The 119484-nt window shown below is 35.8% G+C and overlaps 6 protein-coding genes across 15 annotated transcripts; 2 read left to right on the top strand and 4 right to left on the bottom strand.

Annotated features, from left to right (window-relative positions):
• Positions 1 to 25377: 25377 nt before the first annotated feature.
• On the top strand, positions 25378 to 30875 carry LOC127789573 (receptor-like kinase TMK3). Of its 3 annotated transcripts, none has more exons than XM_052318500.1 (3): positions 25378 to 25537; positions 26600 to 28080; positions 28831 to 29483. In XM_052318500.1, exons 1-3 carry the CDS (start codon positions 25452 to 25454, stop codon positions 29337 to 29339), a joined length of 2076 nt encoding a protein of 691 aa, XP_052174460.1. In that variant the 5' UTR covers positions 25378 to 25451; the 3' UTR covers positions 29340 to 29483. The 3 variants fall into 3 exon arrangements, with proteins under 3 accessions (XP_052174460.1, XP_052174458.1, XP_052174457.1); XM_052318498.1 differs by adding an exon at positions 30054 to 30875 and having other exon boundaries at positions 25385 to 28080; positions 28831 to 29345; XM_052318497.1 differs by having other exon boundaries at positions 25385 to 28080.
• Positions 30876 to 45115: 14240 nt separating this feature from the next.
• Positions 45116 to 46174, top strand: LOC127791241 (NDR1/HIN1-like protein 1). Its single transcript, XM_052321102.1, has one exon. It carries the CDS (start codon positions 45213 to 45215, stop codon positions 45834 to 45836), a length of 624 nt encoding a protein of 207 aa, XP_052177062.1. The 5' UTR covers positions 45116 to 45212; the 3' UTR covers positions 45837 to 46174.
• A 2020-nt stretch (positions 46175 to 48194) lies between these two features.
• Positions 48195 to 49059, bottom strand: LOC127790645 (uncharacterized). Its single transcript, XM_052320230.1, has one exon. It carries the CDS (start codon positions 48892 to 48894, stop codon positions 48406 to 48408), a length of 489 nt encoding a protein of 162 aa, XP_052176190.1. The 5' UTR covers positions 48895 to 49059; the 3' UTR covers positions 48195 to 48405.
• Positions 49060 to 58388: 9329 nt separating this feature from the next.
• Positions 58389 to 62124, bottom strand: LOC127789686 (protein SMAX1-LIKE 3-like). Its single transcript, XM_052318637.1, has 3 exons — positions 60711 to 62124; positions 59769 to 60015; positions 58389 to 59651 (listed from the first exon to the last, which is right to left on the bottom strand). Exons 1-3 carry the CDS (start codon positions 61829 to 61831, stop codon positions 58542 to 58544), a joined length of 2478 nt encoding a protein of 825 aa, XP_052174597.1. The 5' UTR covers positions 61832 to 62124; the 3' UTR covers positions 58389 to 58541.
• A 4148-nt stretch (positions 62125 to 66272) lies between these two features.
• On the bottom strand, positions 66273 to 108898 carry LOC127790213 (protein TRANSPARENT TESTA 9-like). Of its 8 annotated transcripts, XM_052319525.1 has the most exons (20): positions 108539 to 108893; positions 107705 to 107756; positions 107523 to 107599; positions 107272 to 107405; positions 106442 to 106538; positions 106106 to 106163; positions 103365 to 103473; positions 103135 to 103255; positions 102843 to 103032; positions 101629 to 101954; positions 99852 to 99940; positions 99478 to 99545; positions 97397 to 97459; positions 97054 to 97194; positions 84281 to 84386; positions 83977 to 84051; positions 83779 to 83828; positions 68151 to 68307; positions 67896 to 68062; positions 66273 to 66807 (listed from the first exon to the last, which is right to left on the bottom strand). In XM_052319525.1, exons 1-20 carry the CDS (start codon positions 108589 to 108591, stop codon positions 66523 to 66525), a joined length of 2418 nt encoding a protein of 805 aa, XP_052175485.1. In that variant the 5' UTR covers positions 108592 to 108893; the 3' UTR covers positions 66273 to 66522. The 8 variants fall into 8 exon arrangements, with proteins under 8 accessions (XP_052175485.1, XP_052175486.1, XP_052175489.1 ...); XM_052319533.1 differs by lacking the exon at positions 66273 to 66807 and having other exon boundaries at positions 67902 to 68062; positions 68151 to 68224; positions 108539 to 108898; XM_052319526.1 differs by lacking the exons at positions 107523 to 107599; positions 107705 to 107756.
• A 2892-nt stretch (positions 108899 to 111790) lies between these two features.
• Positions 111791 to 112949, bottom strand: LOC127790623 (barwin-like). The gene is made up of 2 exons (XM_052320203.1): positions 112655 to 112949; positions 111791 to 112243 (listed from the first exon to the last, which is right to left on the bottom strand). Exons 1-2 carry the CDS (start codon positions 112913 to 112915, stop codon positions 112073 to 112075), a joined length of 432 nt encoding a protein of 143 aa, XP_052176163.1. The 5' UTR covers positions 112916 to 112949; the 3' UTR covers positions 111791 to 112072.
• Between the last annotated feature and the right edge of the window lie 6535 nt (positions 112950 to 119484).

The following is a 119484-nucleotide window of genomic DNA, read 5'->3' as shown; positions in this document are numbered from 1 at the left end:
GAGGCAGAGCTTTTTTAGGGATTTGTGCCTCTGTTGGGCAACAATCGCTAGAAACACATTTCTGGCCAAATTTTTTAAATTCTAAAACGACCCATAATTTTTTGAAAAGTACACAAATAATCCGAAAAATGTTTCGAGACATTTTTCCAGTTTCCAAATTGGGAAATGGTTCGAAAATGCCAAAATAGCATCTCCTTGTCATTTTCGTGCTTCACAGCTTAACTATGCATTCCCTAATGTGTGGATATCCAGATTGAGGGCTAAGAAAACGAAACTCAGAGTAACTATTTTGGGATCCCATGGACATAGCAATGTAGGAATGCTTTGTACGTAACTTTTATCTTAAAGACCCCAAACTTAGGCTCCTAATTTGGCCCATCTCCTTTAAGCTAGATCGATGAAGGCATGGACAAGAGTTGGAGCTAAACTAAACAAAGATTGGGGTTAAGGGCTAGAGTCATATAGGCACCATAGAAAGAGGAGAAACAACTTAAAACCATACAAAGGTCTTTCACAGGGATAAAGTAGTGGTGGGTCATTATAGAGGGGAAGAGATATGGAATCAATGGTTGAAGAGAAATAAATAAGGTTTATGGAGTGAAATTAAATAGGAGCCAACTCAATCCCTAGAATCAATGAGTAAAGATGATGAGAGCTATAGAATTGGGGTTAATGGGTGCTTGAAGTGTACATGGAATAGATAAGGAAGTTAGAAAATGAGAAGGACAGCTGAGGCCATTAGAAGAGGCAACTAAAGGGATGAGAGGTAATCAATATTTTTCGGACCAAAATATGAAATAGTTAAAATAAGATTAAAAAATATTTTAAGATTTTTATTAAATTGTCTGTTAAATTTTTTAGAATACACTAGAAGGACACAAACGTTATTTTTTCTTATCTATAAGGATCAATGTATGCTTATTTTGAAGGAGAGAGATAAACATATCTTGAAAAACTTACACAAGAAATCACGTGACTTACTTTTTAATAATTGTCAAATAAATTTAACAAACATTGAAAATAATAAAAAATTAGAATATTTTTTATATTTTATATTTAAATCTTAATTAACAAATATTATTTTAATGTATCTCACGAGTTATAATTTATTTACATATCCAATCATTTCCATCTTGCTTGCTAAAATTTTTGTAGTAATTATATCTATGGATGAAAAAATGGTTGTCTTATCTTCTCTTTAAGTAGACTTTCTCGTGGCTCTCCCACACCCACGTCCATTAATAAAGCATTCAAAGGCTTTTTAGGACACTCATAGATTGAAAAGGCTAGAGACTGAGATTGATGAACTACTTCACTGTGAAGAGATATTATGGCATCAACGAGAAAAGGTTAACTGGTTGTGTTACGGTGATAGGAGCACTAAATTTTTCCATCAAAAAGCTTCAATTAAGCAAAAAAAAAAAAAAGAGAGACTTCTTTTCGGTGTGACACTGTTACTGATTTAGATGGGGTATGGTGAAGAGTCTCAACATGGTATAAAGAATGTATGTAATTCATATTTTGCCTTATTATTTGGTTCTTTTCTTCCTAGTCGTATGGAGGAGGCGCTTGATGTGCCTCTCGAATGAATGGTCAATTGTTTTAACAATTTACTACAGTTAAGATTTTTACTACCTGACAACAGATGCATCCCTCAAAGGCGCTAGGCCCCGATGGTCTCTCTACTCTCTTCTATCAAAAGTTCAGGCCAAGTACAGTTGATATTGATGTTTCTTGAATTATTTTGGATATTTTGAACAATTGTCTCTGTGTGAGTTGTTTTAATGATACGCTTATTATTTAATCTCCCCAAAGGCCACTTCCTTATTTGCTTTTAATAATCGACCTATCAGTCTTTGTAATGTTATTTACAAATTACAAATTGGTGGCAAAGGTTCTTGCAAATGTACTTAAAAGTTGTTCTCCCTAATATTATTTCTCCTTTTTAAGAGTGTGTGTATTTGGGTGGCGTTGTTAAAATTAATAAAATAATATTCTATTAAAATAACTTATTTATAAATTTTAAAATAAGTTATCTATAAATTTTAAAGAATAAATTTATCTTGAAAGTTTAAAATAAGAAGTTATGTGATTTTTTTTTATAAAATTTAATAAATAAAATAAAAATTATTTTTGTTCAAAATACATTTCATATCTTATTTTTTTTATTTATATTTTGATTAACAAACACTGACTTAAAAAATTAATTATAAATAGCACAATTGTGACTTTCGAGGCTTTGCAGTGTTTGAAAATAAAGAGAAGCATTTGACACTCAATTTTGGCACTTAAGCTTGATATGAGTAAAGCTCATGACCCAACGGAATAGGAGATTCTTAGTAAGGTGATGTTACATTTGGGATTTGACTAGGATTTTGTTGATCCAGTGATAGATTGTGTTTCCATTCTTCCAAGTATTAATAAATGGCCAACCATCACAACATTTTTTTGCTCCAAAAATCATGTTTTAAGTGGGATTGAAGATATCTATTACAATAGATTTTGTGTGAATTTTGGTGTTATTTTTCATGGTGTAATTTTAATTGGTATTTATTAAAATATTAATTTTACATGATTTTATTAGAAGAAAGAACTTTAAATAATTTCATATGTAAATTTTGTACCAATGTGAAACTTATTATAATTATAACCTAAAATTCAAATTTGACTAAAATTAAGACTCCAAATTTGATCCTGATTATGAATTTAAATTTAACTATGATTAGAATGTTGTTAAATTCAATTTTAATTGAGATTTATTTCAATGAAGGAATATCTTCATGAATCTTTTAATCAAAATATAATATCATGTGTATATCTATAAATGACTTTAGGTTTATAAATAGATGTCTAATACTCTAAAATTTGTTGTAACAATATTATTTTAGTGATATTTGAGATTTGACAATATCACTTTTATATTAATAACATTTACTCAGTGATATTTTTTTTTCTATCCGTACTTATATTTTTCACGTAAAATTCTATATTTGTATGTGTGATTGATGATTTAATCGTAATTTGTTATTCGATCCAATTTCATAACAATTGTCATTCGATATATTTACTATAAGAAAATACGGTTGGGTATTTATTGGCACAATTGGGTTCGCGCAAATGATCAGTAGTGTAGTGCGAAAGAACTCTTTCCGTTCTAAGATTGCATCCCTGACTTCTTCTAATATTTGTTAATGAATCGATTTTTTTCATCTAAACAATAGGCGTTCAAATAATTAACTTGTAACCGTAATTTTTAAAATATAGTGCCAACGATCTTTTAATCTTTTTTCGTTTCCTCTTAGCACAACCATGTGTCCTGTTATGTTGCCGTCCGGCAACTACAGAACGGAATCGGCGCAACCATTTCTGGCAGGCAGTAATAGCGACGGTGTACCAAAGACCCCAAGCTGACATTAATGGTTTAATTACTTTTCCAACTAATCATTCAGGTTCACACATTATTTCTTAACAATGTGGTGGTTAGGTGCTGTTTAGCAATATTAGGTGGCTGTTGTGATCAGCTCATAATATCTTCACACTGTATATAGATAAGAATTTTGTTAATGAGTGTCTTTACAACATTCATTAATGTGTGTTTACTGTTTAATGTATTATTATTATCCATTAATAATAAATATATTATATTTCAAAATATCTTATTTATTAATTAATATACTAAATATATCTTAACAAATACCTTTAAACACGCACACAACCCTTAAAATACTTTATAGATCATGATATATAAAATGATTAAGATAAAATTAAGAATAATTTTAAAATTTTTATTAAAATATTTATTAAATTTCTTAAAATAAATTAGAGGATATATATATCATTATGTAAAATTGAAGATGTGCTTATTTGAAGGATGAAGAGTTAAATATATCTAAAAAATATTAAATAAAAAATCACGTAATTTTTTTTTAAGAATCATTAAATAAATTTAATAAATATATTAAAAAATAAAATTTTAATTTTTTTATTTGTATATTAATTACATCTAGTATTTAAAAGTCATATACATGAAAAAGGAGATTAAACATCTCACCTTAAATGAAGGGAAAAAAAACAGTAAACTCCTTTTACTGTTACGCTTTTTCTGAACTGTCTTTATCCATCAGTTTCCTGTATCAATCAGAGATGCAAACAACCATGTCAGATCATTTTAAATTAATGATTAACAATGGAGGAATTTAGAAGATTTAGATAATATATATATATATATATATTTTTTTTCTTAATGCACTATCACGAGCGCTCTCGCTATTTGACCTCACAATTTTAGTATGAGAGATAAATTAGAGAATTTAGTAAACAAGTTTCAACCCCTAGCACCACTGCAAACATGAGGACAGTAAGTATTTTTTATTTTTTAAAATCGCTCCTTATCTGATGAATTATCTTCTAATCAGAGTTCGAACACAAAATTTGGAGGCCCAAAAAATAACACCCCAATAGATTCTTTCTTGGTAAGTTCATATGCTCCTGGAGCATCACGCGCCTCTTTGAAAATATGGAACCTGAATTATTAATTACAGTGCTATGATTAATAATAAGATAAATTATATAAAACCCCTCACTTAGAGTCATGTGTAACTTACCTCATGTGTTTTTGATTGTATCAAAAAATCTCTTTATACTTTTAAAATATTGCAATCAATCACAAATTTTTAAAATTTTATATAATTTTGTATAATAATCTATATATAAAATATATAATTCTACATACAAAATTTTAAATTTTAGTATATGAAAGAAATACATAATTTGCATTAATCAACTAGTCAATTCTATAAAATTATGTAAAATTTTAATAATTTGTGTCTGATTGTAACATTTTAAAAATATAAAAAGTTTATTTGATACAATAAAAAACATAAGAAGAATAAATTACACATAACTCTAAATATAATAGAATTTTATATAATTTATCCTTAATAATATGATACGTTATTTTTTTATTTTTTTTTCCTAATTACAATACGTGGATACAATTTATCCAAGTTTTCTTTGCAATTTCACGACTAGATAATGTCAAATTTAATGATTCATATCAATCTTGAAGTACCTGTCAAATGCAGAAAAGTACATGAAATCTTGGATCTTAATTGCCTAGTCCATAGACGTGTCATAATATTATTGATTGAAAAATTCTATTCACAACTATAAAATTACTTTCCACAGCCGACCCGCCAAAATTCACTAACCTTTTATAAATTTTCTATTTTACCCTCAACAACCCCCACACTACACCTATTTCTCTCTCTTACATCCATTTTCTTGAATATACACACACATATATATACATATATATATATACACACAAACACATTTCTCTCACACCCATCTCTTTGAATATACACACATATATACACAAATATATACACACAAACACACACCTATATATATATACACACATAAACTGCGGCCATGATAGTTGTAGCTGACCATGGTTGCAGCCATCTTTTGCGGTTGACGACGGCCACCATGCCGCCATTGTCACCGAGGAACCCCCAATGGGGGTCAGAGGCCATGAAAGCTTACCTCGAACCCCAGATATACAAACACACACACAATGTGTATATACACACACTCATACATGCATGGCCGCGACCATGGAACGCTTCCCCGGCCCCCAGCTTTCGGGGAAGTTTTTTTTATTTTAATTAATTTTTTTATTATAATAAAATAAAATTAAAAATTAAAAATATAAATAAATAAATTCTTTTTAAAAAGATACATATATTTTATTAGTTGAATTTATTTAATAAATAAATTAGTTAATTCTTTTAAAAAGATACATCTATCTTTAAATAAATTAAATTAGTTAATTCTTTTTAAAAATAAATTAGTTAAATTTATTTAATAAATTATTTTTAAAAAGATACATATATCTTTAAATAAATTCAACTAATTTTTAAAGATATATATATCTTATTAAATTAGTTAATTGAATAACTAATTTTAAGTATATGTATCTTTAAGTAATTTAACAAGATAAATTAACTAATTTTAATTTTTTTTAATTTTATTTTATTATAATAAATTATCTATGTGTGTGTGTTTGTATATATATATATATATATTTGTGTGTGTGCGCATTGAGAGAGAGAGATGGAAAGATAGGTGTAAGAGAGAAAAAAATGAGTGTAATGAGAGAGAAAGAGAGATGGAGTGACTGTACAGAGTAAAAGGAAAAGGAAGATGATATAGTGCGGGTGACAGAATGGTAAAATAGAATTCTTGAAAAATAATGAAAAATGTTGACAAGAAATGACTGTGAAAAGTAATAATAAGGCTGTGAATAAAATTTGATTCCATACATATATATATATATACATATCCAGCCTGTGGTATTAAAATAATAATAGATAATAGTTAACGCAAGTAACAAAATCACCTTTGTTCCTTTAATATTGTATAAAAAAAATGAAATAGTAATTTTAGTCCCACAATTATCAAATATCATAAATTATGTTAATTTAAAGAAACAGAACATGTAACCAGGGGTGGATCCACCGTGGGGCAGGGCCCCCAACTAATCTTTTGATTCAAAAAAAATTGAAGGCTTAAATTATTATAATAATTTTATTTATCATTATATTTTATCCTAAATATCATCTCTCCCTCTTCTCACGTTCTCTAATGCTTCCTTCATTTTTATTTTTTTTTATTTGCATTCTATTTTCTTTTTATTTCAATTTTTTTTGATATTTTTCTTTATCTCTTAAATTTTGTTAACAAGTTAAGGAGTATTGAAGATGGGTTTTAATTTTCTTAATTTCAATAATGATTTTTTCTTAACTACAACTAGGGGTGTGCACAATAAAATTTAGGCAGCTTAACCAATTTTTAATACGCCTGTGTATATGGTTTAGCTTTAAATCAAATGGCGCAATCTGATTTGGTATGGTCTGGTGCTTTCTTTACTATACTGTCTTTCTGTTGTCTTTATATATATTATATATATATATAATGTTGTATATAAGGTGCAACTAGATGAAGTGCGTATATATATATAATATTGTATATATTGCTTGGGCTATTGGATTATACATATAATGTTATATATATTATATTTTTTATTTTCTTTACTAGTACATTACTAGGGCTGTTCGGTTTTTAACTAAATCAAGAAATTTTCAAATCGCAAATCGTACGATTTGAGAATTTTTCAAATTGTGCTAAATCACTTTCCTGAAAAAATCATGTGGTGCAGTCAGTTTTCGTTGTTTGTTGATGTTTTTTAACACCCCTAACTATAGGCAAAATCTCTTTCATAATTCATTTATTTTATATTTTTAATATTTTGATGTCTTTCAAGTAAATTAAAAATGATTTAGTTTATTTTTTTAATTTTGATTTGTTAATGAATGATGTGGATTATGGATTAAAAGTATTTTTGATTTCTACTTGTATAAGTCTCCCACTCATAGTTTGTCTCTATAATTTTTGCATTTGGACAGATGAAATTTAAATCAAAAGTATTTTTAAAGGATTATGGGACCTTAGTAATTTTGTACAAAAGTTAGTAGTGATGAAAAAAATTGATGTGTATCCATTAATTTACAGACTTATGACTTTAGTATTAATTTTTTTTGTTGCTATTATTACAGTAAAAAGAGCATTTTCTGCCATAAAACTTATTGAGACATAGCCGCATAATCAAATTAAAGACTAATGATTGAATAACAATTTAGTTGTGTATATTAAAAATAATGTATTTAATAAAATTAATAATAATGTCATTATACGATGTTATCAAAATATAAAAATTGGTCAAGAATAATTATAGTAATTTATCTATATATTTTTTGTAATATTATATTATTTTAATTTTTTTTACTATTTAATTTTTGTCCACTCAGATAAAAAAATTTTGCTCCGCCTTTGCATGTAACGATGAGATTTAATGAATTTTGGGATATATATTACTAACAATTTTAGGATGTATAAAATGTTAATTAGAGGAGTTGTAGGTAACCTTTACTCTTATCTTGTCAAGAGTATGGATAGAATATAAAATTAAAAATAAGTATAAAATCGTCAAATAATATGTTAAACTTTCAAATAAAAAGTAAAAAGTAAAAACTTTGTCCATCACAACTCCAATGTTTGTTGCATTCGTCTCTCTTTGAGTGTGTCTTCACTTTATTAGGCCATTATTGTCCCTATTTAGAGACATTATAACTATTTGTGGGTTCTCTATTTGTACGAATGCCCAAGTTGCTTTGGTTAATTGTTGATAGGAATTGAGCTAAGTGTTTAGTTTTTGCTTGTTAAATGTCTTTTACATATAGGGAGATACACAACGATGCAATAAACTGATCTTCAAGTTTATGATGGCTAGCTGTGGTCCCTAGTTTGGACTTAGTGTTAAAAATTACAATGCATCACATTTTAACATTTTAACACTTGCCCATATACATGCATGGATGTAGGACTTGCTCAATGCAAAGGATCATTAATCCTCTTTCTTCTTCAAATGAAAAAAAAAAAAAAAAAAAACTACTATATAATTGATGATATTTTGATCATTAATCCTCTTTCTTCTTCAAAGGATCATTTTAATTTGCTAATAAAAGTTGTACCCATGTGCATTGATTGTAATCGGTACATATTTCCACCTTCCAAGATGTAACAAATTATGATTTGAGAGTAAAACAAGCATTCTAAACTCCAAAATGTCCTTAGATTTTAAAGTAATATTAGGAATCATGACTAATCACAATATTATCAGTCATATGTCACATCTTTTGTTATATAAAATGTTAAATAAATAAAATAATAGTATATGATCTTCTTAGTCTCCTCCAATAAGAAGATGCTATATAATTGATGACATTGTCATCAATCATGATTCCTAACATTATTCTAAATTTTAATCTAAAAATATTTCAGTGCCTTAGATTAGAACGTCTATATATCCCCATTAATTGTGTTAATAGGGATATATGCATAATAAATAATTAGGATGTTGCATACGGCATGCCCTAAATTCCCAATATGCCTATAAATGAAAGAGGAATTCTATATGTAACTAATTTTTTTGTTTTTTATACCCATATTTTGATAAAAAAAAAATATTTTTATCCTTGCTTATAGTCACCCATCATCGTTGATGGCCCAAACTCTCACCGACAACCGCATTCTCGTTAGCAGCCCAAGCTCCTGATGATGGGTGATGATGCCCCGCGATGCAAGTGCATGACTATGTATAAGGGTAATTTTAAAAAATAATTATAAAATTATAAAATATAATTGTGAAGAACAAAACAGTGGATTGCAAACAGTTGTTGATTGTAACTTTGCTCATCCACTATAAAATTATAAAATATAATTGTGAAGAACAAAACAGTTGATTGTAACTTTGCTCATCCATTATCATTTATAGCCGTGAAATTGACCGTGTGTAGAAAAAGACTACACTGTTCTAATAATGTTTCCTGTACTATGAAAATGATTTGTTAAGTGGACAGGAAGAGCATTGATTAACTTATTTTAAATTTGTTGTACTAGTCCACTGTACTGCTCTTCAATATGTGGGGAAATGGGTTTTGCCTAAAGAAATTTTTTTATATTTATTTTCTTTCGGTCAAGGCCAAATAAAAAAAGTATGTAGTACACAAGTAATTTAAAATTGTCCTAATTATAAAAACCACCTTTGAAGTTTTAAAAATAGCAATAAGTATCCTTCTCTTTGGTTAAATGTCAAGAGTATGAAATGACAAATATATCACTGATTCCATAATTTTTGCAAAATTAAAAGAACACCCACGGTGGCCATGGCTTGCAAATTGCAATGATTGATTGGCCACCATTGGTGGCTGTCAAAACCTTAGCAATTATTGAGATTCCATCCCTAAATCCACCATTCTTGGAATTATTAGGGTTCTATGACTAAATAGTAATAATCACTCGATCATCAATAACGACCACCACTGGTGTTTTGAAACAGAAAAGAAAAAGAAGGATAAGAACATTAAGAGCTTATTCTCTGTAATTGAACTTTTCGCAATAGAATTTTCAAATCAAACTTTATTAATGTCAAATTGATGTACACATAGATCCAACCACTTTTCGCAATAGGATTTGCCCAAATTGATCATTGTTACCCACCACCACAATCTTTTTTTTCTCCGATGTTGGATTAACCCAACTAGGCTAAACAAGAAGAGTAATAAAGAACCCTATCACTAATTGGAAACAACATCAACAATAGGAAATGCCATCACAATAGCATCATGTTGATGGCAAAACCTTGTTAGGTTGTCCATATTTGAACACGCATGCCCAATTTGTTGATTCAACGCCAACTAGTTGATCGTGATAGATGCGAAAAAGATTAGAGAGTTGAAAATGGTAGATACGAAAGAGATATCGATTAGTGAGTTGAAAGAGAGAGATTGGATAGAGAAATTAATGATGGCATTTTTTATATTTAGAAAATTTTAATGGTGTTAAAATAACTAGAGGAGAAATTTCAACTTGAAACTAAAGTTCAAGGATAGTGTTCATATTTTCTCAAACTTCAATAATCTAGTATGTAATTACCCTAAATCTCTAAGGTACCGACTTATATTTCTTTCAAACATTTTCTATCTTTTATTCTTCTAGATGAAAAATTATATATTTTTTTTATTTCATTCAATTCTTTTTTATACCACTATTTCATACTATTTTTTAATCCAATTCATTCTGAATTTACTTTAGATACATGCCAAACCTAATGAAACCCTAGCTGAATATAACAGGATGACACATGTCCTTTGTCACAAAAACCTCTCTATCTCTGTGATTGTGTTAATTTAATTATTATACAAACCTTCGATGAAAAATTTAAAGAACATAACATAATTAATATATGTATGTATGGAGGCTACTGTTGGTTGTTTAATTATAGTACACGCCGTACAAAAATGTTGCCTTAGACAGTCGACAGTGTCAGATTATATCACGCTTGTACGTGGTATCACATCGAGGCAATAATCCAAACTCTTGTGCCAACTAATTGTTCATTCAAGTGAAATGGTCCCAATGAGTTGTCGTGGGTTATCCCCATTTCGTTATCGTGCATTCTCCTTTAATTTGTTCGCTTCCATCTCTTCAACTAAATCTATCTACATCATATATATATATATATATATGCTTGGGTTTGAGAGAAGAATAATTTGGAAGAGGAAAACATAAATAAATAAATAATACCCTTAGATTTGAAGCTTACATCGATCTTTTTTGTTTCTTTAGGAGAAGAGCAAAAAGACAAGCGGCATGTAATAAAGTATGCAAGATGTTCCATAGAATAGAATTCAGAATATTTGGCTTAGATGTTTGCCAATCCCTAAAATGAACAAGAAGTTGCATCGGTATCATCACCATCCTCCTTCCAATCACTAATTAATTAAGGAGACTTGAATTAGGCTTTCTTAAATTATCCAAATATAAATATTTAGTAGTACTGTTGACAAGTCTGACATTTTAATTTTAAGAAATCTAAGTGTCGGTAGTTCCTTAATTAAATCTAAAATTGTGTAATTTAACTTACCCTAAAAAAAGTAATGTTAACGAAAAAAAGAATAAAATTGGAATCACTTTTGAATAGAATCTTTACCAATAATAGGATTCAGTTATTGAGCCTTCGGAAAAAAAAATATATATATATATATATGTAATAATATTCTTTTTACTTTTTATATTTATATTCTTTGTGTGTATAATGTAAGTAACATCATAAATAAATGGGTATCTTAAGAAATAAACTTAATTGGGTCAACTTCATAGAAGCAGTGACAACACTATACTGCAATGATTAAATTATACCTGAGGGCCACCGTTCATCCCACGATTTTAATAAAAAAGGTAAATTTGACTCTAATTCACAATGATTAATGATTATGTAAAGAGTGAATTCAAACCTAAAAATTTAAATTGCCTCCAATTCCATGCTGATCATTGAGACAATCTTAGGGGACATTAAATTATACCTTAAACCATAGAAATGATAGGGCAGAGTTAAGAGGCCCTTGTTAATTTTTATTAATTAATATTAAATTATTTATTTTTAAGTATATGGTCATTGTCAATTTTTTGATTCTATTGTCTTTGCATGATTTTCGATATTCGTGTCCTCGATTACGTCATATGAGATAAATCACATATTGGACCTTTAACTTTTACGTAGAATGAGAATCGAACTCGCAACTTATCGAATTAACACTGATATATTATTTATGTAACCGCTCGACCTATGTTTTGGAGGCTCACTACTAATTTCTTAACGGAGGATGACAACAGTCAACATTAAGATTAATTACAACAGTTTGCATCATCTGATCATTTTTCTCAATCAAATTTAATCCTCATTTCAAATTAATCTATCACTAGAATTAATATTATTTTGCGTACAATAATCTTTTGAAGTCTCTCGTAAGTTTCAAACCGCATTTTGCATTAATATTCTGTTTTCATAGAATTCTTGTTTTGAACTTTGCTTACAAAATGTATTTGTATGAACATTCTTCTATTTACGGTGCATCATTTTCACTCCTTCTTGCAATGAACCTACTTGCTATTTTATTTTTATCTTATGGTAAATATATTGGGCTTTTGATTCACCTGTCTATGTGCATGTTATGGCCCTTTTAGGTCATCTCTCCATTTTTTTATTTTCAGAAGACAAAAAAACTGATTTAAGTTAATTCTCTTTGTCATTCAGATATACAATGACTTTCGCTGCTATTTTAATTCATACGTTCCTAGGTTAGATTAGATTGATGTCTGCTTTATCTCGTTTTGAATTTGATTTCTGCTTCTATTTAGCCAGTTGTAGTTAGTTTATTTTTGCCCCCTTAATGTTTACCTCTATAGATGATTTTAAATCTATAAATATATGTTCAATACTCTAAGATTAATTGTAGTTATATTACTTTTGTTGTAACAATATTTGTTTAGTGATATTTTATGTGTGACAATATCATTTTTGCACTAGCATTATTTGCTTATATTTTATTCTTTTTACCTATAATTTTTCTCAATTTGGGTTTTTCATATAAAATTTTGTGTTCGTATTTGTGATTGATGGTTTGATCATTGTTTGTATTCAATCTAATTTTGTAACAAAATAGTATTAGAGCTATTGGGTCAAACAATCAACATTTGACAGATCTAAACCGTTGGATCTACAAATTTGCACCATACTTTCAATTGGGGTTTTCTAGTTGTTGAACTTGTCGCCTCTACCCTTTCTAATGCACCTCGATCTCGTCCATCCTTGTCGTTCATTCCCTCCTCGTATAGTGCCATATCGGGGAAGACGAAAGCTCGTCGGATCTGCAACTTGCTCCCACTAGTATCGTTGTTTTCCGGTGAACCATGCTTTCCACTGCCATTTGCTCAGCACCAACGACCGTCGACCTTTTCTTTTCAACCAATCGCCTTGCTCACCGTCACCATTAACACCACCGACAACATTCATTTAGTTTGCCATTAATAGGTACTTCTGTCATTGTTGGTTGTTTTAACTAACACAGATCTAGTTTATCCAGCTCGACCCCATTGGCCCACTCTAGATTCGACAGCCTAGATCCAGATCTATTTTTATCCAAATTTATTGCTCAAATATGGTATTAAGGTTTGTTTTATTAAAATTTTATTTATTAATCATTTGACATTATTTGGGGTTATTTGATATTCATATTAGCTAACTTGAAGTATGATATTCTATTATTGGATTGGAATATTTGATTATCATTCTAACATGTTAAGATGCATGCAATTTTGGACGGAGAGATTTAAATGAAGGTGGAGCTTGTTATAATTATGACTTGGAATTTAAAATTGTTTGTGATTAAGATTTCTAATTTGATTGTGATTATAATTTTGAATTTGGCTGTGATTAAAATGCTATTAAATTCGATTTATCTCATTTGGAAGAATATCATCATGAATAATTTTCTTATCATGATAGAATTTTTTGTGTACATCTATAGATAATTTTAGACCTATAAATAAGTGTTCAATGCTCTGGAATTAATTGTAGTTATATCACTTTTGTTATAACAATATTTGTTTAGTAATATTTTGGATGTAACAATATCATTTTTGTATTAGAATTACTTACTTAGTGATATTTTATTCTTTTTACCTGTATTTTTTTTAATTTAATTTTTTCACGTAAAATTTTATATTCATGTATGTGATTGATGATTTAATTGTGATTCGTATTCGATCCAATTTCGTAACATGTTTAGTAAAAAAAAAAAAAAAAAAATCCATATCATAGGTGCAACAATTGGAATTCTTGAAACAAAACCCAAAACAATTAAGGGGTGTGGCATCCATGTCTTGCGAGTAACACTTTTTTCCAAACGTTTAGAGCCACAAATTAATTAGTAGAAACCCTTAAAAATAATGGGGAAGCACGCCGATAATTGGAGTATTAGACCCACAAAAAAAGAAGGAAAAGAAAAGACGGTGAAAATTAAACAAATATTTTCTTTCCTTTTGATTCTCCAAAACTAGCCAAACTCTCTGCCTTATTGTTAAGAAATAAATAAACGACACAAAAAAAATTAAACGGTAACATAATTTAGTTTGAATAACTGCTGCATATACAATCCCACCACAAGGAATAAAATACAATTTTGCATGGATGGATTGAAAACAACTAGACTGTAAGAATGTTTATTTATATATGGGCAATATATAGCTCGCCGTTCTAATTTGATTTTTATCTTGAAAGGTACTGTCCCTATCATAAAATTGAAAATTGAAAGTGTTCTTGTCAAGTCATCACCAATTTTTTTTAACTGCTATATGCATCATGAAAAGGTGATGAAAGGCAAGCGATTGCCTCCAGTTCGAGCACTGTATCAAACTTTGGTCTTGTACTTAAGACAGACTCTTTCTTTAGCTTACTGCCCACGCCGATCACCCCACATATCTCTATACGCGAGAGAGAGAGAGAGAGAGAGAGAGAGGTTGCTTTCAGAAGGGGACCCATGGCTTTATTAGCACAACCAGAGTTGTTTTCTTTCTACTGTTCTGCGATTCTTTTTCTTCGCTAGAAACCCGTTTAAAGACGCAACAATTATTGGGTTTTTTTTTTCTTTTCTTTTTTGTTTTTTTTTGGCTGGATCGAAGAATATAAAACCCCCCACCAACAGCCAAAAAACGAAGCCAAACTCTCTTGGCTTTGGCTAATATGTAAGGATGTGGACTCCACCACCAGTGCCTTCACTCACTGCAATGGCCATCTCCACTTATTCACGCGCCCAATTGCACATATATATATATGTTTATATATTCGACCCATTGATCTGATGGTTAAAATTCCCTTTTTCTCTCTCGAGTTTGATCTATATATCGTCATTGATTATTAGCATTCTATATGTATTTTACATATTATATATATGTATGTATACGTATATGGATGCCCGAGGAGGAGATAAGATGCATATGTAGAAGTTTTGCAGGGTTTGAGGGTGACGTTAAAATTTTCAAATCATTAGCTATGGCGGAAAGTAGTTCTCTCAATGCAAATGTATTAAAGTCAAGTGAAATGAAAATGAGAATCATTGTATTATTTCATTAGAGAACTTAATGGGAATGAGATCATGATGATGAATGCTTGTCTTATATGACTTCAAAATATAATTTTTAAAGTAACCAAAAAAAAAACAAAGAAATATAATATTTTTTTGATTCAGTTGGGATGTTGACATTCGAATATAGTCTATACACACTTAAAAATTGAACATTCAAAATAATCTATGTAAGACTTAAATCTTTCAATAAATATTCGAATCCTAATACTCTATATAAAACTTCAAGTGCTTTACTACTACACCATGCTCGTGAGGTCAATTTAACTCTCACATTTAGTTCCAGGACTAATATATTTGGTGATATTGATTATTTAAAATCAAAATTATATTCTCCTCTTGTTTTTTTGTGAGAACTCCTTAATTAAGGTATTTGTGATGTGATATTAAATTGCAAATATAAAAATACATTTTCTTTTATAAATATGTATTGTACCATATATATATATATTTTATTTATTTAGGGTGTTCGACCTTCGCCCGGCTATTTCTAAGGGATGAGTGACATTTTTTCCTAATGCACCTTGCAAGTAAATTCAATTGCAGACACAATCTATACATATTTAGAGCTAAACATTACGTACTCTATGCAGGATTTGTCTTCCAACTTTATTGTTGCTTTCTAATTAAATACTGTATTTCAGTAATAATTTTATCTTTCAAATTATCACACTAATTCGAATCTCGATACTCTATATAAATTTTTAAGTACTTTACCATTACATCATACCTATAAGGCTACTACATCATATTTTTCTTTCTTAGAAAAGGAAAGTGCACTTCCATCCATAGTTTTCGTTAAAAAGTTGTGATAGAAGAAAGACTTTTAACAAGTTTAATTCAAAACCTATCCCTCATCTCAAACCAACGTCAAGGGTTTCATTTTTTTAATTAACAAGGCTAGCTAAACTCAATTAATTTTATAATCTTCATCGATTTAAAAATGAATAATATTATTAACAACTGAGAAATTACACTTTTTTTTAAAAAAAAGAATATTTTGAACTTGTCGAAAGTTTGAAGCGATGTTACATCAATCTAGAGAGTCTCACAGCTAAATAAGAAAAAATGTTCTAATTTATTTCAGTACTACAAATTTGGGATAAATTTTAAACAAAAAACGAAAAAGTATGGCCAGCTCAATTGCATCAATAAATAGATTTTTTTTTATGTTAAATAATATAATTTATTTGTACTAGTATTTTTTAAATGCAAAAAATCTAAGGCTGCGTTCTCTTTACTTTTCAATTTTCAGTTTTGAGTTTTGAATTCATTTTCAGTTTTCTGTTTTGATAATCTATTTTTAGAAAATTGAAAACGCGTTCTTTTTGTCATTTTGAAAAATTATTTTTCAAAACAAAAAATTAAAAAACGCGTTCTCTCTGAAATTTTGAAAATATTTTATTCAATAAATTTGATTATTAAGTAAATTATAAATACTTAATGTTAATATATTATTAAAAAATATATACATTTTAAAGTTAATGAATTTTGTAATATTTCTTCCATTACAATAATAAAATATGAATAAATAAATAAATAGATGTATTTTGAGTTTAGAGTTTGTTTTGAATGAAAACACTCAAAATAACTTTTTGTTGTTTTGAGTTTTCTTTATAATTTTTTTTTATTTTCAAAAATATATTTTTTAAAATAGTAAAGAGAACACATTTTTATTATTTTAGAAAATTAAAAATTAAAAATGAATTGAAAACAGCAAAGAGAACGCAACCTAATATTCTCGTTACATTATTTTAGTAGCACTTTTATAATAATAAGATTATTTAGAAAAGAAACGGAAAAAAAAAAAAAATCTAACGTAACATAAGGAAGTAGGCCACCGCCCAATGGCGCGCGTTTCGCTTGCGACAATGCATCCCGCTAGAATTCAAGCAGTGGGGGCCCAGGCAGCGCTCTAAATTCGCGGGATGAGGGCCGGGCCGAGCCGGGCCAAGGGGCCCAGCTCCACGTGCCGCCTCCGCGGGAGCCCCAACCAGACCAGCCTTTAGCTTTTATCTCTCTATCTCTACAAGTTTGGTCCTTGGACTTTTGTGGCTTTGGCTGCTTGCGAGGAGCAGCTGGGTCGCCATTGGTCCCCACTCCATTTACTGTACACGCGTCAACCGTACAGAAGCCCTACCCGTCCCACCCCCTTTCTTTAGCAAGATTCGCCGGCCTGCGTGGGTCCCACACTCAAATCAATACGACCAAATCGCTGGGCCCCGCGTGTGCCCCCAAGTCAAGAAAGCAGCCAATCAGAGGTATACACTGTCTCCCCGGCAACTACCCCCTTCCCCCTTTATTATTATTATTATTATTTTTAATTTAATTTGGGACCCTTATTATTATTATTATAGATACATGTATGTGCTTGTGTATCCGGAGAGATGTCCTCATGTGGTCCGCCTCATGACCCAACCATCAACCTCCAATTAAAATTCAAAAATGATTTTATGGAATAAGTAAAACAGTGAACTTAATCAAAATTCCGGTCATTTTAAGTAATTTTATACTATTTAAAATTTAGTAAGAGATTAACTAAAAAATGCTATCAAGAAACTAAATTTGAGTGAATCTCTTACTTAATTTTAGTTAATCTCTTACTTAAGTAAGAGATTACTCTAATTTTAAAGTTAATTCACACTCAACTCAACTTTAATGCTTAGGTTTTTTTGGTAGTGTCATTCACAATTGATTTCAAGAGAATTACCTTAATATTAAGACATCTAGCCTACCAAATCTTGACCTCTGCCCCGTAACCAATTCAGGACTTCATATTATAATGTTAATTCTAATAGAACAAAAGTTGGAGTCATCTTGTATAAAATTTTCCTGTTTTGGGTGGCTAATCATGGAAATTAAAAGAACGATTTAGTGCTTATATAGAAGGGTGGGTGTCAATTATCATGGGCTATTTTTCAGTCAAATTACAAGGTGAAAGTTTTATAGGCTTATCCTTGATGTATTTATTGATCTCTATTGAAGCTGAGTCCAATTTTTTTTTTTTTTTTTTTTTTTGTGTGTGTGTGAAAAATAAAGATTTTTTTAATTCTAAACAGGTCATATTTTTTTATTCTATTCTAATAAAAGAATAGTAAACATTTAATATACTTTAATTAATACATTATAACAAATAAAATAAAGACACGTAATGGAGAACCATTTAATTGTAATGTTCTAATTGTGTATACTAATTACATTTTATTTATATATATTTTGATTAATCACAATTTCCATCATCACCATATTCACATGTCTAAGAATATTACTTGCATTTAGTGTAACTACCATTGTATTGAAATGTAATATCACCAATTATATTTAAGATATAGTTTAGTGATCAAAGTAAATATGAAAAAAGATTTTTTATTTTTATGTTTATGATGTGTCAGTATCCGAATTTTAATTGTTATGATTTTTTAATTTATATTCTTTATTAAAATCATGAGATTGAAAACGTTTGTGATAGTGTCATTCAAAAAAAAAAAATCACCAATTCATTTATTAAAAAAAAGTGATAGAACGTCATTTAAAAATAAAAAACATCAATTCATTTATTAAAAAGAAAAAAATTGAGGTATATGAGTGTCACTCGATCCTATTCCACACTAAATGCTCCTAAAAAATTCAAAAAACTAAAAAGCAAGGTACTAAATAGCCACCTTTACATCAGTGGACGACACGTATAGGTATTGCGCCTCTACAGCGTTAGAAAGGGCATGCCCCGCCGAGCCGAGTTATCCATTGTCGCTACCGTGGTCTTACCACATGATAGCCCGCCCCATCATCATCCGGAAATGACAGTTTCACCCCTTTTTAGGCAGCTTTTCGGAATTATGAAACCAGCAGCTTTGCTGCCAATCAGAGCCTTCCAAATCTGGGTCGTCCAAAGGACTTGAGAGAAACGTGGGAAGAATCGGGCAGTGGAAGGAAGAAGAGGAGGCGAAATGATGAGTGGATGTGCAGCGCAGAGGAGATTTGCTTAAGCTTGCGTGTGGTTAAGAAATTGGACGGTGACGTAAGCAGTACGCACCTTCGAGATCCCCCCACCCTTTCCCTCCACTCTCTGTCTCTCATGAACGACAAAAGATGCAACGTGAAATCATATGGCCTATTCAAAGACGCGCTCCATGCCATGCAGGCAGGACTCCCAGCCGCAGTGGCGGCGCGTGTAAGTATCAAATAATTCTTACACTTACATTATTATTATTATTATTATAATAATAATAATATGGATGGATAGATGATGGATGTATTGTATTGTGGGGCCTTCCTTTTTATTTTATTTGTGCAATGCGGATGCCGTGTGGTTTTGGTTCAGTTTGCAATCTGAACGTGCAAGCTGAAAGCCAAAGGGCGATATTTTTCTGTTGGAAAATTTGGGTCTGAGTTTTGTTCTGTTTGAATAAGTTGGTGTACATAATTTACAAAACTACTTTCTTAAATATAAACAAAATTATTATTATTATTATTATTATACAAATTATAAACACACAAACCTCGAAATTAGTAGGAGTTTCATGAATTATGCCTGCCGGGCGGGTCGAATCCTATCATCTAAATGGTTACCAAACTTCTTTAGAGGTTTCCTAACAAGTACATTCAGAGCACTTGGGCCAGGCTTTTTGGGGCCAATTAGCCCCATGCATGCCTAACTAATTTGGTTACTCAATGTCTTGATGATTTCTAAATTTTATTTAATCATACGTATGTATATATATATATAAATATGCATTCAGGCTTTTATTTAACATGTAAAAGTAAAAAAAAAAAAATTTAAAAATTAAACTTAATATAAAGAATTGACAATTCAAATTTTATTAGTGTAGACATCTGTAAATTATAAATCAAGGTAATTGGTTAATTACCACTAACTCAATAATTACGATGTAACTTTATCCTGATTTTGCATAATAAAAAAAAGAATTAATTAATCCTTTAAAAGGTATAAAAGAAGTTATTGAAAGAGCTAAAAGTACAAAATTGTTACAACTTATATATAACTTTTAATTATGGGTCGAATTTATCATTAAGTTAAGTATGAAAGCGGTGTAATTAATCCTAAGCAAGTCTCGAGGCAGTGTTTCTAGTTTTCCCCACGCAAACAATTAATCAAAGTCCAGCTCAACAGTACACATGATCCTAAATCTCATTTAAATCTTATAAATTCAATTGGTCATGAAGGAGATGATTAGCTAGTTGGCCAAGAAGTTTCTACCGACAAGCAACTGGGTCATTAATTAATTAATTAACTTTAATCAATCATACAATAATCTTGACCTAAGACGGTAGTTTAGATATGATCAGAAACGCTTCGAACATTTATAACCTTATATATATATATATTTATTTATATATGCTTGGTCTTGCGTTTATATAGCGACCAAACTCGGTCGCTAGCCATATAGTTCTACAAAAACATTAATTAAAGCGGTGGGGAAATTTTTTCTAAAGTAGATTGACTGGCCAGCTAGCTAGCTAGCTTTCAAAGCCTCATAGTAGTACATTACATATAGCAAACGTGGCCTCTCTACCTCCATGGACTAGCACCAAATTGGCCCGTTAGGTAGGCATTCTACTAGCTGAAAATCATCTTTCTTGGACTTTTCTTTTTCTTTTTCTTTTTTTTTTTTTTTCCAATGGAGAGCATCACATTATGAAAAGTTGCAGACAACAATGGCGGAGGGACCATGACCATCAATTGTTGGACAACCTTGAATTTAAAAAATAAAATAAAATAAAATAAAAGATGGGTATATCTACTTACCCTATTCCTATTCTTGCTGAGATCCAAGCTACTTGGGACCTTGATCTTTCCCTCAATATTATTATATATTCAATGTTGGCTTTTATTGTAGGTTTGTCCCAATACACACACCCACACCCACACCCATATAATATATGTTGTTCACAGCTAGGGGGAGGGTTTGGCAAGATGGCATCTATCAAAGACTACCACTATCTATCCTTTTCCAGAAAGGAAATGGATTTTGACCTTATCAAGAGATAGAAGAAATTATTATCTGATGAAAAGATAGACAGCACTAGCTTTATTTTATTTTTATTTTATATTTTTCATGCTCACACGGCACCCACTAGAGGATCTTTCCAAGCCATTGGATCAAAAAAGTTGGCTTTGAATCTCAACTCTACTCCAATCTGATGGGTCAGAAGGTGGCTCCTACAGCAACCCTATTGCTAGGAGAGGAGATACACTGTCACATTGCCACGCCTTTCTGGATTAAATTGGGCTTGTTTTGTTCCCCTTTTTGTTAGTTTTCAAGTAGCTAACAGTTTAATTACTATATCATTGATATTGATTTGTGGGTATATATATATATATATATATATATATGCTTTCTCTCTTGTTTGGTATCTTAGAATTTAGAAATCCATGCTTCAGAAAGCCGGACAATTCTCTGAATCCTAGAATATATCAAATCTTCTCAAAAGAGCTGATATGGGCACATCCTTCACTGTCAAGACATGCAAAATTGCATGCTGCATCTTTCAGTACTCACTTGGCCTTATTTTCTGTGTTGCAATCATTCCATTAATTATAAATATTCATGTCACACTTAATTAATCTTTCTGACTATAATAATTAATTGAAGCAGTGACCAACCAGTCCAATGGATCGATGCAATATTTGAGATAAAACAGGATCTAAAAAATTGCCCATGGAGGATGCTTCTTCATGCTATATTAATCATAGAGCTGCTTTCTTAAATCAAAATTAATGACTCCGGTTTTATTTTTTCATGGGATTTGCACATAAATACCGGAAATGGATTCGACAGAATTTGACAAATGCCAGAAAATAAACTTCGAAAAGGACCAGTTAATTTTCTTATAGTGTGACCATGACTAAACCAAGGCAGTCTTTACGTCAGTTTTGCTAGGTTTTTGAATAAACTTGATGGAGACATGGTGCTATGGTCCTCGTTCTTGAGCTGCTCTACTTAAATCATGATATCCCAATCTTCAATATTCCTGGAAAGGTGGTATCCTACATGTTTTGACAAAGGACTTCACCTTCCAAGCAGCCCATTACATCAACTGGGGCATTTCCCAAGTCCTTCAGCCACAAGTACACAACTAACATTTTCTAAGCTACAATTAATTAAATTTCCTCTTAGTTTCATATAAAAGTTCAGTTTTTTTTTATTAGGTAAATGGAAATTGAATACGTCGTCGTCCGGTAAAGTTTTCTATTTTAAAGATTATGTGAAACTAAGAATTTTTCGAAGTTGTCCATAGTTTTAGTTGTGATATATAACTAACAAGAAGAACCCACAAAAACAAAAGAAAGAAAGAAAGAGAAAAACATAAAAAACCAGGAACAAAAGTTATAGGGTACAGACTCGGGCAAAGTGGTGAGGGCTTAAGGATATAAGGTCACTCTTGAATCTAATTCCGGCAAATGGGTAGTAGCTGATGTGAACTTAGAACAGTGGGTTTCCGACCAAGTTGAGCTCGGGTACCCTCCCTAGCTTGACAAAAATAGCAGTTGTTGGGCTTGAAAAGGGCTTCAATCGCTGTCTCTACCTACGCTACTACTACTACTACTACTGGTCCACTCCACACTGCATTTTTCAACGCTACCAAGGGTTGATGAGAAAGGGCTTGCTTCACATGTCACCCTCCCAACAAATTTGCCAAGATGATTTCATTCCACAAAAATGGGTAATTTTGCATCTGTGTAAAACCGGACCCAATTCTTAATTACTATTCAAATGTTACGTACGAATGCGAAATATTGCAACAAAGGGTTAATATATAACTACTAATTCTGATCGTGTGTATATATATGTATGAATAGAAGAAACAGTCTCAAATGAAGTAGATTTACTACTATTTTTATTCCTAAAAAAAGTTCCCCAAAAAAAAAAATATTATACACACGCGCTTAAGATGTGATCATGGGTAAAGATAGCTACAAATCTTATCTAGATAGAATTCACACAAGGGACTCGATGGTGGATATATATGACCTCAAACAACTTAATTATGAGAGGGTAAGAGCACTTTATTACTCTGTTCAGTAAGTGAAAAAACTAATAAGAACTTTGAGTGGACCAGGATGCATTATGGTCCATATTGTGATGTCCAAATCAACTAATGGGCCAACCCTGGTGCTCGACCCACTCTGATTTGGGCTTGATAAAATTCAAAGATCCAACGCATGTTTCATCAACTTAATAAATTAAAAATAGGACAATAAAATATCGTGTCACGTGTTGCTTTTATTTGTTGATTTCTTTGTGTCTTTTAAAAAATAATATCATTCTGTATAAAGTCTTATATAAGAGGGACGAGCGTGGGTAATGGAATGAGTGGAAATTTATAAACTTTAAAGAAAAATTCATCAAAAATATTATCATAAAAACTAATTAAATTCAAATAACAAAAGTTTGACAAACACTAAAATTGAACCTTTAAAAGGACATCTTGCATGGATTTTACTATATCACACGATTGCTCTATTGAACCTCTTTAGTCTTTAAAAGGATATTGAAACATGGCTTTCAAGAAAAAATAAGTGCAATTGTAATCACGCACTAAAGTATTGCAAACTTGGGTATGAAGGGAGGGGAGTTATAAAACTTATTAAAAACTATTACCCAAAACCAACTTAACTAAATTAATTAACAATAATTCATTATATTAATAGTAATACATCTAGATCCGGTACATCAATCACCAAGAGTGGATTTATGTGTGAGCTATTCTGCGCTAAGCCCACAATAAAATTTAAATTTTAAAGATAATTTTTCAATCCAACTTCAATTGAGGCCACCCCAACTTCAATCTAATCTAGCATAATTTTTTTTAGTCCACCCTAACTTAAATTTCTAAATCCGCCCCTAATCACAATCTAATTGACAATCAAACTTACCCTTATCATCTTAGTCACTTATGCTTGGTTGGTTGCACAAGAGATGACAAGAATAAGCAATTCAAGGAAGCAGGTGGTTTCCACCTCACCATAATCCAATGCATCCATACGTTTATGCCCACTTTCTTTGTCACATTTCCATTACATTTACATCATAAGATATTGAGATCATGCCTACTTTTTTTCTCACATTTCCTTTTCATATTTTCAAGTATTTATTACTTTCTTTTTCTTCATATAGATATCATATTTTATCGTTCAAAGTAATTAAGTACATAAACAAACAAACATGCAGAGTGGTTTGCTTTCTTTGTTTTGTTTAAAATAAATTAACCCCATAATATGCTTGCCAAGTGGATTTAGGAATGGATATAATATCCTTTGTGGTTTTGGTGGTCACTTCCTCTCGCTGCTTTGTGGTGATGAAAGCAATAGACGTAAAATAATTACTTATTTCATTCAATCAGATTAAGAAATTTTTCTTTAAAATTAACTTAATAGTAAAGAAATATAGCAATTTTTTCTATAATTAGAATTCATATCTTTTTGAAAATGAGTCTCCATTTCATGCTTATTTTCATAAAATATAAATTTTTGAGTGACAATCTCTGAGTTACATATTAATGTATTTTCTTATTCAACAAGTTTAATGGTAAATATATCACTAATAAATATTCTTCAATATTTAGAGGAATTGGAGATTGTGAGAAAGACTATATCTCCTTTTGCATATACATCTCAAACTTTAAAACCAATTGTAGTAGTTGTCCTCCTAAAGTTGCTTGGAAAGAGATAGGCTTTGGGATAATTCTAACTTTGTATTGTATAAATATATTCCGTGACAAGTCACAAAGTGAATTTATGGGAGCATAGTCCATAAATACAAAATAATTTGTATTTGTACCAAAAGACTGAGAACAAACTTGGTTCCCACTTTTCTGTAGTTGATGGGAGACTCATTGCAGTGTTTTTCATTCCAGCCATCAACGTTACCTATCTTCCTGTCACTCTTTTCTTTCAAGATTCGAAATGGGTACGTATTTCCAGAATGGTTGAATTGTGATGCCCCAGAGACAAGCCATTTGCGGTCTCAAGCTTGGTTTAAATGGTTCTGTTCATTGCTCCAATCTCCGATGGAAGTTGATCAGATTAGGCTTGTTTTAGCATTTCTTATCTCTCTAATTTCAGTTGTTTCTAGTGTTACAGACCCTAATGACTATGCAATTCTAAACGAGCTTAGATTAGGGTTAGATAATCCACACCTCTTGAACTGGCCTTCCAATATTAGTAGTGATCCTTGTGGCCCGCCACGGTGGGACCATGTATTCTGCAATGGAAATAGGATTTCTCAGATTCAAGTCCAGGGTTTGGGCTTGAGGGGTACTTTGCCCAAGAACTTCAATCATCTCTCTAAACTTACCAACATAGGCCTCCAGAAGAACCAGTTCACTGGGATGCTGCCATCTTTTAGTGGGTTATCCGAACTGAGGTTTTCCTATCTGGATTACAACAATTTCGATTCGATTCCATCGGATTTCTTCGATGGCCTTGTGAATTTGCAGGTCTTCGCATTGGATTTTAACCCCCTCAATGCCACCACTGGTTGGTCACTGCCTTCTGAGTTGCAAAATTCAGCTCAATTGATCATTCTGTCTTTGATGAATTGTAATTTGGTTGGTCCACTGCCTGAATTTTTGGGTAAGATGCCATCCCTCACAATGCTAAAACTGGCATTGAATCGAATTTCGGGGAGTATCCCGGCGAGTTTTAGCAGCTCGTTTTTGCACACTTTCTGGTTGAATGAACAGTCCAGGGGAGGGATGACTGGTCCAATAGATGTAGTTACATCAATGGTGTCAATCACTAGTCTATGGCTTCATGGCAACAAGTTTTCTGGCAAAATTCCTGAGAATATCAGTGACTTAACTTCTTTGAAGGATTTCAATGTAAATAGCAATAATCTTGTTGGCTTGTTACCTAATAGCTTGGCGAACATGCAACTAGACAAATTAGATTTGAACAATAATCAGTTTATGGGCCCGGTTCCAAATGTCAAAACTGTTAATTACTCATACAGTTCGAACTTGTTTTGTAGTTTTGATCCAGGGGTGCCCTGTGCCCCGGAAGTTATGGCGCTGTTGGAATTTCTTGATGGCTTGAATTATCCACAGAGGCTTGTTTCTTCTTGGTCCGGCAATGATCCCTGTAAGGGGCATTGGTTGGGAGTGAGTTGCAGTAATCAGAAGGTTTTCATGATAAACTTGGCCAAGTTCAATCTTAGTGGGACTTTGAGTCCTTCAATCGCAAACCTAACATCGCTTACTCAAATTAAACTCTCATCTAATAGCCTTACAGGTCCAATTCCAATGAGCTGGACCAGAATGAAATCTCTGACCCTTTTGGATGTAAGTGGAAATAACCTTTCTGCTCCATTACCAAGTTTCAGTGGCTCTGTCAAACTTATCTTAGATGGTAATCCTTTACTAAACGGTAGTCAATCTTCGCCAACTCCTTCACCAACCATTATCCCGCCAGGAAGCATCATCCCGCCACTGGGGAGTCCAAAATCGCCTTCTAATATTCCTTCTCCACCAACCATCATCCCGCCAATGGGAAGTCCTAAATCGCCTTCTAATGTGCCTTCTCCACCAACCACAGCATCGCCTGGTAGGCTTCCTAATCCTTCTGATGGATCAACTCATGGAAGGAGTGCCAAGAAGTTGAACTTAGTCATAATTGTGGCTCCTGTTGCAAGTTTCGCAGCGTTGGTTGCTTTAGTGGCTCTTTTATCTATCTATGCTTGCAAGAAGAGAAAGGACGCATTCCAAGCTCCAAGCTCTCTTTTGCTTCAGCCCAGAGACCCCTCTGATCCAGAAAGTATGGTCAAGATTGTGGTTGCAAACAACACTAGTGGAAATGTTTCTACACTAACAGGAAGTGGTTCTGGGAGTAGAAACAATCATGGAGGAGGTGAACCCCATATCATTGAGGCTGGAAACTTGGTCATATCAGTTCAAGTTCTTCGGAATGTGACCAAGAATTTTGCCCCAGAAAATGAGCTCGGTTGTGGTGGCTTTGGAGTAGTTTATAAGGGAGAGTTGGATGATGGGACCAAAATAGCAGTGAAAAGAATGGTAGCTGGTGTGATTGGCAACAAAGCTTTGGATGAATTTCAGGCTGAAATTGCTGTTCTTTCAAAGGTACGCCACCGTCATTTGGTATCGCTTCTCGGGTATTCGATTGAAGGTAGTGAAAGAATTTTGGTTTACGAGTATATGCCTCAAGGAGCTCTCAGCAAGCACCTTTTCCACTGGAAGACCTTGAAATTAGAACCTCTATCTTGGAAAAGGCGGCTAAAAATCGCCCTGGATGTGGCTAGAGGGATGGAGTACCTTCATAGCTTGGCTCATCAGAGCTTCATACATAGAGATCTTAAATCTTCAAATATCTTACTTGGTGATGATTTTAGAGCAAAAATATCGGACTTTGGATTAGTGAAACTTGCTCCTAATAGGGAGAAGTCTGTAATAACCAGGCTTGCTGGGACTTTTGGCTATCTAGCACCAGAATATGCTGGTAAGCTCTCTGTGTTATATTCTTCCCTTTATAGTGCCTTTTAACTTTCTGATTTCCTGAATCACTAGCGCTATTACTACTTCCAAAAGAATCACCATGTTGCCAGTTCCGATTATGCTTACCTTGCAGATGAATCAAAAGAGGAAATTTTGTTTCAGTGTTGGCCTGCAGAAGAAATTGAGGCCTAACCAATGTTTGAAGTCATGAACAGTCTAGATAAAAATATCGGAACTAGGATTTCTGAAAGGAAGCAAAATAAACTTTCTTATGTTCATTCTCAAAATTATCTCATTTTCTATTCATTTTCCTTTTCACTGAAAAATCTTAGCTTCAACTGGAGGGTTAATTAATCAGCATCATTCCTGTTAGGCACCCACAATTGGAATCTGAGGCCCTGCTCCAATTCTAAAATTGCATTTCGATATGGAAATTTATCATCTTCACTTTGTGTACTTCGAATTTTATGAAACTTCTTTGCACTCACGCCTATTATCTTTCGATTTCTTTTCAATGACACCATTTCAAAACTTCAAATCATATTCTGAAATGGCTGCAATTTCTCATAGCTGAGCCTTGACATCGTAAACATTCAGATGCATGTCAAGAATGAATGAGAGGTCGTTAACGTTCAAAACAGCAGCTAATTAAAAGCCTCCTTATTAAGATATTATCATGTATGAGATGTGTTTACTTTTCATACTGTAGTTACAGGGTAAGGCCAAGTAACTCGTATCTTTATGTGCCCTGCAGTTACAGGTAAAATTACAACCAAAGCCGACGTGTTCAGTTTTGGTGTTGTGTTAATGGAGCTATTAACTGGACTAATGGCACTTGATGAGGACAGGCCCGAGGAAAGCCGGTACCTTGCCGCATGGTTCTGGCAAATTAAGCCAAATAAAGAGAAGCTTGGGGCTGCCATTGACCCTGCCCTTGATCTAAACGAAGAAGCATTCGAGAGCATCGCCATCATGGCAGAACTTGCAGGGCACTGCACTACAAGGGAACCAAACCAACGCCCCGATATGGGCCATGCTGTGAGTGTCCTGTCTCCTCTTGTAGAAAAATGGAAACCGCTCGATGACGAGGCGGAGGAGTACTGTGGCATCGATTACAGTCTTCCCCTTGACCAAATGGTGAAGGGCTGGCAAGAGGCCCAAGTAGAGGATTCGGGTTATTTGGACCTAAAGGACAGCAAGGAAAGTATTCCATCAAGGCCTGCTGGGTTTGGCGAGTCGTTTACTTCGGCTGATGGTCGATAAAAAGAGGTATTCCAATGCTTTCTGTTTCTGTGACATGTTTATCTGAAATGTTAAGATGGCATGCTTTTGTTCAAAGTTTGCTAAAACTACATGTTTGCATGTTCTAGATAAGAGAACGAACAGCAATGAATGAGAATTCGATGACTCCTATGCTTTCCTGCTTTCTGTAAGAAACTTAAAGCGGATTGGCATGCCTGTGATGATGATGAAGAAAGAATTCCGTAGGAACTATTTTAACTATTCGTAACACACTAATAAATAGTTAATAAGTCGAAACATTTAAATTAGGTAAGGATGAAACTTTGTAATTTACATATTTTTTTTTATTTTAATTTGTTTTCCTCCTAAATTTGTGTTAATATATCGTTGTATACACTTTTCTAGCTAATTGTAGTATAATATTATTTAGTGAAGTTTTAAGTCCATTCCAGTTCCAGTATTGGACTAATATGTGTAATGGGTTTATTATTTTTTTATATATTTAAGTTTTAAATATGTATTAGTTATTTAATATAAATAAATGGGTCCGGCGCCAATGTTTAACCTCTTTTCAGTTATTAATCGGCTTCCATTTATAATTCAATACCGCCATTTGTGTTTATTTATCATTACTAAGAGTCCCAACCAACAGCAATAACGATAAACACAATTTCATACTTATATTTAGGCAGTAATGTTAGTTGACATTTAATTTTTTTTAACAATATTTTCCAGTTGGTCCCCCTGTCTGTCTCCGGCGGCCATGGCTTCCCAGTTCCAACTCCGATGGATGATCAGAAAAAGCTGGCTGGCCACCATCTACTAATCTCGGTACTAGCTAAGCCAACCACTACCCCCATATCGTGTCGCGTCTAGAAATCCACTCCCACTTGCCTTGCCCTCCAACGTCCGATCGAGAGGGCTCCGCCCTTATATAGCTGTAATCGCCCTCTCGTTGTCCTTGTGATCATGGAACGTACTGGCTCCCAAATCACACGCAGCATGGTGCATGGAACCCGTCCTTGCTTGTTACCAATTCCGACAGCCGACTCAAGATATATAGTCTTCGGTGACGTTTTACTTGCTGCTCTCCCAAACCGAATTGGTGTCATGTTCTCATGCAAGACAAAGCAGCCAGACCCTGCTTCATGCGCATTTGTCTGTCTTCAGAGGCAATGTACGTAGGACACGACGTTGTTAAGGGTAAGGCGATGCATGGCACGGGTCTGCGAGCTTTAATTGAATTTGGAATTTAGAGTTTAGGTTTTGAGTCTATGTGGAACTTCGAGGACAAGTGGGGGTGGATGGCCCACTAGGAAGCAATGGATGTTGAGTGTGTATGGCTAATGTGTTGTATAAGTTTGCAGTGCATTTTTGTCCTTCAGTGATTGACCTGGGCCCTTGTCTAACCCGTCACATCCATGCCAGTTGCCAGTTGGAAATTCCAAGAACCGGGCTTTCAAGAAATTGACTCTGCTATATACAATTTGAAGAAATAAAAATGAAGTCTTTATGTTCAGTGGAAATAAAACACAAGCGGTGGCACGTGCATGGAATTTTGCCTGATGAGAAGTCAAAGTAGAGCCGAATCATAAACTATCAAATATGTGAAAGAAAGTATAGTCGACAGATTTCTATAGAGAAGTTGATAAGGGATTGATTTTTTAAAATAAGAGTAGGGGTCCCATTAGTCAGGAAGACAACAATGAGGATACAATCACCTCATAATTGAATAGATACTCTAGATTGAAACGGTAGTGCTCTAGCTACATTAAAAAGATGTTGATGCTTACGTTTCACTATAAAATTTTGCTCAAACCTTTCTACATAAGAAAATTGATATATCACCTTATTTGTAGCAAAATAATCCTGAAATTTGAGCTCAGAAGCATTATCTGACCTAAATTTATTCACTTTTGTATTAAATTGTGTTTCTACCATAGAGAAAAATTTAGGAACAATAACCCTAGAATCAAATTTTTGCCGCATCAAGAAAATCCAAGTGAATCATGTGCAGTCATCAACTATGGTGAGAAAGTATATATAACCAGCATATGTTGGAACATAATATGGCCCCCAAGTGTCACAATGAACTAAGTCAAAAGTATGTGGAGATGATGGTTATTAGACACAAAATATAACCTTCTCTATTTGGCTAATGGACATATGGAACAAAAAACATCATCAGTATTTTTATAGTTCAACAAATCTTTCAAATTTTTCATCTTATGAAATGAAATATGTCCAAGCCTATTATGCCAAGTATGTTTGCTTACAACATGGGCCATATGAGTAGAAGAAATACATGTTATATCTATTGGCTGACATTCAGAATCAATAGAATCAGCATCAATAACATATAAACCTTCGTGAAGATTATCCCTGCCAATCATCTTCGACTGTTTGACATCCTGGAGAATACATGTGCGAGAGAAGAAACTAAGACTCATACAATTTTCTTCTGTAAGTGCATGGACAGAGATTAAATTAAACTTGAACTGAGACACAAACAGAACATTCTTAAGCACTAAACAGTGACTGAGCAATACATTTCCAATATATAATACAAAAATTTGAGAGTGGTCTAGTAGAGTAATATATGTGTTCTGAATTGGCCTTAAATGAACAAATGAAGACTGATTGAAGCATATATGACTAGTGGCCTTAGAATCCACTATCCAATACCTAGGATTATTGAGAACTAAACTTATGGAAATAGAAAAATAGGTACCTGATGCTTGGTCTTGGGAAGCATCAGGTTCTACTCATGTTTTAGCCACATTTAGATGAGTGTTTAGCATGTTCAACAGATGCTGATATTGTGTAGAACTCAACGTCTGCATAAAATCTTTCATAACTTGATTACTACTGGACAAATTTTGATGAGTCTCACATACTTGCTTAACAATGAGATTCACTTTATTAGGATGTATTTGACTAGGGTTTTTCTGCTTGAACTTATATCCAAGAGGATACTCGTGCAACTTATAGCACTTGTCAATGGTGTGACCATGAAACCCACAGGGTGTGCACAATGATCTTTCTTTCTTAGTAGATCGACCATGACTAGTTTTATGCACATCATGTTTAACATTGAATAGAATAATCATTTCCATCCATCTGATTAACTACATTCCTCTGATTTTCTTCTTGAGAAATTAGAGCAAAAATTTTATTAATCATGGGGATAACTTTATTAATTAGGAGAAATAGAAGAGTTGGGTTGCGAGAAATTGGCTGTATATGTTTCAATATAATTAACTTGAAGAAATGGAATCTTTCTGTTCAATGGAAATATATAGCTCATGTGTTCATCAAGTCCATTTGCTCTCTCTCTCTCTCCATCTGTGGCCAATTGTGGTTTCATCATGGTCATGTGTGTACATCGATTTTGTTGTTAATTTGATCAATTAAAAATAATGTGGAATTGGAAATGCTTGCTGTTGGCTTGCTAGTTTAATTGAGTGAAAATTGCGCGCACCCAGCTTAATTACTAATAATTCAATTACAAACTGAAGGCTTAAACTTATCAGATAACGAGTTTAAATTAGAATTATTCTTAATAATTCAACGACAATGAACACCATAAATCACTGGGGAAGCTTGGTAACTCTCGGCACCAAATTTACTGAGGCCATACCGTTACTAATATAACACAAATCACATGCAAATTGGTAGATCGATGATGATTTTCGCAATTTGTATTAAGTAATGGGTTAGGTTCTTATCTGTATTTGGGATCTATTGTTGATACTAATTGAGTATTATTATGAATTAACATTATTATTATTGATTTTAATTTTGTACCATATGGCAATGGTTTATAAGAGTCCCCAAAATGGAGTTGCATGATAGCTATGCTCCATTGTTGCTCATAGAGAAATCCTATAACTACTTTCTTCAAAGCCCAATTATCGAATGCACAATTTTAGATTCATATGGATTGTCTATTAAATAGAACCAATATAGAATTAACTTGAATGTTCGCTAATTCTAACATGCATGGTGTGTTAATAAAAAAAAAAAAAATTAAGAGTCACTTCAATGATCCTTTCTATGCAACGTGAAGACCAACTATTTTAACGAGAAAAGAAATTTTTGAAAATATCTTAAAAAATATTTGTAACATTGAATATATTTAATTAATAAAAAAGAAAAGAAATAACCTATTCCAACCAGATCAACAATATCCCTCCCAACAAAGGAATGTTCATTTCATCCCCTTGGACACAATTCGGACCCTCGGTGCCAGACAACCAATGATTATGAAGCAACAAAATCCTTCTAGACAAGAAAAGGAATAGCAACTTTCGAAAGTATGCCTCATACTATACCAATTCTCCTGGAAAAGATGCGAACAATCACCGTGAATAGTACACACAATATCTCATTCTTCCCAGCTTTAATTATGCTCTCTTTTGTAATTTTCCTTTGAGGCATTAGCAGTCGTTGACTTAAGTTTGGAGAGCTTGTTATGTGAAGGCTCAAGGAAGTTCTTTGACTATTCTACTAGTACAAAGAGAGTTCGTACTTTGACAAAGAAGAAGATCGATCCTGGTAGCCACCTTAGCACAACTGAGCATGACAATCAAAATAATCAAGATAAGTTGAAACAACCCGACGACGCTAGTAGGAGAAAATGTGAATTCGCTTAGCAAAACCTAAAGCCATGAAGAAGGTGAATGAATTCTGATGATGGTTTTTGGGATCGACCACCACGTGTCATCTCTATGACTGGATCTCGGGAATGGAACCTAGGGCTTGGGGATGTCGGACCTCAGGTGTAGAACCTGCAAGACAATGGAGGGTCGGGGCTTGGATCCCCCGGGGTGGACTCCGACGCTCAAATCAGTAGAGTAAATGCAAGTAGTAGTAAATGAGAGAGCTCTAGAGCTTGAATATACCTGGCGAGAGTCCTTGTTTTTTATAGGCGAACCCGTTTTGGGGTACCTGAGATGAGCGGGCACGACTCCCGAGAATCCCGATCAAGTTGGAACGAGTCTTGCGGTTCGGCCCGGATTTCTCGGGCTCCACTCCGGAGTGTTGACTTGCCACGTGTCAGTCTCTCCGGTGATCCACGTGGCAGATGAAACTATTAGCGCGTATGGGTATTCTAGTAATTTTAGGTAATGCCACATCACTTGCCCCCCACTCCTTGAACTGAGCTGAGAATCACGCTGGGTCGAAGAGTAGCTTAATTTTTGAGGTTATTTGATTGTAGATTTTTCTCAAGATGCATAAGAGTATTTCTAATGTATGAGACAACCAAATCTCAAACTCTTGAGGTTAGTCTTTCCCATACTCTTTTATTTTTCATCACTTTCACTACTCGTTTGCTTTTTCCTTTGCGTACATATATATATATATATATATTTTTTTAAAAAAACTTTTTCTTCACTAGCCTGGCCAGGCAGCCTCGGCCATGGCTGAAGTCGGCTTGGCCAGGCCGCGGCTCGACCATGGCCGAGCTCTCCTAGGAGCCCTTTGGGCCCCCCATTTTTTTTAATAATATATATAATATATATGTTTATATATATATGGGAGCCAGGAGGTCGGCCATGGCCGACCTCTCCTCCCTTTGGGCCTTTTTTTTTGCCTTTAGCGTATACTCGTGTCTGTGTGTGTGTGTGTGCGTTCGCGACTATGAAGGGGGGAAGTGGCCATCAACGATGCCCGGGGGGCAGCTATCAACGACAGCGGGCGGGGGAGAGGGTGGTGAGCTCCATGGCCACTAGGGAGGGAGGGAGAGAGGGGAATCCAGGTTACCTGAACCCCAAAATTCAAGGAACTTGGGTTTCCTGACTCCCGAGGTTTGAGGAACTCGGGATTCAGGGAACCTCGGTTCCTCGAACCCTGAAAGTCAGGGAACCTGGGTTCCCCGAACCCAGCGTCCGCCATGGGCGGTCACCAATGCCCCCCCCCCCAGTCGGGCGTTGATAGCCGTCAACAACACCCCCTCAGCCATCGACGTTCCTCGAACCTAGCGGTCGTCATGGGCGGCCGCCAACGCCTCCCTTCCGCCTGCTGACCGCTGATGGCCGCCTCCCCCTATTGTTAATATTATTTACACCGTGTCTTTTATTTAAATACACGTGCCTCTATTCTAAAGATACATCTATTCCGTGCCTTTACATAATGCATTTTAATTTTAATATTATTTACACCATATCTTTAAGCATATTTATATTCATTTTTTTATAATTTCGTGTTTAAGAACTATACACATTGTCTTCAGATACGTGATATAAGTGAGTTTAGACTTTCAGTTTAGTACGTGTCCAAGTTTAGTGTTTGATTATTTCGCGTTCAAATTTAATATTCGATTTTTTTTAATTGCACCGTGCCTTTAGGCACGGGTTATCCCTAGTATATATATATGGGAGCTGGGAGGTCGGCCATGGCCGACCTCCGCTCCCTTTGGCCTTTCTGCCCTTTTTTTTTTAATACTATATATAATATATATATTTATATATATATGGGAGCTGGGGGGTCGGCCATGGCCGACCTCCGCTCCTTTGAGCCTTTCTGCCTATTTTTTTTTAATAATATATATATATATTTATATATATATGGGTTGAGCCTTTCTGCCCATTTTTTTAATAATATATATATATATCTATATATATATGGGAGCTGGGAGGTCGGCCATGGCTGACCTCCGCTCCTTTGGGCCTTTCTGCCCATTTTTATTATTATTATTATTATTATTATTATTATTATTATTATTATTATTATTTAATAATAACAACATAGGCTTTAAAATAAGACTTAATTTGACTGACCCGTTTTTTTGGCCTTTCTTTGTTGTAGGCGTAGCTCGAGATTGTCCAAGCTAAGTCGCGTCTGTTGAGTTTCCTTTGGCTTGTGTCCAGCTGTGGTTTTCCTTCCCTGACATCTGTATTCCCTTTCTTGGTCAGGCTGGGATATCCTCTAGTGGGATTCCTTGGTCTGGCTGATCAAGCTGAGATATACTTTTGTCAAGCTGGGATCCTTTGGTCCCTTAACCCTTGGATTTCAGTCACTCCCACGTAGAAGAGGGTGTTGAGTTTCTTTCGTGGCCATTAGTCCACCTTTGGGGACGGCCTAGGGCTCGTGACCCTTGGATTTTAGCCACTCCCTCGTGGAGGAGGGTGTTGGGCTCTGAATTTTTCCTTAGCCATTAGTCCATCTTTGGCTTGTGGACGGCTTAGGGCTCGTGACCCTTGGATTTTAGCCACTTCCTCGCAGATGAAGGTGTTGGGCTAGAGTTTTCCATTGGCTCTTAGTCCACTTTTGGGGACGGCCTAGGGCTCGTGACCCTTGGATTTTAGCCACTCTCTCCCGGAGGAGGGTGTTAGGCTAGAGTTCTTTCGTGGCCATTAGTCCACCTTTGGGGACAGCCTAGGGCTCGTGACCCTTGGATTTTAGCCACTCCCTCACGGAGGAGGGTGTTAGGCTTGAGTTCTTCCGTGGCCATTAGTCCACCTTTGGGGACGGCCTAGGGCTCGTGACCCTTGGATTTTAGCCACTCTCTCGCGGAGGAGGGTGTTGGGCTAGAGTTTTTCATTGGCCCTTAGTCCACCTTTGGGGACGGCCTAGGGCTCGTGACCCTTGGATTTTAGCCACTCCCTCACAGAGGAGGGTGTTAGGCTTGAGTTCTTCCGTGGCCATTAGTCCACCTTTGGGGACGGCCTAGGGCTCGTGACCCTTGGATTTTAGCCACTCCCTCGCTGAGGAGGGTGTTGGGCTCTGAATTTTTCCTTAGCCATTAGTCCATCTTTGGCTTGTGGACGGCTTAGGGCTCGTAACCCTTGGATTTTAGCCACTCCCTTGCGGAGGAGGGTGTTGGGCTAGAGTTTTCCATTGGCCATTAGTCCATCTTTGGCTTGTAGACGGTTTAGGGCTCGTGACCCTTGGATTTTAGCCACTCCCTCACGGAGGAGGGTGTTAGGCTTGAGTTCTTCCGTGGCCATTAGTCCACCTTTGGGGACGGCCTAGGGCTCGTGACCCTTGGATTTTAGCCACTCCCTCACGGAGGAGGGTGTTGGGCTCTGAATTTTTCCTTAGCCATTAGTCCATCTTTGACTTGTGGACGGCTTAGGGCTCGTGACCCTTGGATTTTAGTCACTCCCTCGCGGAGGAGGGTGTTGGGCTAGAGTTTTTCCGTGGCCATTAGTCTACCTTTGGGGACGGCCTAGGGCTCGTGACGCTTGGATGAGTTTTTTCGTGGCCATTAGTCCACATTTGGGGACGGCCTAGGGCTCGTGACCCTTGGATTTTTCTTTGGCGAAGTGTTGGCCTTCGTGAGATTGTTATTAGATGGAGAGAATCCGAAGTCTTTCCATTAGTCGTAAAAGAAAGAGTACAAAGAGGTTCGAGGAATTCCCCTTCTCATTGAAAAAACTTCCTTAAGTTTTGGACATTCCAGGTACGCTTCAAGGACTTGCTTCCCATGTCTTCTAGTCGATATGCCCCCCGGACTTAAGGATTCTATCACCCGGTACGGTCCTTCCCAATTCGGAGTTAGTTTATTCGCGTCTCGAGGATGACTCAAGTCGAACCGTCACAATACCAAATCTCATGGCATGAAACTCTTAGCGTGGACTCATCGGTTATAGTACATAGTAATGCAGCCTTTCGAATTTAGGATAGGTCTTGGAGCTCATCCACCCCTAGTGCGCTGTTTTCCTACTTTCCGGGACGGTGTCCAACTTCGCTCTCGGAAGCGATCCCGAGTGGGAGACCTCCTATTATCTGACTTGGACTCAACTCTACCCGAACTCATGCCTTCTTGGTCAACGAAATCTTGGAGGTAACCCCGGTTGGTAAGCTCCTAAATCTCTTCTTTTAACTGGATGCAGTCCTGTGTAACATGACCATGGTCGCGATGAAAACGACAATATTTCCTTTTACTTCGAGTGTTGGGTGGAGACCTCAACGGTGGAGGACGCCGCAGATAATCCTTATCCTCTAATGCTAGTAAAATCTCTGCTCGACTGGCATTGAGGGGAGTGTAACTCACCGGGCTTCCCCGTGCACCCCTAAAACCCGGGCAATCTGGAGCTCAGGAGGGGCGGTAATCCGTCTTCTGTTCCACCATCGGCTTTTCTTCTCCTTCTCTCTTTCCTTCTTATCAGGCTGTTCAGCCTTCTTCACCTTCATCACCTCTTCCGCATTGATGTACTTATTAGCCCGTGTAAGGGTTTCTGTGAAAGTACAAGGTGGAGTCTTAGCCAAGGACTGAGCGAATGGTCCAGCCCTCAAGCCATTCTAGAGAGCCAACATGGCGATCCGTTGATCAAACTCGTCAATGCTCAACGCCTCCTTATTGAACTTAGCCACGAAATCCCTTGGGGATTCACCCTGATTTTGCTTGATGTTCACCAGAGCCATGAAAGACTTCCGATGGCACTTCAAGGGAGCGTAATGGGCTAGGAAACAAGTCTTCAGCTCTTCCCAGCTATTGATGGAACGATGGGGAAGGCAGGAGTACCACGTTCGGGCATGACCTCCCAAAGTAGCCGAAAATGCCCGGCACCACATTGCATCAGACCCCGATTGCACCAGCATGTGAGAGGAGAAAAGCTTGACGTGGTCATAGGGATCTGTCCTTCCGTCATAGAGCTTGATGGAGGGGATACGAAACCTTTCCGGTGGAACCTCTGTCATGATGCCCTTACTCAAGGGTTGGTTAGAGCCGAGGTGGAGCAGCTCTTCCTTTCCCTTCTTGAGTTCCTGGACTTGCTTCTCTAGGAAACGCAATCGTCTCTCCTGCGAAGTCCCTCTTTCTCGTGAGGGGGTAGAAGTGGATCCTGCCGCCTCAGAGGAGTGGATTTCCTGACCCATTTGGCGGGATTGACGAGGCTCCCGAGCAGGAGGAGGTGACTGATGCTTCGCCCGCTGAGAGGGCACATGCGAACGATGTTGTTCAGTCTGGTGTAAATAACTAGTCAACAACTCAGTTAGCTGTTGGACTTGGTTTTCCAACCTGGTGAGTCGGTCCTCCGGCATTGGATTGGCTGGAGGTGGTGGATTTTCTCCTTATTGCGGGGCTTCTAGATTGGCTCCGACCTGGCTACGAGTCACGTCTTTTCGGGGAGCCATGTAGTTAGTTATGACAAGGAGCGAAAGTCGTTTGACACTCGTGGAAAGACCGAGGTCCGAGGTGAGGAGTTGAAGTCCGAAGCGCGAGGTAGGGAATGAAGAGGCTAGCGAGTATGGACGTCGGCCCCACGGTGGGCGCCAAATGATGATGGTATTTGGGACCGACCACCACGTGCCACCTCTGCAACTGGACCTCGGGAATGGTACCTTGGACTTGGGGATGTCGGACCTCGGGTGTAGAACCTGCAAGACAATGGAGGGCCGAGGCTTGGATCCCCCGAGGTAGACTCCGACGCTTAAATCAGTAGAGTAAATGCAAGTAGTAGTAAATGAGAGAGCTGTAGAGCTTAAATATACCTGGCGAGAGTCCTTGTCTTTTATAGGCGAACCCGTTTTGGGGTACCCGAGATGAACGGGCACGACTCCCGAGAATCCCGATCAAGTTGGAACGGGTCTTGCGGTTCGGCCCGAATTTCCCGGGCTCCGCTCCGGAGTGTTGACTTGCCATGTGTCGGTCTCTCCGATGATCCACATGACAGGTGAAACTATTAGCGCGTATGAGTATTCTAGTAAGTTTAGGTAATGCCACATCAAATTCTAGTAGCAGCACAATTATATTGACCTCACCAGCAGATCGTCATCTGCCCAAAATGCCCCAAAACCTGGAAATATTTCAATAGGAAATAGAGGAAATTAAAACCATAGCAGATCCCTTATACACAACCTAACCCAGCAATACAACAACAAAGCATATCCGAAAGACAGCAACCCCCGTGATATTCCCAGCCTCATATCTATCCCAATTAGAGCTACTGCCAGTGCTTTAATGGCTCTGTGGTCAAAATAAGTCATCTGAACGATGGCCAAGCAATAGAAGCAGCTATGTGGCGCGTCAATCATGAACTTTTCCCGATAAATAGAACATGAGAAAGACGGTATCACAGCAAAGTTCAGCTACGCCAGTAGGAGAAGAATCTGACCCCGTGATGCACAACAAACAAGACCGTGAATGAAATAGAACAAGAATCACCAATTTCGCAGTGGATCCGCGCTTAACAATAGCTGAAGAGAAGAATCGAACTTCTTGTCTGACCATTATCCCCTAGTAAAACTAGTGTCACTAGTTCATGCACTCCTTGTCCCACAATCTCAGAATCTCTCTTTCTAGAATCAAACGTGAGAGAGAGCTAACCGATATCTAAATAGAGCATTGTTGGAAAAATCCGTTGTTGTGGCGGAACGGTCCTTTGTTGGTAGTAGTGGGTCTACCAAGAACAAAGCAAGAAACTCTTCAAGTTCTAGAAGAATGAGATCTCAATAATTAAACTCAAAAGGGCAGCCAAGAGCCCCCTCATTAAGGGTTGACATGCATGAGACTTGATTACTTTTCACACTGGAGTTACAGGTTCAAGCCATGCTAACTCTCATATATTTATGTACCCTGCACTGCAGTTTCGAGTAAAAGTACAATATCACGAAAGCCAACTTATTTAGTTTCGTCGTTGAGTTAATGGAGCTATTAACTGGCTGCCATCGATATAAAAGAAGAAACATTCCAGTCTCGCGAGCATATCCATCATGGCACAACTAGCAGGGCACTGCACTGCAAGGGAACCAGACCAACGCCCCGATATGGTCTATCTTGTGAATGTCCTGGCTCCTCTTGTTGAAAAATGGAAATCACTCGTGTATGACGCAGAGGCGTACTGTGGCATAGATTACAATCTTCCCCTTAACCAAACGGTGAAGGGCTAGTATATAATGGGCTGAACGAAAGGAATCGGGTTATCTGGACCTGAAGGACAGCAATAACAGTGTTCCATCAAAAGCCTGCTGATTTTGCTGAGTCTTTTACTTATGGTGGATGAAAGGAGGCACGTTAATGCTTCACTTTCTGTGACATGTTTATCTGTGGTAGAGCATGATTTTCATTTAAAATCTGTTAAACGTACATCTTTGCTTGTCCTTATGTTATCTAGCCTGCTTGAGATGGAATGTTGAAGACTATACAATGCTTACAGGATTTAAATTTAGACCATATACAGAGAAACAACGATTATTAGCTAAGCTCATTTTTATGCTCTGTTTTTCAGCTGTGGGAATTTGTAGCAGATAGCGGCCGGTGAGCTTCTGGGGTTAATGGTCGGCTATCACTGAGCTGGTGGTATTGTAAGTTTAGCACCTTCATTCAATCATTAATAAACTTCTATTCGCTTTCATTTAAAGCCACCCAAAAGGAAAAACCTTAGTTCTTCCAAGTTCTTGTGAAGTTGTGATCAAAATCTATTTCCAGTCACGCGGTTAATGTAACTTAAAGCTTATTGACATGTCTATGTTGAACTAGAAAGCATTCAGCGCGAAGCAAGTTAAGGACTCTTCCACGCCCGTCATAAACATCAAGTCTTTTGACTCAGGTCAGCCCATGGGACGTGGCAGATCATGCCATGCTAGAACACTTGCTAAATTTTAAGGCGTCAGAATTAATGACGTACCCTGTGATGTTATAGCTTGTTGGTGACATGGTGTGGTTCTCATGCTCTAGAAATATTTAGAGTTCAAATCATTATCAGAACCCCTTTCTTGATTGTGGTGTCAAATTTTTTGTCTCTTAGCATTTTGTTCTGACTTGAACATATTGTATATGCTTTTCTTTCTTTATGATTTTGTTGTTAATTTGCACTATATTCAGGAATCCTTGTCCAAACTAATTGGGTCTGGGTACCTTCAGTTACTGTCATCTGAAATCTTGTTATCTTGTTTCTACAATTCCAGAGTTTCAGCAGTTCATGCGGATCGCTTGGAATTTAGTTTACTGTTAAGAATAAAATCCAATAAAGTCTGAACAGTTTTTTTTTTTTTTTTCTTTTCAAATTTGGTAACTAAGCTGGCATTTGAATTGGGTTAATTTGGTAATCAACCCTTCCATTGATTATATTCTCTCGTATAGGTTTATCATATGCCCAACTCTCTTTGTAAATGACGGTCATATAATTTATTCGAAGTAACACAAAATTTATGGAGGGCATCTAGGAGTCCATTTTGAGGAATGGATTCGGTGAAATCGTCTGTGCGAAGTAGAAAATTAAATTATGCCAAAAGCACTTGCAAAACCAATTTTCTAATTCAAAATAAGCACCAAATCACATTATTTTAGGATCAAAGCTTCAAGTCCATTTCCAAGCCTCCTAATTAAGAGCGATTGCGTCTCCATCCTTCCTTGTCTTTCCAGCTCATGTAAATGCCTTTTTATTCCATTCCCATGTGCATTGTGTTGTTTGGCTCCTTGGATTTCCTTTCCTTTGCATTATTTGCTACTATATATGGCTTTTGGTATTCACAATTGTTTTGTTTTTATTTTTACTTCTTTAAGATCATTCATTCTCCTTCCAAGTGTTAATACGGGTCGGGTTACATTCTCTTCTGTCAGCTTGTGCGTTGGTTAATTATGGTTATGGATTGCATAATCCCTTGATTTTCTATCAATTTCCAGGGAGATTTAATTACCTCCCGGCTGGGGGCTTCAAGTCGTGTGGAGCACGCGCCAGAGAGAGCGGAGGCAAGGATTTTCTTCACGTTGGGCAAAAAGGTTTAACTAAGAAAAAAAAAAAAAAAAGGCTCAGAAGGCTTGGCCTTTCAGAGTTGCGTACTTCAAGGATGATGGCGCTGCTGCTCTATGCAGGGGATGAGATGAGACTGAAACTCAAAACGTCGGTGCCCCGAAGGGCGACCCCTTATGAGGTGCAGACATGTGACACATACTAGGTAATATTCTCCTGGCCCCACTCACATGCCACTGTCCCATTCAACTCCCTTCTCTTTCGGCAACCATAATTTTAGGGGATTAAATAAATTATTGTAACTGTTGTTAGATGGATCACTGTAATTTGAAGACGGTTAAATGAATTAATGGATTTTTAGATCACAACGCAATTCTCATAATGCAATCCCTCACAACGCAATATTATTTAATGGTGTAAAAAATATCATAATAGCTAAGGTGGTCTTATGTGAAAATACAATCATTTATTTCGAGAAAATAAAAACATTACATAAAGAAATTACAAATAATGTAATACTTATTAGATTAAATAATATGTATTTTAGACAAAAATATTAAACAAATCAAAAATAAAACTTTTTTCATGTAAGGAGAGTCGAGCTTGGTGACAAATTAAATTGCTGTTTTGAAATTCTGAGCACCTCATTGTTGACTGCTTGGAGTGAGCAAGAAAAGAAATGAAATGAAATGAATATACAGCGTGGAAGGACAACTACTGTAGACACAACAAACAAACATTAGGTTTGGGGTGACTTTGATTTTGGTGCCTATATATGTGTGCGTGCGCGAGGGGGTGGTGTGGGTTTGTTTTAAAATTGCATCTAATGGTAGGTAGGGTAGAGGGCATTTATGAAAGAAGAAGATCCTAAAAAGAGATGGGCCTAAGAGCAGTGAGTGGGTGGTTGATCACCTACGGAAAGCCATTCGTCTTTCCGATGATCCCAATATCCTTTCTTATCATTTCATCGCGCGCTAGCTCTAAAGATAAAAGCTTTTTCGTCCCTCTTTCAGTCTTCTTCACTGTTGCTGCTTTTCCTGCCTTTCTCCAACATTCATTTGTGTACGCATCATCATCTTACATCTTCCTTTCTTTGAATATTCGCTTTTTTTTTTTTTGTTTGGAGTTTCACTCAATTGTAAGAATTCTCAATTATCAAGGAATTAATGAACTTCCACCAAACAAGTTCTTCACAATTATTATCCACGTCCAATAAATTTACTTTTCTATCTACTCTTCCTTCCATGCGTATATAATTTTGGTTATTTTAACATATGTGTCTCTGTGTGTGCAAGTTTGACGACTGTCCTGATGGCGTGTGGAGTTGTCTACAAAATAAAAATAAACAATAGGTTATTTTTTATACAGAAAAGATGTGGATTTGAGTTGTTGGGTTAAATGTATCAGAGAAGGCCACCGCAGAAACTGGTCGGATGGAGAAGCTTCTTCATCGTGATAAGTGGGCCCACTTTGTGGCCTCAGAAACGTATCAACTGGGCTTTCCCCTTCAATCACCACGGGACGGTCGCTTAAGCACTTAAGCACTTTCCCTTTTGGTACTTTTTCTGAATTGATAAGTTAATTAAGGGTTGTTAACAATTAATCTCATCTCATGTTACTATCACACTAAAATTAAAATTTAAAAAAAAAAAAAGGAACTATTTTTAACAAGCACTTCTGAGTGAGAGCCAGGCATACGTAGAAAGGGTTTTTGCATGTGAATTAATGGTTTTTATTCTTAATCTAATTAATCACGTGTTAAAATTGAAGGTCGCTGTAGCTAGGAACAGTTTTTTAGTAGGCTGTGAGTCATATTATCAATTGATTGAACCCTGTCTGTCCCTTGTGATGGCAGCAATTTAATTATAGCCGATGGTGGCATTAATTTAGTGGTGCCAATTACACTCAATTCATTTTCTATTCTACATCTATGGAGTATACAATAAAATATATACATTTAATATTGTTAATACGTTCCATGTATTAATATAAACTTTCTTCCTATACGTACCTAGTAGAAGCATCTTGTACATGATCAGACAGTAAATAGAGAGCGGATAGGCCATTTAGCAAGGCATAGCAATCTGAATCTATAAAACAAAATAACAAAACAAACGCAGCCTTACATTTCTTTAATTTGCCTATATAGGCACGTGACAAGTAACAAAAAACTCCACCCTGGCCTCTTCTCTTTTCCCCCAAGAGCGAATTCTCTCCAAACCAACCCTCTCCCTTTTCCCTAAGCCGCCTTCCCATGTCGGAGAAGTGCAGCCACCACCGGGGTAAGTGGCGGAAGCGGCTCCGGCCGATTTGCGCCGGCCTTCTCATCTTCAACTTCATTCTCCTCGTCGTGATCCTCATCATTTGGGCCATCCTCCAGCCCAAGAAGCCTCGGTTCGTCCTCCAGGACGCCACCGTCTACGCCTTCAACGTCTCCGGCGGCACCTTCCTCACCTCCAATTTCCAGGTCACCATAGCCTCCCGGAACCCCAACGACAAGATCGGCATCTACTACGACCGGCTCGACGTCTACGCCACCTACCATAGCCAGCAGATCACGCTCTACACTCGAATTCCCTCCGTCTACCAAGGCCACAAGGACGTCAACGTTTGGTCTCCGTTCGTCTCCGGCAACAACGTCCCGGTGGCGCCGTACAACGGGATGGCGCTCGGACAGGACCAGGCGGATGGCCAAGTGATGATCACGATCAAGATGGATGGACGGGTGAGATTCAAAGTGAACACGTTTGTCTCCGGCCGGTACCACCTCTACGTCAAGTGTCCGGCGATAATCACCTTCGGCAGCCGGAGCACCGGCGTGGTCATGGGCAACGCCGTAAAGTACCAGCTCTACTCCAGGTGCAGCGTCACCGTTTGATGGATAGACCCAGTTAACGCCGTTAAATTGTTGTTTCTATCTGACCAGTCGTATAATTGACGCCGTTTAAGATTATTATTATTATTATTATTGTTGTTGTTGTTATAATTTTTTTTTTTTTTTTTTGTTATCTGGAATTGTACATTTAAATAAAGAATAAAAAGATAGAAACAAGATAGCAAGAAGGCTACAAATGTGATGATAGGTTCAAGTTGTACGAGGGAGAAATTATTGTGGCTGATAAATTATAAAATTGGGCAATAATTGTTTGTTGGGAGGAATGGAAAAGTCAAGAAGTCGTGAATGGAATTGGTGGGTGTTGGTGTCATGGTGTGTCACTTTCTTTCGTCCAAATTTTCTATCTTTTAACTTACTTTGTTTACTTACTCTTTCTATCTTTCCCATTCATTCATGGATTGTAAAATATATAGGCTCAATACCCACCTTAATTAGTTACAACTTTTAGTGATTCATATCATATATATATATATATATATATATCCCTGCAGTGCAGGATAAAAATAAATTATTTTCATTAAAATATATGTTAGTTAATTAGTGCAATCTTGGTATGAACAACACCATCATTCGCACTATCTTTGTACGTGGATTTGCAATAGTAGTCTTAATTTGTACGTACGTGTAAGGAAGGTGAGAGGGAGATTAGCAGCCATAGAATTAATTATTTAATTCTACTATATATACAAAATGACTTGGTGATAGTAGAAAAGGGACCATGCATATGCATCCAGAGACTTTTTGCTGTTAGGGAATATATAGGCCGCCGAATCAATTAAGGCAAGGGTAATTAATTAGTGTGATAATTCCTTTTTTTAGCATAACTATAATATATATATATAAAGACTTAATTCTATCGTTATAGAATATTTAATTTCAATCATCATAATTAATATTATATTATTACTAAGAAATTAAATCCATCGATCCCCCTTAATTTTATCAATATAAATTATAAATAATAGACGACCCCACGTCCGTCTCATATATATATATATATATATGGCTGATGATGGCACAGACAAAAGTATTGGTAGTCTGAATTATTTGAGTGAGATTGCGTGTGATCTCGGGAGGGGAGAGCTCGTACATACCTCTCTCTCTCTCCCTCCCTCTCATGCTCTTGGTAATGGCGGTCGTTTTCCAACCCCCAGCTATATTTTTCACCTACTCATAATAAAATGGCCTCATGGAAAGGGCAGGGAGGGACTTCAGCCTTGTCCCCCGTCAAAGCTTAATTATCTCCCCTTTATTTAATCTAATCTCCTCATTAATTATAATTACTAAATACTGAGACTCCATAGCTAATTAATAATTGCAACGTTTACAAATATTCTTTTTTTATGAATTTAATTTATAGTTTAAGTGGAAGAAATTAATTCTATCACGAATAGCATGCATGTTGGATTAATTAGAGACTAATATTAGAGTGATATGTTCTTAATATATAGTGACATTATTATCTCGCGTTTGTTTATAATTTATAAATTTTGGAATATATAAAATAATTTTACTCACTCCTTAGAATTATTTAATTTGTTCAACATTTAGATGAGCAGAATTGTTGCTGATTTCACTTTTATTGAGTGCTATTTTAGGTTTTCTTTTAATTAATCAATACAAATTAATATCACATTTATAAATATATTTTTAAATTAAACAAGACAAAGTATGACCTCAGGTAAATCAAATATCATATAATATTAATTTAATTAAGTTACTAATCTTATTTCATCCTTAACTTAATTCTACCACAACATAATTTGTGCACCGAATGCCTTATAACTTCCTGAGTTGGTTTTATAGAAAATTTAACAGATGGTGTTAGATTTAATTACAAAGTATTTTTGTATGAACAAATTATCATCATCATCATCATCATTATTATTATTAGTTTTATGTAGGAGAGAGGAAATCATTTAGGCTTTTTGCTTGGGTGGATAAGAAAATAAAAATATTTTTTAGATAAAATTGATTCAACCAATTTAAGGTTATGAAATTTATTTTCATATAGATCATGTAGCTAATTATTTTACTTTATTAATTATGGTGTAATTTATTTCTTATTCATTGTATTGTTAAATTTAAAATGTTAAGACTATAAAAGTCAATAAATGTTTATAATTAGAAAATAATACTTTATTGTTAAAATTAAAAATCATTGAAATGATCAAATCAATTTTACTCCAATCAACACTGACTTTAAAAACAACAATGTTGATCACTTGTTATGGGCCTGGTGACGAAATCTACCAGGACGGGGTATCCAATCTATTGTTAACTCCGAGGCCCAATAGTAATCTTTCTATCCAATCTATTGTACCAAGAATGGGCCAGGCCTGTGATTCATTCTGGGCCAATTTCTGGAGCAAATGAACCCATTACAAGCCATCAAATTTCATGTGCTTTTTCAAAAATTTAAACTATTTATAAAAAAAAAAAATATCATATATTATTCAAAACTTACAACTGTTACTAACGACTCCACGGGAAAGATTCGGAATCATCCGGTTCAGTCCCCGTGAGCTTCTAACCTAAACAAACGACGTCGTTACTTGAACCCAGAAAAAACGCCATCCCCCGGCGACGGCCCATCACATTCCCGAGACGGAGAATCCGACGGGGTATAGTACGCCGGTGAGCCGCACGGAGTCGTGAACGGCGTCGTTTGGGTTTCCAGCGCATCTCCGGCCCCGCTGAAACACTCGTCCAGAGTGACTTTCTTCGCCACTATTTCGACAGAAGACACGGACACTGACATCTCGGACTCCGCCTCCTCCCTCTCCTCCTCCTCCTCCTTGATCGTGTACAGCACTCTCGACGTGCCGTACATCGCCTGCAACTTCGCCAGGTCGATCACCGCTTCCTCCGGCGAACCATTGCCTCCTCCGTCGGGCTTCACTCGGCCCCGGCCGCTCCGCCGCTGGAGATGAAGGCGCCGGCGCCAGAGGAGGTAGACGAGCTCGGCCACCAGGGCCATTAGCGAGACGAAGAAGACGACGGAAAGCGTTGTCCCGAGCTTGCTTAGACCACTCATCATCTCTCGGAGAATCCGAACGGCCGAACTCTAAGGATCCGGTCGGTGGGAGTTTTGATCTGGGTTTTTGATGGGACGAGTGACCGGTGAGATTCCGGAGAGCCGGAGGGAAAAGTGGGATGAGAAGGGTTTGAGGTGACCTGGGGCAGGCGGTCCCGTTAACTGTGGTAACGGATAAACCTTCTTGGGAACTTGGGGGGAGGGGAGGAGAAAAGCAAAGCAAGATGCATGGCGTGGACTGGTGGCGCTGACGTGGACGGGTTTTAAATTCGAATTAATTGGGCGGATGCGGAGGTAGCATCATGTGTGTTGGCAGTTCACGTGCTTTTTTGTGGACCTTCCTCTCGTTGACGCAAACTTTTCTTCAAGTGGGGTTCAAAATTTTCACAAAATGTTATTTTTATTTTTGGAAAGTATTTAATAAAAAATAATAAAGAATAAAGAGGTGATGGTAGATGTTTGACAATAAATAAATTATCCTAATTTCGTCATTTGGGGCATTTAATGATTTTAATGAGGAAAAGGCCATTTGTGTAGCGTCACCACCGTTTCATGGGCCAGAATTCGTTTGGGCCAACAAGTGAGCCCAACTCCAAACATTTTAATATCACTTCTGTCTCTTATAAATCACGACTTTACATCGTATTCGTATATATATATATATATATATATAGGAGGTGATCAACAAATTCATACTGCCTGACAATGGTGAATCCTTTTTATCAATAATAATTATTGGTTTGTGTAGAGTAGTAACTGCGATCACTCGTAAAACCTTGTTTAAATTTAAGATCATTAAAAATCTCAAAAACTTTTTCCATCTCTTCTCTTCTCTTTGTGACCAGCTAGCGCTAAGACATGTTTGAATAAAAAGATGCAACAATCATGAAAAAGCATCATCGTCGTCATCATCATCAATCTCCAAAATCTATTCGGCGTCACCCACATGGTACTTTTGCTTATTCGCCTGCGCCTCCTCCCTTTTTGACCGGCGGCCGGTCCTCCACAACTACAATTACACACACACACACACACACATATATATATATGTATGTATGTAGATGCATGGATATGCTCAAGAGTGGTTAATCTTCTGGTTGTGTCCTTTATCCGTTTTATGATTTGAAAATGATGATTGAGAGATCCAAGGTGTAGCAGAGAGAGAGAGAGAGAGAGAGAGGACAGCGACTAAAACGGAGAGAGAGAGAGAGAGAGAGAGAGAGAGAGAGGACAGCGACTAAAACGGAAATTTATTGGGACCAATGGGTTCACGTAACTTAGGTGGAGTTTATTAAATTTTTAGTGTTTTTATTAAATTTTAATTATATTTAAGAATAATTTTTAATATTTAAAAAATATCTATTTAAATCAATAATAAATTGTCACATCACCTCCAAAGCCAGTAAGTTATTGTAGCAGCTTCTGATTAGAAATGGTAAATTACATATTGAAGTTATCGATTTAGGATTTGGGCTTCGTTTATTTTGGGTTTTAACTAACGATAATAGAGTATTTGGTTAAAATAATATTATTTTATTAAATAATTCTCAATTTAATCAATCATTTAAAATATTTCCAAATTTAATACTCATATTTTTAATTGAGTTGCCATGTGAGTAGAATTGTTTGTGTGACAATAAGAGAAAATAGTCCTGGAAAAAGTGTGTATTTTATTGAACTAGAAATGCTCCCTTCTTTGAATATAAATTGCTCCTCAAGGGAGCGTTTCTATGTTGCCTTGGCAAATTAGGCAAAAAAATTTAACTTATTAAAACTATATTCATGAAAGTAGCGTTTTCTACCAAGGCAAAAAAATTGCTCTTAAAAAGAGCATTTTTCTCCATATACTTAGCGATTTCTCAAGTCAAGCAAAAGCAAAAAATGCTCTCAAGGAGTCTAGACCAAATAATAACTAAAACGACTTGTTTCGTAACCTTTAGATCATAATTCATTTTCTTTGAAATCAATCCTAATTGAACCCTCTCTCTCACAAAAACCCATAGAGATCATATGTTTCATCTCTCCCAATCGATCATTAAACCCTAATCCCCCTTTCACTCTATCAAATTGTAATCGTCCTCTCTCAAGGCCTCATAACCAGCGATTGTCTTATCTGCAATAGGAATTGTGCTTTTCGCCAGATTCACAAGTGACATTGATGTCATGCTTGTCATTGAGTAGCTAGAGTCTTAGCTTTTGGGTTGAAAGAATCAACAATATTGAGGTTATAAAAATGTTTTGGTGATATATATTGATCATTTCTCTTATTTTCACATGACCATTCCAACATGTAATAATTAACACACACACACACACACTTGATCCTTTAATACTTGGATGTACAATGAGATTAACTATGAAATCTACTCTACAATGATGTCACTACAAAAAAAAATGATTTTTTGCGGCGATTTTTTTGCGATAGTTCAGAAAATCGTCGCAAAAAATCGCTGTAAAAAATGTTTTTTGCGACGGTTTCCAAAAACCGTTGCAAAATTCACTAAGACATTAAATTTTGCGACGGTTTTTTAAAACCACAGCTAAATTAACAAAATAATTAAAAAATTAAATTAAATTTTGAGGTGATTTCTTACAAATCGTCGCTAAATTAAAAAAAATTAAATAATTAAATAACATTTGTTCCGCAATTAGTTTTTTTAAAAATCGCCGCTAAATTACATGAACCGCCGTAAAATGCAAAAAAAACTGCCGCTAAATACTGATTTTTTTGTAGTGTGTATATACACACACAATATACATGTAATGTTCATTTGTATATTCTACAATGATTTGCAAATTGTGAAAATGTTGTTCATGTGTCATATATTATTATCAATGTCACTATTTTCTAACATTGGATGTGTGTTATATCTTTTACTTGTGTGCATTCTTATGCTATCAGACAATTGTATAGCACACGCATTCTTCTTTTAATTTATACAATCCTGTATCTTTTACTCCTATGCATTCTCATGTTATCACTTTTTTATGTTATTTCAATTTTGTGTTATTTTATATCTAATATATGATTTTTTTTTTCAATATACTTTGTAGTGGCATGGGAGACTACATAGATACGTATGATCCCAATCTCGTAGACAAGTTTATGTTGTGCTTGCAGGATCAATATCGATAAGAGGATGTGTGGGTAGGGGACATTCTACCCAATTTCAAGAATCGAGTAGATAATCCACCTATTTCTGTACCTAACATCTCTAGCATATATAAGTTGGCAATAGAGAGCGAGAAATGACTCACTTTGTTCTAGTTGAGATTATTACTAGATTTTATATTATGTTTGAACGGTGTAAACTTATTTATCATTATTTATGTATATATGTGTTGTCCTCTTTAGTTTTATTTTGATTGTGGAGTGTTTGTTTTTGTGTATATATTAAATTAGTTTTAAGTTGAGAGAAGGCATGGCTAGTACTAGTAGTTATTTAAGTGGTGGCCTCTTGGGAGGAATGTTTTTAAGCCCAACGCTTAATTAAAGGCGGCTGAGTGGAGAGGAAGAAAATTGCTCTCAGGGAGAGCATTTTTTTGAGCAACATGTGTAAGATGCTCTAGTGTGATAGTGTTTTTCTGTTGATGTACCGATCTGTCGCATGACCAAACATTGCATACCTTAGATAATACCTTATTTGAAATTAGTTTTGAATTAAAAGAAGTTATTTAATAAAATAATCTTATTTTAATCAAATAACAATCATTTCTCTGGAAGTTTCACCCTACCCTCATCTATCTAATTTTGAAATGATATTCCAACATAATTATATATAAGTACTACATGTTATATGTTCTTGGGAAATCCAATTTCTCATAAATTTACTGGAGACAAATCCATGCTTTTTAATCACTGGTCCCTGGTCCCTGGCTAGTTAATGCAATTTATTACATTTGTGGCAAAGCCATATATTGGCCTAATATATATGAACTGACAAAAAATCAAGTTATAAAGTACCGACTTAAATAAGCTATTAAAAGAATTTACAGGGTACTGTATATTTGAGAAATATGAGCAATTTTGCTGGTCAGGCAAGAAGTAAAGCATAAACTATTCATAAGTTGTTTTTAAGTACAAACTTATAAATTTGAGCTAAACCAAACACCTCATAGCATGGAATTGCCCCAAAGTATATGCTTACTTGCGGGGGATTATGATTAATGCTAATTAAATACTTAAAAAATGGATGTGAACTTTCTTGCATATCACAGAACATGTTACAAAATGCTCTGCACATGTATATGTCACCTCACACCTCTAATTGCACGGAATTCTTAAGCATATATTTAGGTCTGGGCATAAAGTGTATGATCACATTTTCCATTGAATTAATGTGGTTCTTTAATCAGAGCTAAAGCTTTACAAGCATACACATGTTATTCTAAGATAAGGAAAGGAAAAAGGTGAGCACTGTGAAAGGAACAAATTAAAAGGAGAAACTCAAAGTTAAAGCAAAAAAAGAAGGGTTTCAAATTAAATATTACCCACAAGGGGAAGGAATAATGTCGATGAGAGTAGCTTAATTTGTGTTAAAAGGGCTGCCAACTTTTACGCATTTTATTGGGATTTAGATAGCATCTATTATCAAGTATCTTCCTTCATGCATTCTTTTGAGGTAAAAAGAATATATATATAAAAAAAGTTGGGTTTGAGTTTTTTAATTGTTATGTTCCTCAATGCACCTAATTTTTCTTTCATAACATTCTCATCGATCGAGTTATTTATTTTATGAGATAAATTCTATTAGGGGTCTAATGAGTGTGTTATTATTTTATTGTTTTAGAAAAACTAGACTATAGAAATTCAAAATCCTAAAAATCAATTACATGTGATGTTTGCTAAAAACGCTCAAACAATACCAGATATGTATAAGAGTGATTTATGCTATTTTATTTGTGCTTAACTACATTAAAGAAGTCCACAACATTTGGCCAACTCTGGCAATTACTAAACAAATTACAATCAACTTCACGGCTTGAATGCATAGATGCTTGCCGCTTTCTTGCATGTATCGTAGCCATCTTAATTTATGGTTGTGTAAGTCAATCAATTTAATTAGTTTCTTTTTCTTATAATTTTTTTAGGTTAATCTTTTATCTATTTGCCATGCCTGTACCCAAATGCCTTGTAGATTAGAGGTCCCCTAAAGTCTGTTTTTTTTTTTTTTTTTCCATTTTTCTGGGTCCATTTGGTTTGGCTTGTTTAGACCCTCTTTGATGGATTTATAATATACATTCACAAAATCATCCCTTCTTGTTAAGTCAACAGTTTTTTTTTGTTTTCTTTTTCTTAATTCTTTTTGAAGGATGGAGATGTAATTTATTAAAATTAACGAGCAAAGCTAAAACCAGCAGCATTGGAATAGACCAATCTGCTAATTACTTGCTGCTCTGAACTAGTCATTTATTCGTCTGTAAAAAGTAAAAACCCATGCTTTCGAATCCCTAGCTTTGCCAAACTCTGAATATATATGGGAATGGGATTGTGCAATTTGGTGAAGCTATTGCTGGAATAAGATTAAAGAAGTAGATCTATTAACAAAAAGAAGGCTACGTACGTACAGTATATATGCATATTAATTTAGGGGCCATAAATCAAGCTGGGATCAACATTAAAGAAGCTTAAGATTTAAACTAAGAGATGGAAAAATATTATGACTCATTAATTTTGAAAGACACAAGGACGAAGATACAAAATTGAGGAAAGAAAGGGGAACTTAAAGGTGTTAAATGTTCATTTTTTTATACTTTTCCAGATTCTGTGAAAATTTAGGCCAACATATACTACAATATTGCATAAGATATGGTATAGACAAAATCACCTTTTCAAGAAGTTAATATTACAAGAAAAGAAGGGTAAAGTGAGGAAAGAAGGAAACGAAATAAATTAAGGCAAATCACAGTCCTACGTACATACCCATTTCTCAAGAAGTAAAAATGAAAATGGGCTAACTTGTCACAGTATCTTTCAGATTTGTTAAATTGCATCCACTAGTTTTGTATTTTTAAAAACAACATATATTTTTTATTATTAATAGATTAAATTAAATGATCATTTTATTTTATATATAAAATATTATCTTTCCTTTTCTCTTTTCTTTTTACTCTCCATTTCTTTCTCTCGAGTTCCGGTCTTTCTTGTGCGTGAAGATAATTAAGAACCCAAATTGTTAAAAGGAATGAATCCAAATTTCTGGTTTCAAAGGAACACCAAACCTTCAAACCTAGAGATTCTTGGGTTTTAATGTTTGAAGAATATGGGTTTTTGATGTGGATCATGTTGCATTAGCGTATTAGGATAAGTACGATGGAAAAAATTCAAAAATGTGATCGTAGTGATTGGTGTTTGATCTTATGAGCATAGAGTTCACATACGGTGTCCGTTTTCATCCCACAATATATGCTTTTGGGATAGATCAATAATGCGAATTGAACTAGCCGCTTTGCGCTATTGTTATCGTGTTTTAGCTATTTTAAATTACTTTTTATGATTATTTACGATTTCTTTATTTTACGTTTAGGTTATGTTTTTGTTTTGAGCATATTTCGCAAGGCCCAATCTATTTAGACTCTGTAGCCCGTTAAGGCATCGTATTTAAACACTTTTTCAATTATTGTAGGGTGGTTGCTTTTGGAATAAGAATTTGTGATATTTTTTTTTTGTGTTGACAATCTGAGTTTTGAGTGTGTTACCTAGTGTAGGTGTGCCTACATTAGTTTTAGATTGGAAAAATTATAAGCATTGTTATTAATGAAGTATAATTGTAAAAGTTATTCTTACCTTTGAAAAACACAGAAGTTTGATACTAATATTATTATGTTGTAATTTTTTCTTATGATTAATTAACCCTAGTTAAACATTATAATATAAGCAAAATACCTTATATTTAAAAACTTTCATATGGATGAACCTAAATGGTTTGGGTTTTATGAATGAACCCAAGCATCTATGTGATAAACCTAAACTAAAACAAACCTTCAAAATGAGTTTGAAGATGTTTGTTCATATTCAAATCTTCAAACCAAATCGAACCTTGTGTTCAAAGATGAACAAGTATTTGTTTATTTTTTAAACTAAATTGAAACGAGTTCTTTAAAAAATAAACATACTTATTTATCTTTGAATCCAAAAAAGTTTGAACAAGTCTTATTTTCATCTTTAAATTACATTGATTTCAACCTAGATGGATTTTGGTTTTCTCTCTCTAAATAGCGTAGTAGCCATTGCCATAAGAGAGAAAATGAAGGTAAGACGATCATTTTATCCATTTATTTAATAGTAGAAGAGATTATTGTAATTTTTCCATTTAAGATTTGAAGTAGATTTAAAGATTTAGTTCATTTGAACCCAACCTTGTTGTGGAACCATCGTCCATTGTCAATGACATTGTGGGCAACCGCTTGTAACTTTTTTTGTTTTTTTTTATATATTAAAATATAATATATTTATTATCAACTAATAGAATTGTTTAAAAATTAAAAGTGATGTGCAATAAATGCAACATGTCTAAAAATAATGTGTATTTATTATATCTTAATTATTGTTAATAGATAGCATTACCCATTAAAAAAATTAAAAGTCATTTGCTAATAGAAATAGCAGAGGATCCACGTTATAAAATTCAAGAGAGCTACTATGCTACCTTAAAAATTTCAAAAGTAGTGGGTGCCTTTGAGCAAAATTTACCTAATAAAATTGCTCTGACTTGGGCATGTTAAAAGGAAATTAAAATGATAGTTATAAAATGAAAAAACAACTCAAGGATAGTATAATTGGTAAGACATATGATGGATCTCAGTTCGAGTTATGGGAATTATCAATTTTTTTTTTGTTCATGGGGTCATACAGTCATTTGAGTAGATGTTATGCAATTTTTTCTATATGCATACGGACTGGAAAAATTTCAAGGTTCAAAAATATATTATAATAAATAAAAAAGTACGTTATATGACACTGACAGTAGTAAAATGTTGCCACCACTCGAATTCTTGCTTTTTAAGCTCATCAACCTAAGGGACTACGCATAGATAAAGCAAAAAAAGGAATAAAGATGAAAAGAAGAAGAATAAAAGCAAAAAAATCGATTAAAACAAATGAGAAGGAAAATAAAGCAGTCTAATTAAGATGGAGTGCTAATTACATTCTTCTGGAGATCAAAAGAAAAAAAGAAGACGACAAAAATATAAGAGAAGATTCATCATCAAAACCTGCCATAGACTTACGTACTACACAAATTGCTTCTATTCCTGAAACTCCTAAGACTTTTAATTGCTCACTGTATATTGACGAATTCTCTACTTAAAACTGAAGGGTCTTAATTAAAAGTATATAGCTATGGATAAGATAATAATGATTTATTGTTGGCAGTTTTCAAACTATATATTCTCTAGCTTTTGCTTTAGTTTTCATATCAAGCTGTATGCTCTCATTTAGAGCCCTTGTGCCGCAACTTTCATGTGCTTTGCAAAGATGAGAATGTCGGGTGGTTCTGGAAATCAAAGATAGGGAAGTTATTCTTTTGCCAAAAACATCACAAAGCATCAAAAGCAGTGTGCTTTTCATCTTTCTGAGGGAAGATTGTGCTTTTCATTTCTAAAGCAGTAAGTAACCTCTCCTTTGCATGAACCCTAAGGCCTAAGTTATGGATCGATCACCCCAATCTTCCTTTGCACATTGCCATTGATGGTCTTTTATACATGTTTTATGTATTATGTACTAGTTTTGCAACTGATTAATTATTCTTATTATTTGCATCTGCATCCAATCCGAGGGTGTTCCTTGAGGCACATGTATATATAAGTTTCCTTTTTGTTTTCTTAAGAATTGACGCTTATGTTGCCAATGGGATTGTCGGTTGGAGCATTAGGAAATCCGTTGGTGGTGGTTTTCTACTTCTTCTTCTTCTTCTTTTGGCTTGGTAATTTGGTGGTTATTGTAATGTTAATCTTGATTGCTTGCTGTTGGAATTAATAATTTTGGAATTTCAAGATGTCTATGTGCATGTGTCTTTTGGTGTCTCTAGAAGTTCAATAAATGAGGGAATGTGCTTTGTTCTTAATTAGCAATGCATGCGTCTAGTATTAATGTGGTCATGTATGGGTTAAGTTCATGCATAGATTTAAGTTCATAAATTGGGTGACTAAAAGTGATTCAAGTAATTAGATACCGAAAAGTAATCTATAACACCTGTATATCTTATAGTAATTAGAATTTAAATTTAATTATGGTGAATAAAGTTAGTCTCCTCCAATGTACTCCTCTTCTTCCAACATTGCTACTCTCCCTCTACAATTGGATCCTCCGGCTTGTACTTCCAAGAATCGTTAGTGTATAAAGCTGCTAACCATGCTATATCTACAGTAATAGTCTGAATATAGACTGAATGCAATGTAGTGTATAGGGTGGTGGCCATGGGGGACAAAAGTGACTTTTGATCATTTAGTCCGAAAAATTGAACGAATCATCTCAAGCCAAAAAAAACATTATCCTTTTTGCTAATGAATTATTTACAATGCCCAAAACATATTTTTCCACCATATTCATTCCCATTCACAAGAACATGGTTGAGAATCAAAGTACGTAAGAAAATTACAGGAGAGAGAGAGAGAGAGAGAGCCAGCCAACAGCTAAACTTTATATTCTTTTACAGCGCCTGAAACTTAAAAATTATCAGTCCATCTACAGATTCAAGCAGGCCTACATGGTCGATAGACTGTTTATCTGAACTGTCATCATCAAACGATAAGTTCAGGTCTAAGGATAAAGATGGATTCGTCTCTATCCCACTGAACTTCTCGTCTTCAGCACCATCTGGATTGTGTGACTGTTGGATTGGAGGAAAGCTGCAGGCTCTCGACCTCGACCCGAAGCTTTGGCAACTCAAGATTACGATGGCATCGCAAAGACTCACCTCTTCACCATCGGGATTTGTTATTCTTCCCCTTTCAATTGCCCTCTTTATTCCAATTTGCGAGCGATAGTCTGCTTGGTCGACATCTTCAACCAAGAAAACCCGGTGAGGATTCAGAGTCACTGCTTCAGCAAACCTCTCAAAGTAGCAGCAACTTTGCTTGTCTCTTGATCTCTTGTTTCTCAAATCTTGATCAGCTGAATGGTCATGAGCTTGCATGGATGAGAAATTGCTCGAAGCCATCGATACGAGAGACGAACGCGAGCCAAAAATGAGTCTGGCCAGTTCTCTAGCAATCTTAACTTTGGCATTCACATCCAAGCCTTGGAAGAGCAGCCAAGTATCTTCCTTTGCCTCACTACCTTTTCTTTTTACCACTCCAGACCTACACTTCAATATTGCGCTAGCAATCTCAGGAATTACATCTTTTTGCCATGGGACTTTTTGTTCCAATGCGCTGCAAAGGATGTTGGAATTCTTGGAATTGAACTCCTTGAACCTTTCGACGTATAACTCAGTCTCCATCACATCGCTCGACGCAGGAGAATTAGTAGTAGAACTAGGGTTAGAGAAACATGCTTGTTTGGGATCACAATTTCTGTTTAATACTGGACCAAAATTTGAAAATTGATGATCACCAAAGTACTGCTTGTGTTTGAACAATGGCCAATCTTGGCAGGTTGGCATCAAATTGGGGTATTGGTGGTCAAACGAAAAACCAAAAGAAGAGCAAGAAGGTGATTCAGAAGAGAATGCCAACGTTCTCTGAGAAGAATAAAGCTTGAGAGAAGAACTGCCAATTGGGTTATGTTTTCCGCAAAGATCTCTGACTGGGACACTTTCCTGCAGGTAAAGAAATCAACAGTCACACAAAAAGAAAAAGTTAATTAGTATGGTTGTCGAGAATAGTGTCTTGTAGTTTAGAAAGTTGATTTTGATGATTTATTGATCAGATTGTACCTGTTCACCATAATAATTAGGCGTTTTGCTTTCTTTATCCTTGTATTTTTGGAGCCATGAAGGAAGATCTGACGCGGTGGCCTCACTGGTACAAATGCCGGTTCTTAAGCTTGGGGCTTCAGTCTCAAGCTTGTTGGAGCATTCATGAGCAGAGCAGTTGAGTTGCTTATCCTTTGTACCTTCAGAGAAAAGCCAGTCTGAGCCGCCATTTCCAGTTTTCTTGCTTCTACACGCGCTTTCTACATGGCTGAATGGACATAGCGATAAAATGAACTCATATAAGATGAGATATCCATTGGAACGTTTTGAAACACTTACTTTTATTCTTGATCAGATTCCTAATCTCACTTACTTTTTATTCTTCTTTTTAGATTCCTATATATGTCACTTTCATAGGGAGATCACGGAGAATAAGAAAAAAGGTATAAAATTATATGATTTTACTTCTGTACAAGAAAGCATTTCAATATGTAGCAGAATAACATAGAAAGTAGTTAAATAATGCTATTCATGTGTAAGTGTTTGTCTGGGAAAAATAATTTATTTTTCATATTCTTTAAATAAATACATAATATCAATTAAACATTTCTATATAAGCTACCACATCAACGTTTTTCGTCTCAATCGGAGATGAATAGAAGGTGGTTTGATGAATAGAATTTTAATTCCTTGCAGTCCACAAGTTTCAATGACAAGTATTTCAGTCCTCACTTCTGGACCATTAATACAACCAGTGAACTCAATGATCTTAAAACTGGGGGAAAAATAAAATTATCTGAATGCAAATTGGGACAACATGAAAGCTAGGGAGGAATTTGACAAATTTCAGAATAACAGAGATCATATGATGAGCCTATAGAGCTATGCGAATTAATTATACACAAATTATCTTGAACTACCTGATAACTTGTAAAAGCAATTGAATAAATAAGAATGAATTACCTGCCAGAGATGAGACTCAAGCCCAAACTGCCCTCAGGTATTATAAGAGGATGAAGGCCCCAAAGAGTTTCCAGTGAAGGGTGACCATTCTTACATCTCAAGTAAGTTTGGAATGTTGCAATCCCCATTAACCAAAACCTTGCATTCTCCCCAATTCCACACACCAATCTGCCAAGCTCCATAATCATGTGCTCCACAGGACAATAATATTTCCTTTCTTGATCACCAGAACCAGCCCTATTCTCAGTTGTCCACCTAAGTAATTCTCCCAAGTACAAAACAACCCCTTTGTGCACCCAGCTCTTCACATGGCAAGTTAGTTCAACAAGCTTCTCTTCGACCTCTTTTCTGGAGAGATTCTGCAGAGTGAACCTAGGGAGGCTTATGAACTTCAGTTCCCTAAAAGCATCAGGAACTTCTCCTCTGTCAACTTTGTTCATCAACCCCTTAACTACATCTTCTACCGTATCAAGACACTCCCCAACAACCACAATGCTTTTTCTTCTCTTGTTCATCATGCTTTCCAGTAGACTCATGACGTCATCGTTTTTAAACTGATTTGGCCCTCTTGGTGCAGAAGAGGAATGGGATCTCGAGGATTGTTCCAAGGAAACCGCTTTTTCTACGTTGTTTTTCACTTGGGTACTGGAGAAGCCAGCTTCTCGCATGACTCTACTCACACTGGGATCGTCCAATATGGAGATTACCAGCTGCTCAAGCTCTATTTTCACAGCCAGGAGGGGTTGCTGGTGGTTCTGATCTATTGATCCGCGGCGTTGGTGAGCTTGTGCCCTCTTGAAGGCTGCAACCAACGCGTTAGAAATGGAGGGATTTTGCGGGTGAGGAGGACTAATCAAGATGGGGCTAGAAGAACAGGCAGGAATGCGGTTTAGGGCAACATTGAAGCAAAGCTCTAAGGCTTTGCACTGGAAGGGATGATGGGAATGGGATTGGAGGCAAGCCCGCCGGAGGAGGCCGGCCGAGGCGGCCAGCAAGGCGTTGGCCACGTGGAGGGGAGTGACCTGGGTGTGGCCCCGCCGCCGGGCAAGGTTTACCGCTTGTTTTACAACGTTTGCAGCTTCTGGAGTTAGGCCTTGTACGGTACAACCTCCTGCTCTCATCTTCTTCCTCAAGTAAACAATGTTAACTAATTCTGCAATAGCTATGGTTGAGAACAGAAAGAGATCAACGAAATGAAATGGGTTGTTCTTGTTTAGTTTGAACTATGCGAAAACAATATCAATGACATACAAGAAGAAGATTGGAGATAGCTAGCAGCAGGTTTAGATATATAGTGGGAGCGGTGTGTTCATAGGTGTCCTCGATCGATCTATGTATCTATCAAACTATATATAGCGCTAGCTTAAAGGAACTAATCTAGTTTTTCAGGTTGGCCGTGAAAGGTGCGAGAGTATTAAAGCCAAGGGTGTGAAATATATTGTAAGGGAGAGGTGGGCTGTTCTTTCCTTGTAAGCGAGGTTAATTGGGGTCCAAAATGGATTTTTTTTTGCAGTAGAAAGGGGAATACATGCACTACAACTCAGGTTTGTTCTTTCTCAGAAAAATAAATTAATTCCTAAACAAATTGAGAAAAAAAAAATACTTGATATGATAGTGTTAGCTAATTAGCTTTAATTCTACCTGGTATAATTAGTTCTGATATCAATTAGGTTGGGAGAAAAATGAGTTGGACCTGAATTGTTTTCTAGATTGACCAATGAGTATTAATCTAGAAAATAGATGTCTCCTCCGACTAAAAAATATTTTTTTTTGCATTGAAATTTTTTATGTAGAAACAAGTTGTGATTGTTGGAGATGTGATACCATTTGTTTACCCAATAGATGGTAACAGTTAATTTAATTATAAACTACTACGCTTGTTATTTTAATTAAATAAATGAATATATGAAAATGACATGTAGTGTACCCATATTATATATATGTGGAATTGGTTCTCCTTCCGTTGTGGTCTAGTATCTTAGTGGGGTGCTAACCTAGAAATGAATAAATTTCTTCCATCTCTATACATGCTCAAATCACCTTATACCTACTGTATCTTTCCAACCTCATATATATATATATACGTGTATATATATATACATATATATCCCTATCACATATAGCATTTCTGGTAAACCTATGACCTCGAGAAAAAATTAGGTATTATTCCAGTATTGAAAGATAATCTTCATCTATGCTAATTAAGAAAATGATTATTTTAAGAGATTCCTTATATAAAATAATTACTTAGACAATTATATACTCGTGTGAGGGAATTAAATGCAAAATGCCATGGAATAATTTTACTAATGGTTTACCATACTTGAAATATTGAAACTTCTACTGAGAGAAAGAAGAGGTATATTGATCATTAGTTTGATCAATTTGGTAAATTGATGGGGGCAAAATATGAACCACACAGTACTAGACCAAATACAAATCGAGACATCAAATACGAGGAGATGGAAAGAGAAGGCGGGTGTGGGGAACTGCCTGTCTGAAGGAACATGGGAAACTGTGTTGGCTTTATACTTCCAGACTCAAAAGCCAAGGAATAAAGGGCTTCTTCGATTTAGCCAAAAATAAAAAATAAAAGGGCTTCGATTTAGCTATATATTGACTGCATTTATGAAATTGGTAATTCTCATATGCATGTACAACGCTTGATCCAATCGCTGCGATTGCATTGGGATAAGTGCCCCACAAAACATTCACATCCCTCCCTCTCGCCCCTTCCCCTCTCCCTCTCAATTATTTCATAAAGTTTGAAGCTTTTGAACCCTCTTTGAGTCATTTATAACCACACAATTCATAAAGCGAAAATCAACTGATAACCAACCCTTCAAGACAGTACAAGTGGGGTTGCTTTCTTGCATTAATTAATTAGTGTTTTTACCTTATTGCGACCACACGATAAGATGTGCTATATATTTTATTTTTAAATCTTAAACATTTCACAATGAAAAGTGTTTAGAATTTAAAAATAAATTAAAAATATATATATTATTTAAAAACTAAAATATAATAAATACATATATTCTTATAATACAGAATAAAAAAATCCTTCCTTAATTAATATTTATTTAGAGAATGATAGACAAATTTTATGCAGCTAGCAAGGATTATTGACAACATCTTGTGTTTGTATACATATATATCTTCTTCCCAATCCCCAAATTATGTATTACTTATTAATTTCCTTGCCACGAGATTCACACGTGGAAAAAGTGAGAAATTAAGGCAAAGAACCCAAAAAGAAGATGTATGAGAGGTTTAAGAACAACTGCATTCAAGTAGATATAGTGGAGTAGTCAAGATACAGTTCTTTGTTACGCAAAAGCTCCTCCATCTTGTTGCTGTATGTATTGCTGATGATCAGGTGAGTCTATGGGGACAGCTTTGCTTTTGTCGATATTCCAAGCTAGTGGTCTCATTCCTCACTGTGCAATTTCATAGAAAGGAGAGCTACCCACCACTCACTCTACAGTACCTTGATCTTTTTTGACAAATAAATGGATAATTTTATTTATTAATTAGTGCTACAGTACCTGCTTGATCTTGGAGTACTTTCAACTAAGAACATCATAAAAAAAACCACATATATAAACAAGATCAAAAAGAAAAGATATTCCCACACACAATAAACGAGAGAAACTAACCCTTTTCGTTCGTCACTGGTCATCTTCTTGTTGTTTCCCATTAGACAAGGCAATTTGTTGTGGCAATACTTTTAGTTTTAGTCATAATTTATTATTGTTACCTTGAAAAATATTGAAGTGCTTATCAGCAGGCATATATAGAGGAGGGTAATACCCAAGGAAACATGTATGGGAATGTTTCACTTGTAGGGTCCCAAACTCAATAATGTAAGCATGACAGCATGACTTGGCATGAATGACAGAACATGCATGGGCGCTTTCAAGGCAGCGGGGAATGACTCCAAATCCCAACATTCCTCTTTGTCTGTGTCTGTAATTTGAGCATCACCTTTTTGTAAGCAACACTTCTAGTTGTAGAGCTACCATTTCAAATTCCCTTTCATGGTTTTAGACTCTTTGATGATAAATGAGACTACATCTTCAAGAATTGGACCAATGGGAGAGTAGGGTTGCAGTCTAAGTAGTACTGTAAGGTGGAGTGATCCCTCTTGCAAAATAACAAAGAATTACTTTGGGACGAACTCTTTGATGCCTAAATTAATAATTGTTGGAGTCTCTAGATTAATAGTTGGATGAAAGGAGAAAATGGAGGGTTAAGCAATTTTCAGGAATTATATTTCCCCTGTGTTCCAAGATGTATACAAGAGCCCATTAGAATTGGTAGCACTTTGGCCCCTATGTTGTGGAATTTAATTTCTTCCCCTTAGCTCTCATGCTCATGCTTCAGTTTGCATTTTACTTAGTTAAAAAAAAAAAAAATGAGCTAAGAGTAGTCTCTATGTGTCTGAATCTTATAATCAGGGGATTAGTTTTAGAGTTTTTATTTTTACATCTTTCTTTATTAATGTTGGTGAAACAAATTATTGAGAGTAACGCACTACCTGGAAGAGGATATTAACGTGATGTCTAAATTAAAAGTGAGGTATAAATCAATAACCACATCATTTTTATTTCCTTTATTTATCATACTAAAAAATAGAGAAAGCCAATGCTTCCAAAGCCAGTGTTTTATTCATGACAGTCAAAAAAGCTACTTCCTTTGTTGGCCTAAAAAGACAAGCAAAGAGCAGCAAATAATTTGAACGAAAGTAATCAGCAATGCTGGAAAAGGGAGAGTTCGAATGAAAGAAAGGAATATCTATGGAGTTCCTTACATTACAATACACTTACCTAGCATCCATAACAGTAGTTAAAGCGTACCGGCTGAGAGTTCAAAAAAGTTTTCTAGTGTAATAAAGGCCTCCTATCAGCAGCTAATAAGTTCCAAATTTTGTGTTTGGCCACCATATGACATGTGAGTGAGAAAGCGAAAGTTAAACAGTAGATATATCTTTCTCTGCTTTCACTTTCAGGTCCTTCAATGCTTTTCTTCTTCTTCTTATTTACTCTCTCTCTCTCTCTCTCTCATATATATATATATATATATATATATTGGGAATGCCGATTGATTGTTTGATTTGGCAAAATTAAGGCCAACTTAATTTATTCTCTTTTCTTTTCAAATATTTTCCTAAGTTCATCAATTTTGCTCAATCGAATTGAAGTTCATTTTAGATATATGATTGCTTATTTCATTTTTTGATAGAATAATAATAATTTAACCGAAATTTTTAACTTCACAATCACAGTGATTGTCAATACAAAGAAAGAAAACCCAATCAACCTTACAATTTGATCGGCCAAATATCAGTGGTCTTTCTATCATTGTTCTTTTTTCCCACTTTATTATAATTGTTGTTAATTCAAATTTTCTCATGCTTTTTTTGTTCCTCTCCTTGACCTTGTTATATATTTTTCTTTAAGTTGTGAAATTCACATAATCAAGCTGAGAAAGGACTGCATATGCATTGATGTGAAATTTAGCTGATCAAAATAGAAAAGAAATTCTATTAAGAAGCACAACTGCACAATCCCAGCTTTTTCTTTCTATTAATTATTTTGCACATATTTTTTTTACACAGATCTACATGTTTGATACAAAACATGGCCACTTCAAACATGAATGGAAGTCACAGCTAGTGAATGGTTCTTACAAGGATGACCTCATTGGTCTTGAAGTGGATAATTTTAAGTAGGAAAGTCCTGATTATTAAGCAACAAAACTAATCTACTAATTAAATTAAGACAATAGTAAAACCTATCATATCTGAGCTTCACTCTCCTTGACCTTGAGGATTATTTGCTGCACATTGAGATCTTGCAGGGAGTAGTGGAGCAAGTAAGCTTTCAACAGCAGCCCTCTGCTTAATTGTTTCCTCGAGTATCAGTAACCGAGCAGCTTCACATGACTTTGCATCTGGAAAACCCACTGTCCATCTAGCATCTTCCCCAACAGTGGAAGTCTTCAGGTGGCTTCTGGTTTTGCTTTGATCAAATCTTGGGTTGAACTCTCTGATCTGAAGATGCAACCATGTCGGATGAGAATCATCCATCTCCGGCTGTTCCAAAGTGCAAGTCAGCTAAATTATAATCCCAGTAGCAAAAATAAACTTGTAAGCAATAAAAAGACTCCTAGCCTCAACATCTTAATTTCACCACATTTCAAAGATTCATAAATCCTGTTGTCTTTAGTGAAGGATTTTGAACATGGCGCAAATTTCATTGTTAGGGGTGTCAAGTCGATTAGTGCAAAAAAAGCTTTCAAGTGGAGTTTGAACTCAGCCTAGTAGTGCCAGGATGTCCAGAAATGTAGAATGTGTGGAAGTAGCGAACTGGCGCTTAATGTAAAAATTTATCGAAGTAAACCAAAACTGAAATAAGTTGTTCCACTAGCCAATGCATAACACCTAGAAACACGCACAATACGTGATATATCACAAGCAGTGGTACCACCCCATGAAAGGGGATAACATCTTCTTGCAGTTACAGATCTAGTGAGTGAAATTTTTTGTATCTTGACCATGTGGTAATAGGAATAATAGAACATGAGCAATCATAATAGTAACAAACATTTTAATACAAAAAGATTAAGCAAGTTACAAATCAAAGATAAGTTGACTGCTTGGTGAACTTCTGCCAAAGAAACAATTTTCCATGGCATAGGACAAGCGTATGGAAAAATTAATGCAGTTGTAGCACAAGGGTTGAGTGGAATAACATCAACCCTGTTTCTGGATTTATGGAAAAAGGCACACAGGACGTTTATTCCCTGATGCATCTCCATAATGGGGCCATCTCTAGTTTCATTCATAACTGGTTATAGGTTTTATATTTCATACAAAATTTTGTGCATGATTATTCACACTTCACATGGAAATATCAAGTTTGTAAGCTTCCAGTAGTCAAAGTTGGCATGAAATTTAAATCTGAGAAGGATCACATATATGTATATTTAACTCTAAATGTGCAAAAATATATGAAGACAGGAAAAGAAAGTTTTCAAAAAATGCAATAAACCTCAAAACCAGCATACGCAACTTATACTCTAATAGTACAACCAGCAACATACTCTAATATCTAAGCTCAGTATTAACACAACAACCACTTTGATCCACAGAAAGTAATGTGCATCAGCTATTGAACTTACATTTAACCCTGCCAATGGAGCGATAGCAATTACTACTCCTCGCTTGGAGTGTAAGGGATGTCTCTCTAGAAAGAGCAACTTGCCAGATGTGCCAGTAGCAATGGGTATCACATAGATATCTCTCATCCCAACCTTGGGAAATGAAATTTTACAAGCAATTCCAGAACCTGCAAGTATTCTTAGTTAAAATAATTGAGAAAGGTGACTTGGCATTTTTGGATGGTGAATAGGAAATTTACAGGAAAATTAACCAACCTAAAGATATCACTGAACCAAAGCTTGCAGATGAGAGATCTGAAACACAATTTCTTCCAGAAATAGGTGACGAACTGCTTTTCAAATTTATGAAGGGATTATCAAAAGAATCCCCATCAAAAATAAATGCCTTCAAATGAATATGCAGAACAAAAACCTATACATAGAATTATTATAAGAACTTTTGGGTCCCAAAACAGTACAATGATAATGAACAAAAACACAAAGGTGCATGGAGAAGAATATCAGTGTAGATTTAAGATAAATATGGAAAAAACAATAACGGAGTGCTATGAAGCACAGATACTTTGATAAAGGTGCCATCCTGCTATGTCAAACACTGACTCTTGGCAGACTTTCCAATAAGGTGTTAAGCACTCATCCAAACATCTTCAATTATTCTATAATTTTTACAACTCGGACACTTTTGGGAAAGCATAGCCCCAATATGCTTATTCACTATTCCACAAATTAGACCTAGATTATGAGTTTAGAAAGAGTAAGTCGAAAATCAATTATATAATGGAAAGAAATATGGACTTACATTTAATAGTCCTCACTCTTAACTTTTTTAAGAACTTTGAAACCTAAAACTAATTTGTTTATTAATAGAGCTTTCTAAAAGAGGTATTATAAATTTGTTCATGTTTCTTTCCTAGTAGAATATGTAAAATAATTTCTTGATATGTAGATATAATAAATTATAAATATATTTTCATATAAAAATTAATACTTATAATTTATGTATTCAATATGGCTGGAGATTTAGGATTCATATAGTCATTAAAGCTTGTGTTTTTGGTTGTCGTTGTTGATGATGGTGTTGTATGTATTGACATCAATTTATATTGTGTTCCAACAATTATGAAAATTGCTGTTTTGTGGATGTTCACATTTCTTATTCATATATACACTTCTTAATATATATAGTGTGTATATCTAATATGATGTGGATGTGGCTATTAGGGCAATTCCTAGTCTCTTTGTTCCAAAATGAAGCAAGCCAACGACATATACATATTAAGCCTTAATCAAACTAAGTGAGTGTCAGACCCCAAGGGATCTAGCAATTGATCAATACTGATCTCTTCCGGTAGGATAGAGATCAAAGGAGATCGAGAGAATTTTCAAGAGAGAGAGAAGGAATAAGAAGAATTTTATTCAATTTCCAGATAACTCCATTAGATGGGTCAGTAACAATTTATAGCCTTCCCGAATACATGAATTCCCACCAAAATTTGTAACCATCTATGTACCATACCACATAGCTTTTCCCCTAGTACAACCCCCCCCCCCCCCCCCCATTGCACTAACTTCTGTTTTATTTTTACTACTTTAACTGTAAGTACATGACAATACCCTCCTCTTTAGACATTTCTTGTCCTTAAGAAATGGTCAGTAGGCTAGTTGCTCTAGGAAACTGATTAAGCAAGTCCGAGAGGTACTCTCAAGTGTTGTTGTCCGCATGTATATTGGACCACTTCACAAGCATTTGCATAATCAGGGCCCCTTATTGGTAAATCACACGTCTATTCAGGGTTTTAGGAAAGGACTAGAGTCAAAGGCTCTCTGAGGTAACTGGGGGCTCACCGGTTGTCCTACAACCTTCTTCAATAGTGACACATGAAATACCGGATGCATTCGAATTCCCTCCGATAATTGCAACTTGTAAGCCACACTTCCTTCCCTGGCTATAATAGGGAAAGGACCAAAATACCTGGGGCTCAGCTTGGAGATAGGGTCAGTAGAAAGTGACTTGAGGTGGGGTCCCTTTAGTTTCAGGTAAACATCCTCTCCCACAAAGAACTCCCTCTCACCTTTCCCTTTGTTAGCCAGTTGTTTCATGCAATTTTGGGTCGTGGCTAGATCCCTTTTAAGCTATTGTAAGAGTTGTTGTCTCTATTGCAGATGTTCATCCACGGCTACACTTGTGGGACCTGGTAGGGTTGGCAATAGAGGCGGTTTGTATCCAAATAGGGCTTCAAAGGGGGACATTTTAATGGAACTATGGTGGCTAGAATTATACCACCACTATGCCAAGGATAGCCACTTGTGCCAGCCTTTAGAATGTAAAAAACATAAGTATCTCAGGTATGTTTCCAAGTACTGATTGACCCTCTCGATTTGTCCATCCATTTATGGATGGTAGGAAGATGATAGACTTAGCTTAGCCACGAAGGACTTCATCAAAGATTGCCATAGTAGGCTAGTGAACACCTTTTCCCTGTTAGACACTATGGTCTTTGGGACACCATGCAACTTCACCACTTGGTCTAAGAATATTATGGCCACTTCTTGAGCAGTGTAAGGGTGAGTCAGACTTAGAAAATGAGCAAATTTTGTGAATCAGTCCACCACCACAAATATGTAGTCCTTACCCTTGGAATTTGACAGTCCCTCAATAAAATCCATCGACACACTCTCCCATGCCTGCTCTAAAATGGTCAATGGTTGTAATAGCCCTGGGTGTTGAAGACTGATTCAACATTTGCTGAGTTGGTATTTATTTATTTATTTTCCATGTTTTCTGTTTAGTTGAAGTAGGTGGTTTCGTATTTTTCTGTTTTTTAGTTCAATCAAAATGCAGTTGTAGTTGTGCCACAATATCCGGTCTTCACGTAGTTGTAGTTGTGCCACAATATCCGGTCTTTACGTATTGTAATGCCTATTTACAGGCAATTTGGGTTGCTGAAATGATAGAGCAGATTTCTCCAGATTAACTGGTTTTGTGCCCACCACCTATTTGATTAAATATCTCTAAGAGAAGTTCCTTCTTCTGAGCTTTGTTTTCTGCCCTGTTTTTCCTTCTGCAGCCTCACTAATTCTAACATTGTGGTATCAGAGCCACGTTCCTTCAAGAACTGGGCGTAGTAGCACGCATGGCAGCAAACGGCAGTGCTGTGAGCTTTTCTCAACCGTTGATTCCAGTCTTCAAGGGTGGAAGTTATGAATTTTGGAGCATCAAAATGAAGACTCTCTTCATATCTCAAGACCTTTGGGATTTCGTAGAGAGTGGGTACAATGACAAGGACAAAGATGAAGGTCGGCTGAAAGAAAACAAGAAAAAGGATTCCAAGGCGTTATTTTTCATTCAACAAGCAGTTCATGAGACTGTCTTCTCAAAAATTGCAGCAGCAACTACGGCAAGGGAGGCTTGGACTATATTGCAGCAGTCCTTTCAAGGCTCCAAAAAGGTACTTACTGTGAAACTTCAATCACTTCGCCGTGATTTTGAGACTTTAAATATGAAAAGTGGGGAATCAGTGCAAGATTTCCTTTTTAGAGTATCTGCTATTATCAACCAAATGAAAACCTATGGAGAGGAAATTACTGATGCAACTGTAGTTGCAAAAGTATTGAGGAGTTTAACTCCAAAATTTGATCATGTTGTTGCTGCCATTGAAGAGTCAAAAGATTTGTCTACTTTCTCTCTTGATGAATTGATGGGATCTTTACAAGCTCATGAAGCAAGGATCAATAGGTCAACAGAAAAGAGTGAGGAAAAAGCATTTCAAGTGAAGGGGGAGTCTATTCAGAAGGAAAAGATGGAAAAAACTCCAAGTCGTGGTCGTGGCAGAGGTGGTTTTCGTGGAAGAGGTAATGGTAGGGGCCAAGGAAGAGGTCGAGGAAGAGAAGCTTCCAATGAAGAAAGGCAGAATAGGACCTTTCAATGTCACTACTGCAAGAAACCTGGTCACAAAGAAGCTTATTGCTGGCAAAAGCAAAAGGATGAGAATAATCAAGCTAGTTTTGCAGAGAAAGCAGAGGAAGAAAGTAAGCTATTTATGGCCTTTTTTTGTGAAAAAGAGAAGTCTAACGATGTTTGGTTTTTGGACAGTGGTTGTTCCAATCATATGTCTGGGACAAGGTCATTATTTAAGGAGCTTGATGAATCCAGAAAATCAGAGGTGACACTAGGAGACAACAAGAAGATTCAGGTTGAAGGCAAAGGTACCGTTAGCATTTCAACCAGTCAAGGTAATGCCAAGATTTTACAAGATGTGTTGCTTGTCCCTAGTTTATCTCATAATTTACTTAGCATTGGGCAATTAATGACTAGTGGATATTCAATTTTGTTTGATGATGGGTGTTGTGATATTAGAGATAAAAAAACTGGGCAAATCATTACTAAAGTTCCAATGGCTAACAATAAAATGTTTCCATTAGAAGTTTCAATGGTTGAGAACTGTGCTATGGTTGCTAATGGTGACAGTGAGACTAGATTGTGGCATCTACGTTATGGGCACTTGAATATTAATGGGTTGAAGTTGTTGAGTCAAAAGGAAATGGTTTTTGGATTACCGAAACTTGAGAGTCTTGGCTTTTGTGAAGGATGTGTTTATGGAAAGCAAAGTAAAAGGCCTTTTCCTGTAGGAAAAGCTTGGAGAGCCTCTAAATGTCTTGAGTTAGTGCATGCAGATTTGTGTGGGCCTATAAACATTGAATCTCTTGGTGGTAGTCGATATTTTTTGTTGTTCACAGATGATTACAGCCGCATGAGTTGGGTTTACTTTCTTGAAATCAAGTCTGAAGCTTTTGACAGGTTCAGGAAGTTCAAAGCATTTGTGGAAAGAAGAAGTGGTCTTTTAATAAAGACACTACGAACAGATAGAGGAGGTGAATTTGTTTCAACTGATTTTAATGTTTTTTGTGAGGAAAACGGAATCTGCAGGGAGCTTACAGCACCATATACACCAGAACAAAACGGTGTAGCTGAAAGAAAAAACCGAACGGTAGTGGAGCTGGCCAGAAGCATGATGCAAGCAAAAGGTCTTCCTATTTATTTTTGGGCAGAAGCTGTTGCAACAGCGGTGTACCTTCTCAATTTGTCCCCAACAAGAGCTGTTCGAAATCAAACACCATTTGAGGCTTGGACAGGTAGAAGGCCAACAGTAAGCCACTTAAGAGTTTTTGGTTGTATAGCTTATGCTTTGGTTAAAACTCATTCTCGAAAATTTGATGAAAAATCTGAGAAATATATCTTTGTTGGTTATTGTTCTCAATCCAAAGCATATAAGCTATATAATCCAATCAGTGGTAAAATTACCATCAGCAGGGACGTAGTATTTAATGAAGATGCAAGATGGGTTTGGAGTGAAAAAAATGAGCAGCAACAAATTCAAGTGTTGGAAGACAATGTTGCATCATCGCAGGATCCAACACCAACAATTTCTGGTTTCTCTACTCCTGGCAGTAGCACTCTATCAGCACCTACAAGCAATGATTCATCTTCAAGCTTGTCAAATGATACTCCTCCAAGGAAATTTAGATCCTTACAGGAAGTTTATGATTCTTGTACCTTTGCTTTGCTTGTTTCTGATCCTATTTGTTTTGAAGAAGCTGCAAAAGAAAACCAATGGTACAAAGCTATGGAAGAGGAGCTGTTAGCTATTCAGAAAAATCTGACCTGGGATTTGGTGGACTTGCCGGAAGGAAAGAAAGCTATTGGGCTCAAATGGGTGTTCAGAACCAAGTATCATGCAGATGGGAGCATCCAAAAACACAAGGCAAGGCTGGTAGTAAAGGGTTATTCTCAACAGCAAGGTATCGATTTTGAAGAAACATTTTCTCCTGTTGCTCGCTTTGAAACGGTGAGAACCTTTTTGGCCTTAGCTGCTCAATTAAATTGGCCAGTATACCAATTTGATGTTAAATCTGCTTTTTTGAACGGTGACTTGGAAGAGGAAGTTTATGTTTCACAGCCTGAAGGTTTTGTAGTTAATGGCAAAGAAGAAAAAGTTTACAAGTTAAAAAAGGCGCTCTATGGCTTAAAGCAAGCACCGCGGGCATGGTACTTCAAAATCGATTCTTATTTCCAGGAGAATGGTTTTAAAAGAAGTAATAATGAGCCCACTCTTTATCTAAAGAGAGAAGGTAAAAATGATTTTTTAGTGGTATGTCTTTACGTTGATGATATGATTTATATGGGTTCAAATGAGTATATTGTTGCTGGATTTAAAGATTGCATGATTAAGAAGTTTGAGATGTCTGATTTGGGGTTATTGCATTATTTTCTTGGTCTTGAGGTGAAACAAGGAGTTGATGGGATATTTATTTCACAAAGAAAATATGCAATGGATCTTTTGAAAAGGTTTAATATGGTGAATTGTAAAGTTGCTGCCACACCCATGAATGTTAATGAGCAGTTGTGTCGTGATGATAGTGCTGAAATGGCAAGTGCAACATATTTTAGAAGTCTTGTTGGTGGCTTAAACTATTTGTCTCATACAAGGCCAGATATTACTTTCTCTGTTGGAGTTGTGTCTAGATTTATGCTTAATCCAAGCAAACTTCACCTTGGGGCTGCAAAGAGAATATTGAGATATATTGCAGGAACAGTGGAACATGGAATTTGGTATTGTAAAGTATCAAGTTTCAAATTAATTGGCTTTACGGATAGTGATTGGGCAGGTAGCATTGATGATAGAAAAAGCACATCAGGTTACTTGTTTAATCTTGGTTCTGGAGCTATTTCATGGTGTTCAAAGAAGCAGGAAGTGGTGGCCTTATCAACTTCAGAAGCTGAGTATATTGCAGCAACTTCTTCAGCTTGTCAAGCAGTTTGGCTAAGGAGACTTCTTGTAGATTTCAATCAGAAACAAATTGGTGCAACGGAGATCTTTTGTGACAATAGATCAACTATTGCAATGACAAGGAACCCAGTATTTCACAGAAGGACCAAGCACATTGACATCCGTTATCACTATATTCGAAGTCTCGTATCTATTGGAGAAATTACTTTGAAAGCTTGTGATACAAATGAGCAACTTGCAGATATTTTCACAAAGTCGCTTCCGCAAGCAAAGCATGAGTTCTTCAGAGAACAACTTGGAGTTTGCAACTTTGAATCAAGGGGGAGTGTTGAAGACTGATTCAACATTTGCTGAGTTGGTATTTATTTATTTATTTTCCATGTTTTCTGTTTAGTTGAAGTAGGTGGTTTCGTATTTTTCTGTTTTTTAGTTCAATCAAAATGCAGTTGTAGTTGTGCCACAATATCTGGTCTTCACGTAGTTGTAGTTGTGCCACAATATCCGGTCTTTACGTATTGTAATGCCTATTTACAGGCAATTTGGGTTGCTGAAATGATAGAGCAGATTTCTCCAGATTAACTGGTTTTGTGCCCACCACCTATTTGATTAAATATCTCTAAGAGAAGTTCCTTCTTCTGAGCTTTGTTTTCTGCCCTGTTTTTCCTTCTGCAGCCTCACTAATTCTAACACTGGGTAGGCCATAGTCTCATGTTTGCACCTCTTGCACACATCACACACTAAAACAAATCTTATCACCTCTTCCTTGAGCTTGGGCCAACAAAATAATTGTTTCACCTTGTGATAGGTATTTTGTACATTTGAATGCCCCCCAATAGAAGACTAATGTAAGGCTTGTAAGATCTTCCTCTTCAACTTTGCACAGTCCCCAATAACCAATCTTCCCTTATACTGTATCACCCCATTCACAAAGGTATACCCTTTTCTTACTTGCCGGGTCTACAATCAATTGTTCTAAGAGGGCCTTAACCTAACCATCTGCCTCATAACTCTTCACCACCTCTTGACACCAATCTAGCACCAAGACTGTAATGGTTGCAACTATTCCTTCCTCTTGACACTGAGAGAGAGCATATACTGCAATGTTCTCCTTCCCTTTCTTGTACTAATGACATAATCTAGGCCCATTAATTTGGTCATCCCCTTTTTCTATAAGTGAGTGTGAAGTTTCTATTGTAACAGACACTTCAAGCTCTCATGGTTGGTCTTAATAATGAATCTCCCCCCTCCAGATAGTGTCTCTACTTTTCCACAACAAAAATAACTGTCAATAGTTCCTTCTCATAGATGCTTAGGGTTACTGGCTTGAGGGCTAAAGCCTAGCCTATAAATGCTAAGGGCCTACCCTCCTGCATAAGGTGCATAAGGACAACCCTAATTCTCATCCCACTTGTATCGATCTTCACCACGAATATTTTGTTGAAATCTGGTGGGTACAACACTGGGGCCCCACTCATTGATTTCTTCAACTACTCAAAGGTTGCCTCAGCCTTTTGATCCCATACAAATTTGTCCTTCAAGCCTGTTTGTGGCTTGTTAATTCCCCCATAACCCTTCACAAACTTCCCACAGTAGCCAATTAGCCCCAAAAAACCCCTCAAAGCCTTAATGGTCGTAGACCTTGGCCAATTGGTTATAGTTGCCACTTTTTTTGGATCAGTACTCACCACTTGTCCCTATGCAAAGGCACACTTTGACCTTTTCATATACAACAGGTTGAGTTGGAGAATCTCAAACGTAGTCCTTAGGTGTTTTAGGTGGAGATCAATGGTTAGGCTATATATTAATATATCATCAAAGAACACAAAGATAAAGTTTTTGAGGTAGAGTTCAAAAATCTGATTCACTAGTGATTGAAAGGTAGCTTGGTGCATTTGTTAGGCCAAAGGGCATAACAAGGAATTCATAGTGGCCATGGTGGGTCCAAAATGTAGTCTTGGGTATGTCAAGTGGGCTCATCCAGATTTGGTGATAATCGAATCTTAGGTCAAGCTTAGAAAAAATTGTGGCATGTTTTAGTTCTGTTAGATTTATATTTATGCCATGCTTATATCATAGCTTATATCATGACTCACTTAGTATTAATATAAATAAGTGTACAATGTATTTGTTTGTTGAGGAATTTATTTCCTCCAATTATGGTTTGGCTCTCTCAAGTTCTTTAATTCAACATGATATCAAAGCCAAAATACAAACCCTAGTTGCAACCAACCGCCAGCACTGCTACTGTTGTTGTCTACAAACGCCCTGCACCACTACCATCAGTCCTACTGTCTTTGGATCTGCAGCCCGCTGCCTCCAGATTTGCAACCCCAGTCTTCGTTGTTGACACCATTACTATCATCCACCATCACGGCCCCTGTTTCACTTTGTAGTCACCATCAGCCACCTTTGGTTCTGCCATATCCACTTCTGCCATCGTCTAGTGACATCGCCACCCAGATCTATCATTTTTCCCTTCCTCTGTCACCTACCATCGCTCATCAAAATCGCCGATCATTGTCGTCCTCGCCGCCATTGGTCTTTTCTCACCAAATCTGCTTCCTCTCCATACGGATCCATCGTCCATTGTTGTAGATCTGCTCCTTGTGTAGTAACTCCGCCTAGATTCGATCGCCGCTAGTTAGATCCAGCCGCCACCGCTCAGATCCGGTCCCACCTTGCTCAAATGCGGCCACTTCCTTTCAGATCCGCTCCCGTCGCCGTTGTTGTCGCCCAGCTCCGGCCGCCAAATCCAGCCACACCTCTCTCATTGCCCAGATGTGCTCCTATCGCTGTTGTTATCGCCCAGCTCCGACCACTCCAATTGCACTAGCTCCTACCTAGAATTGCATCTGCGACTTCTATCACTACCACCTGCTTTCGCTGTCGCCTCCCACCGACACCATCTCCGCCGATCTGCCATTTCAGATCTCGCCGAATTTGCCTCTTCATTCTTTCACCGGTCTCTCACGATCTCTCGTCGAATTTGTCTCTCACTAGATCTACCTCATTAATCTCTCATCGAATCTGCCTCCTCAACTACTGTCCCTCCAGCTATCATTTCTCAAACCCGGCCATCAATCCCTCAGACCCAGTTAGATCTGGCTGTCAGAGCTCAAATCTAGGCATCATCTCTCAGATTCGATTGTCAATTCCCCAAATCTAGCCGCTCTCGTCTAGATCCAGCCGTTCCCGTCCAGATGTGGCCACTCCCGTCTCAGATCTCGCAACTGCTTATCAGATCTCATGGTTGGTTTCTCATATCTCATCTCCTTCCAGCGTAGCTCTCAAATTGGCATGCCTTCAAATCTCGCGCCTGTTTCTTCTAGCGCGTCTCTCAAATCTCGTGGCCTCTTCTCCAAATCTTGTGCATTGCACAAATCTCGCATCGTCGTTGCATTACCAATCTTCCATCATCATTGTTGTCGCCAAGATCTACCTCCAGTCATCACCTCCGTAGCCTCCAATAGTCGACCACCTTTGTGACCCAAAATGATCGTCTTCTACAACACCACCTCCACACGCCCTCGAATAAATTATATTTGTAACAAACTTGGAACATATATATGTTTTAGCTTGAGAGGGAGTGTTAGATTTATATTTATGTCATGCTTATGTCATAAGTGTACAATGTATTTGTTTGTTAAGGAATTTATTTCCTCCAACTAGGTTTGGCTCTCTCAAGTTCTCTAATTCAACAAGTTCATCTAGTAGATCTTCAATTAAAGGAATGGAAAATTTGTCCTTGATGGTTATCTCATTTAATTGGTAGTAATCAAATGCAAAATTGCCATGAAATATTTTTTTTTAACTAATAGCACTAGAGATGCAAACGAGCTATGGCTGGGTCTGATAAGTGATTTTGAAGCATCTCCTTGACCAACTTTTCTATTTTTGTCTTTTGGTTAGGAGGGTAGCGGTAAGCACAGACATTAATAGGGTATGTGTTAGGCTTGAGGTTGATTGTGTGGTAAATATGTCGGGCTAGGGGTAGAGAATTAGGCTCTAAGAATAGATTCTCAAACTCATCTAGCAGTATATTAAAAAGGTCAAATTGGTGTACCTCTATGTTAGCCTGCGGTAGGCTGCTCACTGTCAACATGAACTCTCCTTTAGGTTCCAACTCTTCCTTCATCTGAATAGTGGCTTGGATAGAAAACAACTGAGCCATCTGATTCATCTTATGCTTTATCATCTTTTGCAGCCTTCTTCCTATAATCATCTTGCATATTCCAAACAGCTCCTTGTTAGTCATTTTTCTCCCTTCCTTCTCAAATGTCACTTCCATTTTGTTGAAATCGAAGCAAATTAGACTAACGTGCTTCATCCAATCGACCCCCAACACTACTTCACACCCCCCTTAATTTAAGGAATCTGAAATCAGCCTCAAACTCCTCCCTTTGCATCTCCCAACAAAACCCTATGTAGGCTAATCGACTCATAACCTTGTTGTCATTGGCTATAGTCACTGTTAACAGTTGTGTGTTGATTAGGGGACATCTCAACCTTCGGGCTATTTCCTCATCCAAAAAACTGTGGGTGCTTCCACTGTTAATGAGAATCAACTTGCTATCCTCCACTTTTCCCTCCACTTTGATTAATTTGCTATTGGTCAATCCCTTCAAAGCATGCAAGGATATCTCCCCATTGTCTTCCTCTTCCTCTCCTTGTGGCTAGGATGTTTCTCCCTCCTTTGCTATCTCTCCTTCTTCCCCTTCCAATAATAAGAATTGTTTATTACATTGGTGGTCGGGAAAATATTTATCCCCGCACCTGAAACAGAAGCCAGCTTGCCTCATCTGTTCTATTGTCTTCCCACTTTGGGTGGAGGGGGCAGGTAATGCCAAGCTCTTTACCCCAGGAGATCCCCTTCCCATCTCCTTAGTATAACTCCTTCCTTGAAGCAAATTACCCTAGTTAACCCCCTTGGCTATCAGCCTTAGTTTCTTCATCAACGCTTCCATAGTCAATTCATGCAACCTGGCACTATCAGCTAAATGCTTAAGAGTTTTAGGTTGAAGCACCTTCACTATTGGCCTCAATTCTTTGTTCAAGCCACTTATAAAGTTTGAAACAAAGTAGGCTTCTGTCAAGTAGGGGTTATGGTTGAGCATAAGAGCCTTCAGTTCTTCAAATCCAATTGGTACTCCATCATAGACCCTACTTGCCTAATTTTATTAAATTCTTCCACCACATCAGACAATCCCCATTTGCTAAATCTCTCACACATCTCCTGTGCAAATTCCTCCCACCTACACTCTCCTCGAACCTTGGACCATCCCTGGTACCAAGCATCCCTTGCATCATTAAGGTAGGCTACAACCATGGTCACCTTTTGCCTCTGTGCTACCCCATACCACTTGAACATCCGTTCACACCTCATGATCCACCATCGAGGACTCACTCCATCAAACAGTGAGATTTCCAACTGTGGCTTGAATAAACCATGCGAATTTTGCACCAGCGATGCCTCCTGTCGTCGTCCCCATCCATTCTCACCGGGCTCCCCATGACCTTCTCCTCCTTCAGAGGTTCCAGTTAATGTTATTAAAGGCCCAAGGTACACTAAGGCGCATAAGGGTGTTGGAGCCTGAAGCGCAAGGCAAGACTAACTAAAAAAATAAAAAAATATATGTTTTAATTAAAGAATAAGATACAAAATAAGTCCTAACTCCTAATAATATATTCACAAGCTTGTTATCAAGAAAATTAAAAAATTTAACATATACTAACTAAGAAAAATATTAAAACAAGTTACATACCTATAAATTTCAGCAAAGTAAATCCCATCATATTTCAACAACCGGAATATAAGCATCACAAAAGTTAAAAAGTCTATAAGAAAAGTCTTTTAAGTCAACTTAAATTAAATCTTAAATAATTTATGAGTCTTAAATCCTAATTAAGATTAACTAATTATGAATTTTAAATAATCTAAAATTATCCTCATCATCAAGATCAAACATTTTCATATTTTTATCATTAGAAGCATCAGTCCCTTTGGTTTGAGAATCTCTTTTAATTTATTGTTTATTTAGTATTTAGTTATAATTGAAATTATAATATGAAAAGTAAATACCAATAAGTAAATACTAATTCCAATTAGTATTTAATTATAATTGGAATTGGAATTTGAAAAGTTTCCCTTTCCTATTAGAATTGGATTCTATTAAAAATCACATCAATAAACAAAATACCAATTCGAATAAGTAAATACCAATTTCAATTAGTATTTAGTTATAATTGGAATTGAAATTTGAAAAGTTTCATTTTCCTATTAGGATTGGATTCTATTAAAAATCATAGCAATAAATAAAATATCAATTCCAATTAGTATTTAGTTATAATTGAATTAGAATTTAAAAAGTTTCCTTTTCCTATTAGGATTGGATTTTTAATAGAATCCAATCCTAATACCAATTCCAATTAGTATTTAATTATAACTGGAATTGGAATATAAAAAGTTTTCTTCTCTTATTAGGATTGGATTCTATTAAAAATCACAACAATAAATAAAATACCAATTCCAATAGGTAAATACCAATTCTAATTAGTACTTAGTTATAATCAGAATTGGAATATGAAAAGTTTCCTTTTTCTATTAGGATTCCATAAAAAATTACAGCAATAAACACTTACATCATCCACACTTACAAAATGATATGAGCCAAATTAAAAAAAGTAATTCCGGATTAGAAATTTCAGCCTGTAAGGATTTACTTTCTATATGCACATGGACAAACTTAAAACTAGAAAAAAGAAAAGAAAAATGCTCACAAGAAATAGAAACTAAAGTGTCAAAGAGGGAGAAAAAATAATCCAATCTTATTAATTCAAAGGCTCAAACAGCCATTATATACACGCCTATCACAATAGGCAGTTTCCTAAGTCTAATTAGGAACTTTCCTAATTAGATGATTCCTAGACTACCTTAGGAAATATATACAAAAGGAAAGTATGTACAATTGTGAAATTACAGAACAAATACAAATCAATCAAATTAGTGTGCATATGCACGATACAATTAGATCAGATTAGGAAAGTAGGGCATCTTAAATGTATTTCTAACATAAAGTTTGTTCAACACATAGAAGAGCATGATTAATGCCTAAACTTACTATTTAGCCAAAAAAAAAGCATAAACTTACTAGATGTATACAAAGGAATGTGGGAGTTAAAAGGAAGAATAGCAAAAAGAAAATAACCCCAGAAATTGTGCATACAAATAGAAAATGAAATGCAATAAAAAATTAAAAGAACACAATGCCTTCAACATGGTGTGCTTCTGTAGAGGTGTGCAATCAGTTATAATCGAATCGAACCACCCAAAAATTACTAACCGAATCAAACCGACCCGCATATAATAACCGAACCAAACTGACCAACTAATCCCAACTAACTGAACTAACCAAACTAACCTAGAAAATAACAAAAGAGACCGAACATTAGTTTGGCCATACTGTTGTCGCTGACCCCTGGCCTGCTTGTGATTCCAATGATCGAAATTGATCATTGGATTCCCCCAACCGCAATAATTCATATATCCAAAAATGAGTTTTATCGGACGGTTGATTTTTTGTAGATCTAAAAATTAATTCTATAGTTAAAAAACTCAAAACACATTTCTGGAAAAACGTTGCTAGCCACTATCCACGATGGATTTCGATGATCGAAATCGACCATCAGAGTCGCTTTGGCTCAGTGACCCACATACCCAAAAATCAAACGCATATAATGGTTAGATTTTAGTAAATCTAAGTTTTAATGTAAAATAGAAGTTGCTAAAAAACTTACCGAAGGGGCCATCGACGTCTACAAGCGAGCACGGTGGTGCAAATCGGAGGAGAGAGATGCAATCGTCATCAGTGTTGAAGTCGGCATTGTCGTTAGAGAGGAAGCGTCAGAGGTTGTTGCTTTAACGGAAACAACAACAACTGGCACCGAAGGTAGAGAGGAAGTGTTGCATCGGCGTCGACATCGGCATCTGAGAGGGCGATGGTGTCACCGTGCCAAAGAGTCGAAGACGATGGGGAAGGGAGAAGGCCAAGCAAACGGAAGGATTGGTTCAGTCCTTCCGCCTTCTAACTTCTAGGTCTTCTCTCTTTTGTGTTTGTGTGGCATTTTTTCACTTTTGCTTTTATAGTAAACCCAAAACGGCATCGTTTTGTAAGTTTGGTTCGGTTTGGTTATTTCGATTATTTCAAGCAAAAAACCGAACCAAACACTAAAAACCAAACTTTTCAAAAAATTTAACCGAACCAAAATTTTGAAAAAAAATAACCGAACCGAACCAATCGAACTTGTCAATTCGGTTCGATTACTTCGGTTTAACCAAAGTTGTGCTCACCCCTATGCTTCTGCACTATATGCATGAAAGAGATTTTGGGTGAAAAAAAGATGGCCATGCATGACATGTAAATGGAATGTGTTCTTTGTCATCATTTATTCTGTGTTTTATGCTGCACTCTGACAGCTAAAAGAGATGGCTTATAGTATGTCTGTCAAAGCAAAAAAGGGCATATCACTAAGTCCGATATCCATCCAGTTGAACAAGTCTCAAACCAGATTCTCAAAACATAAACATTTATGACTCTCCATTCTTTCCAGGTCAAACCTTAAAGTGGGCACATGTTCATTTTAATATTGTAGGGGCTCCCTGATATGTCCACCCTTCTTGTTGCAATCTCCATTGGCAGTCCCAGGATTTTCATCAAAGGAACCTAACTAAATTTTCCTAAGTTTTGGAGGCATCAAAGTAAAAAATTTCAATTTTTGAGGAGGCCAATAGCCCAATACATGGTTTCTCATAGAAAATCCCCAGAACAGAAAAAAAATAAATAAATAAACGTCTTTTTTCTTATGGAGGGGGAGTTGCATGACCCCCTATATTCCCCTGTTAAAAGGGAAAAAACAAAAAGAAAAAGAAAGTATTTTCGATTCTTCTTTTTTTGTGGAACAGGAGTGCATGACCCCCCATCCATCCTCTGTTAGTTAAGCCAGTTCCTATTTCGGTTTCTTTAGTCAATAGCTTCAGATCTAAGAAAGCTTTGTTTCACACACACATGCACAATTAAATTAACAAAGATGACATAGACCTTGACCGTGTCAACCATTCTTTGCCAAGCCAGTGCAGAGGAAGTAGCTCCTGAAATAAGCAGAAATATGTTAATAATTGTAGCCGACCCCACATAGTGGGATAAAGGCTAGATATGCTGTTGTTGTTAACAGGAAAAGAGGAAGAAGATGATTCACACAATGATGGAAAAACAATGCAAAATAAACATTTATATTACCACATGAAGGATCTTGGTGGTAAGCATGTTCTAATGCAAAAAAAGGATCCTTGTATTGAGACGATTCATCAAGAACTGCAATGTACCAAAAAGGACTAATGAGATGCCCGCATATATTGCTTCACATGGCATACAAATTTTTCTCTATATTGCTGTTGGGGTTCTGTATATTAAAAGGGGCAATAACTATCATCACCAAGTAAATCCCATCAGGTTTGAGCCCCCCCAACCCTAACAATCAAGAGAATAATCTACCACCTTAGCTTGCTGGATCAGAAATAAAGTTGAGTAAAATGGTACACACCTCTTTTACAGCTAGTCCATTCATTTCTCAAAGTGTCTGGAATATAGTCAAACCAGCACCCATCAAGTTCTTCCCAAAGACTTTTACAGGACTGCTCATAAGACATCTGAAAACAGAAACTAGGAAAAAGTAAAACTTCAGATGAAAGTTGAAATTCTTATAAATAATATGCTGCGGAGAAATAAAGCATTTATGTTTCCTTGTATAGGAACGTAAATAGATCTGGGGCAACTAGTAAGAATTATGATGCCTTTGTGATTTCTACACTGATATTTTCCTGCCTGCAAGAAACCAGCTCTTACATATATTTTAAGGCTTCTTGTTTAAGCTATTTGCTTCTAGAAAAGCATGACATCCATATCAAATTGTTAGAAGCAATTAGACAAGCATATCTTCTAATTATCCTATTGTAGGATAAGAAAGGATAGGAGTTGACAAGGACCAAAATTTTATTTTCATTTATTTGAAATGACAATAACATTTTCCACTTCTGGTGCTAATGCAAACACCAGTGCAAGGATGATAAGTCCAATATTCCCACGAAAGTTCGTAAATCACATCAGGATTCACTAAATCAATTCATATCATTACAAAACAATGAGTTGTTTTGAGACCAATTAGGAACTTCTATTAAGAGCTATAATTCTGGATACCCTTTGAATTGGTTCACTATTAGTGTTGGTTGATGAATTATTTTTGATAATTTTGTAAACCTTTTCAAGTTGGAAGCTTATGAAACATTTGGATTGTGTATCTAGCAAATTATATGTTGTATCATACAAAGTAAAGAGGTGTACAGATTTCATATATGTTCAATTAATTATATTAGTTAACTTCAATAAACATATATACAGGCTTTTCTTTCCTACCACTTTTGCACATTACTAAAATTCCTTATTGTCCCGTGTACCAAAAATGCCTCCCAAGATTTTTCCTTTTCAAACCAAACCAAAACACTGAGATAATTTATGATTTTTAGCATATCAAGGAGCATCTAAAGTGGTTTCTAGAAGCATTTGAAGTATTAAGAAAGGCTTTATAGTAGTCTTTTTGTTTTCCAATATAGCATTTATAGCATTAATTCTCTAGGAGTCTTTTTGTATTCCCAAGCTGTTGTAAATGCCTTGATTAGCCTTTATGGTTGTTTGACTCTATGTAAAGAGAAAAGAAATGAGAAGTCATATCAGATTTAGTTAAAAAAAAAAAAAGTTGCAACTCTACAATATTATCTAGCATTTATGGTTCTCTCAAAAGTTTTATTTTTAAAACCACTATACTTCCGAATGCACCAACAAATTTTGGTATTAGAGCCAACATCCCAATTTCAGTTTCAAAATGGGCTCAAATCCTCCATCTACATCAAGCACTATGTCTTCCTACTCTCAAAGCCAAGTTCCTATCTTCGAGGGTGAAAACTATAGATATTGGAGTGATCAAATGATGTTCTTCTTCATCTCTCAAGATTTTTGGGAATTGATTGAAGAGGATTATGAAGAACCACCAGCTGCAGGCTCGAATACAGCTTGGACTGAAAAGAATCAAACCCAATACAAGAAGAATACAAAGAAGAATGCCCTAGCCTTGAGATATCTAATCTACAACAAGGCGTAAGCAAGTCCATCTACCCTCGCATCTACGGTATCAAAAAGGCCAAAGTTGCTTGGGAAACATTGAAGAAGGAGTTCCAAGGTAACAACAATGTTGTTTCCATAAGGCCGTAGTCACTTTGGAAAAGTTTTGACACCTTATCCATGAAGGATTCCAAATCAATAAAGGAGTTCTTTCCCAGGGTTTCTGAGATTGTGAATCAAATCAGAGGCTATGGAGATCAGATAGACGAAAAGAAGGTTGTGGAGAAGATTCTTAGGAGTTTACCTCCTAAATTTGAGTATGCAGCAGCTGCCATCGAAGAATCCAAAGACTTATCAAACATCACTATGTTTGATCTCAGCAGTTCTTTGGAAGCACATGAAGAAAGGATCAAGAAGTCTTCAAGTCAATCCTTGGAGTAGGCTTTTCAATCTAAGGTGAATCTAAAAAGGAAGGATCAAGAGAAGAAGGGAGGTCAATTTCAATAGGGAAGAGTCCCAGAAAGTCAAGGCAGAGGCCATGGAAAAGGCCATGGACATGGAAGAGGCTTTCAGCCTCAAAAACAGAACAACTAAGGCCCTTATTGCATCATTTGCACAAAGACCAATCATGTAGCTGTTGATTGTTACCACAAATGCAAAAAGTGTCGAATCCCTAACCACTCTCAAAGGGATTGTTGGCATCAAAACACTGAGAAATCTGAGGCCAATTTCTCTAAGGAGAATAATGAAGAACAGGTTTTTACACCTGTTTAAGGACAGAAAGCAAGGAGGAAAAAGTATGGTTCCTAGATAGCGGGTGCAGTAATCACATGACAGGGAACAAGGAGCTCTTTGTGGAGATTGATGAGAGCGTCTTAAATTCTATCATCCTTGGAGATGGCAAGGCAGAAAGAATTAAGGGCAAAGGAGTCATTGTTGTCTGTACTAAATTAGGAGCGAAAAGGTATATTCATGATGTACTTTACGTTCCAAATTTGGCTCACAATCTCTTAAGTGTTGGACAACTTGTTCAAAAGGGTTATCAAATTCATTTTGATAACAAAGAGTGCAAGGTTATTGACAAGAAGAAGAATATGGTCATGGAAAAAATTGAAATGACCAAAAACAAGGTGTTTCCACTTGTAATGTCATATTCAAATGACATGGCTCTCAAGGGAGAAAGCATTGAGGAATCCATACTTTGTCACTTGCGGTATGGACGCCTACATCAGAGGGGACTTCAGCTTTTGCAGCAAAAGGAGATGGTGAAGGGACTTCCCCAAATTGAGCAGTAAGATCATGTCTGTGAAGGCTGTATTTTTGGGAAAATGCATCATCTTCCATTTCCAAAAACAGCATGGAGAGCCAAAGCACCGCAGGAGTTAGTACATGTTGATATATTCAACCCAACAAGAACCCCCTCTCTTGGTAATAAGAGATATTTCTTGTTGTTTGTTGATGATTATACACAGATGATTTGACTTTATTTTATCCATGCAAAATCAGATGCCTTCTCTGTATTTCTTGAGTTTATGGCTCTTGTAGAAAGGCAAAGTGGATATAAAATAAAGACTTTTGAGGACTGATCGGGGGGGGGGGGGGGGGGGGGGGAGTTCATATATCACCCGTTCATGGAGTATTGCAGGAAAGAGGGGATACAAAGGCAGCTTACAGTAAGCCGCAACCCACAGTAGAATGGAGTGGTTGAAAGAAGGAATAGAACAATCGTGGAGATGGCTAGAAGCATGCTAAAAGGAAAAGGACTGCCTAACAGCTTATGGGCTGAAGCTGTGTACACAACAACTTATATCTTGAATCGTTCCCCTACAAAATCAGTCTGGAATAAAACTCCCTATGAAGCATGGAGTGGGAGAAAACCAAATGTAAGTAATTTGAAAGTATTTGGCTGCCCTGCTTATTCCTTGAATAAATCTCCTAACAAGGATAAGTTTGATGAAAAAAGGAGAAAAGTTGTTATTTGTTGGATATAGTGATGAATCCAAGGGATATAGATTGTTAAATCCCCAAACTAACAAGTTAACTGTTGCAAGAGATGTTATATTTGATGAAATGGCAATGTGGCAATGGAGTTCCAGCTCTCAAAACTCAATTAAAGTGACCGACTCTGGTCCTGCAGAAAGTACAGAGACTGAAGAGGCAGATCAGACACAAAATCCAGCAAATACAGAAGTTGGAAGTGCTTCTGGAAGACAGGTTTCAGGTTCTGGAGCCACAAGTTCAGTAGAATCTTCATCTCCAGCCTCTAATTTAAGAAGATCATGTAGAATTAGAAGACCTCCTGAAAGGTATGGCGATTTCAGGAGTTATTCAGACAATGAAAATGCAAAATTTGCTATTTTTTCTTGTGAGCCCCAGAAATTCGAAGAAACAGTAAAGAAGACAAGTGGCTGAAGGGAATGGATGAAGAGATTGCAATAATAGAAAAGAATAGAACATGGGAGTTGGTTGACCTTCCTAAAGGAAAGGAAGTGATTGGATTGAAATGGGTCTTTAAGACCAAGTATAATGAAGATGGAAGCATGCAGAAAAATAAAGCAAGACTTGTTGCAAAAGGGTATGTCCAGCAGCCCAGTGTGGATTTTAATGAAACTTTTGCACCAGTGGGACGCGTTGAAACTATCAGAATGGTACTGGCCATAGCAGCCCAATTAGAGTTGTAGGTTTATCAGCTGGATGTGAAGTCACCTTTCCTTAATGGAGAGCTTGAAGAGGAAGTCTATGTGGGGCAACCTCCAAGTTATGAGCTGAAGGGTAAAGAAGAAAAAGTTACAGGTTGAGGAAGGCTTTATATGGCCTTAAACAAGCTCCTAGAGCTTGGAACAGCAAGCTAGATTCCTCTTTTCAGCAAAGTGGTTTCCATAGAAGTCCGAATGAACCATCACTTTATGTGAAATGGAGTGGACAGAATTTTATGGTGATATGTTTATATGTAGATGATCTGATCTACATGGGAAATAACCTGAAGTTACTCGCTGATTTTAAGCAGTCAGTCAATGATGCATGAATTCGAAATGACTGACTTGGGTGTTATGAAGTATTTTCTTGGCATACAGGTGAAGCAAGGAAAAGGGGAAATTTTCATCTCCCAAGAAAAATACACCCTTGATATTCTGAGAAAGTTTCAAATGCTGAATTCGAAATCTGTATCCACTCCTATGGCATTCAATGAGAATGCTGAAGGTTGATGATGGGTCCAAGAAGGTAGATGAAGGGTTGTATAGAAGTTTGATTGGTTCCTTGTTATATTTGACCCACACTAGACCAGATATTATGCAGGCCGTAAGTATGCTATCCAGATTCATGAGTAGCCCGAGCATATTGCATTATTCTGTAGCAAAAAGGGTGCTGAGATATCTTAATGGAACCAGGAAATTTAGACTCAGGTATAATAAAGAATCAGAGTATTTTTTGAATGGATTCACTAACAGTGACTAGGCAAGATCCTTGGAAGATAAAAAGAGCACTTCGGCTTTTGTGTTTCTCTTGGGAAGTAACATTATTTCATGGAGTTCAAGGAAGCAACAAACTGTTACATTATCATCAGTAGAGGCCAAGTATACTGCAGCTATAGAAGCAGCTTGTGAAGCTATTTGGTTGAGAAAGTTGCTTGCTGACCTAGGCCAGAAGCAAGAGGTGCCTACAGTAATTTGTTGTGATAATATGTATACTATTGCTATGACAAAAAATCATGTTTTTCATGCCAGGACTAAGCATATTGAACTTACACATCACTACATTCGAGATTTAGTATAGAAGGGTTAAATTCAACTGAAGTTTGTGAGTACAAATGAGTAGCTAGCAGACATGCTCACCAAGGCAATCAGTTCAGAAAAGTTCGAGAAGTTCAAAGCTCAATTGAAAATCATAAATTAAGAGGGCAATTTGTAAGATAATTTATGATTTTCAGCATATCAAGGAGCATCTAAAGTGGTTTCTAGAAGCATTTAAATACATAGCATTTGAAGTATTAAGACAGGCTTTATAGTACTCTTTTTGTTTTCCAATATAACATTTATAGCATTAATTCTCTAGAAGTCTTTTTGTATTCCCAAGCTGTTGTAAATGCCTTGATCAGCCTTTATGGTTGTTTGGCTCTATATAAAGAGAAAAGAAATGGGAAGCCATATCAGATTTAGTGAAAAAAAAAAACTGCAACTCTGCAATATTATCTAGCATTTGTGGTTCTCTCAAAAGTTTTATTTTTAAAACCACTATACTTCCGCATGCACCAACAAACACCATATTCAAATGAAATTTTGATTTTTAGGAAGAATAGAGAAAATTGGGTCATGCATTCTCTGTTCAACAAAAGTTACAGAACAAATTAAAAAAAATTCATATTAAGTCAGAACAAATAAATTTTCTTGTCATCACAACCATAATGTTGACATTAGGAGAAAATAAGCATGACATGACATTTCAGCAGCCAACTCATCTGAAATTTGAGCTGGTATAGAGCATTTCCAGTAATTATTTGGTCTACAATAGGAAGTACAATATTTCATATTTGGATTTTAAATTAATTTTCTTACGCTTAGGATCTTACAATTTTTCTTGCAGTTTATTTTCCAGTAAACATCTGATGGTGCTACCAGAACTTTGATAGGATCCTCACAAGAAATTGATAAAATCTCACAATGAACGTTAAGAATCTCTGATTACAAGCTAAGAACAGAAAAAAAGAAAACAATATAGGCCTATTTGAGAGGGTCTTCTCTCCCAAAACTTCTTCAAATTTCTCTAACTACTTCTCTCTCCTTTTTCACATGTTTTTATACCTCCTCGGCTCCCCTCAATCCGTTGCAACCATGTGGGTTGTTATTCTCTCCCAACCGAATTTGACCCTTCTGCCCTCGTGTCCTATTCCTTGGCTGCCCCTGCCTCTCCCTTCTTTCTTTTTTTTTTTACACCTCTAATAAAACTTACGAAGCAAGGGCTCTAACATTACTCCCGCCCACAAGATTCACCTTGTCCTCAAGGTGAAACTCAGGAAATTGATGCAGTAACGGATTGTATGGTTCCCAATCCCAAGTGGCCGCTGGGGGGGGGGGGGAGAACCACTTCCATTGAATAAGAACGTTGAGGCTCCTCAAGTTATCTCCCATGCCCGACTTTACCCCTAGTAGGAATTTTGGTTTCAGCTCTACAGTTAGCTGGTTAGGGATAGTGGTGGCCTCCTACACTGCTCCTTCAGCCTTTCAAAGTTGGAAGATGCGAATTACGGGGTGAATTGCACCGGAGGGTGGTAGAGACTGCTTGTATGCCAGCCTCCCAATCCTTTCCTCCACCTCGTTGATGATCTCCACCATGTCGCAAACAATAAGTTTCCCCTCTAGGCTGAGAATTTGGTCAACCTCAGCAACCATGACCATCAAGTGGCATCTCTTTTTAACTTTGGAGAAGAGATGGTCTCGTTCATAAACTATAGATAGTGTATCTAGAAAGCCTATTGGCACCATAATCATGATCCACACCTTCAAGTTTCTTAAAGCAACAACCAATCCTCCATAGATAACTTTCATGTCCATAACATTCCTAATAGATAACCCGTTTCTCCCCATTCCAGTCAAATATGATTTAATCACCACTCGTTTTTGGGGCTGATAGTCTGCAGTGAAATCTTCAGGGATTGCTTTGCCATAGACTCCAAACTGGGAACTCAACAACTAGTACGGTGGTTGTCCCACCCGTGCTGACCACTATTTTGGCCATTTAGATCCTCGTTCTGTTTTAGCAACAGGAATTTTGTGCATGCATGCTTGCAATGGCACATTCCAGGCTGCATTAGGGTCATTAGATTCTTGACAGACAGGAGGCTCATTTTGTGATCTTTCTTCATAGCACTCATTTGTAGTAGGTTTTTGATTTATAGCAATTCTCACTCCAATCACCGCATCCCTGGTTATTAATACAACTTCCCAGCACCTTGACTTTATCAGTTGTTTCATGGCTTGCCAAATCTCAACCTCATCATGAAGTTCGCCCAAATTCCCATGATCCCATCATTATTTAAGATCTTTGGATCTATACCATTGAGCTCCACAACAGAATGCAAATTGAGCCCTTTACTTCTAGAACATGCTGCCCTTCCACCATCATGACCTGCTTGGACGAGGCACCGACCCCCTCATAATGGTGATAATACATGGGGGGCCCTCCATTATCAACCAACCCCATGTGAAATCTCTGAGAAATCAGGCTAAGAATCCAACCAGCTTCCCAGACAACATAGACCGTTGATGGTGCCCTAATCATCGGTAAGATGCTCTCCTTGGATGTCACCGGATCGGCAGTCCTCGGCATTTTAAATAAACCAGTTGTTGGCTGCCCTTTTGCCTCACCGATGAACTCCCCAACACCATCGTCATTGACAGCCATTTTGCTTCTCGACACCAAGTTCTACTCAACCGCCAATCCCCCTTCAATATGCCAAGGGACCTTACATCGTGCACAGTGGACAACATCAAAGACTACCAGAAAACTAAAGTCTCTTAGTGCCCATTACTGCTAATATAGCAGGCATTCCCTTTTCAAGCGCAAACTGAACCTGCATTTCATGTTCATCTTTTGGGGCAAATGACATGGTCAAAACATCTCTTTCAAACAAAAAGCCTCCAAAGCTAGCAACTCCACATCCGACATCTAATGCAACATGGGTTCGTTTTCCCCAGGCAATATTAGGGACGACCTTGTTTAAAGCCTTGTAGTCCACGTAAATTTGCCACCCACCATCCTTCCCTTTTACCTTCATCGTCTATGGTGGAGTTAGGCCTACCATGGAATTCAGCAACAATTCCACCATCTCACCCTCCTTAATCGTGTCCCCCAGTTTGTCTGACTTCTCCATCGTGCCTTCCTGCGTGGATACTAACCGATTCCTCAGTAGCCCCCTTAGCTCTTCCCAGCTTCTCACTCTTCGTCTCCGTTGCTCCCACTAGAACCATGAAAGTGCAGCACCCTCCAAACACAATGTTGTTGTGTCCATCTTCTCCTCGTCAGTCAGCCCATTCACCGCAAAGTACCTATTGGCTAGGAATATCCAACCGTCAAGATCTTCGCCTTCAAGGAGGGGCATCTCCAACTGTCGCCCTCGGATCTCCGACCACCAACCCCCCTTTAAACCCCCTGCTTCAGCTCGCTGCACTTCTATTTCTGGAGGCTAGTGTAACGGCCCACCTCCTGGAACTCCCGCTAGGAAAGGAGATCTATGAGAGAGTCATTAAAGGTTAGGTACATAACATATTCCAATAAGAGCCAACCACATAAACAATATAGTCAAATTCACTTCACTATGAAGATCAACATCCTCTCACGCACTGGGCTTACCCCAGGCGACATCAAGGGTCATAACCTTACATGCAAAGATTGCCTTGGGCGAACATTGACCACATGCACTAGATCACTCCAGGCAAGCATCATAACCAATAGCTCACACGCACTGACCATCTCAGGCGAGTATCACAAGCCATATCTCACACGCACCAGTCACTCTGGCCAAGTATCACATGCACTCAGGCAAGCATCAAGTCTCACATACACTGAATACTATCAAACAACTTTATCATATCATCATAAGGACTAACGTCCTACCACGTCAGAATCACCCCGGGAGAGTATCATGAGCCGTAGCTCCACACGTACTGGTTGGTATGTTAGGTTGTTCTTTAGTTTCTCGTGGGCACCCGGTCATACTAGATACCAAGATATGCAGTAGCACCACCATATGAGATACACGGACAAACCGTCGTATAAGGTATGCGGATTCACCGCCAATGGACAAACTACCATAGAAGATTCTCATATACGTGGACACATCGCCCTTGGGTGCTCATGCACCTGCCCATGAACGACAATACATACTTAGGGTCAAATGAAAATCCTTTACGCCCACACTAACCAAATTACTCAATAATTCTCGTTCATAACCTCAACCTTGCAATTCTTGTATATCTCATCACTTATCATCACCCTATTCCTCGACATGTTTACACCCAAATAGTGTAGCAATAAAACTCGTGGAACATGAGCACAGCACACCGCTCGAGGCATAATGAAAGAGTGGTAGAACCTGTACCAAGCAATACACACACATCAAGCCATAGGGAAAGATAATACCTTAAATGATGTCATCTCCTTGCTCAATCTCTACGGCTGTCAGAGCAACCACTCTCCCTAGGGCTTGGGGTCCATCAGTAGCAGCTGAACGCTGGCCCTAAGACAAAGCTAGTTGACCACCCTGAATGCTAAGCGTTGTAGCCCTTTGTCCATCTCCTTGTCCCTGACCACCCAATCTCGGTCCACCCCGTTGAGGAGGAAAAGTACATATGTGGGCTTTGTGGCCCCTTCGACCACACTGGTAGCAAATCAAATCCCTAGCTGAAGTCATCACTACACCCTGTGGGCAATCTTTTCGGACATGCCCAGCTAGTCCACACAAGAAACATACTCCCCTTTTTGCAAAGCGGCAAGGGTCTCTGTGCCTTTTACCACAAATTTTACACACCAGGATTTCTGGGGGATTCCTCATCATCCCTATGTCCCATCTTTCTTTCCTGTCATCACTGTGCCCCTATGAAGATCTTGCCCCTTCCAACGATGGCAGTCCTACTCCCATTTCAAGCCTATCCCGTTCAATAGCATACGTTCTCTGCACGATAGTGGGATAGTCCATAATCCAAGCACCTGCCAGAGTATGCTGAATTTCAGCACGTAAACTCCGTTGAAACTTTGCCGCTTTGTTGGCTTCCAAAGACACGAACTCTGGGGAAAATCTAGCCAAGGAAGTAAACTTTGCTTCATATTCGGCTACAGTCTTGTTACCTTGCTTCAGTTCAATGAACTCATATACTTTCTGCTCTCGCATCCACCCAAGAAAATAATTATCATTAAATGCCTCTTGGAACTCGGCCCATGTTGGTTCTCTACGCATAAATCTCTGTCTGACCAACTCCCACCATCTCTATTTCCTCCTGAAGTTGGAACATTCCTTACCTCGTGTTGTATCGGGTTTTGTCCCCTCTGATTAGCAGTAAGCTCTTCTATTGCTCTTATCATATTCGCTAAGGTTCCCCGCACCTCATTTATTTCCTAGCGCCACTCCCCTCCAAGCTCCCTTGGAGATCCAGATACGTCCATAGGCCTTGGTTGACCACGGCCATGACTTCAAGTCAACAGCCTTCCTCTACCCGCACCCATTGTCCTGCACCACAAGATAACTTTAGAATTTAATCCATACTTAACCCCACTATGGACTACTAAACATAGCCCTAACTCTACTCGACTTCCCTATGTATACAGAGTCTCATCTCATGTACCTGAAAAGCAACGAACAACCCATAAAACATCCAAAATACATGCAAGCAACACCAAATTATTGCATGTAGCTACACCCAAACAATAACATGCCATTACTTTTAGAAATACAGGGTGAATCAAGTCCCCGTTTAGATGTTAGGCACGGTTTATAAAAAATATAAGAAAAACGACACGAATTGCAACCAACCAAGTTTGTACAAAACCTTCTTCCAACGAAGGGTTTTATGGAAACTTAACCCAAAAACAGTTAACTCAAGAATCACAAAGGAAGAAGAGATAGAACAAGAACTCGCCTCAATGGTTAAATGAATCCAATGACGAAGACAAACCACAAACCGAGCTCACGAAACTGGCAAGACGCCTTCTACTTCATCAACAAATCTCCTCTTTAGCATCAACAAGATGGGGATGAAGGAGGAGAGTCGGTGGAGCAAAAAGAAGAAGGATCGGGAGGAGGATGAAATTGGAGAAAATGATACGCAAAGCTATATATATATATATACTTCTCCCCTTTGTCCCATTTGCCTTTGCACTTGCAACTATTTACATGGTTGCCACTCCCTTTTCTCCTCCTTTAATTTAAATGGAAAAGCTTATACATATATACACACTCACACACACACACACGCCTGCCCCCATTTCTCCTTAAATCCCAAGGCTCAATTCTTGACTTTTCCACACCTTTTCACTCCCTTTGACTTGGAACATTCAACCCGCATGTATTTCATTTCATTTTTCACTTTTCACAACACTTAGAATATTTTTAACCTTCTAAATCAATTTTATCAACATATAGCACACACCCACCAAGGCTAACATACTCTAGAAAGGTGGTCTCCCAACTCCTCTTTGTTCTTCCTCTTCCCATTCCTACTCTTCCCATCTCATTCTCATCCAAGCGAATTGTTCCAACAAGCTCACTACATTCTTCTCCACCGATTGAACCTCACCCCTCAAGGCATCAACTCCTCGTTGCATGACTTCCATCCTCCCTTCCAATTCACCTATTCGGTCCGTCAGCTTCACCATTAGGATCGGTGATGCTCTGATACCAAATTGATAGGATCCTCACAAGAAATTGATAAAATCTCACAATCAACGTTAAGAATCCCCAATTACAAGCTAAGAACAGAAAAAAAAAAAAAAAAAACAATATAGGCCTATTCGAGAGGGCCTTCTCTCCCAAAACTTTTTCAAAATTCTCTAACTACTTCTCTCTCCTTTTTCACCTGTTTTTATACCTCCTCGGTTCCCCTCAGTCCGTTGCAACCATGTGGGTTGTTATTCTCTCCAACCGAATTTGACCCTTCTACCCTCATGTCCTATTCCTTGGCTCCCCCTGCCTCCCGGCCCTCTCCCTTTTTTTTTTTTAACGCCTCTGGTAAAACTTACGAATTAGGGGCTCTAACAAACTTCTTCATGTAAATTAAGTAAATTCATTATATTATTAACAAATGCAATGCAACAAAAACAAGCAATAGATCATGATCACATGGCCTAAAGTATTTCAATTACTAGAGATTGTGACAAAAGCATCCCTTCCATTCTATCAAAGTCCGTGCATGGCATACCATAGAGTTCTTTCTCACAAATTAAATTTATTGGTTAAAGATTACAATTAACCATATTATAGTACTTGTGGATTATAGCAAACTGCCTAATTAGCAATTCCAAGGACTACACGAGACTTAACTGCAGCTCACATACATGGATCCCACCATGCAAAAACTGGTAAGTGAAATAAGGTATTGAGAACTCTAGATGGTCCAGGGAAACTACATCAGTATTGATATTCAAAATGCTTTCTGTAAGAAGATTTTTGTTCATTATATTTACTAGACAACATTAAATCAGTTGAACTCTTACATTGAAGATGGATATATCATGATTATCAAGTTTCTTTTCCTTAAAAACCAGTAGCTTCCGCAAGAACCACCCAATATGCCATTGAATTACCACCGAGGATGGTGATTGACTCGCTAAAACCTTCAATAATACATGTATTATCTGAAATAGAATAGGAAGTTCATCACTGATCAATAATGTGAGATTAAAGACAGGATATAATAGGTTGTGCTTTAAGAAAAAATTAGAGCTACAATTAATATTTCAGAATGAGTACTATGAAACCAGATACAAATAATCAAATGTAGCGATAATGATCATGGACAATGAAAATTAAACAACATATATCCCCCAGTCCATATACCTGAGATAAATGTTTGACAAATATTCTACCTCCAAAGTCCTGTGAATTTGGTAAGTCGTGTCTCTGCACATGAACAGATCAAGGTCACATCATTAATGCTAGAAACTCCACGAAGTTGTCATTCCTTATTACATGAAGGCACAACTGACACATAATTCTTCAAAAAGAAAAAACATTGGTTATAAGTTTTGCAATTAGACATGCAAGAGTCCGTGGCAACTAAAGATTTGGAGAAAAAGCTAAGTCATCAAAAGAATGTCAATCATTGAACGTGGAACACGCAGAATTCATGATACAGTCAAGAAGATAGACCCATAACATAATAAACGAAGTTAACAATTTTATGTGATCAGGAGTCTTCGATATTATATTGATGCATTTTTTAATTTCATTTGGAACTTTAGAATTCAAATGGTATTGATTACCAGATCCAGTAGGATTAGTTTTCAAAGAGTTCCATATGTTTTGAGAGTCCCATCAAGGTTATATAACTTATTCATCCGAAATAATGAGTCTGAAGTGACTCCCTCGCTCCCCTCTCTCGCCCCATGATGGAGAACCTAAATATAGGGATGGGAAAATCTACTGGCATAAATTTAGGAATTAGCAAATTAGTATTACCGTATTCTATTTCCTAACAGTTTTTTTTTCTTTAATTTTAATTATTTCCTCTTCCTAAATAGAGGGTATGTTGGCACCTTTTACAAACCTCTATTATTGTATTCTGAATGTGTTCTTTGATTATTGAATTCATAAAAGATATACTTGAACCTTCTTCTCAGTGTTCATGATTGTGTAACTAGTCCTACATCAATTGGTAGTAGAGCAGACTTCAATCCTTAGCTCAAGTCCAAATCAAAACCTAAACTTCTCTTCTTTACCTTTTCAACCAAAGATGATCAACAGTTGTCTCTCCCATTCAACCCTAATCTCCTCTTTATTCACCATTCACCCATGATAAAAAGAACAAAACAAAAACAACAACAATGATGACAACATATCGGGCCTCTAGATGTAGTCAACTACATGGATTCTAGTTTGCCAATCATCCCTATCTATGATTGTATCTTTTGTAAGGCCATTATAATACATATCATGCCTAAGAGTTTCCACCAAGTTTTCTTTATCTTTCTCTACCTTTTTTGCTAAAAACTTCTTCCATTCCATGCATTCTCCTAATAGAGCATCTATATGGGTCTTCTTCTCACATGACCAATCCATCTTAATCATACCCTATGCATCTTATCTTCAATAGGTTCCACTCTAACCTTATACCATATAACCTCATTCTAATCTTATCCTTTCATGCATGGTCACACAAATAGCATCCTCATCTCTGTTTACACCCTAAGTATGCACATGTTAGTGCTTTACTATCCAACATTTTGCTTCATACAATAGAGCTGGTCTCATAACCATTAGATAAAAATTTCCTTTTAGATTTCATAGGATTTTACTGTCGCATAAAACATCAAATGCATTTTCACATTTTAACAATCTTACCTTCCCTCTTCTCCACTATGTTTCTCTTGCTCTGTAGTTTACCCCATCTACTTTTCTCCAATTATTCATGTCTGTCTCTATGGTTCTCTAGTCCATCCCTTTTTGTTCTTCTTCTCTTTCATTTATCTTCTTCCATCCCTTTGTCAGCATTACTTTTTTCTGTTTCTTTTCATTCTCTATCTGTTTGTTGTTTTCTCTATTCAGCCACATCTACTTCTTTCTCTACCTCCTCTGTGGCTCCTCTATAGTCTCTTATTCTTCTTCTGCTAGAACTGTAGTGATCTCTTTCTGTATCTTCTTCCTATGCTCTTTTTCTGGTGAGCTTTTTTCTTTTCACCCCTTCTTCTACAGACTCTTCAACCTACACCAACTCATTACATAATTTATTTCAGTTAAGTGCATTTACCCCCTATAGACATGATGCTGTTATAAGTTATTCAGAATCATTAGTTTGATGTCAAATTCATTGAGAAAATGAGAAAGGACGCACATATAATTATAGATTCTAGATAGAGATTAGGTAGCAACATGACAATAATCCATTCAGATGATAAGTTAACATGAGAATTGATACTCACTATCACATTCTGTATCCTGATTTTTGTTTGATAAAATCCTATCAATCCAGCTAACCGATAATCAAGATCTGCAAACAAGCAAACGTATAAATATATATATATATATATTGAATTGAAAATACATCAGGAAGCCACATCTCAGATACAATTAAATTAAAGGATCCAAGTGCCCAAATTGGGCCTAGAACCAGGCATGCATATCATAACTCCCCAATGTCATATCTCTTGGACATTGGTATCATCATCAACTGCACCTTGTACTAACCAAGTTAGGGCTGGTGCCATTGGACATTGGTATACAACTGAAAAATAGACAAGTCCATGTACCACAGGTTATATTCTACATAACAAACAGAAGTAAAAACATCACATACCTTTACTTTCAGCTAAAATAAGCAACAACATGAGAGAAGCCAGAATAAGACATTGATTTTCGGAGAAAATGTACTGAAGTATTCCAACCCTGCACAAGAAAGGGACTTCTGACAAGTTGAATACATGCAGGAATCCTGAATATACCCATAACTAGGTTATAGGCATAATAGATACTTATTCAAGATGCACTGATATGCCGTATGTCATGCATGCCAGTCACCTCATATTAACAGAGAGAGAATGTAACAACTGATCACCCAGGGCACCCCCAAGAATGATAATAACGTATTTAACTAGTAATACTAGGTGATAACAGGTATCGATACATATATAATGAATGCATCCCTCCAAATCAATCCATGTCAAAAACAATTTCAACAAGAAAAGAGAAGTATCAATAAATTGGCAAACTCAATGAATAATACTTCTGATGCTTCCACCTTGCAAACTAGAATGTAAGTTTGCAATAAGCTTTAGTATAAGGCAAGAAGCTCAAATTTGGACATGGGTAATGCAACATGGACTTGCCATCTGGTTGATACTTCAAGAAGTGCAAAATATGGCACAGTAGGGACAGGAGAACAAATAGATATGCAATTTTATATGCACATTCATTTTCTACATTATGAATAAATTTCATTTTAATAGGTCAAAATGGAAAGAAAAACATGCTTTTTCCAAATTCTACATACTGGAAAATAAATGTGAACAGAAATGCTAATACATGTGTTAAAAAGTTATATCCATAAAATAAATTGGAAATTACAGGTTTTGTAATATATGTCCAAGGATGAGGGCTTAGTAGATATTACTCTCCATCTTTTGTATCATATTATCAATCTTAACTTACTTCACTCAAACTTGTAATATGTTTCATTTGTTTCGAAGCAATTGGCACATACCCATATCATATTCTCTTGTGAAAGATAAATAAAGTAATAGGAAGCTTTTGAACATATTCCTGACATGAGTTTGGGAGAGATGGGCATCAATATTTGATAAGGAACAGCATCTCATTCAATCTTTCATGCCAATTCAGGTCTACTCAGATGTTATTTATAATAAATGAGTTCAAAACATTTATCCAAATAAAAAGAATAAGATTCTTCTATCAATAAAAATCAGGATAATTTCAAAAAAAAAAAAAAACATAAGAAAGCATAGGAATTCCAAAAGCAATTTCAAAATGAAAGTCATATGGTGAAAACTATGCCCTAATAGCAGGTAAACATGACTCTCTACTAAGATGTCATCTCAAGAAATGAGTTCAAAATATTCATCCAAACAAAGAAAGATATTCTTCTAACAAATTGAAAAATAAATAAAAAGTGATACTGGAGATGGGAACAGTGACATTTTAAAAGAGGAAGAGACATGGAAAGTTCAAAGAAAATAGGAAAGCATAGAAAATTCCAAAAACAATTTCCAACTGTGCCACGAAAGAGGATCAACACAACAAACATACCAACAAGACCAATTTCAAAACAACCAAAAAAAAAGACATAAGAAGAGCCACAAATCTTTCTTTTGGCATATCATCACAAGGAAAGCTTCCAAAATGAGAGTCACAGGACAGGTACTCAAATAACTCCCAAAGAAGAATAATTTTAAAAAACATAGAAAAGCATAGGAACTTCAAAAAAAAAAAAAATTCAAATGAAGAGTGAGTTGGTGCCACCTCTTCCTCAAAATAGGTAAATATGATGAACCAATAGGATGCTACCAAAATGGCTTTGGAATGAACAATTACAAAAAAGCATAGGAAGAGCCACAGACCTTCCCTTTGGCATATCATCAAAAGGAAAGCTTCCAAAATGAGAGTCAAATGACAGGTACTCAGATAAACACCCGATGTGATGATTTATTTTGAAGTTTCCAGCACACTCTGGCTCAAGATAAACAACATCGTCCAAAGGGTTGGAAAAAGAACTGGATTGAGTTGTTCCATCATTTGTGACCTCTTTAGTAGCATCTTCCGTGCTTGCAAATACATCAGCATATAGAATAGCACTAGCCACGAAATTGACCATATTTTCTCCATGGACAACTTGAAGAAGGCAGCCAACTACACACAGAGAAGTGAGAGAAGATATACATGTGCCCTGGAAAAGGAAATGGAGGGACATGTTAAAACTAACTCAAGTTCATAAAATTAAAAATCCATTCCCTGTTAAGCAACCACTGCTAGGCCCCATCAAGCACTGGCTAAGAAACCTTCCAACCAAACTACTGGACAGTTAAACTATTTCCACCAACACAGAATTCATATAGTTAATAAGCTTTTTAGCTTTCAGGGAGAGTAGGTGGCTGTGTAGATAAACATACAACTTTAAGAGGGATGAAGAGGATGGAAAATCAAGATAAATTTTCAGAAATATATTCTCACATAGTGGGAGTTGAACAGTAAGGTCCCTACCAAATAACATAGAGTCAGCAGTACGAATCCTCTTGGCATTACTCAACTTCTGGTTCTAGTGGGTAGGTTAGGGGTGCAAGGAGATTAGACCCATCAAAGGTAGGGATACACCCTGGTGATGAAGCGAAAGAGGGAAAATCAGAAATAAATGCTCAGGGCAAGGGTCATTTAAGTCTGTCTTCCACTAAATGCTTCACAAATACTGCTTAGCAATTGCAAAATAAACACATATCTAAGACTAGCATTCCACCTTTAGTTAGTATGGCATAGGTGTGCAAATAAACACTGTGGAACTTGAAAGTAATAAATCACTGTCCTAACCTTAAATTTTAGGTTATCAAAAAAAAAAAAAAAACCTTCAATTTTGAAGACATGCTATTAGATGTTTCTTTTCAAAAGTTCAAATTTCATCAAAGTGAGACAAGAATAGAGTGCACCATCTCAGAAAACTTATCATACAGCTATCTCAAAGAGAAAAAAAAAAAAGTAAGAACCTTATCAAGCTTCAACAATTACAAATATTGGTTTTGGGGAGGGGAAAATACAAACAGCCTCAAAATGAAGAATATCTCACATTATTCTGGTCTAACTGCAACAATTGAAGTAACATAGGAAAGACCAATAAGCTAAAAACACTTTGGGTAACAATTTTGGTCAACCGAGAGTCACCAACGGAAAGGATATCATTAAGGTAGTAGAGATCATCCACAATTTTGTCAGTTTCCAAAAGAAGTTCTGTTGTCCTTCCATGGGAGCAATTCTCCCTGCATCAATATCAACCAATTTACCAAGATGAGGTGCTGCATATCACCACCAAATTGTACAACATAACTAAAAGAACAAAATTTCCAATTGAAATAACATACTCTGCAGCATGGACAAGGACATCTAAATGCCTGCATCGTGCTTCTATGCCCAGGACCAAGTCTGAGAAATACTGTGAGACTGGAGTAGTAGTTAAGAATTGATAGACCAATTCATCATTAACTGCAAAACCAAAAGGGTACTGTTGCAAGATTCCAAAATTTGAAGTTTATAATCAATAAAACAATTTTACATTATACTTGGAAAGTGATATGACAGCCATCAATAATACCATTATATATGTTGAGTATTAATGCCCGTATAGCCGTTTGAACCATCTTTTCACCATGGTTAGAAAATTTAAGTGCCTCAGTGTACAGAGGAAATGAGACTACAGTATCCTGTTGAGCAAATGGTAAGACAAATTAGTCAGAAGTGCATGAAGTCGTGCACCAAAATATGATTCGAATCATTTTGAAGTGAAAATAAGAAAATCTTATTTATGGTGAATATATAAGAACCTTCTAATACACAATATATTTCATATTCGTGTAAGTGTGGTATCTTTGCAGGAAATGTGGCAGATTTGCCATATCAGCTACTAAAAGCAACAAAAAAACAATTAATATTGCTGGTGAAATATGATTGAATTTTCCTGGATTATAACTTCACTACCAAGTTCAGTCATATTTGAACATCAATATCAAAATTAACATTTTGGCTTTTTTTGTTAAGTAAATGTAACATTTTGCATTTTAGTAGGTGATATGAATTCATGCTTTGTAACTAATTATCCCAAGTAGCCAATGAAGAATAGGGCGTGGAAATTCCTTCACTTGGATCTGTATATGTTCCTGTCTCCTAAATCAATCAATTATGTTCTGGATTTTATGCAAAAGAACAGAATGAAGTACACAGCATGACCAAGAATTACCAATATTGGCACAAGGTTCTGAAATCTTAAGTCATGAGTTACCCACTAGACACAACAATTAGTTCCTAGTCTATTTTGGGCTGTACTTTGTCAGATAAATGATTTAGGTCTCCAAAATTCCTCATTGCTTACCCATGCCTACCAGATATGACAAGGATGAGTAATTTGGGAGGAATATTTCTGGAGCTTAGTATCATAGAGAATTTATGTATTTAGCTTTAAATTAGTTATAGCATCTGAAACTGACCGTGCAATCTAAAGGAAGGGTGAGATTGTCTTCTATTCTCATCTTTGGCTAAATCATTAATAATTTAGTAATACTCAAGTCAACTGAGGCTTTTCTGAACTAATTGCATCCTTAGATAGGCCTGTTTCACCAATTCCATATAAAATAATAACAAAATTATTACTCATGAAGTCTCCTGGGATCTAGATAAGCTGCTTAATCTAAATACCAACTCATAAATATTGTTAGGCCTTAAATGTAAATAAATTTCTGTCCTCTTCACGTATGTCATGTAATCAAGTTGAACGTTCACATGAAATACTAATAGCAACATAGATGGTATTAAACCAATGACATCCTACTAGTGCATTGAACTGTAGCTATAGAGAGCTTAAAATGTAAAACTTTAAAGCTCAAAGTAGGGAAATGAAAACAAAAAAGAAAAAAAAACAAGAAATATCCACCAAAGCAATAGGCAAAATCCTTCGGTTCTCATCTAAAAATTTCAATCTGCACTTACCCTTACTTCTTGACATAGAAAATAAACCACAACACAAAAACTCATTATCATCCTATTCTGATGGAACCATATATGGAAAAGAACTCCAAAGAAGTTATAATTCAACTGCTCCTCCCTATAAACACAAACATGATCGTAAATTTCAACTGCTGTGATTTGAACAACGAAAATCAGAAAACTATAGAACCTCAGAAATCAAAATTTTGATCCATCATGCCAATCATAAAATAGAGAAAAATATATCAACCGATTCTAATGGAAACTTCACAGAGAGGTCAAGTGAGCAAGGCACCTAAAATACTAAGTTTATAAAGATGCCATCCTCCATAATGACATCAGCACTGTATGTAATGGTGCCCATCACCCACTAACCTTTGCAGTTTCAAATTGTTAGGTCAACCTCATTGATTGTCTTAGCTGCACCTATACCAAGTTGATTTTGTTCATATAATATTCAGTATTTAATGGAGAAGAAGGAAATGAACAGGAAGAAGAACAAGCAGAAAATTAAAGATACGAAAAGGGGAAAAATGGCTGTGAAAGAGGTGATTGTCTATCTCATCATATATTCATGAGTAGGTAATGGCATAAAAAGAATGCTCCCTTTGAATTTTAAAAATGGTTTGAGGATTAATCAGTTGAGAATCGAATGTTCCTGCACATAGATTTCTTTTCTTTTTTCTTTTTTCTTTTTTCTTTTTTTTTTTTATAGAAAGTGCCAATATCATTAAATGCATGGACAATACAGCCACAGATGATTCCATATATGATATCCATATTCCTGCACATAGATATCATAACCAAAGTTTAAGCAAATGCTCCCTACCCTCATCAAATGGTAATAAAAAGACAACAATAGTGAAGAACCTTAAGCTTTTTTTTTTTTTTGGATGAATGTAAAGAACCGAACCTTAACTTAAGAAATATTATATCCACTAACCCGTTTAATAATTTTTTGATGAATGTGAATAACCAAACTTAAAAAATATCATATCCACTGACCCACTTTATAATTCACAATTAGAAATTGTAGATCCATTAAACTGACAGTAAAACTAATGTTAATCCAGGACTATCTCTGAAATCAAAGAGGGCCAGAAAGATGTCTTGCAAAATAAATCATTCAAAAGTTCACATTCTTAATTATTTTTTTACCCAAGTGGTTTGTGTAATCCAACTCCTGACACTGATATTTCATTGTGAAGGCCATCACAGATCATAAGAGAATAGATTCTTATACCCATCACAAACCATAAAAGCTGTACTGGAAGGATTTAAACCAATATATGACTAGAATAAGCATTGGACCATTCATCAATTTACAATTTATAACATTTACAGGCTCCAATTTACCTCATGAACCTTCACGAGAAGACATAGAGTATCTTTGTTCAATTTGCTGCTCACTGCTCTGATTCAAGAATCAAAAAGGGCAAGAAAAGAAGAAAAAGTTAAAAAAAAAAAAAGAGCAGAAGTTAAAAAACCCAATAAACTAGGCATGTAAATGTGCAGTACAATTGATTACTAAATGACTTTAATGTGGCAGTATCAATGACCTTAAAAAACAAAACAAAACAAAACAAAAACAATAAACTAGGCAACATAAATGTACAGCATGATTGACTACTCAAAAAATTTAACATAGTGGTACTAATGAAGAAGCCTTGAGAAAGGAAGAATAACAATGACCTTAAAAAAGATACATAGTAAGGAGCCAGATCTGTCCCATCAAATTCGTACTGGTGCAATATAACACTGTTGATATAGTCATTGCTTAAACAGTAGTCTGCAGTGTTTAACTATCAACTTATCAGAAAAAGCACAAGAAAATCAAATAATTAAGAAAAAATGTACTTTCTTTGGAGGGGAAAATCAGATATAAAGTTGCTTCAAGTACATGGTGGTTTAGTTTGACATGATGAAAGCTACAATAGAAAACTTCTGGGCTGAAGCTCGCATAGAAACACTCCTGAATCTTAAGCCTATATACCCTCCCGCTCCTTGAATTGTGGAAGGAAGATACAGGTATATATGCATGCATGTGCTTAGGCACAGATACCAGAGAGATGGCAACATGCTGTGTTAAGGAGTCTAGAATGCATGTGCATAATTACAATCATGAAGTATAATATCTGACAGTTGCAAATACTTTATATACCTGAAACCCAAACAAGATACAAACTAAGAAAATATAATATTCTTCAAGGACAAAATGCTCTCCCTCAAGTCCATGCTTTTGAGTAATTACTCTACCTATCCAACATGGTATCCAATATGCACAAACAAGAGACTAATATGCCTTTGTGAAAGGAATTTGGAACAGATACTAATGCACATTCTGTTTGCCCGTGTTCAGAAATTCATATCATTATGCTGAAATACCACAGAAAAGAGTCAAGCCAAAAAGGAATAGCATCTGCACCTCCCCATGCCTGCACATGAGTGGGCACACGCAACACGCCTAACATAGATGAGAGATAAGAGAGGAACAAAGATCATCTTATATTAATTTGTCTTACAAATTGCATATTCTGAATTCATATTTTGAATAAGTATGCTCAGGTATTGAAGCAACGGTGCCTCAATTCTGCAATTTCCTCTGATCTTTAGAACGCGCACAAACTCTCCTAATACTTGATATTCCATGAAGCATCTGCAGAGTTCGAAAGAGAGAGGAAAAAAAAAATAGGCAACTTAACTCTTGAAAAGTCTGATCAATGTGAAGAAACTGCGAATAAAAAACAATAAGTTGTAGTCTAAGAATGCATACTCCAAAATAACAGGGTCATGTTTATCACCATATGTGACTATTTCCACTATGGATTGCAGTAATTCTACAACTAATTCCTGAAAGGAGAACAAGAACCAGACTTATGAGATCATGGAGAGCATAAAAAGCTCATAATGTATATCTTACAGTAGGCAGAAATTTAAAAATTTCAGCTGCAAAACCTTGTTAAGGTTGTCCACTACTTTGATCTCCCGCAATTCATTAATTATATGTCTGTAACCACAACAAGATAAATGAGCTGTCAACTGTAAAAGATATTTTAGTGAAACCCTGACGTAAACTGATCTTGAAGAAAAACATAGAAGAGTGTAGCAATGAGACTCTGGCTAATATCTAATTGCCTGAAACGATATGTTAATTTATGTTAAAGACTATAACTGAATGATTATACACATGCAGCCAGAAAGGAGAACTAGAAAATGAAAATAGGATGACTTCACATTGTAACTATAAGAAGAAAAGGTAGAAGACATGCATCAATTTCAAAACCTTTTTTTTTCTTCCCAATTATCCAGATAACTAATTAAACTCACTATCACCTAGAGGGCCTTTCTATTGCATTCTATAATGGACCACCATCTTTGCTTCATTACAGTTTGTAGTAGGCTAAATATTCATATCATGTCCACTGAATTCCTAATTTGCAAAGGAGTTCCCCTTTGCAAAAGAGGAACATTAGCAACATTTTCACGCCTCCAACTGAAATTGAACTATACAAGTTCACAGGGGATTTCAATACCCGCGTGGTGGAGTGCATTGGGTTGCTAACTCGCTATCTCAAGGTACATTAGCATCGAACAGTAGCTTGCAAGGTTCTTGTCTTTTTATTGCCCTTTTCACAAAGAAAATTCGTCTAGTGTAATGAACTCATCATTACTGTAATCTCATGAAGATCCAAAACCGGAGGACCGCAAAACAAGAAGGAAGATCAGAACTATATCAAGTAATTCTCACAAAACGAACAGCAAATTAACTTGCATAAATTGAGAACTCACTTGAAGTGCTGGAGAGAGAAGCGATCGACGGATCGCCAGAGCGCGCGCCACATGATGAATAAATTCAATTCACTTATGGAAAGATGCGAAACCCTAGTAAGATAGACGGACTAAGGGAAAGTTGAAGATCAATGGAGCGACAGAGAAAAAGAGAGATTGGGTGTGAATTGTCGGTTGCGGGTATTCCTTCCTGGAAATGCCCGCGGCGGAAGTACCATAGGTTGGCTGTTTGGTTGGCGAGAAACAGAGAACCGGAAAAGTTTGGCAACTAACCGTCAACGTTTTCTTAACGCCGTAGGGGCCGAACTATCCATCGCCTTCCCGGGACATCGGACATGGGGCCCATCGCGAGCTGATCTCCATTACTCGTTGTCGTTGCCCCTGCACTGCACTTCCACTTTTGTCCTTACAATTTGGATAATTTTGTTTATGTTTATTATTTGAATATGAAATTTATATATTCAGCTTTTAAAGTATTATTATATAATTTTATTTTATTGTTATAAATAACGCTTTAATGAATGTATAATACGTTAAAAAAATTGGGTTTTATCTTCAACACTAGAACAAAGAATAATTATCCCTGTATGCTCTCAAGTCTCAAAATTTTTGTTAGATTTGTTTGTAAATAATTAAATAATTTTAAAAAAGGTATGTGGATTTATATTTATATAATTTTACAAAATTAACTAGTAAATATATATATTAATTAATTAAAATTTTGTACAATGGAGTCATTTTAATTTTGAAAAATAATAAGTAGGGGCCAAAACCAAAAATTGAATAGGGTTTTCTCTAATTTTACAAGAAAAGACCAAGGAAGATTTTCAATTCAATTTTTAATTTCTTCATCTTCTTTTTCTTCTTGTTCTTCTTCAACGCAATTCAATTTTTAATTATTTAAGTTATTCATTTAAAGAAATTAAAAGCTTGTGAACTACCATCAAGCAATTGCCACGAGATTTGGGATTCCAAGAGCCAACTAGGCCTCAGACTTGAGAAGGCGGTCCATCTAAACCTATTATGCCATGCAAAGGGTTTGTCTGCATCCCACATTAAGCAATAGGCACTCACTTTGAAACTTATCAAATCAATCACATTTAATAAGTTTATGGCTTTCCAATTTATGGCTTTCCAACTTGTGTACAAAAAAAAAAAAAAAAAAAAAATCTTTACTTATCTTATCTACAATGATATATCTTTATTTACAAGGGTATATTTACAAAATATAAAAGACTCCATCTTATTTCTAACTGTCTTTCTATTTTCAAGAATGTTTATCTTTATCTTCCACGTAATTAAATATTTAAAAGTATTTTCTCTTATCATGCCATGCAATTCACCGAGTCACGTTCACATGACTAAATATTTACATCTTAGCAATATTCTTGCAACATGTCTAGTTATGTGTACCAACCACAACCCAATCATTTCCACTTGGATTGCTCACTAAGTGCCCAATCATCACCCCATATTGCTTGTTTGGCGCCTATTTGATGGAGCTTTTATATTATTTGATGAAAATAGCAAAGTCTTTATTGCAGTGGGGCAAAACATCATCATGCACCTAGTGTGGCAACATCTTTGCTGCCTTTTGATAGTCTATAATCAACCCCTAGACATCTAGAGCTACCATAACCTCTCATTAACGTCCCAATTGACCTCGCTCTAGAATAGTCCCTTCCACTAGATAAGTACTCGATATAACATGGCACATCATTCTCCTTTATTAATACATCTACCAATATCTTTTTTTTCCTTTGCTAATACATCTACCAATATCTTTTTTGTCTCCTATTCGAATGATATGGTGATCATTAGAAGTGTCACGTGGGATATGAATAAATTAAATATTTATTAGATAAATAATAAAATCAATAATATCATTTATATACAATACCCCTGAACATGGATCCACAATGTTATTTTATCCACGACACATAAGAGTTTATAATCATAATTAAATGTGTGAATCTCTAATAATTATTTATTTTCTTTTTTTTTTTCAAGGAGCTCGAATCACCTATTAACACATTAGAATATGTCGATTAGGTGATAAAACATTTAGTGATACTTTAAAAAATATTTTATACACATGAATAATAATAATAATGGTGATACATTAAGATAATTAACCCACTATGACTGATAAGAGAAAAATCACCAAATACTAGTATAGAGAGTGAACCCCCACCATGATTTGAGACGCAAACGCGAACTTTCCCCTTACTAATCTATCCATCCATTTGTTTTTCAACTTTTTAGAAAAATTCCAGCCGTGTCCTCTTCTTCTCTGATATTGTGCTTGCCGCCGGTGACTTCTCGAGTCGCCGACTGCTGCAACGAAGTTCCCACGTCGCCGTCGATCTCCCGGGCCGTCAACCACCTTAGTGGCTCCTTGTCGCCGGAAACTGTCATTATCACGTCATTCGCCGCTAGTTTAGCAGGAAACCCCTCCTCCGGCCACTCAAGAATGCCCCGAAACCTCTCTTTCCCTCCCCCCCGTGCTTCTTATCCCCAATTATGCCTTTAGACTGTGGAGCTACAGCCTTTTTATAGCCTAAAACTTGCCTCTTCATCCTTGCCAAATCCCCGCGTCCGGAATCAATTGTGTCCCAATTTTTTATCCTAAATCTCGCCACTTTCCAATTCCACTTTTCTTTTAGATTGTGTTTGAACAAGTTTATTTAAATTATGCCATTTATTTGAAATTTAAAATTTAAAATTTATTGTTTTTTTATATAATTAATAGAAGCATTTGGACATTGGTCCAAAACTCTAAATAAATTTAGATTGAAAAAATAAAATAAAATGACTCCTAGACCAATCACCAAGGTCTCCCTCTTGAATAGAGTATTTACGAAAATGAGACTTTGTCCCTCCATAAAATTTTGACACTTAAGTTAATAATAAAAAAGTTGGTTAATATAAAATAAACTTCTATTATCCTAATCATAACTATAAGAGTTTATTTCTATTTATAAATAGTGTAGAGTGACACCTAAAAATGTAATTTAATCATTGGGTTAAAATTCCAAATGGTTGAAGATATTTTTGAGATATCATACAGATTATTGATTAACTGAATTTATAGAAGTAAATAATGTCTACCTAAGTATTCCATGCAATATATTTGAGTCGGGTTGAATTGTGAGTCTTTCTAAAAAAAAATCTTCAAATCTAGAAACATGTGCCATTCTTCTACGCAAACATATGGCAACTACTAACCCTTCTTCAATTATAGACTTGGAGCATAATGATCAGTAGATCATATGGAAAATAGGATAATTTTCTTCTCAACGGGATATTCCCTCAACGTGAATGTCAATAATTTCAAACGACGAAATAAAAACACAACCTTATATATATATATATATATATATATTCATATCCAACGTGAGACGTATTGCTGAATAGCAAGTACAACACTTATTTAAAAGCCTCTCCTCTGCATATGTATCTATATATAAAAGAGTGAGAATTATTTATTCATAAAGCTAGTTAGCCTAAACGTCGGATAACTCTAGAAGTTGTTCAGTAATCACAGTTGACGAACTCGTAGTCGACAACGAGGTAGCTCTGTTTATAGTCCTTCCAATCATCATTCAATTTCCGAAACACCCCTTCATCCAAAATCAGCCCTCCATTGTTGCAGTGATCGACTACTCTCACTGTTTCTTCAGCTCCTGTCCTAGTGTTCGTGACCTGCACAATATGTTTTGTCATTCATTATGAAATACACAAATTACACACCCAACACATAATACTCAATTTTTAAAATAACGACTTACACCTGCATGATCGCATGCATGTGCGCCTTATGACATAAGCTTTCAGAATTTGAAGAATTAGAAGTGTTAGTTGTAATCAACGTCAATCCTTGGGATACAAGATATTGATATAGATTAAAACATTCAAAATTTGTGCAGATAATGTTTTGTATAAATTTTTGTCCTTTTAACGGTGACTTATATGGTGATTAATTCACGACTCATTGTAAACGTAATGTTGTGGATTTTAATAGTTTTAATTTAGGATGAACATTTTTTCTAATTTTTTATGTATCAAACAGTAAAAAAGTTTGATATGAACCTTTGCTTTTTGTATTGAACGTACCTTAACGCACTTGCCGCAGGCTCCCCGGCCGTGAGGGCCGGCCAGGCCACAGAAGGCGGTCCATCCGTACTTTTTGCGCCACGCCAAGGGCTTGCCGGCGTCCCATCTCGCGCAATAAGCGTTCACTGCGTTCAGGTCCCACCTGTTCTGCGCCGGCCTGTACGAATGGGACGTGGCTCTAACGTTGCTGCCACTCTGGGCGACGGCCAATGCCACCAGGCCTAGCAACACCGCTGCGCACAGCCCTATCTTCGTCTGCATCTCGATTACTTTGATTGCTAGGATTAGTGGAGAATGGTGGATGAATTACTTGAATATATGCAACGAGAAGCAGGATATATATATATATGCGTGTGTGTGTCAGTGTGTGTGTGTGTGTGTCATATGTTGCTGTTCAAATTACGGAACTGGCATTGATCTGGAAATTAAGGACGAATTGGACAGTAGTTGCGTTCGAGATTGAATCTTCTTTGGAATGACAGACGTTGTCGAATGGTGAAGCTTGGGGGTAACACGTCTTCAAGTGATGAACAAGGTAGCACTTGTTGGATGGATGATCGATCTGGTGGTGGATGAACTTTGACTAATTTGGCAAGGAATGGAGTAGAGAGAGGGAAGCTGCTAAATCATGCATGCACTCTTGTTCTATATGCATGGGACACATGTTTTACGCTATAACCTCACACTTCTCTGATAAGATTATCTTTTTTTCTTCATTAAATTTATGGTAATAAGAGATCTCACAACACATCACAAAGTGTCAGTTTAATTTCTCTTACTAAAATGAGGAAATTCCGGTTGCCAAAAAAAAAAAAAAAACATTATGCATTAAGAAAAATCTCTATTTTCTATAATAAAGCATTACCATGGAAAAAACTCTAATTATTTAATTAATTGAGTCAGATCAAATGAATTCTTGAATATAGAACCCGGCTTTCTATTTAAATATAGGATTTTCTCTTTAAAAAACATTTTTAATCTTTTTATTTTTAAATTTATTTTTTAATCTTGACATAACATACTTTTTTTATCTTATTTTATTTTTGAAATTTTAGTAATAATTTGGAATATAAGATATTTTTACGGTAAAAAGATCAAAGTTGATAACTCTTAAAAAGATCAAAGTTGGTAACGTGCAAATGGCCGACCATCGTGAGTGCAATGGCGAGGAACGTGGTGGAAGACCATTGAACTGTATTGGGCCACCTCAGGCACGCTTACATGTAACAGCTCATTACTATATGACACTGAGAGAAGTCATGGATCCAAGCCCAATGTCCAACGTACAAACACTTCTCTCTGATGCAGGCAAACCTCTCTCCAGAAACACCGACATAGTGCTTTGGTGATGTATGTTAACGCCAAAACAGTCTCATTTCGAAATTTTTTTAACTACTTTGAAATTTTAAAAAATACAAAAAAAATTATTTTTAAATCATTTCCATAATTTAAAAATATTTTGGAGGTATTTCACAATTTTTTTTAAAAAATTAAAATGTGTTTCCGTATTTAACAACCACAATAGAGAAAGAAAAAAATTTCTCTCTAAATGAGATTCGAGTTTAAACTCCAATTTTGTTCTTACTTTTTCATTTTGGAAAAATTTTTACTCTTAACCTTCCTTTGTCACTCTTCATTATTCTTCCCTATTCGTCTTCTCTTTAGCGACCTACAACCTTAACAATTGTTATTTTCGAGTTTTACGACCGACAACTACAACTCTATCCATCTTCTCATCTTCAACTGGTGATAGTAAGAATTATCATTTATGAGTATATATATAGTTGTGAATATATGTATATATATATAATGGTCAGTATATTTATAAATGTATATATATTTATGAGTAATGTGATGGGTGTTTCCTTATTATTGTGTTCTTGAAATCTAAATAACTATTAAAAAAAATAGAGTTTATATATCGTAGAGAAAGAGAATGATGACGAAGTGGAGGAATTTTCATAAATTATATTATGTTTGAATTATTTTCTTTATTTAGATTTATTATTTATTTTTTAATTATTAAATTATGATTCATAGATAATAGAATCTTAATCTTAATATATATTAAAATAGCAGAGTTCCTGCACACAATTTCCTGCCAAAAAGCTATCTATAGTTTTTTTCTTTAGGAAGTAATATTCCTTTCAGTTAAAAACATGTGATTTAAACCTTCTAAAAATGTGTTATATAATATTCAGATTCTGGACTGATCGATTTTCTCACATAGACTATTCTATTATCGATTTTCTCGCATAGACTATTCTATTATCTGATATTGAAAATTGAAGAGTGTATATCAACAATAACTAATATTGTGTATTATTTTCTAGCAAAAGGAACGCAACTCTTGTGATTCCCACTTGTTATTCTTTGTTGAATATTTTTAAATAAATATTGTTCAAAATTATGTATAATATCAATATTTATATATTATTTATTTAGAAGGTAATTATTTTATTCTATATATGGCACACTTTTTACTGCAAAATAGGCGTGCACCTGCCAATATATATACCTAGATTTGATTTGGAAATTTTTTATAAGTTTATAGTTGAATTGTTTTAGAATCTTTCTAAAATTGGTTAACATAGTAACATTATTATTCATATTAGTTTTAACAATTAATATTTAAAATTTTTGTTGTTATTATTTAAATTATGTTGTTATTATTTAAATTAAAATAGGATGTCATTTAAAGGTATTTTGGGGATGATTTTGTTTTTTTATTGGGTTAGTTTTTATTATGACCTTCACATTTTCTAACAGCCACACATTTTGGGATAATTAATCAATTGGTAGGAGTTTCTACACAATTATATTAATTATTCACTATCTATCCCCTCCTAACATATTGCAAAAGATAACTTCAGTCAATCACCATTCTCATAACATGAGTTGGGCTTTTCCTCTATCATTCTGGTATCAATTTTTTTTTTTTTTTGTTCTACCAAAATTTTTATCACCCATATCTGTTACCAAAAATCTTATAACTAAGTACCACTAGACAACAATCAAAGAACATGGATAGGGAAGTAGACAAGCGACAGAAGATAAAAGCAATCGAGCCAGGTAAATGATTTTTGATCAAATGTTTTCCCTATTGCTTCTTTTGTGTTTATACTATTTTTTCAGTTCTTTACACCATTCTTTTCATTAAGCCTATCCATAACAATACTGTCTTATTAGAAATGTTACTACTCATTGTAAAATTGTTACAATCTTTTATGAAGTCTTTTATCAAAATACAGTTCTATAGGGTTAGACAATGCTTACTCATTGATTTGAAAATGCTTCATTATATCTCTGTTAATCATAATCCTTAAATGCATACAATGTATTTTTTTTATATTACTTTTTTCCCTACTATTTATGTGGCAAGTTACACATATTTAAATTAAGATTATCAATATTATTTTCTATTCATGTCTCACCAAATCTGATTGTGTAATTTCTGTTGTATATCTAAGTTAATGTGTTTATAATTATGAATATGTGCATTAGTATTGTGCACTCCTTATTCCGTTTTCATAGTTTTTTCGATATGTATTCATTAATTTTTTTGAAGTACTCCTTATGTTTTTTTTATACTATTGTTGCAATTAGTAGATAAAATATCGTATTTTGTGTTTTTTAATATTGCTACTATTCTAACATTTATTATAGAAGCAAAACAATGTAATTAATGTAGAGGAAAAACATGAATGAAATATCGAGTTTTTTTTTTTTACTTCCCAACCGTCTCATTAATTCTTATCTACAAACTTTTTATTTTTTTATGTTAGCTGGATGAAATTTTGAAAATTGTGTCTTCAAAACAGTTCAATCTGGTAAGAGGGTCTTACTTGCTAACGTGATGAGTATTGTGATATCTTCCCATTTTTGCGAGGACACAACCGAAAGAATTTACCCATTTAGTCTCTCAATTTTTCTGCAAAAAATTGGTGCAATAGCTATTCAAAAACAAACTCCATTGAATGTTTGGGAGAAATTAACGAAACGACAAGTTATTCTAGGAAAACTTTAACGATTAACTCAAACAGACTATCAAGGGCGCCTTTCAATGTTATTACAAATAGTAATGACCTATTATTACTATAAAGCTTAATTTTTATTTTGAAATAATAACTTTTATGAAAACTATAATTTAATGTTTTAACAATTTTGCAAAGCCAACTTATTGATTTTTTCATTGGTGATGCACCGATTACATTATCAAATAATTTTCAATGCCAAGAAAGTAGCTAGTGGCATGTATAGGACTTTAAGCACACTTTCTTCCGATAAGCACAAGATAACCAAGGGAAGACGTGTTGCGTCTTCACCATTGATATGATCGTTGTCCGTAGACGATAGTTTTTTTACTCCAAAGTTGCAAGAACATGCAACTTTTACCAAATGTGAGATATATTATTCATTTTATATAAATAAATTTTCCATCATCTCAATGAGAGTTTGAGACTTGCATGTTAAAAAATTATCGATGTCTTGCTATATCTTTTACCTACAATATTAAACAATCGTCGCGATTCTAGAATGCAAGTTTCGATTTTCGAAGAAATTGTAGATGAGGGTAACAATTCTATCTCCTGGTGCTAAAGTTCGTATAATGACAGTCCCATATTTTGTAATAATTCTATTTTTTATTTTATTTAAGTGATGATGTTGAATTTTCGGTGATTTCCAGTACAAGTGAAATCTTTTACTGCTAACTTAAATTTTTTCCTAAATTTCCCTTTAATTAGATATATCATTTAATAGAATAATCTTATTTGTCATGAATGATAACATATTATCACTTGTGTCCAATTATGTTTGGCATTAGATGATAGACTTGAATTAAATATATGAATATGAACTTATTTTATTGGTCCTATTATTTAAAAAATCTCAAAATATTGCCACATAATCAATGATCGATTAAATTGAATAGCATTACTTTTTGATTTACAGTATTTTTTATTTGGGAATTCTGGTATCTGTAATGATTTTTGAATTATTTCTTAAAGATTGAATAACAATAATAAATTCTATAAAATATTTAATTAAAAGTGATTATTGATGCTAAAAAAATTTTTATATAGTGTACATGTGGCCTTATTATAGCACTAAATCTAATAAACGGTGCTAAGAAAATGGCTGATATGTTCAATTTTGTCCACAGTTAGGTAAGTACAGTCCATTCAAACATATCAAACTATTGAATAATAAAATATAGACGATGAGCAAAAATGTATAATCTGTCAAACATAATTTAAAAAAAAAATTAGAAGCAATATTAAATATAAAAAACTTACACTACAGGCGATTTGTTGAGGTAGATTTTTCGTTCGAAAAGAAGGGTTTATTCAAAGGTGCAATAAAATCCGTAGAATTGAGAATAACAAAAAAAAACATCATTTTTATAATAAATAAATTATTTTCACAAAAGATATATGCAAAATTTGATAAAGATGTAAATCTGACCTAAAAATAAAAAAACAAATAAACTTACAGCGTAATCAATTCGTGTAGGCTGCTTTATTTGTTCGAAAGCGTGCTCGATTCGTATCATTCATCGCTTCCTGAGCACGATCTACGACATTTCTAGAAAACCCTTTTTTTTTTTCCCTTTTCTTCGCTATTTTTTTACCATTTCCTCCTCTTTCCATTAACGAAAATTTGCAAATTTCAAATATTCGTCAGATAAATTGTGCTTAGTATTTGTCTTTCTTTTTTTTTTTTTCTCCCTCTCTTTGTTTTTGGATCTGAGAGATAGATCAATGATGGTGGTTTCTCCAATAGAAGTCGGTAGTTTAAGGGGAAGGCGGTACGGCGTAAAGATTATTAGGTTACTTTAGTGTAGCGGCCCTCTCCCAGATAATCCCACTAGTAAAGGAAATCTGAAAGGAGGTCGTCACAAAATGGATACAAGAACAATAAACTCAAAATAAACACCATCTAATTTTTTTTTTATTTGCTCACTAATCATCAAGAGCCAAAATAAAACATCTTCACATTTGCTCACTATCAATAGGAGCTCAAATAAATATTACACACTCTTTACATTATCATCTGGGGCTTACTGCCCATACATTTTTCAAATAAAAGGGGCACTAAGGTTCTAACAACAATTTGAACCCTCTATTTCCTGCCCTCAACATTACACCCATAGATCTTGAGGCTGGGACATCCCTGTACACAACTAAACCCGGGCTCTAGCCTCATTGGACTCACCCTTAGCAATAGCTTACCCCTTACCTGGAATGACAAGAATAAGCAAGGTGAGCCACAAGGCTCAGCAAGTATATATTTCAACATATGAACAATGGAGTCAAGGCATGGATAAACCAAAATGGAATAGACTCGACTCCCCAAGTACGAGTAACATTTCCCATTAGATCCCATTGTTATTATCATTCCCATGCCATTGTCATTTTGCATTTTATGCATCATTTCATTTCTTAATCATTATAATCATTTCCATGCCATTGGTATTATGCATTTCATGCATCATTTCATTTCTCAATCATTATGATCATTTTCATGCTATTGGCATTATGCAATTCATGCATCATTTCATTTCTCAATCATTATGACTATTTCCATGTCATTGCCATTATGCATTTCATGCATCATTGCATTTCTCATTCATTATGCTCAATTCCCATGCCATGGTCATTATGCATCATTTCATTTCTTAATCATTATAATCATTTCCATGCCATTGGTATTATGCATTTCATGCATCATTTCATTTCTCAATCATTATGATCATTTTCATGCTATTGGCATTATGCAATTCATGCATCATTTCATTTCTCAATCATTATGACTATTTCCATGTCATT

The sequence above is a fragment of the Diospyros lotus genome, chromosome 14, assembly GCF_014633365.1.
Source record: "Diospyros lotus cultivar Yz01 chromosome 14, ASM1463336v1, whole genome shotgun sequence".
Taxonomy (NCBI): domain Eukaryota; kingdom Viridiplantae; phylum Streptophyta; class Magnoliopsida; order Ericales; family Ebenaceae; genus Diospyros; species Diospyros lotus.
The sequence above is the reverse complement of the archived record's forward strand: the minus strand, read 5'-3'. Positions and strand labels throughout refer to the sequence as shown.

Bases quoted from the DNA above. Each gene is read 5' to 3' on its own strand.
- LOC127790623 (XM_052320203.1), bottom strand. From the start codon at position 112,915: ATGCAGACGAAGATAGGGCTGTGCGCAGCGGTGTTGCTAGGCCTGGTG. The intron at 112,244-112,654 runs GTACGTTCAATA...CATATTGTGCAG, and splicing joins CCTGCGGCAAGTGCGTTAAG to GTCACGAACACTAGGACAGG.
- LOC127790645 (XM_052320230.1), bottom strand. From the start codon at position 48,894: ATGATGAGTGGTCTAAGCAAGCTCGGGACAACGCTTTCCGTCGTCTTC.
- LOC127789573 (XM_052318498.1), top strand. From the start codon at position 25,452: ATGGGAGACTCATTGCAGTGTTTTTCATTCCAGCCATCAACGTTACCT. The intron at 28,081-28,830 runs GTAAGCTCTCTG...TGTGCCCTGCAG, and splicing joins TCTAGCACCAGAATATGCTG to TTACAGGTAAAATTACAACC.
- LOC127791241 (XM_052321102.1), top strand. From the start codon at position 45,213: ATGTCGGAGAAGTGCAGCCACCACCGGGGTAAGTGGCGGAAGCGGCTC.
- LOC127789686 (XM_052318637.1), bottom strand. From the start codon at position 61,831: ATGAGAGCAGGAGGTTGTACCGTACAAGGCCTAACTCCAGAAGCTGCA. The intron at 60,016-60,710 runs GTAATTCATTCT...ATGTCCATTCAG, and splicing joins TTGAGTCTCATCTCTGGCAG to CCATGTAGAAAGCGCGTGTA. The intron at 59,652-59,768 runs GTACAATCTGAT...CTTTACCTGCAG, and splicing joins CTAATTATTATGGTGAACAG to GAAAGTGTCCCAGTCAGAGA.
- LOC127790213 (XM_052319525.1), bottom strand. From the start codon at position 108,591: ATGTGGCGCGCGCTCTGGCGATCCGTCGATCGCTTCTCTCTCCAGCAC. The intron at 103,033-103,134 runs GTATGTTATTTC...ATATTGATGCAG, and splicing joins GTCCTTGTCCATGCTGCAGA to GGAGAATTGCTCCCATGGAA. The intron at 83,829-83,976 runs GTAATATAAATG...TGCTTATTTCAG, and splicing joins CCACCAAGATCCTTCATGTG to GAGCTACTTCCTCTGCACTG.